Consider the following 118,454-nt stretch of genomic DNA (forward strand, 5'->3'; position numbering starts at 1 on the left):
GGCAATTCGCTGTAAGATGTAATGGCTCCGTCTCGGCTGATTTTGAAATCAAAGCTGGTGTACCGCAAGGCAGTGTACTCGGCCCATTGCTCTACCTACTGTACACTGCAGACTTACCAACGAGTTTAGGACTCACAACGTCCACTTTTGCCGATGACACGGCAATCCTCAGCAGATCCAAATGCCCAATACAAGCCTCTGCAAAATTAGAGGAACACCTCAAGGTGGTAGAGGAATGGCTAGCAACCTGGCGTATCCGGGTCAACGAGCAGAAATGCAAACATGTTACATTTACGCTTAACAAAAGAATCTGTCCAGCTCTAATCCTAAACAACGTACCAGTTCCTCAAGCCGAGGATGTCACTTACCTTGGCATCCACCTAGACAGAAGACTAACTTGGCGCAAGCACATCGAAGCAAAAAAGTCACAGCTTAAACTGAAAGCAAGTAGCCTACATTGGATCATCAATGCTCGGTCCCCTCTACGTCTGGAATATAAAGTCCTCCTATACAACACCGTACTGAAACCCATCTGGACTTACGGAGCCGTACTATGGGGGAAGGCAAGTACCAGCAATGTCGATATTATACAAAGAGCGCAGTCGAAAATTTTAAGATCAATCACGGGGGCCCCGTGGTACATACGGAACGACAACATTCAAAATGATCTAAATATACCTAGCGTAAAATCTGAAATAGGTAGTCAACAACTAAAGTATTCTGCGAAACTGGATGCACACCCAAATGTTCTTGCCAATTCCCTTACGCGAACTAATAATAGAACTCGTCTTAAAAGAAATGACAGACCAACCCAATAACAAGTGATTCGGGCCGCCTGCAATATCCCCAGGATTTATCTTAAGTACTAGATTAAGAAAAATATCTCAAACTTGTTGTTAGGCTCTAATTTAAGAGTAGATTCAACAAATATATATTAAACGTTAAAAAAAAAAAAAAAAAATTTTAAAAATCGCTGATATCCAATCATATGTTGGGTTGGATGGAGGATATATCATACCATCTCCCCTATACCAAAAAGCCATGCAAGCCATTTGATCCCATTTTCTGACACGAAATTTGACAACTTTTTTATCATTGTTAAGACAAGATTATTTATTTTTATCTACTTGAAGCTCTCTTCGCTTCAAATAATTTAAATTTTAGTTTGCGTTTTTTTTTATTTTAATTTATGTTTAAATTTAAAAACAATAAATTTATATTTAAGATGCAGTTTCAATATACCTTTTGATTGGATTTTAGAACGCGAACGGTGTTCCTGTCTCTGATCTATTTGTCGATTCTGATTTTGAAGGCTTCATGAATACATAGCTTGCATCTTTACTTGGAAAGGAATTTCAAGTCCTGATTTTGAGAATTAGAGATGTCAGTTTTGAATCCTTTTTTGTATCGTATATAGACCACTTTTTATAATAGTATGTTAAAGGGTTAACTTTAATTTACAGATTGAACACTAATTGAAGATTTGACGAACAAAGTGTAAAGTCTGTTATATCCATCCAAGTCCCCATTAACTCTTTCCAATAGATAGCTATTAAGCTTGTTCTAAACAATCTTGAACCCTATAGACTGAATCAGACTCTATCATAATGATATAATGGAGAGTACTTGGCTTCAAAATAAAAGTCTATACATATATACATTATTCTTTAATATGAAATCTCACTGCATGATAAAAATAATCAATAATTTTCGTAACGAACTTAGCTTTCCAAAGAAAATATCAGTTTCATGTTTGGCCAAGATCCAAAAGAGATCTCTTCTATGCTTTTTCATAGATCAGAAAAACTCCCAGCTTTTTTGCAAAGGATATAGAAAACACGAGCATTCGTAGCTGAAAGATAAAGTTATATGTACATACCTACTTATTCCCGGACATCCAAAAAGGAGCTCTCTATTTCAAAATACAAATTTTTCATATGCGTACATCAATTTATTCCATATTAAATATGTATGTTTTTTTTTTTCCTTTCGAATTTCACTCTTAGTACAAGCCAAAATATATATATATTCTTTTTGGGGCGTTTCTCCAATTTTTCATTTACACAAATTCATTTCTTACAATAACAATTATAAACTGATATATTGGTATGTGTTTTTGTGTAGGATATTTACTAATTTTTTTGGGCGGGGGTTTCTCCTTTATGTGTGGTTAAATTTCATAAATAATTCAAAATATTTGTTTTGTGGTTGTTTTACAATATATAAATAATTTCGAAATAAATTAGTTGCTTAAAAATTACATACTACCTATTGTCAGGCAGCAAGCCGATTTTTTAACTGCTTTGGCCACATTCTGTTTGGCGATTCTTTGCAACTTTCTATTTTTTGTTTTAGTACAAATACGAGTATAAGTCAAGGTCAAGCATAATTGTGAAATTCTGACAAAAATCACAAGCTTTTTTACATTAGTTTTTTTTCTTTGTAGAGTACAGAAAAGTCGTTATATAGTAAGTCTCTCATTTTCCTCGTTTCCCTAAATACGGCAAGCGACCTAACATAGTATAGCGAAAGCTTACAATTACAAAAATAAATTAAATTAAACGGGCATGCAAAAAAAAAAAAAAAAAAAAGTGTAGGTATAGGAGGTGTAAGTTGAAAAATGTGATGATTTAGTTGGTTCGTTCTGGATTGATTCACCACTGATTCGAGGGACGACGCTCAGCGCCGGGTGCAGCACTGCCTGAGAATCGCGGCGATGAGGAATTCTGCGAGGAGCTGCTGCTGGGCATGCTGCTGCAGGCAGCCTCGTTAGCCAGCAGCGTGTGTATGGCCGTCAGCAGCTTCTTGCGAGCTCCAAACGCTGTGATACCTAGCTCCATCAGATTCTCCTCAGTCAAAGTGGTGAACATTTCCAAATCGATTTCGTTAAGAACGAAAATTTCTGGAAGTAAATAAGAGAGAATATAATTAAGAATTGTTTACGAAAATCTATACTAATGACAAATATTTATATTGAATTTAAGAAAACTAGTAAGCAGTTAGTTAAGACAATCAATAGTTTCCATTCTTTCCATTCTCCATTCAATATTAGTATAGGTTTCTTTGACTTGGAACTCTTGTTTAAAGAGAAACCTTGATTATATAATAATAATTAAGCATATAAAATTTTAAATTATCTTTCTTTAACTAATTTTAATTCAAGTTAACCAAGTTATCTTTATAGATTGTTATCCTATTTTCCTGAGCTCTTTCTCTATGAAAAATCCTACTCCAATGCAATTTTTCTTTAGATAAGGATATAACAGTTAAAACCCTTGGAGAAGACATACTAGTACCTTAGTTTCTAGGACGCCAAATATCTCTAATTATGTTTTGCTCTCATTCAATGACTTTAAAGTTAAAACCCTTCAAATTTTGATTTAATATACAGTCTCCTGATCTGAATCTCATCGATATCTTGTGGGGTGAGCTATAGAATCAGGCGGCAACAGAAAAATGTGAGGAGAATCGACAATTGTGGAGTGCGTTGAAAAAGATTTCGATAGAGTCGAATGAAGTAGAATGTTAGGGGTTTGTTTTCATCATGAGTCTAAATAAGTCATGTTCTATTGATAATGAATAATGTTCTTATACTTTGATAATAAAATAAGATAATACTAAGCCTAGGCAATATATTTTTTAAAAATTGTTCTAAAATGTTATGACATTTAACTCTCGCTCAACCCGCTCAAACTCTCATTAAGTTCTACTAAATACACTTTGTTTAAATTCCCTTGGAAATACTCTGGAAAATCGTACTACTTGTTTTTCATCAGTTTCATAGAAAATTTTGAATTCATTTTTCTATTTATAAGAGACAATTAACACTATTTAGTACTAACTACAGTTTGGTTAAATGAATCTGAAAACTCGGACTGCTTGTCCTTTTTAAGTACTATTAATGTCCACCTAAATAGAAGTGGAGTTAGCTAAGGCAATTATTTGGAATTTTAAATTGATTATTGACGATCTTGAGGCTTTTTCAATCAGACCAATTGGATTTCTATATCCCAAATTACATTTGGCCAAGTGTGATAAATAAAAGAATCTGAAATTTACTATTAGCGACTTTATAGTATATATTTGCACAATAGTTATATATATTACAAAGTCATTCGGTTAAAACGAAAACGAACGAATCTTTCTCTCGGATAACTATATAAGGGCACTAAGCGCAAGGGGTATATACTTATAAAATCAGGTTTGAACGCCGTAACTAACTCTCACTTATATTTGCATTGGCAAAGGCAGTTGAAAGTGGATGGCTTTAAATAGCAAGTCTTGTTCTACTCACTTATGTAATGCTCCAAGCCCAGACTTGTCAATAGCGTCTGTATGTCCTTGTGCTGTGACAATTGCATACGTCGATTGACGGGCGTGGCATCTAATAGTCCAGTAGTCGCACTCACTCCATAGGGCGATCCCAAACCGAGTGGGGGTGGTGCTGGCATACGCCAGCCCTGACCGGAAGCCAAACCGTCGTCCACCGTCTCAATGGGAGCCGGCGAGGTGCGGCTTAGACCCATACCCAGCCATGCCGGGGTGGGAGTACGCAATTCACCAGCCACGGGCGTACGTTCCATGGCCTTGAAACCGAACGCCCGCTTCATATCGAAATCAAAAGCACGATGAGTTAACTGCTGGTGTTGCTTACCACCACCAGCAGCACCACCGCCACCAACACCATTTCCGGCCAAATCGTAGTGCAGACTACGATAGCTTTCGGCACTGCCCGGCAATAAATGGGCACCACCACCTCCACCGACAGCACCCATCGAGCCAGCAACACCTCCGGCGGCATTGCTTAGACCCAAGAGGACACCATCGCTGAGACGTCTTCCGAGACGCGCGCTGGCTCCCATGCCCAAGCCACCGCCTCCTCCTTCACTGCTATAAGTGGAATCTGGTGAATAATGTGCTCGATTGGCACAACTCGAAGAAGATGATGTCGAAGATACCGTAGCCTGTAATTGGGCATATGGCGGATAGGATTGCTCCAACGATGTTGTGCTGCTGCTAAAACTCTGATACCCGCTCGTATTCTGTGAACAGCTATTGCGTGGCGATACATTCACCGTGTTGCTACCAACATTCAGTGGTGGTTTTGATCCTGGTACTTGTAAATAATTATTATTGGCCACCACTGATTGTCGTGGTGCAACCTGTTGGACATGTTGTTGTTGCTGCTGCTGCTGCTGCGCTTGAGCCTGTGCCTGTGCCTGTTGAAAATTGTTATGCATCTGCATATATTTCTGTGTTGGCGCACAGATGCCAGTTGGTGTGGACAATCCTCCACCTCCACTGCCATTAACCGATGCATTGGCATTTAGCAACAAATGATTGTTATTCGCATAGGGCGTCAATTGATTGGACAGACCAGGCGGCAGCAAACCAGGCGGCGATTTCAAACTGTCCGAATAACCGCCCAACAATGCTGTCAATTGTGAGCGATACGCTAAATTCAAATCTTTATCTTTGGGCATAAAATAGTGTTCGGGAATAACGGGTTGAATTGCTGTCGAGGACAGGCATAGAATCTCCTGGCGAGCTTCATAGATTTTATCTATAAACGAAATATATAAAAGAAAGGAGTCAGACAGGAGGGGGTAGAGATACTCACCTATGAACTTTTCCAAACCCTTTATTACAATGGCCAAAGTGCTTTGGCGTTGCTTCTGACGTAGGGTAATTAGCACTCCATACTTGGTATTTAAACTCATTATATCGGAGGCATCGTTTTGATTGTCCGGAAAGTCAAATATCAATGCTACAGGCAAATTGCCAAGCAATTGTTGTCGCGCCTTATAGACATCATCAATGCGTCCGCTGATCGTCACTTGTGACTTCTTCAATGGCTTCACATTCATGTCACTCAAATCCGGAAAAATGATTTTGGTTTGAGTACGTTCCATAATGCTTAAAAGATTGACATTATTTTTGCCCTTAACAATCTCATGATGTTGTGGCGATATTTCCATCTGTACATTAACAAGAATCTGGCTCTAAAATGAAATAGAAAACCGAAAACCGATGAATAATATGCGATATATAATTATATATAATATAAACTTACTGCAATGCTTTCACATGCAAAATTAATCAATAGTTGTGTAGCATCTCGCACTTGTGCTGATTCCTTTTCCGAACCCTTGACCAATACTAAGGATGTATGTAATTTTGGACGCGTAGAAAATATGACCTAATAGAGAATGAATAGATTTGTATATATGTAGATACCGTTCTACACACTGACTACTTACCTGCACATTGAACTTGCTTTCAATCATTTTGATATAGGGTGTCTCATGATCCGGTTGCGGTTTATTTGGACCCATCACAGGCATCTCAAATGAGATGAGTAAGGGTGTGGACAATCTAACCAAGGCACGAGCACGCTCGACACCCTCCAGGCTACCGCACAGCGATACCTGATTTGATTTTTTCTGTCGGATTCGAACGATTCGAATCGGGGAAATGTATATGGGTGTGAGTGTCGTCCATGATGCGTTTAATATTGTTGCCGCCGCGTCCAATGATATAAGAATGATCCGTATAGCTGACATCCATTTTCATGATCACACGAGTCCCCTGTGTGTGTTTTATGGATTAGTCACTAGAAAATTAATTCGAATTTTCTATAGAAACATACCCGAGAGTCCAGACTGCCAAGAATACGTTCCTTAGCCCGGGATACCTCTTCCACTTTACCCACGATACGCACATGGGGATCTGAAATTAAAGGACAATTCTCTTTCTGTTACGCCACCGACGACGGGTTTAATGGATTCTCTCTTCCTCACCCTTTTTGCTCTTGGCACCGATCTTCAGTCTGCAAGGCCAGCTTACATAGGTATCCGTAGTGTTCATGATCTAAAGAAATTGGCATTTGTATATAATAAAATAATTAAATGTACATTTTAAAACACCTACAATTTTTCCTTTGCACTAAAATTTATGTACGATTAGATTTTGGTTGGTAAAAAAAAAAAAAAAATTTTGTCACTTGGGAATTCTGTTTTTAATACTAACAAATAGAAACGACTAATACAACTTAATTCTGTGACTGAATTCAGTAAAATAGCCAAGCCTACTGATTAACTACAAAATATTTTTTAAATTATTATAAATTTGGCAATGACATTAAATACTAAAATATTGATCAAATTTTCAAAGTATTCGAAAATATGTTTAAGACTTTTTAGAGGTTTTTAAATGAAAAACTCAAAACGATTTGAGTTCCTGAAGACATTATTAACTGTCCATCCTGTGATTTTAAAGACTAATCTTAAAGGTTATGAAAACGCTGTTTTTCAAAGATCAAGTACGCAGAATCAAATTTACATAGCTTAGAAAAGTTAGCCATATTCATAAAAATTCTTCATCGTTAGTTGCTAGGTGAGAAGCATCGAAAACTAATAACCGAAATCTTATGTAAGCGTTTATTGACGTTGCCATTGTTATGCCTGTTTAAACATACATATGTAGTTTTACTTACGTCGTTAAAGAAATACTCTGCACCATTCATGCCTTCAATGGCGCTGTCGGCTGTGAATAGAAACATGATATTAGAACCGTTTTAGATAACAAATTCGGAAAATAGTTCAATGGTTGTTTGTGCGAACGAATGCAATGCACATGGTGGAGAATATTTTAGTTTTCATAGTTTCAAACACTGCACATTCCCCGAATGCTGACAGTGTTGACAAGTTACAGAAATTTGAAATAGGAACTTTTCAACTCTGGATGAATGGATATAGGAAGCACTTTCACTTACCCGTTATAAATTGCTCAAGTTTCTGTCTATCAACCTTGAAACGTTCCGTATGCAGTTCGTCCGGATTTTGTACGCCCAATTTCAATGCAATGGCACGTATGTCACTCCAATCACTGTCCACCGAGGAAATCTCGCTCTGCGTTTCACTTGGTGCTCCACTGCCACCACCAACCGGATTTCCTGCCGGTCCCGTGGCCAAAGGGAGATTGGCTAATGATCCCAAAAGTGGTGATTTACCACTAGTTACAGGCGTAACACTACCACCTGCTGCCGTGGGATAGAGCAATTTGTTGAATGAGGCGCAAGAAAGCATGATTGGTTATTTGATGGGATCGAATTGGATCGGAGATGATTATCAAAAGGGTGTGTGATGTTTGATATCTATGAAGTTTTTGGTGTGTGTGTGTGTGGTGTGAATCGTTGAGTTTTTAAAACCAAGCACAAAAAATGTCGTTACACTGTCCGTTTTTTAAGGGATTGGGTCGTTGTTTATGTTGTAGATGTCGATTTGTGGGTCGATTTGGTTTTATTTTTGGTCAGCGATTAGAGTGTGATGTAATTGATGAGTTGCAGCTGAAAGTTATAGATAAATGAAGAGTGCAATGTTATTTGCAGTCATATCAAGGAACAAACTAAACTAGAACTGTAATTATAGTTAACTTAAGCTAACATTTAAGGCCATTTAAATTTTCTCCTAAGGTTACCTATATCAAATAATTGCTTAAGTTATTGTTAAATCTAGTTTTGGTTAATAAAATTATTGGCCAAATTTAAGAGGAAGTAGAATCTCAAAACTGGAAGTGCTTAAGTTGTTCTTTCCATGTGGTTGCGACAAATTACATAGGGAAAAATGTGGCTTTGGTTTATAATTTTTTATTTATTTTAAAGTGAAACTAATGGTCCAAAAATTGAAGACATTTTACTAGCTAGACTTTAAATAAATTTGTTAGTTTATGGAAAATATTCCAATAAAATGAATCAGACTTGGATTTTAAATAAGAAAGTCTAGAAAGTCTAAGAAGGGCCAAATATTTGTTCCCTAGACAAGGTAGAAATCCAATTTAATTTTAAAGTAAAACTTTTTTAATAAAAAAATTCGATTCAAAGTATTCCATTGCAACGCCATTTTGCTTAAAATATTAAACTTTTATAATATATCAAGAAATAACCTAGTGAAATATTTTGTTCACTCAAATCCTCTACTATATTAATCATTTCTTTGTTCAGTTGAATCTTCTACTATATCTCTGGGACCTACACATAACCTCTTAGACTTTGGTGGGAATTGCCTACCATGAGGTTTCTTTTCCTTTTTTTGTTACACTTTCCTTCTTATGTAGACGAAAATGAAGCAAGTAAGACAAAATTTACGGTAATTTTCTTTACTTTCTCTTACCTTTTATAAGTTTGGTTTGAAAATCTCAGGGTTTCTTTGCTACTTTCGTTCTCCTCTCTTCCTCCTTTGTTACTTTCTTTCCTCTAGATGGGATTGAATAAACCACGAAAGTCCAAACAGATGGCATGCGTTAGGTCCTGGACAAATTGTATGGCCTCGATAAGACAAACGTTCATAACAAAATTCCGTATTTGTTGAAATCTTTCGACGAAAGGCATTTATATTTATCGATGAAATCTAGGCAAAAGGTTTCTACATATATTTCAAAAGTGAAATAATAAATGAAAGGATTCGAGGATTTCGTTGAAATTTCTTTCTTTTTTTCTCTAGTAGGGGGGATAATTTTCTATATGCTTTTTTGGGCGTCAAAATTTGTTCTCTATTGCTACCACTTGCAAGCACTACTAAAAGGCAACTGAAATGAACAGACATTGGTCTGGAGACCAAGTTCTGCCGGAGGTAGGAAACAAAAAATTTCTTTTGCAAAATTTACTGTACTTGATCTAAGCAAATTGCTCTGGGCAGGCAGCAACCAATGGGATAAATGAGGTGGCCTTCTCCAGCAAGGCTCAAGGAAATTGTTGTTGCTGGGTCAATGAACCGGGAGAGAGGCAAAACAAAACAAATATTATAGTTAAAGTTAGAGAGAGATTTGCCATAAATGGCAAGTCGATAGGAACTATCGAAAGAGAAATAGATCGCAACTTTTCAGCAACATTTATGGCAGAATGTTGCTCAACATTCAGCGTGCTCTTAAGGGAAATGTTGCCAACTTTTCGGCTATGGAGTTTAGCAACATTTTCATTCATTTTTGGCGCCAAAATGACGTACAACTTACCGCAATATATTTTATTGCCTTTTTTCTCTTTCTTTTATCTTATTTTCTTTCGTTCCTCTATGAAGCACAATAACAAATATATAGATATTTTTTCACAATCAATTATAAAATGAGCGACAATAACATGTAAAAAATGTATGGTATGGCATATCTGTTCAATCTTTATATGTTCCGTCAATTGGTTAAATCAGTTTTTGTTGGTGGTGGAGCTACTGGGTAAACGTTCTTCTACTTTTATCCAAATTTTTGTTATATATTTATATATATATATTTTTTATTTTTGTTGTATTATAACCAAGAAATTAATTATCACAACCGAGAACAACAACAACGTGTGTGGAAAAAAAACAGAGATGTGAAATATGTTGGAGTTTTGTATGTAGGGGAAAACGAATATTTTGTGTTGTTAATGAAAGCAAAATCAAAACTACAGTTGTTGTCCATATAATATTTAAAGCCCGAATTTCTTATTGATTTGATACAACGACTTGAGCTCGGAAGTGTGCAATCGTCGTCATTCAAGCGCGTTTGACTGGCTCCAGACCAAGCCTTGTCCCGACTGACCTTCAGCGAACAAAATTCCAAAAAGCGGAGACCAACAACACAAATTGCATAGTGGGAGTTTAGAACACGTGTAACATGAGGAAGGGCCAGTGCCGGATTAGGTATATGGCAGAAGAAATAGATTCGCCCTGTCAGAGCTCTGTAAAATGTTATTTTAACACTCAAAAATTCCGAAAATTTCTCCTAGCTTTGCAAGTCTGTAATTTTCTCATACTTTAACAAACTTTTGAAAGTATTATTTCATTTTAATGATTTTAAATTAAAATTTAAATCGGATAATATTCACTCTACTTATAACATCATGTTTTTAATGAAGACTTTTCTTTGCTTTTAAAATATTCAAAAAAATCCTAATTTTTTTCAAGGTCTAAATGAGAAAATTTTGAGAGTGTTAAGAAATTGCATGTCCTTATATAAAATTTAAAATAATTTCTTTTAATCTTCATTAAAATCTCGAGATATAGATGTTTAATCATTTTTTGCAAGAAATGACTCTTTAAAATATGATTAACACTTTGCTTATTCCTTTTTTTTTTACTCCTACAGGCCCGAACCTGTCTTAATCCGGCACTGCTCATTGCTGAGGCTTCAGTTAATCGTTTTTTAAAAACATTCAAATGTCTTGAAGTTTTGAAATTTTTGAAGAACCAAGAAGAAATTAATATAATCTTTACCATGATTTTGTTATTAAATATTTATTATTGTTTATTTATATATTTATGTATATATTTATGTATGTGTGTATGTATATTTGCTTGCTTATTGTTTAAACAAATTGCCGAATATACTAAGTGTTTGCATTTTAAATTACTTTTTACATTTATCATTTGCGTTAAATTTCTCATCTCTTTACCTATATATTTTTATGATTTACTTTCATGTTAATGGGTAAATTTTGTTTTTTTTCATTGATTACTTTTTCTATTATTTGCCACTTGCTGCATACTTTTTTACATCACTGTTTTTGATTTCTTAGGGTTCTTACATGGATTCATATTAAGTTGGCTTTTCTTTTCATTTCTTTTTTTGGGTTTTATTTCGCATAGTTTATTTTAATTATTGAGATATGAATATTTTATATTCAATGCAAACAGCATTTTTGATTTCCAATACAAATGTTTAAAACTAATTTTCTTTTTTTTTTTTTTATTATTATTTGTTTGTTTAGAGCTTAGCAGTTAATCAACATTTATGGTTTTTATATTTAAAACACTTAAAAGAAAATACATTCATATTTGAAAGTTTTTTTTTTTCGTTTATTTCTATATATACACTAACAAGTTAGTTATCATGTGTTTTTTAAATTAACTGAAACCCATATTAAAATATGTAATTTAATCTCCAACTGAATATCGAAAAGAAATGAAACATAAATTCAGGGAAGACAACTTTCACAACACTTTTTGATTAGACAAATCTTGAGCGCATGTAATCCATATTATATCTACATATATAATTGGATTAATTTATATTTAACATTTACACATTGCAATTTACTATTTTGTTTAGTTTCATTTCATATTTACATCTGTTTTTGGTAGTATTAATCATGTTTTATTTAAAGGCAAAGGAACTATTTACCGCTGGATTTTTGTTTGCCAAAAATTTTAAGTAATTTTTTATGTATTTCTGTTTTTTTTTTTTTTTGAGTTTTTTCTATGTTTTTTTTTTCCAAAACAAAATAATTTATATGTTTCTGTCTCCAAAAAAAAAAAATTGGTTTTCAAATAATTAATTTTGTTTTTTGATTTCTGTTTCCAAAACCGTAAAAAGTTCCTTTCTATACAATGATTCTATTATGTATCGATATCATATCGATTCAAGTTACATAAACTTCTACATATATACATTACATCTGATTTGTTATCTGCTCTCCTTATGTTCAGATTTTCTCTTCCTAATCGAATGATTTGGCAAGCCGGCTTAATCGGGGAAAAAGCTCAGTTTTATTTTTGTTTTTTAAACGCACTACAGTTTTAGAAGCTCAAAAGTGCCGTTTAACTTGTTCACATCAAGCTTTGCTGTACACTGTGAGAAAGTTTCTTATACTTATCATAGTTTATGCAATTGTTCAACAACATAAAGATACGTACTTGATACAATTTTCATATTTAACACTTATTAAGAATAACTCCAATTCATACACTGTACTCAAATGCAATAGATGTCGTTACTTTTTATTGAGCTAATCTCTCAGTGTACTAGGTGAATGGCAAAAACCGCTCTTAGACGAAAAAAGCTGACAATGGCTATTAAATTTATCTCCTCCTAGAAGAAATTAATCTTTAAGAGATTTCTTTTGGCTGGCATCTAAGTGAATCATTCGAAACAGTTTGTTCCCAACATTAGCATAAAGTTATCTCGGACATTTTTCCATTAATTTTTTTATCAAATTCTTCTTACGTTACAAATAGCACTACAAAAGTTCTTAAATTCTTACTCGGAGTTCCGAATAATTTTGATAATATGCAAAGATTTAGAAAGTTCGAAAAAATTCTTAATCATGGGAAGCCATTCAAATTAGTTCAAGCTTTTGATACAGTAACAAATCTAGGAAAACCGGAGTAACTACATAAGTAAACTAACTACATGAGTACCTACTAAATGAGTTCATTTTCTTATCATAAAAGTGTCCTGGGGGAAAATGGTCTTCCTATGATGAGTTCTTATGACTCCTTTTTATACCATGCACCCATAGGATGAAATGGTAAATTAAAGTCGACAAAATTCATGCAACAGGCAGAAGTAAGCTTTTCCGACCCCAAAAAGTATATATATTCTTGATCAGTATAACAGCCGATTCAAGATAGAAATACAAAGTTTTTTATCAAGTAAACTGATTCACTGTCATCAAAAGATGCCAGAGGATCAATCGTGATTCGGTTTCTGTTTGCCAAATTCGATCCTTGTGCCTTTGTAGGAATAAATCAATAAGAAACATTGTCATTCGAAAACAAATTTTAAAAAATATGTATTATTATTTTTAAAAAGACTTTGAGCATTGTAAAACTTTTGCATTTGGGTACAGGGAATGAACGACTTTTAATCCTATTGATTATGGAAATAGCTTTATATCAATTAATATTATAATACTACATTTTGTCTTTGTCGTTTCGTTTTTTCTCTCTGTTCGTTTACTTTCCGTTTGCTTGACTTAAATTATTATTTTCTTTTTGGCTTTAATTTTCTCTTATGTGTTAACTTAAGGACTACAAACAGCTGGCACAATGCAATTAATTTTCATATATTAATTAATACATTGCACATTTTTCACCTATAAAAGAAAAGAAACGAAACGAACGAATTGAAACCCCAAAAAGGAAACCAAAGAGAAATGAATGCAACAAAAGGGCAGAAAAGGAAGAAGGAGCTGCTGCAAAAGGAGCAAGCACCTTAAGCTACTTTTTGAAATGCATTTCATCATCAATTCAGCATCAGCATGAGATGCACTTCGACTCTGCTATTCGCCGCCAAGTCATCAATAATCGTTGATCCAGCCTGGCTACTTTTACTCCCACTTCCACTCCGATTGCCCTGGCTGTCCCTTCCACTGCCATACGAGTATCAGCCACATCCTTTCCAACAGCAGCAAGTGTCGCTGACAGCTGCTGATGTCGTTCCCTGGCAGTTAAATCATCGCCAGCGTTTACTACGACACTTGCAATATTGCCATCCGCATTCGCATTCGCATCCGCTACTGCAGCCGCATCGATATTCGTGTCGTTGTCCGCACTCGCAGTCGCTTTCGGATTTGTATCCCCGTTCTCAGCCAGATTGCCTGGATGATGGCAAAGTGTTGCCATTTGACAATTATAAAAGCATTTGATGTCCTTCGTCCTGTCCAACGATGACTGTTGCTTCGCCGTTTGTCGTTCCACTTGCTTCGCCTTTGTGTATTGACAGTCGATAATTTGATGGGCCAACAGCCAACAGAATAGGACACTTGCTGCTCCACCTCCAAGGCTAATCCATGAAGCGAATGCATCATGCAATTGCCACGCCCCCTTTAGCCTGTTGCCCAACACTTTTGTTAGTTTCGTTAGCCAAGTGTACAAAAAGACTTCATGGGCAGCTGTCGAAGCACCCGATGTGCTATCCGCTGCAAAAATAGATAGAGAAAATTAGAGATACATTTACCGTTAGTGCATTTGTTAAAACATATTTATTAGTTTGTCATTAATAATAGGGAATTGAATGCTTGATTAATCAAATTTATTTACAACTTGAAAATAAACGGATTAATTACTTTTAATATTGGAGACTGCATCTGGTTCTTATTATAAATGATTTATTTCTAGTCATTTTATTTAAAGTTCCTTTACTAATTTATTATAAGTTAGTGGGATTTAGATCTTCTAAGATTTTTATACTTAAAGAAATAAAAACTAAGCTGCCATTTTTAAATACACCTAAAACAAAACGATTACGATTCTTTGAATCAGAGAAGAATTTGTAGGTATATAATACAGAACAGATATTTGTATACTCTTATATAGAAACTGAATTATCTTCAGTATTCATTAGACTAATGTTTATGTTTGTATCAAGGAGTTTCTATATCACACACTAAAACTTGATTGGTCTACTTCCATTGACTGACAGAATCACAGATAATTTTTTAGCCAAACTGTTGAACTCATTTCATCTCTTTCTTTTTTAAGCAATGAACCGAATTAAAAAGGAACAATGATGATATTCACCTGCATTAGTAAATCTTCTTTCAAGGCGACGCGAAGTCTACATAATTTTAATTTGATATATTAATATCTTATTCTGTCAAGAGTTCAATTCTCACTCATTCATAGTTTGAGAAAAATCCAACTTTTAAATCATTTAGTAAAGTAAAACTACGCCCATTTGATAGACTTATTCTTTATTCCAATTTTGATTCTGGGGTGAATTTTTGAATTTGTTTGTAGTAGATAAAAGTAGATAAAAGGATTTAAATTTTAACTCATTTGCGGCAAAGATTCGTGAGCAATGGGAATGTTTATTATGGCAATTGAGTCGAAGGACTAGATATGTTTTTGCTTTCTTGGTATACTAAGCAATGAGTCATGTCAGATTCGTATTTGGCAACTTTTAACAATTTGAAAAAGTCAACTGCTAACACAACTAAACTTTAGACTTTCCAAGTCTTTTACGATTTTTGAGCTCTTGATTTGTACGAGTTGAAAATGACTTCCGCTTTCAGTTCCCTATGCATTAATATGTTGAAATTATTTCTGATTCAAAAAACATTCGTTGAAAATCTCAAAGGAATCCCAATTTAAAAGGATAAATTTAAGCATTACTCTTCAATAAATGTCTTAGAATTTTGTCCACTGAATGCAGATTGTTAAAGGACTAATATTTGGACTGCAAATGGTGTCCGTTTACATTTCTTCCATACAAACACACACACACACATACAAATGTACCATAAATTATGTAAATAAAATTCCTGCAGCATAAACATTTTGCCAGTAACCCGAGCAGCAGCTCCAGCTTATCGAATCAAATGCCAAGAAAATCCAATTGGTATAAACTAAGTTTAGAACATGAAAGATTGTCGCGGAATTGAACCAGACTGTGGAACGTGCGTGTATGCGAGTGTGTGGGTGTGTGTGTGGGTGTGTCTAGGAGTGGCAGCATGTGATGATTGGGCTTGAGGGCAAACGATGGAATTTTCTGCATATTTTTTTTTTTTTTTTTTGTGAAAGTGTTGCCACTTACTTGAGGCAACATTTACTTAACACCCACCAACATCAAGAACAACAACAACCACAATGTAAAATGCATTGAGCTAAAAATTGTATTTAAAATTGTGTTGAGTTCCTAAAGGAAAACCAAAAAGGAAATAGGGGAAGTGAGATAAGAGAGAGAAAAAGAAGAAAAAAAATCAACGTATGCATCGCTCAAGGCAAACTACTCGAACTAAGCGAAAAAAACCTTTTTATAAGTAGATGAGTTTGAGTTGGGATTAACATTGATGATGAAAGGGCGGGGCAAGGAGAACTTACGTTTTGCACAACCCAACAAATATATACTATAGATTGTACTTCCGATTCCAGTTTTTAGTGAACTTTATGCAAATGCACACCCTCACATAAGAGATGATGTCTGGTTGAATATTTTTTTGGTGACTGGATTTGCAATATATATTTCCAGCTTGCCCCTCGCTGATGTTTTCTTGAGAATTTTTGTGTTTGTTTTGTTTGAACAAGGCTTTGCCAGATACTCGTACTTACTGCAGTTGAAAATGCAGTGAAAATAGTTCATGCTCGGCAGGCAGTGCATACAAAATGCAATGAAATGGAAAAATCTAATATATATATGTATATCAAAAAAACCCTTGTAAAAAGTGATGCAGTGCTTGGAATAAAGATTTGCCAACTACATACAAGACTACATCTAAATATAAGTTACCAAACATTTCTAACAGTTGCTAACGGAGAGCTACTTTAACTAGCAATTCTCAGTTCAGGAGATTAGGGACTATGTTCTAAATGCAAGATTGCATAATTGTCTGACCAGAAATAACTATAAGCTGATTTAACCATATAACAATGACTATTAGTCAAAAAGTAAATGTTTTTTTTTTTCCAAATGGTTATTTAGATCAAATTCAAGTGGTAACTTTAATTAACTAAGTGGAACTCCGCATTTTAAATTCAAAGAACCAATCGATAGATATATAAATTATTAATTTGAGCGCCAAATTAGATGCTGAGTTGTATGTACCTTTAAAGATCTACAGATGGATAGATATTTAACTTAGCTTATAATATTAAATTATTAAAAATAAATATATATTTTTGCAAGGTTTCTGTATATTTTTAGTGTATTCTTCAATGTCAATTCAGAATGTAGATTTTGGGTAAAAAAAGAAAGTTTTGAAGAAGAAATGATAGGAGAATCCCTCACATTTACTTTTCTTTTCAGTCTCTTAAATTTTACTCAACCAAATCTTTTAACGAATATGGGGATGAGAACCCATAGGGTTGATCTACTAAATATCTTTTACTTTTCTTCGGTGTTCATTATACGAAAGTTAGACAGATAATTTTTGGGTTCTAGTTTGGTTTCTAAACTTACCCGAATAATAGGTCAAATATGATTCATTATGATCCTCATATCCGCCGTTCCTTTCGCCGCCATTCGCATGTTCTTCTAGGGGATAGTTGTTGATATCATAGGATCTGCCCGATGCCATTATTCTTGGCCTATCCTCCTCGATGACACTTTCGATTTCCTCTTTGAATATGTCAAAGATGGTTGAAGTGCACTTAAGCTACATAGACAAAAGATTGGTAAAGGTGATTAAAATTCAAATTTTCAAACATCAAGCTTCTTGTGTTGTTGTGTGTGTGTGTGTGTGTGTGTGTGAGGTTTTTTCTATAAAGGGGTCGCTTGGAATATCCGAATGCCTTACCCTCATCTGACCCTTGAGAAAATGTTGAGTGGTGACCATGAAATGTATGGCACTTGTAACTGATTCCAGAGTGGAATTCTCCTGCTTCTCAATCTGATACGTCTTTATGTGATGTGGGGGAACCTAAAAGGAAGAAGAAAAACCAAATCAAATATCGAATATGAAAAATGTCAAGTGGTGGGTTTTAGAAATCAATTTATAAAATATTTTGCTGCAGCTGCAATACTTGTGATAGTTTTGATGACTTGACACATACGCCCACAAATACACAACCACACCCACTTACACACACACTCACACACAGAAGTAGGAACAATGTCTTGACGAAGCTTTCGGCTTTCCTTTACGCCCAAAAAAACAGAGGCAAAATTTATAACTTATGAATGATGAATAGATTTACGCTTGAGTGATTAAGTGGGGCAGAATGAGACAAGAGGAGCTGGTGGGATGAGACGGCATAGAGACGAGGCCACTTTGTTTGCGGTGAGTTTAGTTTGAAGTGCCCTGCAGATACGCCACGCCCACACATGATGACGAGAGAGCAACAGCACAGAAAAAAAAAAATGGATAGACGAATGAGTAGATTTCTATGGATGGGTTCGGGTGGGGCCAGCGGAGCGGCGATGGCGCAGAAGGTGGCAGAGCTCGTTAGTTAAAAGATCAAGTGGCCACAAGGAGGTGGTGCATCCATGCCTGGTCCACACTTAAGTGTTGTTTGTGTTTCTTGTTCTTGTTCTCTTGCTCTCTATATAGGCTTTTCCTATTACATGTTGAGCCTCTCTCCTATTGGTAGTTTTTTTCTTCGCCTCCTTTGGTTTTCCAATTTTCGTTTCAGTTTGGTGGGTGCGAAATCCATCAAATGTTTTCAACGGAATTCGCAACAATTTCGCCTTTGTTAGTTGTCGATTTGTATGAAATTTGATTTGATTTGAATTCTAAAATCGCAACACTTGTATCAATTCAAATGAATTTCTAGGCCACATAAGAGAATGTATTGTTGAAATATTATTCACTTTTTCTCTTCCCTTATTTGTTAGAAATTTTACCATTGCCATTAAGCAATTTATTGTTATTTAGTCCCAATTACTAATTATTTTCCAATCAAGTAATATGGAATTACTCTACACAAGTATATAATTTTGTGCAAATAATTAAGTTATTACGGACTATCTTCTTACTAGTTTGTGAAATTTATGCACTTAAGGATAACGACATTAGTACCTATACTTTTAATAGATAATTCGTTGTTAGACTATGTACTTTAAAGCAATTCTTATCATTAGCCTTCCCTTTTTCTGCTCCCAATATTTAGTGAACAATAACGTATACGCACGGTATGACGGCTAACCTAATAACATTAAGGATAATATTGAATATGGCGAACTTATAGTCCCAATAGAGTTTGATTACTTCTGTTGAAAGATTTATCTCTCGATTTACTCATTCTTTAAAGACAGATTATATATGTATATAAAAATTTAAAGCCACACCTACATATTTATAAAAGAAAAGCAATTAATTTGATATATTTTATTATGTTTGTTCACACTAAGACCATCTAACAATAGGAAAATCATTTCCACTCAATCCATTTTACTATTCCACTTCAATATTGCAACTTCCTTAGTTTAAATTCTTGTTTTCAGCCTAAATTTTTCATTCCAAATTTAAAAAGTGACTTCAATTTAATCTCAGATTTAAAATAAATTCACTTTCTATCAAACTTCTATGACTCCTACGTCGACCGGACTTGTAAAAAAACCAACTTACAACTTGAACTCACCACACTGACACAAAAACCACACACAGACAAAAGGCCTCTGAAATATGAATTATGACTTTAGGCAAGCCTTGACACTATTCTAGTCCCCTACCCAACTCTTGATCCACTCAGTCTCTTGCTTTTTGGCTGGCAACAAATAACATCCTGCTCTCTAGCCAAAAGTCTAGATTCTGCCCACTCCAGAAACTTTTGAGGAAAAAACTAGCTGACAACCTAAACGTTTCTTGAAAAACCAAAACGCAAAATGCCGGGGCCGTGTCACCTGCCTACCCGATCTTCCTTTTTCACTCCCTTTTCACCTCTCTCTCTCTCACCCTTTTTGTCTCTTGTTCTCCTTTGACACCTGTGTGAAATCATGCGGAGCCATGACAGCAGCTGGGCAGCAAGTCTTCCCCACCTGAAACTCCACTTCACCAGCTCTACCAGCTCTTCATGGCTTCAATGGTTGGTGCTGTGGTTGCGGCCATAAAACATCCAGCACAGCAAAAGCGAAAGGCATAAAAAAGAGAGACTGCCTATCAAAAAGTATATATGTATGTGTATGTATGTATGTAATGGGAGACAAAGAGAAAAACTGTTGTTGGGGAGAGGGGGAATTTTAGGCAAATAAAAAAGGAATAGCAAAGAAAAATACACATACTCACAGGTGCCAAAAAGTATATGCACCATACACACATACTCACACACACACCCAGACACACACATGCGAGTAAAAGAAATGAAAAATCACACACTAAACGCTAAAAGATTGCCACAGGCAATGTCTGGTGACCCCTCCACCCCTAAATGTGTGGGTGAGGGAGGCATTTGCACATAGTTTTGCTTTTTTTTCTTCTATATTCTCAAATGTGTGATAGATGGTTCAAAACGAAGAGAAATTGTTATACCTAGCTGTAACTAGATTTTTTTTTAAGTTGAACTTTGCATCAACTCTAAAAAATAAAAGGACAATGATCATAAGGTGAACCTCAATATGGTGACAGATTCGATGGAATTTAATAAAAATTACAGAACATTGAGCTAGTTCTAACCTTCTAAACCTCAATTCCAACCTTATACTTTTAAAGGAAACTCGCTCACTCTTGACCATGGGCGACCGAACTTGAGATACTCCCACATAAAATATGAGAAATCAAAGACCAAATTATTGTAAGAAAACTTATTCCTACATAGAATAAATAACAATTCAATGTGTGTAAAAATATAAGAACTTCCCTTAAAATGATTAGTAGGTTAAAAAGATAAATCCATAAAGATGGCTTATATGGAAGGATCCTATAATTTAAAGGAATCTAAGCAACGAGTCGCGAAAATCCTAATCAACTTCATTAGCTCGCTATGAAAAACAAATTGTATTTCCATCGTTTTCTAGACACAATGTCCTTTAATATTCCATTTTCTTTTCAAATCAATTTATATAGCTTTCCATTAGTCTCATGCCGCTGCCCTAGTTCTTAGTATAGATCTACGCCCTCTATTAGGCAACCGACTTATATAGGTACTCTCTCATTGAAAAACAATGTGATGGGAGGAAAACATTATTGCGCCATACTCCACGACTTCCGTGGCTCGACTAAACTAATTGAAAAATTACCAGGCCATCAATTGAAAACGTCGCGCTTTCTGCGCTACTCAAGTTGCCTTTTCCCTTTATGCTTTCCCCTCCCACAAGCCAACTTCACTATAGTGACGCTTACCACCCCCTTCTACTCTTTTCGGTTTAATTGAAACGCCTTTTGTAGGCGTAACCGGGAAAATGTGAGGAGTAAGTGAAACCAAAACTTACCACAATACCATTAATAGTCCATGTCAAATTAGCAGCCGGTTTCGAGTATTTAATTGAGCAATTGCCATCGACCAAATCGCCAATGCGATAACGTGCCTGTATACCGGTAACCACTGTGTGCTCTTCCGGTAGTTCTGTGAAAGAAGGAAACGAGACATTGAGAGTGCGAGAAAGAGTGAAATGAGTTAGAGTGGGCAATAGGTGTGGGAGGAACCACATTATGGCAATGTAAAATTAGCTCGCTGAAAACTGACAAAAAAAAGGTCATTCCCTGGGGCACAGTGATTCAATGCATAACGTAAAACCGATATGATTTTTAAAGTAACTAGTTTTTTTGTTTCATTCTTATTTTCAAATTCAGCTAATGTAAAGAATCTTCCGTAAAAAATATATCTGAACATATTGATTCATTATAAAAAATAAATGTGATGTTTGCAATTCTCAAAGTCATTCATTGTAAATTTTTAACTCAAATTTTATGACTGTTGTTATAGTTTAGTTTGTCGGGTGGAAGTTAAAGTTGTCTCTTCATTTAAGTGTCTTTTAATTACTAACTTTATAATATTTTACTCCATTTACTACTCCACTTTATTTACTAAAATTTATTCAAAATTTTATCAGAAATTATCATATAGATTCATGACAAACTTTAATTGAGTCTTGACTTCAAATTTAATAAGTAAATTCTATAAAATATTTAGTAAATTTTCTAACATATTTCAATTGAGAAAATCTTTTAAAGAATAGAAAATTTATATAGTTTTCAGGGTAACATGGATAAAGAACTCTTTTTTTTTTTTTAAGCAACAATGTGCAAATCGTAAAATTCGTAAAATATCGTCTGTATAATTCTGAATATTTGTTTTGAGTGCATTTTCTATGTTTTCTTCCACTTCTTCTTCACTTTCTTTGTGATCAAAAGACTTGCTCAAAATATTTTTATTAGTATACTATTGAGCTCTTCAAACTGAAGTCCTTTAATTGGTTCATGACTTGAGTTAATAACCTTGTACCAGTGTGCACTACTATTTGAACACCAAGCACATTTTGTCTAATTAATTTGCTAGCCACGGCGGCCTTTTTTATTGCACTTTCTTTTTACTTGCTTTTACTCTAGTTTTTTGTTTTTTCATTCGTTTCCCTCTTTTATTTTTCACTTACCAACCACCTCCATTTCGCCGGACACCATTGCTGTTTGGAAAGTTGGTGCCTCCACGGATATTTCGCATGTAAATTTACCCGAAATATTCAGCGGCACCGACTGCAGTACGACATGGCTCTGATTCGAAAGGTTGCGCTTTTGTAGAGATAAAGAAAGAAAGAAACAGAGAGAGACAGAGAGTAAACGTTGAAAGAAATGTAATAAAAATTAGTCGAAAAAATTGGCAGGACGAGATGCATAGAAATTGAATATATAAGCAAAAGTGAAAGAACAAAAAGGACCAAAAACGAAACGAAGCCCAACGTTATGAATGAAAAAGAGCAAAATTGCAGAAGGGCAAATGATGAAAGGTGCCCTGCAAATTGAGGGTGCAAATAGGTGAAGAGTTGAATTTTAAGTCAATGTGTGGGACGGAGTGGGCGAAATGTTTTGGTCCATCTAGCATTGCAGCTTTTGATTAAAATTTCTTTGAGTCAGTCTCAAAGTGATATCTCTGGTGCCTTGCCAGTTAAGCTAAGATTGGCTTCCTAAAGACTATTTTCAATAGATAGGAATTCTTTAATAAAGAATCTACCATTTAAAATAGCTTTAAATATTAGAAATCGCTTTGTTGAGTCTATTTTGAATCCTCTTAAAGACTAAAAAGTTATGGTAAGACCTGAAAATTACTCTTCCATATGACTTAAAATCGGATTTATATAAAGATAAAAACCAAGAAGAAGGCTATCGGCTCTAGAAGAGTTGTGACCAGAGTACAATTTTCTCCCGACAAAATGGGCATTAATTATTATAAAATGTGCCAGTTTATGACTATTTTTATTAGAAAGAGGATTCAAAAATTGATTGATATTTGATCAGATAAGTTTTATGTTTAACTGCTAGATGATTAAATTGAATTAGTTTATCGTCCTTTATAGACAAATGTTATAATTGTCTTTCATATGTTGGTCAATGGAATCTATTGATTCGAAAATATTAATCAATAACAATAACAATTAAGATGACCTATATAATTGCACAATTAAAATATGCAATTTAACTGACAATTGAGTATAGACTACTATATTCTCTTCATATCGAGAATCCACTTTCCAGTACTTGAACAATTTGATCATACATATTTACGCAATATTTATTCTTTGGCAAATGATTGAAGGTGGTAACCAAAACCAAACCTCAATTGCAGTCAATCCACTTAATGAAAATCAAATTTAATAAATTCCATTTATGCGTAAAAAAAAAAAACGAATAAAAATTGGTAGAAATAAAAACATGGAAAAATGTGAAACAAAAGGAAAAATGTGCATGCAAGTTTAATATGGGAAAATATGACAAGTTCTCGGGTTGTTTAACCCAATTGCTTCCCTAATTGGCTCGTGTGCATTGCCAACGTATTAATTATAAACTTAAAAAACTTTACTTGTTTTTTGCAATCTGCATATATTGTTTTTTAATGAGCCGCAAGTCAATCGCAAGCACAACTAATTGGCCATGGCCAACAACTTTTTCCAGGGATTCGCCTTTCTCTGGATGGACTGGCATAATTATAATGATGATGAGTGAGTGAGAGGGAGGGTCGATGCGGGCAGTCAGCAGATAGGATAGAGGCGGATATAAAGGTTGTCATATAAAGCCAGTCAACTGACTGAAAGTAAGGGCTGACAGTAGAGGGAGTGGCTTAAATGCAATCAGCCATTATGGGCATAATTTACAGTGCGTTTGTTATTTTATGACACGCAACTGCAGCATGTGCCCTTAATGGTATATCACCTCTTATAATTCTAGAGATGACAGTGTGAGTAATAAAGAAAAAAACAGAAAAAAAAAAAACTATCTAAACAAATTACATTTTTCTAAAAGGTAAAGTTAATTAGATATATGTACATATGTAGGTATTTTAAAGTGTGACTATAGATTCCAAAGATCAACTGAATGTCATTTAAACATTTTCTTGTATTCGTAATATTAATAATTGCTCATCCGCCTAGTTGGTTTTCATGAGTATTTTGAATTCAGTGATCATATATGATCAGAATTAAATGAATTTTATTTAGTTTAAAAGAAAATTAAATAATTAAGACATTTTACATTTAATTTTATAAAAATTATCACAGGTTCAAAAACTAAACACTATTGTAATTGTTAAAAAAAGCTTAAAAATTGCAATTAACTCTGAAGTAAAATTTTACTGAATTTTCCTAAAAAACAAAAGCAATACCTTTGCCCTACTTAAGAGTTGATCAACAAATATTAAGGTCTAAATAATATATGAAATAGATTTAAGTTAATGGTGAAAAATTTCTAAATAAACGAACATTTTGTATCAATTATAAGTAAAGAGAAAAATATAAGCGATATTTTTAATTTTTTATATAATTTGTTTTCTATTTTGCGTTTTGTTTATTTATGCCCATCTCTAGAATCATATTCACACACACATATTTCGAACGGGAACTCATTCCGTATATACTCACCTCCACATTGAGACCACTTGACATGGCAAACACTTTCATAGCTGGATTCTCTTTGGGCGTATAACGATAAAACTCACGCTTGCCTTTATACCATTTCACCGAATATAGCGTATCATTTTCCATATCGTAATTACAGGTGAACAGGGCATTGCTGCCACGTTTCACTGCCTGTGGTATCATTACAGAAACATCCTTGAGCGCCACAATAAAATCTGCAAAAAGAGACAAAAAACAACAACAAAAGCAAAACGCATAAGTATACCAAGAAATGAGCAGAGTTTTGGAGCAAAAATACTTTTATATGAAATGAAATTAAGCAAATTGGTGGGTGTGAGGCAAACTGACACACACACACCCACACGCACATTTGGTAACAATTGTGTATACGAATTATTTTGGCTGGAGGGGCAGTGCTTCATATGAGCATACATATGTAGGTATGCTTGCTCGAGGGAGCGTTAAGTAGTTTGTTCTAAGACCAGTTACTTGCCTTAACTTTGGCACTTTTTATCTAATTGATTTACTATTAAATGCCTTCTTACAGTTTGCTTACTAGATGAGTAATTCTGTAGCCACCCTCGGCTTTTGTATTCTAGGGAAATTCAATAAGTTAGTTATTTTCCTGTTTCACCAAATTAAAGCCCTAAATTGTTGATTTTCAATCATGTATATTTTTTTTTATTTTGTTTTCTTCATGAAACTTTGTACATTTCAATTAGTCCTCTCAACCAATTCGAAAGCCTAGACAATAACAACTTTGACCTTACAACAAAAATACAATGAAGACCAAAACCCAAAACAAAAAAACAAGTAAAAAATTGGAAAAATGAAAACACGAAACAAAATTTTCCAATGTACATGCAGAGAGTTGAAAATTGAACTCTACACCCAGAACCCTTAAACCTCAAAAAAAAAAAAAATGCTGAAAACCAATCTGATGGTAACTACTGGTCATTGGAGAACTGGTCTTCTTTCCTTTTGATAAGCGACAAGAGAAGCAGAGATAGAATAGAGATATCAGTGAGAGTGAGACAGAGTGAGAGAGAGTTAGAGGAGGAAGTATGAGAAGGAAGAGAAGGAAGCCTCTGACCTGACCAACGTTGGCTTCTGTTTTCCTGTTGGCCGCTTCAAATGACAACAAATGTTTCACCAAAGCACAGCTTGTTTCTACTCCCCTTTTTCTTTTTTTTTTTGTCGTTGTTTTTTATGTTTTTAGCTTCCCTGTACGCTTACAAAAAGGAATACTAGAACTTTAGGAACTGAAATTACTTATAACTAATAATGAAGATACATACACAGATCTTAAATAACTATTATTTATTATTAATTTGTAGGTACCGTTCCTATAAAAGGAATATTTTGTAATTCTCAGAAATTTTGTACTTTCCAGCATAAAATATATGGTTTAGTAATTTCGTAGTCTTAGAAAAGACTTTTGACGATAGAACCAAATATAGATACTAAGTATATGATAATACTGACAAAAGGTTAGTTGGTATAAAACTTTGTAAATTTATTTTGGGATACATCAAATTATTTTCCACTTATCTTGTTAGATAAACATAAACATAAACAAAACATTAAAAATTCCCAAAAAAGGTATATCAAATGTTTCCATTTCAAAATCTTTCCAACTTTGTTCTCTAAACAAACTGTACTGTATAGAAATAATACAATATTACTGATTAGTCGGTGAGAACAATAATTCGTTCCGCTTTGCGGAATATGAAAATAAAAAATAAACTTTGAAGATGTAAGCTATGCTTGATGATTATTGCAGTTACAATTCCCAACTGGTTTTAGTCTGGAAGATGTGTTATGGCCTTGCAGATCTAGAGTGGTTAGTAAAGTCTGTTGATGATCTGAGTTCTTGAGTTCTTCTCATTCGAAAGATAGTTAAATTTGTCTTTTTTATTATTTCTTAATTGATATTTCAAAAATCCTAAAGGTCACTCAGTAGTCGATGCACTATAGAAAGTTCTAAGCATTTTTTAGCATGAACATAGTTGCTTTTCTCTACCTTTTCACATTGCTTTTGTTTTAGCCATATTGACCCATATTACAAGCATTCATTTCGTTTGTTCGTTTTGTGTGTTTTACTTGTTTCGAATGTTGCTGCATTTATCGTAGAAGAACTAACTCTCATTGCCCCCACCTCCACATGCATATGTATATATATTTATATGTATATAGTAGTTATCGGACTATGGCTAGAGCTTGTAGAGTAAAAATTTTCTCTTCGACTGCACATTGTTGTTAACCCTGCCCCTCCCTCCCACTCATTGCCTTCCCAATCTCATCGCTTCGACGAACTTTCCATAGCATTTTATTTTGTTATAAAAAAAACTTTTACAATCTACGTTTGTTAAGTATTTTAACGGCTTTGTCTAGGTAAGTGTATTGCTGGGGACAGATAGATGCATACATACATATAGAAACCAATGAAAATTGCAAGGCCAACTCTACGCTATCATTCGTAGCCCCCTTTGTTCTCACACCCGCAAATGATGGCCCTTACCTCTGGGGTTTTCCTTCCACTCTTTGTTGTGGCAGGTAAAGTTCTTCGGGGTGTTTATCTGTCAGTTTATGTTTACAAATGTCCAGTTTTAATGGTTCACCATTTAGCCAAGGGAATGGCAACTCCAAAAGATGCAATAGGAGGCAGCTTTATCATATACACTCCCATTCTCCCATTCTTTTTCTCTATCACTCACTATTCTGACTCACTCTTTCTCACTCTTTTTCTCTATTGTTTTTTTGTTGTTGTACAGTCTGTCTGTTTGGTTTTGGTTTTGTAATGCTGTTCGCATCGTTGTTGCACTTTTCATTTTTATTTCAGCAAAAAGAGCAATGAAAGGCAAAAAAAAAAGGAAGAGGTTACCCTGACTTTGATATGCCATTTATAATGTTTTCCAGAGTTGGGGGAGAATAGGAAGGGGTGCCATAAAAGAAATGGCTGAGAAATTGATGTAGAGAAAACGCTAAAAGTTTAGCCATTACATGGAAACTTCGTTCTAACCAAGGAAAATTGAACAAGAACGTCATAAAATACTCTTACGTTTATCTAAAGCTTTTGGGGTAGGCCTCAATTCGTTATTAGTTCAAAACATGTATGATCAAACAATTGATGAAAAGAACTTGATTCATTTCTGACAAGAAAGAAAGACTCTCTTTGTCTCTTAATACAGTGAAAAATTAATTGTGAAAATCCCTAGATTATTTACCATAAAATCTGTCTATCTTTGAGAAAGTAAGTATGTGATTTAAAGGTCCTTATGACAGTTTCGCTTATCCAGACTTTAGCCTAATTGGGTTTCAATAAAATGGATTCGATACCAGGAATTTGATTCTCGATCCTTTTTTATGTTTTGATATCAGTGGCGGAAACTTTTCTGGTAGATCAGCAGATGTTTTCTCGTTAACACCATTAATAAGGTTTACCTCAAAGTATTCGTTAACTTAAGCCTGGCCAAATAACCAGAACCAATACGCTTCTCATTTCCATTTCCATTTCATTCCATCTCAACGCATCCATTCACGCATTAAACATTTTTGCGCCTTTACACTTTTAATTTATGTATTTACTTTTTGGTTTATTTGCTTTTCCTTCCATCTGCCTTCTCCATCAGCCATACTCCACTGGCTTTTGTATGCCTACCACCTGCGGCATTTTCGCTCACTGGTCGGAGTGAGTGAGTCGGTCCTTATTGAAATTCCAAAGTTGAAATGACTGCAAGCACATAGAAGCAGCAGAAGTAGCAGAAGGAAGGTTTTCTGCCCTGCCTGCCCTGTGTCCTGGTCCCAGTGTTGACAGCCATCAGTTTGGTGTTTTTTTTTTTTTTGTTTTTTTCGGTGTTTACTGGTCGAGTTCTGTGGTCGCGTCTTTGGTTGGTAGTCTGGAGTCTAAAGTCTGGAGACTGTTGTCTGGATATTGCTCTGCTGTGTCAGTTTTGTTTCTGTTTTGGATAATTCAAAAACCCACTTACAAAACGGCCCTTTTTATGGTCTGAGTTTTGTCTGCTTATAACACTTTGAGGTGTCTGTCTTACTTTGCCTGCTTAACTTTTGATCAGCTTTTAATGTGATGAACATTAAATGCATTGCAAAGTCTGCCAAGTTTTGAGGTCAATGAAATCAAGTAGAAACAAACAAGAAAACAGTAAAACAAAATCAATAAGAAAATAAATCTTGAAAACTAAGTTAAATCACAGACAACAATATATATTACCATGAAATCTATTCGTCCAGCCAAAGAAAGAAAAGAATAAGGGGCATGGGAAAAAAACGTTGAAACAATAAAAACACTTACAGAGTTCAGCCAGGTTTAATAAAAACCATAAAGAATATTTAGTTTTCATTGAGAATATTCCATCAGCTGTAGTTCTTATGACAAGTAAATAAAAAACAAGAATTCCTATAAGCCGCTTTTCATTTTCGTATAGGATAAAGAAGAGGAAAGAAAGTCTGATCTGATGATGTTGTTGATTGCAATTATTCAATTAGATTATTAGATTATTCAATTGTTTTGTTGTTATTCTATGACTTGGAAGAAAAACTTTAGTATATTTGGACTAAAATCATATAACAAATGACAGATGGATAATTAAAAAGGATCACCTAACTTGGCTCTTTTAAAACGATAATTTGCCATAAACGTTTTTATGTTCTTCATATTCTACTCGACGTATTGAGTTATTTTCTGAGTCTCAAAGATTTATTATTGTTTTGATGCCATTGGAAATGCTTCTTTTCAAGTTCCATTAAATTTTAATCTTCATATATATCATGTGCTCTGTGCCCTGGCAAACATACATAGGTACATAAATACCAATATTTTCTCGTTCTTGTTCTCTTTTTCTCGGCTTTCTTTCTGCCATACAATTTTGGTTTATTTTTCAAACAATTTTTTATCATCAACTGTCAATAGTTCCAGGCAGCTGTCCTACCAACAAAATAAAAAGAAAGAAACAAAAACTGGTGAAAAACGGAGAGGAATAAAGAGAGAAAAGGAGGAAAAATCATTACATAAAAAATGTTTTATGTTTTGCTATTGCAACTTTGACCAGGAACGGCGTATGGGCAATGCAATAAGGCAAACCCAGCAACAACATCATTTGGAAGTAGTCCAAAACTATTTTTTTTTGTTCACGTATAAATACATTTTCATGCTGGATCGCCAAATAGAAATAAACGCATTTTTATACCGTTTTATATGGGTGTATGTGTGTGTGTGTGTGTATCTGTATTTATGAACCCCATAAATATGTCAAATAAATTACAAAACAGTCAAAATATTGTGCTCTCTATGTGTAGTTTGCTCCTGTGTATGTGTGTGTGTGTGTGTGTGGGTATGAATGTATGAGTGTGTGAAGTTGTATATGACGATAAGGCAATATTCGACGCTATATGTTTGTATATATGAATATATTTTGATACTCAGCGTCTCGTTGATGTCTGCGCTTGAAGTTCATTTCCAATTTGTCGAACAATTTTTGTTTGCATTTATTATTAGATTTGAATTCTTCCATTTAAGAGTGTATTAAACAAAAACAAATATAGTTAAATATTCTTTGATCAAGCAACAACAAATAAGACAAATAAACATTTTGTTTTTGTCATACTTCAGAAAATTTTTATAAAAAAAAGGCGAAGAGGTCTTGAACCATTTTGATACCTTCGCCTAAAGGATAAACCAACAATTTTTGGACTTGATGACAACTTTTCAGTGTTGAGATAATTAAATATGTAAGACTTCTGCATCAATGCACAAAATACACATCTACAAATACATACATATTTCCCTCATTTGATGCACGCTCATAAGTAGGCAACACTTTTTGTGTGAAAATTTAACCATCAAACGCAACCCCAAAAATTTGACCCATACTTAAACGAGCCGTTGATAATATGATGATAGTCTAATTTAGCAAACAAAAACTGAACAGAGGGTAAAAATAAAACAAAAAAAACCAAAAGAAAAACAAATTGAAAACTGCCCGCTAAAATTTTGCTGGTTTTTTTGCGGAGAGTGTCATAAAATTTTGCGGCAAACTTTTCATTTGCCGCAATGGCAAACACAAAATACACAGAAAAACAGAAAACCAAAACAAAAAGCCCTGCCCGCAGACAATTTCATTAGAGCATGCCATAATAAGAGCAAGGCGTGCCACAGAGAGAGAGAGAGAGAGAGAGAGAGAGAGAGCGATAGTGAGAAAGAGACAAAGAGTGAAATTGTCCAAATGAGGGTTACCAACAAAACAAAAGCAAAGGAATATATTTAAAAAAAAATAAGTTTAAAAAAATACACACAAAGATTTGGAAAACTAATTTCAACACATCAAAGTTATGATGCTCTTTTTGTTTTTGTTTGTGTGTATTAAAAACTTGTATCCTTTTCTTCTACTCTTTTTTTTCTGCTATAGATTTAAATTTAGCTTTTATTTTATTTCTTGATGTACTTGTTACTCTTATCAGTTTGTTAAGTCTAAAGAAAGGATAATAAAAAAGGACTCTGTCTCTTTTTGTTTCAGAAATTATCACCTGGACTTAAAGACTTAAAAACAAAATACACTTTATGTTTTTATAGTATATAATAGACTAGAATTGTTTGTGTGTTGTCTGTTTGCCTTCGCACTAAAATACTTTTTTATTAGCAATGGCTTTAAAGGATTTTTCTATTATTCTATCAATTCACTGAATAATGTGTTAAGTGCAATAGATTGCTGTATTAACAGAGGAAATAAAATGTGATTTGAAGTTTGTTTTTCTATAGAATTTGGGCAGAAGAAACGTTATCAAGGAGTAAGAGTATTCAGGTATAATATAATGCAATGTTTACGTTAAAGTTTAATCAGAAGTTACAAAAACAAGTTGTGTTGGAACACACAATAAGTATTTTACTCAATCTTAATGATATGATATACCTTTGGTGTCAAAAGGGTATCAAATGCCGGGTAAAAATAGTTTTTTGTGAGTTTGCTGCATATGCCAAAATTGTTTGTCACTGCAATGAAAGCTTACACACACACACTTACACTGCCAAATAAATGGTACTTTGTGGCATGGCAAAGAGAAAGTGTGTGAGTGGGTGAATGTGGGTGGCCAAATATCAGACTACACTCTGCGCTGGGGCCCCATTAAATAAACATGCAAATTATTGCGCAATTTTTGATTACGATTTTTCAACAGGAACGCGAGGCGATTTTATTCTGTCCTGTTCTTGCATATTTGTATATGTAAATTAAGTGCTGCCGCCTCTAACCCCTCAACACCCCCTTCATAGCTATCTCTTCCAGTTTTGCCCTCTCGATTCTAGCCCTATTTGTGGCCCCGCCTCTGCAATGCTTTTGCATGCATTTAACACTCAACGCCTATTTTGCATACAAATTTTATTATTATTGTATTGAATCAGCGAGTGTCGGACCCCGAAAGCCCCCCTCTCCCACTCCTTAGCACCCTTTATTGGCCAGTACTTTTGTTTGGTTTTTGTTATTCATTTTTCTCTTGTTTTGGGGGTTTTTGTTGTGTATGCAAAATGAAAATCTGTGCAATTTTTTCCATGACATTTGTTGGTTGTCATGTTCTTTTTTTCATGTATGTATTGTGGCCCATTATGTCAGAGGGTGAACAAAAATTCTTGTTATTATTTGGAAATTGAAATTATTATTGATTGATTTATAAATTGTTTGTGAAATTCTAAACTAAAGATTAACAATAAATATTGAATGGGATTTAGTAATCACTTTTTAAGTCCTTAGAGCAAATTGTCTAATTCAGCATAGATACGAGAATAAAAATTGTAGTTTATTGTCTACACAAAAGTAGATGAATTGGAAGAAAATCATATCAATGCATATATGTGGCAACAAATTACTGCTCTACAAGGACATTCTGAAGTCTGTATGGGCTTATGGCATTCAACTCTGCCGCACACCGTCTAACTTAAATATTTAAATTCTGCATCGATTCGACAACAAGCTTCTACGCAGAATTATTGAAGAGCCTTCTTCGCACGTAACTCAATCATCCACAGAGACCTTAACATTCCGTCAGTTAAGTGTGAGATCCAGAGGTATGGCATTCTGTACCTATCCAGGCTAGAAGCCCAGCACTTAAACTGCTGGACAGATTAGACGTCTGAAAATAAGTCACCCACTTGACCTGCCATTTAGAAATCGAACTGGTGATTTCATCCACATATTATGATTACCTTAGATAATATTTGCTTATTGAACTTTTAGGATAAATTTAAAATAAACATAAATATTAAGTGAATTAGGCAACGTTTAAAATTAAAATTTTTTATTTTTATTTTCAAAATGTAGATCACTGGAACTATTTCAGATTAGTTCAAAAATTAGGATGAGATTTTAATTATGAAACTTACCCAATTTACTATCTTTTGGCATTTAACTTAGACCATTTTCGAAAATGGTATACCACATAACTTATTTGCTAAACTTACATATATAATTTAATTCATATAAATATAAAGTAGTCGAAATTTAAAATCGATTTCTAATTTCAAAGGTTATGTTAATTCAGTTATTTACTTAATTAAGTACTTCAATAATTGCCTTATACATATATGTTTGGCTTACAGAAAACAGCTGCCGGTTAATTAAAACCATTCGTCTTCATAGAACTTTATTCTTCACTCTGGATTACATTGAAGAGCTAAATTTATTTAGACAAAATTAATAGGGCAAATGGCTAATCGTAACATTTAATTAACGAAAATAAATAAAGTATGGCGTCAAAAATCACCTTCAATTGAAATCTTTTGTATAACATCTAATACTATTCCAGATTTTTTTCCCAATCATTTCGAGTCGTTGACCTACTTATGTATTTGTATTATTTATCAATGACCAAATTATAATTCCTTTCGAAGACAAATCAACAAACAAGTAATCTTTCTATTGATGAAAGTAGAACAAAAATCAACATATTATACATATATTAAAACCTATTTATATACATACATTCATCTAGATATTTGTTGTATTTTTTATTCCAAATTTATACGAAAAACCCATTGAAAATCTATCAAACAAAATGTATAAGAAGTAAGCCAAAGACTGTTCGGTCATGCATTTGACATGTCATTCAGCAAGCAACCATATTGGTGAGACCCTAACAAAAGCTAACAAAAGCAGGCTAGGTCCACAGGGCTTAAAGGGGAGGGAGAGGGCGTGGTGCAGAAATGAGACTCTGTGCATGGCATTCATTTGGTTTTTTTAGGCGGCCGCCAAAGCGTCGCCAAAAGCATCATCGCACATGGACAACATGGACGAAAAAGAAGAAAAACCTTTGCTAAGAGAGGGAGATTTTTTTTTTAGGGTAGAATCTTATTTTCATTCATATGCAATGAGTCTAGCAGGAGGCGGAAGAATGCAAAAACGCGATGGAGGTATAAAAGTGTTGGATTTTCTTTTTATACTAATGGATTTTTGGCAGAATGGGGTGAATTTGAGGGTGAGTCCGTGACATCTTTCAGCTTTTTTATAAAGAAATCGGTACTTCACATCACAAGACCGATTTGATTTCTTTAACCAATTTATTCGGATAGTTTAACAAAATTTACAAAAAATCATCTACTGAAAATAACACTTTAACTTGGTTTAAATATTTGGAATTAAGTGAATGCAGATGTTAATTAAATGAAGTCGAACGTGCCATTTAAAACATAAAACTTTTATCTTAACTTTCATTGCAAAGTTTCATTATTTTCATAGTGTAGAGCATCTTAGGTTTTGTTTAATGTTCACATCCTTCCACATTTTTTTACATTTTTATTGTGTTTAATTTCTCTCTTCTTTGCGGTCGTCATGATGTACATTTTCTTTATGGCTTGACAGTTTTTTTTTTGTCCTTTTTCAACGCTCTTGTGGTGGAACTTATCCTCGTTTACATCGTCGTAACCCGACACAATTGGTTTTCAGTTAAAAATGGCTTTGTTTATTCTTATTGTCCTGTCTGCGAGTTTCTCTCATTGCTTCTCTCTCTACTCTCTCTCTCTCTTTCTGTCCTTTGGCACTTCCTGTCTGAAGTTTGCAGTTGCATTGAATATATAAACATAAATGCTTTTCCATATGGATGTGTCCTGCGTGCCCAACGTTGAGTGTGTGTCTATGTGTGTGGGAGTGTGTATGTGGGTGTGTGTTTGAGTTGCACCTGACTGACATCAGTTGCTGAAAACCCGCATGCAAAATGCATAGATACAAAAATTCTTTTATTATTTGCATTTTTTTTTTTATTATCCTTCCCTTCTTTCCCTTGATGGATCGATTTGTTTGACCCGTTGTCGATTGTTGCCAAATGGTCTGTTGCATAAATTAAAAAGAACAAAAATGTTATATTTTTTCTATTTTTCTTGTAAATATTGCAGTGGCCAAAAAAAAAACTGGCCATATATGTGCATTTAGAATTTGTATTCGCCTCAAATACTCATAACAGGTTTTGGGATTTTAATTTTCAGCTGTTGCACACATTGGCATAAGTAATTTAGAAGATTTTAACTTGATATCGGTAGTTAGTTGGGCGGAAGAAATGAAATTGTTTTTTTTTTTTTGTCTCGTATAAATTATCAAAAATGCAATTTAAATAAATGGAATGCAATAGCCATAAACAATATTGTATGATACATTTGAGCTTACTTTCTTCTTAAGTGCCCTCTACCTCTTTATTTGCTTCTATTTAAGTTATTCTCTCCCATTCGGTTCACATTTCTATTTTGTGCTTAAAATGGCTTAAAGTTTTGGGCTGCCATAGAAGTTGAAAAAATTTGAAAGACTTTCTTGGGTACACTTTTCAAATAGATAAGAATATAAATTCATAAAATGGAAAACAAATTTTACTCAAATTTCTATAGAATTTTACCTTTTACTACTTTTAACTTTACAGTTTAAAGTAAAGTAGAATAAATTGATTTCTTTACATAACTTTAACTGGGTCAAACTATTAGAATATTAACAAATATTTTCTTTTCTTTATTGTTTTTCCATTAATTTACGCACAAAAGTTATTAACAAACGGACACAATGATTGACCGTCTGTGTAATGTCTTTTTGCCCACACAATGCATTTCTTTTGTCATTTCAGTGACTATACATATGTACATATAGTCAGTATATACATATATATGAGTATACAGATATAGTTGTATATATGTAATGTTATTTTGGCCAGACATTGTGCCGTCAAACAAACCAATTTTCGGTATTTTTTCTTCACTACTGTCGGGCGTTTCATTTTGGTCCATGTTAAATGTAAACTGCAAATTGTTGGCTAGCATTTTTTACCCTTGCATAAAAAGTATATCCATTAAGGAGCTCTACTGCCACAATGAAAAGTCCTCTGTTAACGGCAACACAAATGACACGAGAATTGAACCCAAATGCGATGGCCTGAGAGGGTATAAAAACTTCTGTGTGGCCAAAAAATAAATCAGTAGATACGATGTGTTGTTTGGTGGGTGGCAACATCTGTGACCAAATGTGAAGCCGGGATCGTTACGTTCTTAATTAAGGCATTCTGATAGAGAGTAACTTCAATGTATGTATATGGTAACCGGCACTCGTTAACGGACACCCCGATACCACCTCAAAAAAGAGGGGAACGAAAAAAGAAAGTAAGAAAAGAGGTTTGGCAAGTTTCGTTTTCCCTGTGTCCTGCCAATAAACTTTTTAAATGTCAATGGACAATTTTACAATTTTGGGCAAATATCAGTCCCAAAATATCAATTTATCTTTTTGCACTTCCCTAAACCCCACAAGAGTTTAGAGACTGATGGAGCTCTGAGCACAGGAGAGTTTTTTGTCTTGCTGCATGCTTTGCATGCAAATATTGTTAGTTCTCCTCACTCTGGGTTATTCTTTTCCTTTATTTTTTTCGGTACACACGTAATGTTGCAATTTTTCAAAGCTTCACATCTCCTGTTCTCGTTTCTTCGTGTTTATGCAATGACGACGCATAAGTAGCAAGTTGATTTCTGTGGGGGCAACAAAAAAACCCAAAAAAAAACCCAAGCGAACTGTCTAAAATAAAATAAATTACAAAACAATGTTGGTCGAGGTTGGGTTGGGTATGAGAGACTTTGAGGCTTGAAGACGCTACCCTCTCTAAATGTTCAGTTTGGTGTGCAATTTGAGATGCTGTCTGCCACTTTATAGCACCTATCCCAGGAATGTTTTTTTTTTTCGTTGGTCCACCTCATATCCTGCTTCTAGTTCTACTCCTCATCACCTTGACGTGCTGGCATTTTTGGTTCGAAGCACTTTAATCGAAATGTTTGTTTGTTTCTCGGGGTAGTATCCGAAGGTACTTGGCTTTTTAACATTTTATATTTTGTTTATGGCTCACAAATGTATCTTCAAATGGATGTTTCCTTCCAGAACTATTGATTGGTTGGGTGTGCTTCGAATGTTGGAATGATTGTCTGACATTTACATGGAATACTTTGTAGGGTGTAAAATGCTTGAGAAGTCAAATGTTATTTTTTGAATTGAATTCGAGTTGCAAGATTGTTGCATTATCTGTTGTTCCTATTGGTTTTGGTTAGCTGCATGTAAACCATGTGGATCTATTGTTTAAAATCAACTGAAATCTTTGGAAGTGAAGCTTAAATTTCAATGAAATGTTTTAAAAAACTGTATTTAATAAATTTGTTTTGCTTGTGGCATAAAATAAATTAATCAAATTTGCTTTGTCTGATTGTGAGTACAAATAAACTGTGTGACATGAATAAGTTTCAGTGACTCCTTATCTAATCTCTTCTCAATACCAACTATGCCCCACTATGATTTATTATGTTATGAGATACCTATTTGAATTATTTTGCCTTCCCTGACCACATGAAATTTCAATTTTCAAGCAATTCACATTTAATTTAGATAGTTTAACCACACAATGTACGTAAGTATGTCACTTGCATATCCAATAATGCGTTTAGTTAACCTGGTCCTGTCGGCATTCAAATTGATTGTCCAGGGCTAGATGATTTATATTACATTTTCTTTGTATTGTAAATACAAATACACATAAATATATATATACATATAGTTAGTTGATTTATTGGTTAACCCAAGAAAATTTTCTAATTGTGTAAATGTTTTGGTTTCACTGTTAAACTTTGACATAGATCATCGATTGGCCATATATCATATTCAAATGTCATATATTACGGGGCAAGTGGGGTAAAGTGAAGTGTTGGCGGGATGGAACTCTTTGAGGCTATAAATGAGCTGTCAACTGCAAAAATTTACCTTCTCCGGATTGGTCATGTATTGTATAAATGTCTTATGTTCCAAGAATTCTCTTTCATTTCGAAAATGAACCTTTTGGTCACACAATTTCCCTTTGCTGTTGCATGTTGTTAGGATTGTGGATTTGTGGGCAGCTCCTACGGCCATTACTCCTCCTCCTCCTCCTGCTTCTACTTTCTATTAATTGCTGTGACATATTTAAGTTGAGATTTTATTGTTCCCTGTCCAAGAGATGAAGATTTCTTTTCTTTGTTTTGTGATGCTGCCTTGGTAAATTGATTGAATTTACTACTTAAGGCCAGAGAGGCAACAAGACCCAAAGACTAGAGCCTGGCAAAGACAGTTCTGGTCATAAAGACAGCAAAACCAGAGCTCAGTCATGGCTACAGGGGGTGCACAGTGGCACGACATAAGCAATAAATTGATGTAACACTGAGATATGCTTTATTTTATAGAAAGAATCAAACGAAAAGTATTTGAAAGTAAGTGGTTTGTATATTTTCTGATTGTATTTTGTAATTATTAATATTATGAACCACTGTGCAGCGCTTGGGTTTAGCTTTGTTAGATTCTGGCAGCACATTTCATTTGAAATCCACAAGGCAAAAGCCAGCTAGGATTTGTAATGAAGATATACAAACACGCACAGGGACACAACACACACTCACACCCAGTCAGACACTCACACACACGCATGCCTGACTCAAATCACTTAGTTTCACATTACAAAGCTAAACTGACGAAGGAGAAGCAACTCCTTTTCTGCTACTGTGATTCTACGCTTGATACTCGTCGAACATATAAATTAATGAATTCGATGCTTATCAATACCAACAAAATACACACACACATAGATACATACATATGTACATACATACATGTATGTACATATGTCTATCTGGCTATACATATGTTTCCACTTCCCCTTCTCCACATTGTTTTCATCTATTAGTTTTGTTAGCAATTTTTCTTTATGTTTGTTTGTCCTGTGATTATACTCAAGTGACTGAGATTTGGTCTCTTTCTGTGTGTATTTGTGTGTGTGTTTGTGTCTATCTTAAAGTCATCGAGACTTTAGCGATTCCTTGTTCTTTTACTTACTCGATTCATTCATTTGATAAAAGATTTGGCCCTTCAATCATGCTTTTGTTGCTTATCCCTTGCGATGGCTGTCTAATGTTTGTTTTATTCCCCTCCATCTATTCGGTTTCGTTTTTGTTTTCAAGGGATTTGTAATTCGTATTTGATAAGAGTGTGTAACGGTTTCCCAAAACCAAAAAAAAAAACTAGTCAGAGTCTTTATTTTCGCATTAAACATATGTATTTCTGTGCAAATCTGATTAGCTATATTAAGTATAAATGATAGAAAACCATTTAAAGTAGTAAGAGCATTTTCAATTAAACTTGGATTACTGCGAAGCTGCGTGCTAATTATGAATAACTCTAAATATATTTAATATAAACCAGATAAGTATAAAGGAAAGTATTGACCTAATGGTAAACTAACAATAGTATTTTGTTTGATTCGCAGGATCCGAAACAATAGAAATTGGTAATTCTTTCGCTTTTTTGTTTGGAAAACGTGAATCACATTGTAATTGGTTTTGTTTTTACTTTGGCCCATACAAAAGCATTAAATGCCTATTAAATATAAATGCAATGCTAGCTATTAAACAGTTCCCAGACAAACAGTTTATTGAACAATATTTGTATGCCCAATCAACAGAATTAGGTATAAATGAAATGAAATCGAAAGCAAATAGAATCCTTATTCTAGATACTTCTTGAGGCTGTCAGTCTCAATGAAATTGTGGCTCTTTTAAGCCTCACTCAATGTGCTTTCAACGACCAACAATTTGGCTTTGCAATTTTTGCCCAACTTGACTTCGATTTCAGTTTGTCCCAGATTGCTATCAAAAGGATACTTAGCGTGGCTGCTTTGGAATACCTTGAACAGCAACTGGCAATGGAAAATGAAGCAAACTTATAGGCCACTTATTGCACAATGTTTCGTATTTGAATTTGATTTCGTTCGATCTGACAGTCTGATTGCCTATTAGGGTTCACAGTTTTGGTATGGCTTATTGGCAAAAGGATTGATGGCTTTTGCATGCAGTTGCATCAAATTTAGGCCTTTAGATTGTTCGAAATGTTTATTAACTCGTATTCTGAGTGAGAATTGTAAGGAATCTGACTTATTCGTTTGTCTTCTGCTGTCGTATCCAAAGTGTTTATCCTTCGGGCAGACATTCATTAGCAATGTCTGTGGAAGTCAATTTTCCACAAAACTCTTGCAGAGAACTTGCCACTGATTGATTTTTTTCAGATTTCATCCTGCGATAACATTTCAGTTGTCAACCACGAAAAGTTTTTTCTGTTTATGTTTTTTTGTTCTTCTGTGTGGCTAAACAACCATAATTTCTTAATCTACATCAAATGTTGACAGTTTTATTAAAAAAATTTTCACATCTGACATGCCAAATGTGAACAAATGAACAGGAAACGGAAGTTGTGTACGGACACAAAGCACCAAAATGAGCAAAAAGAAAAAAAATATCACGAAAATATTGAACACAAGAAGAAGTTGAAGGAAAAAATACTGCTCCAAGAAGATGTGTAAATTTGTCGAGGCCAGGGACTAGCTTGGGACTAGGGCAAGTGCCAAATGTCACTTGGGTTTGTGGCCATGGCAGAAGAACCAAAAATCCATGGAATATGGTTCAAGTTAAGTTTCCCAAACCAACCACTCCCTCCCCCACCCGAGAACACAGCCACCCGCATCGGCCCTCTCAGACTTATGTATTGATGTTTGTTGAAGTAGAAATGAGAAAAGTTTTAGCAATGCGTCGATTTCTGGATCGGCAGAGGGTGAGATTCAGGACCATGGCATTTATTTTTTATTTGTAGCAGCTTTACTTTGTTTGCTGGTGAGGGGGGCAGGAATGAGCATGAGCTCAGAGGGGTGTTGGGTGGAAATTTAGTTAGAATGTTGGTAATCAAACAGACGTGGGTGGTGGCGGCGAGGCAAATCGCCAAATTTGTTTGTTTTTCGTGCAAAGGCATAAAGAACAACAACACAAACAACAGCCAAATAAGGGCAACAGCAACAGCAAAAAAAAAAAAAAACCCAAAACTAATGTAATGGAAATTTGAAATTATTGAAAATAAATGAAAACAAATAAATATTGTGTGAGGTTTTCTTATTTTTTTTTTTTTGCTCTCTCTTATTTGGAGGAGGTGCTGAAGTAAGGCTTAGGAATTTTTCCTTTGAAATTTTCAATTTTATATTTATCATTATTCAGACGCTTTAAATGTATATTAGGCACTATGAAATCTATGTATACTATAGTGAGAAATTGGGTTTTCAGATCCAGTAAATTTGGGTCTCTTCTAAGCTATACCATTTCATTAGCATTAAATATCTGCAATGTCTTTATTTTTTAGAGGTTTTATTTGAATATTTTGAATATTTTACCCACCTGGCTATAGTTTTGAGTTCAGATTGAGCAATTATGGAAGGTAAATAGAGTTGTGCAAATTTTAGAGAAATTTTCAATTTTGATATAATTTTTCAATGTGTTAAGTAAATTTTTTTAAACTTTTTGTGGACAAAAAGGCGTTGTCCAATACAATATGTTACTTTTAAAGGGTATATCAAACTTGTGAATAAAACCTCAGTTTGCCATATTTCAATATATATAAATGATATTGAAAGTATCTGAATGTCTCTTTCATCTTGTCTTTTTGAAATATATTTATAAGACATGAATAACACTAAAGTAAGAGATCAATTTCCTATCAAATAATACAAATATAAAATATATAAAATTGACATTTCACCTATGAAGGTATGTGTATGGATTTTTGTAGAATATGTCTATATAAAATATAAACTAAATTTTGTGAATAAATATATTTAAGATATTAAATGGCTGGTTGCAACAGTCCTAAAACTGCAACTGCAACGATAACTTAAAAAAGAAACAATTTAAAAGGATTTTTTAAATACCAGTAAGAATTTTTGGTGATGAGCACATATGTTCTGTACAGTAGGACTTGGTTAATACATCTCTTTAGTAAGCATATTAAATATTCGTTGTCGACAAAAATCGTTGGCTCTTGGTTCGCATTTAGGCAACACTTGTCGCTTAATGGTGTGTAAGTGTACAAATTGCCTAGATTAGTGCCTAAATTAAAAGTGAAATTGAAATAAATTAAATATTTGCCTACATTGGCCTTCTCCCCCCTCTTCTTACGCTCTACATTACTTTTCATCCTCCCTCTCGCTCTCTCTCTCGTTTGCTTTCGGCTGAGAAAGCTCTCAGTGAGCCACTTAGAAACTTGGGCCGAAGGATTTTTGTAGGCGTCTGTTGGAATTTATGAACATTTGTATTGTATCCTCCACTTGTTTACTCTAGCCCATAGAAAATGGGTGGGAAAACATGGAGAAGTGTTTATTATTTGTTAGGAAAATCAATTAGCGCACATTTTTAAGAGAGATTTCTTTTCTATGGCTATTACAATGCGGGGAGGTAAGGAAAGACGAAAGTAAATTCTTGAATATAAAAATAAATGCATAAATTGAGAGATGAGCCCAGTCACGGAATTGTGGGCGATACAAAAACAAAAACAAGCGTAATAATAATAATGGAGGATAAAAATATTTCTGTTGCGTGTTTCTCACGCTTTAATCTGTGTAAGTAAATTGTATGACTAATTGATTTTTTTCATATTATGCATTAAATAAAGCTTTAAAGATTTGTTTTTTTCGAGCTAATTATAATTGGATCCAATTAAAATTCAAACTGTTTTATCCATTCCCGATTCCTTTTCGGGATCTTGATTGTACAAATAGGATGAAACTTAGTTGATTGCAATTGAATTGGTTCCAGAAATAAAATGTATAATCAAGCCATTTACTAAATAAAGTTAGTAGTTATAATCAATAAGTCACTTGAAATCGTGTCCAAATAATATAAGGTTAAATTAACAATTCAAAATGCATACATTTTTATTGACTAATTTTCTTTAATTTATTTAGAACTCTAGGAAGTTTAACCCAATAAATTATCCATATATGTAGGTATCAATGTGTTAGCAGCTGTGGACAAGGACCACACGAAAAATCTCAAATTGTCTGATGCACATTTTAGAAATATGAAACTTTCAATTCTAAATACATTTTCATTCTCCTCGTGCTCTGGCGTTGGGATAAATGTTTGTGTTATGACATGTTTAAAATTTTAAGGTGCATTAGTGTAAAGTGCTTTCGTTTCAATGTACAAAAAAAAAAAAAAAATAAATGGAAAACAAGGTAAAAGAGTAAAGATGGAAGAATAGTGGTGAAAAATTGTGCACGCGAATCGCTGTTGCCGTTAGAGAGCAAGTAAGTAGAAGAAGTGGAAGTAAAAGCAGAAGATGAAGTAAAAATGCTCTTAACACTTTCATTTTTGGCTGGCTTTGCGGTAGTGGGTGAAATTTTTTGGATTAACACCCGACAAAACCAATGAATGCTTTGAATTTACAAAAATGTAATACGAAGTTAGAAAAAGGACATTAAATTGTAACGATTAGAGCTCTTTGAACTATCTTTAGTTACTTCTATAGTTTAACTTTAGTTACTCTTATTATATGATTTTTCTTTTAAAAAGAATTACCTAATCAAAATTTCATCATATATTTATCTAACTAGAATGATTTGTTTCTTTTAAAAACATAAAAATTGAAAGAAAGAAAAACGCTTTTTACCCAAAACACTTTAAACATTTTTGACTGAACTTTTGGTTGATGATAAACCATTTTGTCTGACAGCTCGAAAAACTTTGTGCTTTCCGTACATTGAACCTCAAGTCGCCAATCACAAATTATAAGTCAGGATTATGTAGTAAATACAAAAATTTACAAGGTGAATTAAATATATCCTACATACCTTTTAGGTAGAGACCAATTTTCAGGCTAAGGAAAAGTAATAAAAATATTTAAATTTTTAATATATATTTGCGGATATATTTCATATTATTCCTTTGACTTTCTTACTTCTTTATGGCACAGTATTAAGTATACGTATTTATGAAAAATAGACAAGATGTATTTCGTAAAAATTTATATTTTATGTTGTGAAATCAATTATTATAAAGTATAATCATTAAAATCTGACTTTAAGTTCTTGGGCACATACTTTATTTTTTTCACTTTTTTATTTTGTTTTTTAAATGGCACAGTGTTAAGTGTTAATCAGAAATAGTTCTATGAATGCCAGACGTGGCATTAAAAATAAATTTTGTTTTTCTTTAATTTACTGTTTTAAATTATTGCAATCTACTTTCATTGTGTAAGCGACTTTTTTGTCGCCTTTACCTGTTTTTATATCCTGCAGGTGTAAGTCTATAGACATAGATATAGTATATACATACGTGTGTGTGTGGGTGTGTTTTTAAAATTTAGCACAACATTCTGCAAGTCTGCAGCTGCTATAGTTTCAGCTACTCTGATCCATGCATCGCCCTCCTTTGGCCTCGCCATAGACCCAGCCATTTTGCCACCTTCCATTAAGCTCTTACTTGGCGCAAAATGCAATTTATACATTTCCGTTAAGCGAGGAGAAATAATTTTTTCTTTTTTTATTCGTTAAATTCAAACTATCTCGACATGTTTTTGCTTTTAGCGTATAACGTTTAATATGGCAAACGATAACAATGTGTCGACATAAAATTTTGAAACCAAAACACGAAACTGCTAAAAATGCGAAGTAATTAGAATGTGCAAAGAATATGCCGGAAATTTCTGAACAATCGAAACGAATGTTAATTTATTTGACTTTTAGAGACATATATATTTAATTTTCCAACTCAATAAACAAGCTGATTGCCATTCGCAATTGACAATTGTAGGCAATAAATCCCTGGTGCGGGGAATTTCTAGTTATTGGTGGTCAAATAACATCAACAACAAGAAGGCCTCCCATCCCCCAGGCAACCCCATTCAGCCACGCCCCAAAAAGAAATAATTGAATTCCCCAAACGCCAAAGTGGAATTTTAATTTGCACTTGACACCCAAAAAAAAAAAAAAAAAAAAAAACATGAGAAATTTTACTAAAGGGAACACGAAGAAACTTCCCTTTTGATTGCTGATCAGTATGCAAAATGTGTGCGTTTCAGAAATCAGCGCAAAAAGAGCACAAAAAAGTCTGGTCTAAGGGTAGAAAGTTTTGGCGACATTGTCACACGTACACGACTTTCCTTGCCTCAACCCCAAATACCCCCAACCCCCTAGTCAGCCAAAGAATTGTAGCATCTATGTACCCCGAATTGATGTCTTAGAAAATTAGCTAACGCCGTTTTCTTTCTTCCTTTTTACTTGTGTGTGTTTGTGTTTGTGTGTATGTGTGCTTTTTTTATCTATCATTCTTTCATTTCTGGTGACTTGGCATTTCAAAAAACACCTTTTTCAATTTCCTTTTTGCCTCTTAGGTTGTATGTGTTTGTGCTCGCGCCTGAAAGTATGCCATGCAATTTTTATTGCAATCTTTCAATTGATATATTATTGATTTGAAAAAAATGTTAAATTAATTTGATTTTGGCAAGAATAAAATAAAAAGCACAATACAAAAAGCAATTTGACAAATGCCTGCAGGCTATGTTATTTGAAAATCAATTGGAAACTGCATTCAAAAAATAGAAAGATAAAACATTTTCAATAACCCAATGTGGTAGAATTTAAATAAAAACAATTACAACATTTTACAAAATAACGTCCTAAAATAAAAGAAAAGTGTTGGTGTTTATATATAAATATATAATAATGGACTTGAATGTTTAATGCTAATCAGCTGTTTGAGAAGTTGCGATCTCAGCAAGAGTTATTGAGCACGATCTCAGTGAAATCTGTTCCCAAAAGTATGCAAATATATTTATTTGTTCTTTTACTATTGTGTACAAGCAATGTTTGCTTTGAATATTTTTTCACCCTCAGAATATTCCAAAACTTCTATACAGGTTTCTAAAAAGCAAATTCTTGGTCTGCTTGTTGTATACTTTTGGGTACACCCTTTGCAATCCTAATATAGCTCTCCGAATGTGAAATTAATGTGAATGTTTACTTATTAAATAAAGAAATATGCAGAAAATGTTGGTCAATGTTTTAGAGTGAATAATTTTGTCACATTGATGTTGGATTCTTGTGGGGTTTTGATGGTTGACGACTAACTTTTTACCAAATATAACCTCTGTCAACTGTGTGATTTACTCATGCTCAGACAGACTTTTGGTTGCTGTTGTTGTTGTACATGTGGTCCATACACAGGAACGACCATCATTTTGGGTAAAAAAGTAATGCTTTCTGTGTCTCACTTTCAGTCATTCTCTTCCTGTGTCGCTCTCTCACTCACTCACTCACTGATTGTAGTGGCTTTTATAAACGCATACATATGCATGAGATCATAAAGACTATGTTTGTGTGTGTGCGTATGTATATGTATATGTACATATATGCGTGGGATGGTGAGTACAAGTTTGCGGGTGAGTGTGACTGTGAGTGTATGTGTGGGTAATGCATTTGTCATAAATGTGAGAGAGCCAAACAAAAAAAAAAATGTAAAGGAAAACTGCATAATAGCAAACATGTGTATGTATGAGTGAAGTGTCTCTCTCCTCCTCTCTCTCTCTAACTCTTCGTATCTCCTATTATTGTCTCTTTCTCCTTCTCACCGAGTCTCGTCAACGTTATAATGAATGCATCCGGCATGCATTGAAAACTTGACTCATATTTCATAGCCAAACAAAAAAAAAAAAAAATGGCTGAAAGAAAGCACAAAAAAAAAGGGAATTTCAAAAAACCAACAACAACTGCGGGTACATTGACCATCTTGTTGCTGTTTCGTATTTTATGTTGTTTTTACTGCCAGAGATATGTTCCTTTTTGTTTCTTCTGTTTTTTGGTTTTGGCCATTTCATTATATTTTATAAGCTCCCAGCAAGCTACTATATATACAGACAAACCTCATGCGTACACATAAAATGCACGAGGGTTAACTCAAAGGTTGTGATCTTAAACGGAGGAATGATTAAGCTGACTAAGTTTCAAAAGGCTTCAAGGATGTTAAGTTAGCTTTTTTTATATCTTATATTGCTCATTTAATAGTTTTCCTTAGATAGCTAACTAGCTATAACTTTTCCAGCCACCCTCGTCATTTAAGGTAACCAATTTGCTTTTGGAATACATATATATTTTTTTAATATTTTATTTTGCAGTTTTATTTGTTTGACAGTTGTGCAAATTAAATGCAAATTTTTCACCATTTTTCAACAATTTTATGTTGCTGCTGATAAAATACTTTTAAGTGCAGCTCAGCAAGGAATGACGAACGTAGGCCTCTTAAAATTGATACATATTATGGGATTAAGGCCAATATTAATTGTCGGAAAAAAGTCTATTGAAATGGCAAAAAAAATTATATATATTCTATACTGATATGAAACAATGCGAGTGTGACAAAATTTGGAAAATTTTCAAGGCTTGAGAACTTTGTCCTTTAAAAAATGTTCATTCATTACCCAATAAATTTAATGTCATTAGTCCCGTGAAAGTTGATATAAGAAAACGGCAGATAGTATTATTCGAATTTCTACCTGCAAAACTTGACTGACATCAACCGCACACTTCACACAATTGTTAGTGAGTTAAGAAGGAGAATGCTGACAAAAGGCATGTCAGTCGGTTGCCAGTCTAACTTGGCTGCCCGCATGACTCAAACCAAGAGTTGGAATGTCAAAACAGTAAACGGTAAATGTCTGCCAGACAAAGAGTCTTCAGCTAACCTCACCCACCTCTTTTCAACCCACATCCTTTTGGGTAAAGCACCCCAGCACCATCCTGCATATCTTTCGCCCACCTGTCCTCAAAAAAAAAGAAAACACGAAAAAATGGTAAACTGCAAAGTGCAAGTTCATGTGATATGCAAAGTGAAGTGTGCGTGAGACGATGATGAAGAGGTGCAGCCGTGGTAACAGAAGGGCCACAAGACAAGAGAATGTTAAACAGAAGCTAGAGGCTTGGCATAAAAGCTCTGAAACAACAACTGCAATGCGTATATGGAATTTACTAGAGAACTTCTATGCAGAGATGCAAGTGGTAACCCCCCCATCAAAAGTCTTGCCCAAAAAAAAAAAAAAAAACTAAAACAGTTCCAATTGGTCTCCGCAATTTTTAACATTCAACCGCACCTGCTCTACTACCTTTTGCAGTAATTTTACAACAATCAATTTGAAAAATGCGATATGACCTTTTCCAAAATAAAAATGACTTCCTACTTCCTACATAAATCAATTGGAATATTATTCTCAACAACAAAGGTTGAAAAGTTAAGGATTGGAAACAACAGAGGTATAGCTACGGGAAATCAAATTTTTTAATTTAGAAATCTATTACATTACCTTACATTTTGAATACTCAACAAAATATTAACACTCTAAATAAAGAAATAGTTTTGAACTAATTTTTTTTTACATTTTCAACATTGTGTTCGAAATAGAGCTACTTTAACGCTTTCTTCTGACTAAACTAACTCATTATTCTAGTAATATTAGAATATTATGAAATATGTTTTTGGATTCATAATTAAATGAAATTTTCAATAAATTTCATTATTCACTACTTTAAGAAAAGATAATTTTCCTTAATAACATTTAAATATGTGACATACAAACTTATGACTTAACTGGCAGATATTACAAAATTCTTAGTATTTCTGTTTGTCTGCACTGAGGGGATATTTTATAAAACTTGTTACCATTTATTTGGGGGATCCCTGTTAAACTAACTAACCAACTCATTTCGATGTATGTAGTTATTTGTTTATAAAAAAAACTTCTTACATATTAAGAATTTTGTATATTTTCAGTACTCGCTCCTCTCACTCTTGCCAATGTTCAATTAGCGAAAATTGAAAAGCGTACCCTGATACTTCATATAGCCTGGTGAAATTCCAAAACAACAAAAGAAGGCTGAACTTTTCTCCACAAAGGATGAAGCCAATATTCGAGAGTGATGATGAGGATTGGGCTGATATGCCTGTCGGTGGGTTGGGGTGGTTGAGTGGATCTCATGCACAACATGTTGCATTGCATGTTTAGGCCAGAAAAAGTTTCAAGCAAAACCCTTTTCAATGAAGTTGGCTTTTGTGTTGTGAACCGCATACATACACACATACATATGTATGTACATACTCGTAGACAATGCATTTGCTCTCTGCATTGTTTGTGCTTAGCATAAATTAGAAAACTATCGATCACAAAAATGTTTGTGGTAAAATTGAACAAAAAAACCTCCAAAAAAGGAAAATAAACAAAAAATGGCAAAGAAAATTAAAGGAAGGCAATATGAACACGAAAACTTTTGTTCAATTCAAACGAAATGAAATCGTTGCAAATCAATATCAACCGAAAGTTTCATACATTGAGTACTTAGGGATAAATAAAAAAACAAACTAAACTTTTATCCTGAAACCGCATACCTCCCTGCCTTTATACACGTATGTATGTATGTATGTGTGAATGCTTCTCTATACATATATATATCGAATACACTTTTTTATATTTCGGGGTAATTGCAAGAAAATCTCATTTAATCCCACCAAATGCGACTTTATCACGCAAAAAATTATGAAATATTCTCTAGGCAGCAATTGCTATCATTTTGTTGTAGTTGCGCTTTCCCCTGGTTTCCTCCCCATCCTTTGGGCCCTTTGCCATTTCGCTTTGCTTGTTTACACTTTATCCCGCTCGCGCCTTTTGGCATTTTCCTTAGCGAAAAACAAAAAAGCGAAAACGCGCGGCAGCCAACAAAAATACTTGAAGGCAGGCAAAATGGCAGTCAGTAGATGCCTTGGATGGGATATTTAGTATCGTAGTTTCTTTTGCAACATCATCATTTTGGGGGCTTTTTTGTCGATGGGTTTTTGTGGTGGTTTGGGCCATTCGAGTGGCATAAGCAAAGCAATGAGCTTCATCTGTTTTGGCTAGTGCTTATATCCGAGGGTTGCTTGCTGAGTTCAAGTGGAATTCGATGGTAATTCAATCATAAGCATCAAAACTTATCGGATTTTTATCGGAGGGATCTAAACTATTGATAGATTTGAGGCAAGGATTTGGGCAACAAGCTGAGGGTTTGTGTTGTTGGCATCCCTTGGACTGTTGTTGGACTGGTTTTTTCCCTTTTTTATGTAGATACTCAAAGGGTTTGAAAAAGTTTGTTATAAGCAGAGAACCTTTTTATTTGTTAATACTTCAATTATAAACCTCAACCAAAAAATCTAGCTATTTTAAAGTCATTTACTTGGTCTATATTTAGTATTTTGAAAAAAAAAAGCAATAAGAAACCACTTTAGATATGATATTTCATAAAGTAGTCTAAATATGTCAAATCGCAGCAAAACATAAGCTTTCTATTGTGCCTTTTAGTTCAGATCTCTTTCAATTATTAACACTCAGTAGTTAACAAAATATATCACTTCGAAAAATAATTAATGATTCATAATTACTAAGTTAATTCCATTTCAAATCGTTTTAAAACTTCATTTCAATACCAACTATTGATTACTTGTATATTTGGTTGATGAAACTGTTTTAACTTCTAATTCGACCCTCGCCTTAGTTATGTGTTTTCTCTTTACCCTCGGGACACACAATACTCCGTTACCCTTCTGGCCATCGTTTTATGCAGATGAATGCGCGCATTTATGAAAAATGTTGTTGTCATCGTCTACTCGATTGTTGTTTTTGCTGTTTTATGTTGTTATTGCTTTGCCTCCGCTTCAACTGATGAGAAATAATGTTTGCGGAAAAATAAGATTTGTTTATTTTACGAACGATTGATTTTGCCCCCACCACCCATTCAAAGCCCCCATCCCATTTTGCTACTGTCCACTCTCCCATTCAATAGCTCATCATGACTGCTTCTCGTCCTGGGACCTCCACTTGTCTGCGCTTCATTTTGCGCAGCTTAAAAATTAATTATCGCCGGATCTTTTTTTGAAGGGGAACGGGGTGGGGCTACTGAACCAATGTTGGATGGTCAATGGAATCATCGTTGGATAGCATGTCATTTATTTTTAGGCTTTACAACTTTCTCTGTAAATATTTCATCAAAGTTTCAATTCAATTCTCAACGAGCCATTAAATTCGGAGATTTTGATAAGGAATTAGCTTTGATTTAGAATATCAGAGATTTGCACTTGTTTCGTTTTTTTTTATTTTTCATTTTCTTGCTGATGTTTTTCTAATTCACTTACCGGGCAGAAAAATGAGGAGCATTAATATGGCCAGTCCACAGAAATAGAACTGGCTACGCCCATTGTGTTGTCCATATGACGACATTGTTGTTGTTGTTGTTGTCGTCTGCTTTCGTCTCTTTGTCCTGCAGGATATTTGCATGTGGGCGACCATCGTTGCCGTCGTCGTCGTTGACAACATTTGAAATTTTTTTTGCTTTTATTGTTTTGCTTTGTCTTGGTTTTTCTGTCGTTCTGTATTTTCTTTTTGGTTTTTTTTCCTATGGTGGGTATGGGGGCCACTGGCCACTTCCGGCTATGGAACCTTATAAATATATATTGGCCAATAAATGTCAATTTTATTCTTGGTATTTCTGTCTGCACTTTTTATCCCGTTCATTCAAGATTTGAGCTGTAATTAAAGAGAAACAAAATTTATTTGAATGCTAAAAACTTTTTAATATACTTTGGGCATAGGATTAAGATTTTAGTATAAGATCCAAGACAAATATGGTTACCGCAATTTATTGTAGAAACAAGGAATAAATCTATTTCATTTCAATTTAACCACAGAGTTTCAACTTGACCAAACAAAATACAGTGATTAATGCAATTAATTCACTGGTTTAATTAACAAAAAACGCCTTACTAGGTGTGGGACATATCCACCCAAAACTCCTCGACATACAAACAGACATACATATACCCAAATCGATTTCATTTCAGCACTAATCCTCGTGTGTTTCCGAACCAAATGAAAAAATAATAGTAGGTATTAACAAAGCGGGAGGATAAAGAAAAAAGACACAGAAAAAGACACTGAAAAAGTGGGAGCAAAAAACGCCAACGAAAGTTGCAAAAGGCCAAGAAAAAGTTCTATCCATTTAATTGAAACTACGCATATTACACTTTCACCATATAAAAGGGGCATACCCAAAGCTCCCATTTCCTCCCACATCTCTTTTCTTCACTTTGGCTTAAACGAGCATTTCCTAATTGTCTTTTTCCCCTCTCGCTCGAGAAAAAAAAACCAACTTCAATCCACACTTTAATTATTTTACATTTAAATAAAATTCACACACACACACATGTGAATCTTTTTGGTTTGTATACTCTACCAATTAAGGGTCTATCAATGAACAAAAAGCAGGACCTACAACATACCTATATCAAATGTTTCTTTTATTCCAAACTAGATCATAGTAAGTTAAGCATTTCTCATCTAATATTGATTAGATAGAGATAGAGGTTAAGTTTACTTTATCAAAATAAGACATTAGATCTTAAGTTTTTGTCAAGTTTGTATTGAAACACTTATATGAAAACTTTCTGTTAGAAAGTATAAGAGTACTCCAAAAAAGTAGACTATGTTATTATCAATAGGTGACAATATTAAGCATGAACTCTTATAATATCTTGTACCGAATGAGTATACCCAGTTTCAATGAATCAATTGAATAAATTTGATACCAAGCCCTGGGATATAAAATTAATTCTTACATTGAAATATTTAAAAACCTTGGCTTATAAAGTTCCATAAAATATATAAATATTGTTTTCGTATTCAATTTTTGTGCTTACCAAATAAAGTTTGGTAAGGGTATACAAATAATGTCATCTATATGTATGTAATGATGCCTGCTTTTCGAGCCCTTCTTTAGCTTGTTTGTTTTTGTCGTTAAAACTTGTTTTTCTGGCAAGGGATGGGGACATTTGCTCTTGGCAATATCATTCTGGCTCTCATTCGCTCATTTGAACCAAAACGTGACACTCACACATATACACAAACACATTAAACATTTCTTTGTCGTTGCTTTTTTTTTTATAAATTTAAATGTTTGCCTGCTTTTACTACTATTCTTTTTTGTGAATGAGTGTGTGTGTGTGTGTTTTTTCTTTTGCCTAATAAGTTTGCCAAGTTTGGCATTAAAATCGCCATCTATGCCAAAGATAGAAAGGGATAGACTTCACACTATACCAAATCTCTTGCTCTCTCTCACTTACTCTCCACATTTAAGGTAATGAGCACATACAAAATGCAATTAAAAGCTTGTTGCCAAAAATGCAATTTTCCGTATCTTTTCCTTTTGGTTTTCCCTTTGTGTTTTGCATTTGTTATTGTTTTCCCCTGTTAAATATAGAAGTGTGTATGTATGTAAATGAATATTTTTTCGACAGTTTACTTTAGCCTTGGCTTCCGTGCCGAAAAGTATGCAAGGCATTAATGCATTTTATGGTCCAAAAGTAGACGAGGGCGCGCATGTTTTTAACGATGTTGGGGAAAAAGTGGCAAACGAAAAAAATATTGTAATTGAGCCATGAAAGAAGCGGTAAGTAAAATCCCGATAGTAAAAATAGTTTTCGTCTCTTTCTCTTTTAAACATAGAAGCAAAAATGTTAATTAATTAAAAAATTTAGGTTAGTTTAGTTATTTAGGTCATTGAACATTATTATTACTATTATTAGAGGAATGTATAAAACTAGGAAGAGTTTGAAAGTCATTGTAACAATTTGATTATTTTTTGTTATTTTAGAGCGAATGATCTCGATGGGAAATGGCAGATCTTCAATGGCTGCAATTAGGGGCAAATTCACCTCCTAAATTGGTAAAAATTCATGACCAATTTCACCTCCCAGAAGTTCATATAGATCGGTCACTACTGATAAGGTTGCCTTTATAGATATAGCCACTCTTGGGTCTGAAGATTCTACTCTCTATATCAAAAGCATGTAACATTTTTTCGTTTCTGAAATACCAAATAAACCAAAAAAATTTAAGTAAAATAAAAACATTTACAAATAACTAAATGATTTAGTCTAAATCATTAACTGTAATGGTATTAAATGTTTTTTACATAAAGTTTAGACGACACTCTTTAAAATATTTGAAAAATTTGAGTCAGTTCTTTTATTGTGCTCCTTAAATCTAAAGATCTTATTTTCTCTTTTGTTTGGTTTGTAAAAAAATAATATAAAAATCTGATAACAAACAAAAACAGAAAGTTCTTATAAATTTTCATATCTACTCTGTTTGTCGTCTTTGCCGACTCGTTGTTACTCATCTCAATGAACTGATTTTCTTTTTCATCTTTTGTATGCCATTTTTCAGTTATTTACGCCAAAAGTACTTTGCTGCATTCATATTTACATCCAAAAAATACACAAAACAAAGTCAAAGCCTCTCAGCCACATGTGCCGTATCTTTGAGATAGGAAATAAAAGATTTCACAGAAATTCCCGAACCCCTGCATCACCAAAAAAATATTCCCCTATCCATCGTGGGGAGCAAACAACTTAGCCACGCCTCCATCTGCCCACCACCCATGTGAGGGAAAAGCGTTTAAAGGCAACTTGACACGCCGGGCAAATAAAATCTAAACTTCTTAAAGCAAAAGCACAAGATGAACCTTGGATGCAAACCAAGATGGATGAAACGACGAGAGGAGTGAACAGCAGAGACAAGAAGAAAACTGAAATACGAAAAGCAGTAAAAAATGATAAACGCTTCAACTGATGACACATTCAGTTTCACACACGAACGACTTTCAATTTACATTTGATGTTTTATGTTTCGCAGCATTTACGAAACGAACCAAGAGCCTGGCACTGGCTAAAAGAAGCAGAAAGAGGGAACAAAAAATCACTCATACGCACCCACGCACATGAGGATTGGCGCCCGACGTTTGACGCCAAACCAAAACAGCAAAAGCAAAGGAAAAGCAAAAAATAAAAAGGAAAGACCCCCAAAAAGAACTTACCAGTAAGTTAGAAAAAAAAAGAAAAAAATAACAGCAACAACAACAAAAACCCAAGCAGACGACGCCGGTGCCAAGTAGACGCAGGAATTTGCTAGGCTTCAACACGGTGAAAAGCCAAAGAGTTGCGAGAATGGGTCGAAAAGCGGGGCGGGACAAAACATTGTGCAAATAAACGAAAAATATTTTGTACTTCAAATAGAAAACGATGACAACAAGGGACGAACATATGCGAGGAGGTGGCAAGAGGTAGGAATATTTTGCAACACGCATAATTTTTAACTAGAGCCAAAAATCTGCTTCAGCTTGTGCTCCTGTGAGTGTGTGTGTGTGCGTTTGCTTAGAGAGTGAAGCTAAATCAGGCATTTCTTTACCTATTTCAATAATTCGCTTGAGTTATGTCGGCTTGACTAGGTTCTTGTAGGGATTCCAAGAAGTCTTAATAGGTTTCATGTCTTGTCCAAAATTTTATAAATTTTTCCATGGAATTTAATACAGGGGTCATTATACTTAGGAAGGGTTCTGTCGCTCTAAGATTAGATCTTACAAGTTATAAAATGGAATGTCATGTAGAAGAGTTGTATGAAATTGAAAGTGCGTAGTGTTTTTGATGATATATCGTCAAGGAATGACAAATGATTTAGATTAATATTGCAATAGTAATCTCTATCTTGATCCCATTGTAGTTTTAAGGGAGTGGCTCTACTTTAATTGTAAACGGAATAAAAAGGTTCAGGTGCATAATATTTCAGGTATTCTTTTTAAAATGTTTTCTTCGGAAAAGTTTCGTGATTAAAATATTTAGTAACTTTAAATTGAAGGTTATTACTAAGGATAAAGAGGTAGAAATGCATCCTAAGGCCTGAAGCTATAAGAGAGTCATAATGTGATTATAAAATAAAAGCATAACAGAGTTAATCATATCGATTACATTCGTTGCATATACATACATCTGTTTTTCGTTTCGGGATGTGAAGCTTGGATTTATTTCATACGTTGGAGGTAGTTTTTTTGATAAAAGTTTCCCCATTAGATGTTTCAGTTGGATTTGAAGCACATCAATTAGGGGGATGAGGTTCCATTGTTTTATTCATGAATGAAAACTTTATGTAGAGACTTTTTAATTTGACTTACATGTTTACCTATTTACATGGACTCATTAGCAATTGATCAATCAGGGTTTTTGTAATCACTTTCCACTGAAGTTGCCTCCATCGCCACCGGTAGACCCTTTTTGCCATCTTTTATGCCATCATTCAACTTTTATGTAGGAAAAACAAAATGCCTTAACCCATTGGTGTTGGGTTCCCATGTCATCGTCATTGTGTCGCTTGTTGTTGGAGCAGCTGCCAACCTTTCTTAGACCGCAAAAACTCATTACAGGTTACTTCACAGCTATCTACCCCTCTCCCTTGCAATCTTGCCATCACTCTCTCTCTCTCTCTCTCTCTCTGTGTGTTTCCTTCTCTTTATCCATGTTTCTCTTATCCGTTTTGTTTCTATTGCCTGTTCTGAGTGCGTTTTTGCTATTTCGCAATTAAAACTTTCATTAAAGTAATTAAAATTGCAACAAAATAAACAAAAATACAATCAAAATCTGCAAGGTCTGACAGAGAGAGCTAGAGAGAGAGAGCTTAATGGAGAGTAAGAGGCGAAAACAACAGAGACAAAAGAGGCAGAGAGAATTTGACAGAGACACAAAAAATGCAGTTAAAAATGTTGGGGAAGGGAAAGAGTGACAAATATAAACAGCAGTATAAATAAAATGGCAGAATGTAAATGGTGAGGAAATCGAGAGAAACAGTGAGTAAAACAGAGAGAGGGAAGGAGTGGAACAAAGAGAGAAGGGATAATAAAATGTGGTAATTGTAAATAAGTGGAAAATGAGTGCCAAGGGAGGCTGTGTGGGGCCACATGGTTAACGAAAAGTGGGCGTACCTCCTACCTATCTCCCACCTACTCCCCCTCTATGCATTTGGCGGGATAACATTTTAAATTCAAATTAAACGACTGCCAAAGCCACAAAAAGGATTGACACGAAAGTTAGTGCCCAGCCAGGAGCTCTTGCCGAAGGATGAGAATCAGCCGCAGCAGGATCTGGAACAGGAGCAAAGGCAACCGCAGCTCTTGTTGGCAACTGACAGATGCCCTTGTTATTGTTGTTGTCGTTGTTGCTACTGTTCAACTATTGTTTTATTTGAGTTTGACATTTGCATAGCAAATACCAAATACAATGAGAGCCAAACAGAGACAAAGAGAAAGAGAAAGGCAGTGAGTCGAAGAGAATTGCAGCAGTGGAAAAATCCCGTTAATTGTGTAATTTTCAATTAATTTGCAGGATAATTTGTAAATAAGTTTTTGTCGCTGCCCAAAATGCAACACTTGCCTTTAAGGCAAACCAACACAAACAAACAAAAAGGCTTTTTATACCCTAACGAAAGGCATATTAGAAAAGTAAAGAAAAAACAAAATATTTATGTTTTTTGGATGATTTAGGCAGTCCAGGTCCAACTATACCATCTTTGAATGTTTCCCATGGGATAAGTACATAATGTTAGAAACGTCAGTGTTTAAATAGACATTGAAAATATAGTTAAAGTGTCTTCTCTCACAATCGGCCTATATTCAGGCACAGTTAAATCCTTCAGTTATATGTTGCAGTCTGCGTTATGTTGACTAAAATGATTCAATATTAAAAGGTTTTAAAAAGTTCATTAATTATGTTTTTAAGACTATAACAATTTCTAAAACACAACCATGGAAAATTATGATAAATTTTGTAAGCAAAATAATATGTTTTTGATATCAAACAAATTGTAGCCAGTTTTTTATTACTAAAATATTATATTGAAATATCATCATCTGCAAATAATTAGTCATATATGTAAGAGCGTACCATAAATTGTCTCATATACATACATACATATGTATACATATTATGAAAAAAATTAAGGTATTTACAAAGGGTATATAAACCAAAAAAATTTAAAGCAAACAAAGTTAGTCGGGGATTTTTTTTATTTTTATTTCATGTGCTTTTGGGTATAACATTTTCCCAAATTAGTTTTTCTTCTGTCTGGTGGACATGTTGTTGCATATAAATTGGAAAATCAAATGATTAAATGTGTTATACTATGAAATAACTAACTTATTCAATGTGACCCATGAGAAAATGCACTAGACGAATACTTTAGTCTTTCCATTTCTTTTGTGGATGCATTACAAGTTAAAGTAAATGTTCGTCATGAACATTTATCCCATAAATCACTTTGATGACCTCAAGTCAACATTACCTGTCAAAGTTTCTGCCCCTTCCCCGCTCTGACTCAAATAATTCCATGTAAACATATCCATCAACATGTAATTGCAGTCAATGTTTGAGTCTTTTCCAGCTTTTTCTCTGAGCTGTTATTTGGGACTCTATCTGACCAAAGGATGCACGCAAACACAGACACACATACACATAGGACTTAATAGAGACCCATGCAGATGACCAACAAGAGTCACTTGACCCACATGGTTGGGCAAGCAAATCGCCACACAAAAATGCATGTCATACTTAAATAATTGAAATGCCCAGAGCACCACGATTAGGACCAGTTGAGCAGGAGTAAAAAATATCCTTAGATCAAATGATCTAACCGATTACTTAAACGGACTTAACCTATTTTCTCAATATAAGCTAGACTTATTTTTGATATTTGATTGCTTATTTTTAGGTTAAAAATAATGGGAATTTTGAAGGTGACAACGACTAAAATAAGACTAAATAGAAGATGAGACTTTATTTAAATGTATATCTAAACTTAAATATGTGCCTACCGAAGGTACAAGGTAAGGACAACAGCTAAATATTACATACCTTTATTTTATTATTCTTGTTTGCTTTGTTTGAAAATTGATTTGCTTTTCTATTCAATACAACAATTGATTTGCTGTTCATAAGACAATTTCGCAAAGAGCAGTCCACGGGGAAATTCAATAGTACCTTTTGTTTGCTGCTTTTAAAACAAGCAATTTCATTTGTAATCTGCTTTACAAAGCAAAGTTTTTATTACATTTTTTTTTGTAATATTTTTCTAATTTCTGTTCTTGGTATACAAAAGGCTAAAACCATAGCCATTTGTTTGGATGTCAGCAGAAAATTACACAAAAAAAGCGATGACCGAAGCTCCGCATGACACATGAATTTATTGCATTCAAAAATATGAAAAGTTTCATCACAACAACGATGAGCAGGACCACCGTAGGACAGTAGTTGCAGCAACAGCAACATGGAGTAGTGCCTCTGTCTGGTTTTAATAAAAGGGCCCAAATCTACCCCATTCCCAACAGCAGGCGCATTTATTGGGCACAAAATAGAAGGGTGGGGCACAATTGCTGGGACAACAGGCGGTGCAGGTGCATTCCATGCAGGGAAGGACTGGTCCAACAGGACCGCTGCTTAGGCGATAGGAAACCACAGCACAGGGAGGCGGGCCACAACACGCAATGCTGCAGGGTCCACAACAACCTGGGCCACAAGGTCCACAGCCAGCACAGCCTGTACAGCCAGAACAGCAGCTCGATCTTGGTCCACAAGGACCGCAACGCGGACTACATCCACCGCGAGGACCACCGCAGCCCATGATGTCCTTGTGTGGTTGTCGCAACCAACCTGTTGTTTGCTATCTCAGTTAGTTCTCCTACTTTTTGCGCAAAAAATGTGCTAAATATGCCAAGCGAACTGTAAGGCTTTCACCCTCACCGAGTTTCGCACGCCAATTTTAGCACTTTTTTTGACTTTTGATTGCAAAAAGACTTCAATTTTTTTGGTTAAATAAAAAAAGGTTGTACTTTTCGTTCGGATGTCAAATATTTTAAAAAATATGACAACTACCGCAATGGTCATGCTTGAACCAAAAAAACAATATCAAATGGATGGGTTTAGCAGTTACCTTTAGCCGATTCAATTAAGTTATAGTCAACGCTGCCAAATCTAACTCAATTAATGGTCTGAACTTGATTTGGAGTCGGCATTGGGACCAAAAACATGCTAAAGCAACGTTTCGAATCTGGCTAAAGGACTTTAGACGGAAATTTGTTTCGAGTTTTTTAATGGGTAAATATTAAATTTTGAATAAGTATTATTATACTAGAATATTTCATAAAATAAACTCAAATGCTATAATGGACTACAAGGACAATAGACGTGCAGTTATTTATCGATTTTCAAATTCTAAAAAAGTATTTAGACATAAATATAATTCTGACAAAGAACCTGATCAACCTACACATTTATGCCTTTAAGTTGTATTTATTTTTCTATTTACAATATTTTCTTATGAACCTTTCACGCTAAAGCGATTTCAACCCTAAGCCGGTGATGACTTCAGTTTCATCTGTCATTCGAACAAGGTTGTAGTAAACGTAGACGGCGGTGAAGGATATGTCAACAAACTGTCAAGGTAACACAATCCAAACACACACATTTCCATTCATTTCAATTCCCATTTCGGCTCTAGCAACACCTTTTCCTCATTCGCTCGATTTTGTGTGTAGACTCATTGTCTAGCTGGGAAATCAACTACTTCGAAATCCAATCCAAAAATGTGCGGTGGCTGGGCATGTTGTTCGTATGGACTTGCCTGTTCCAATCCACCACTATCGACGCTGCGTTACACAGGACGTAACTTCACACCAACACCTTGTGGAGCCTATGATAACTGTTCACCCTGTTGTGGTGGCTGTTGCGGCGGTGGCGGTTGTTGCTGATGACGTACAATTAACTACCTGGGATGCCTAAGATAAGGGAATGAAGTTGCTGAAGGAGCGAGTGGTAAGCCAAATGATAAGCCACCTTGCGGTCTCAATCTTCTCAATTGTTTCATTGTGTGCCAATCTTTCAATATTTCTTAGTGGGCTGGGAGATGTGTGTCAAATTAATAGTTTCATCTACAATTCAGTCGTTGTCAGCTAAAAAATTTCAGCAAAATATATATTTTATTCTATAATTACAGGGTAAGTTGTTTACATTAACTAAAGCAAAAGTTTGCATCTTTATAACGAAAATTTCCTATAGGATTTTATCATTTTATCTGCAAATATGTGCGAGAGCTGAGCTTGTGCTTTGCAATTGGTTATATACCGAGTGGAGCCAAAGATCCTTCGACGCAATAGTTCTGATTGCTTCAAATCTGGTAGTCCCTGTGAAAGCTAAAATTCGTGAATAGCTGTGGGTGAAAGGTGTCTTGAGCAAAGCATCTGACTCATGGAGACGTGATCTAATAATTTTCACGATACTGACAAACGACTCGAATATTTCATAAATTTAAAATAAAATAAACCCGAAATCATAGCATTTAAATTCTCTTGTTAAAGAAATTTAGCCTAGCAATCGGTATCCACAGCCTGAAGATTGTGAAATTATCGACTACCCAAATGTAAGGAGCGCGCAATAAGTAAATGGGACAAAGACTAATCACATTATTTTCTCCAAAATATGCTGTTTTTCGTTTTCTCTTTTCCTTGTATATTTTAGTTGTATTATTCTTCAGCGATGACCAAAAAATTGTGAAAAAGTATCCCAGGGTTTTCTAGTTACATTAATTTTTAGAGGGCATAGTTGAGTTTTGCGTACGAAATAAGTAAATGGGACAGATTGCTTTGCTGTCATTTCTAGTTAGATAAGCACATGAAATCGGTACTTTGAATAACAAATTTGTTTAAAACTTTTAAAATAAACAAAAAAGAATTGATTTTTAGGTTTTATTATATTTGTTGCTATTCGTAACTATTTTTTTTTTTTATTAAAAAACGCCTAGATTCGCACTCTTTTCCGATGGAGAGCGTGGAAGATTTGAAACAATGTGTGATGTGGATAAAAACACAGTGAAAAATGACAAAAAAACGAAAAAAATTATGAAAGAAACTCCCAAACAAATGAATATAAAATCTAGCGATCAAATAAAACATCAGCGCATCCCAAATAGGTAGTAAATTTTCTCTATCGATATCTACGAGACGTGTGCATAAATCCTGCAGTGATCATATAATCCTTTATATGAAAAAAAAACTCACGAATCCGGAGCTTCTGCCTAGGCATAACGCTGCTCGTTTACAGTTTGACAACAAATACAAAGTTTGTACTCTCAGTTCGAACTGTGTGGATAAATATTGTTTTTATTAACCAAAAATGATTAATTTAGATAAACCCGAGGGGTAGCGCTATTACCAAAACAAGTCCATGTGTCCAGAAATTTGTATATGATTATATGGACGAAATTCCCGTTTATTGAAAGGACTCTTTTTATAACGCATAAAATAAACGCACAAAACTATGTTGAGTTGTCCAAGATCACTTTTGTGCAATTTGGACAGGATACATACATATTCTAGAGTTATAATGCACCCAATCATCTTGTTTAAAAGTGTCTCTAATGCTTATTTTAGTCTGGTCAACAAGCAGACTAGACCCAAATCCGATAAAAAATCTATAAATTAGGCATCTTGATTCAACGGCTTTATGCCCACGGCAAGCATTTTGCAAATTTACAGGGCTTATAAGAAGCCATTTTTCAGGATCGGACAAATTTAACATCCAAATGCTGTAAAACACGCTTAATTAAATGGCAACTCGTAAATTGGAATTGGTAAAAAACAGAAGAGAGGGATATTTAATTTTTTTTTTTTCATTTTAAAATTAGGACACAAATTAAAAATTTGTCCGTTTGAAAATATATTGTTTGATATTTTCCAAATTTTGCCCTAAGCTTTTTTCCATTTTAATGGGCTGAAATATATTTATAAATTTAAGAAGTTTATAGATAAAATTATTTTATTTGAATATCCTAATCGGTTTAGTTGGTTTAGATAGTAAGGTAGTGTCCCATTTACTTATTGCGCGCACCTTAGTTACGTTAAAAATACCCCAAGTACGGCAACACTCAATCTGCGAGAACAAAACAATAAAGGCAAAGAAAATGTAGTTTTTTAGACATTTAAATTTTATTGCTTCTTCCCATAAGTTCAACCAGTTCTTGTTCTATAAATTCTTCGTTCTCCTAAGTCTTTTTACCCGATGCAGAACAATCCTATTCACAGTAGTAACATCTGTATGGTGGGCAAGTCCAAGATCCCCACTGTGGACAAGATTCAGTAATTTGAACAGCTTACATCTACTTGATGTGAATGCGCATCCCCATTTCGTTTGTTGCGTAGCTCAGCCTAATAGAAAGGTCCAAAGCAGCCCCATTCTGAGCAGCAGCGACACCTGTTTGGTGGGCAAGTCAAGGGTCCACAGGGTGGGCAAGGTCCAGGGCAGCAATTGGAATAGTTCATGGCAGAAGCAGGACCGACAGGACCATAGGCCAGAGCGTATGAAGCCGTCTTTTTACGCGATGGTTTTCTTCAGTTCTCAGTATGCAGAACAGTCCTATTCACAGTAGTGACATCTATATGGTGGGCAAGTCCAAGATCCCCACTGTGGACAGGATTCAGTAATTTGAACAGCTTACATCTACTTGATGTGAATGCGCATCCCCATTTCGTTTGTTGCGTAGCTCAGCCTAATAGAAAGGTCCAAAGCAGACCCATTCTGAGCAGCAGCGACACCTGTTTGGTGGGCAAGTCCATGGTCCACAGGGTGGGCAAGGTCCAGGGCAGCAATTGGAATAGTTCATGGCTGGAAGAGCAGGACCGATAGGACCAAACGCCAGAGCGTATGAAGCCGTCTTTTTACGCGATGGTTTTCTTCAGTTCTCAGTATGCAGAACAGTCCTATTCACAGTAGTGACATCTGTATGGTGGGCAAGTCCAATATCCCCACTGTAGACAGGATTCAGTAATTTGAACAGCTTACAGCTTCTTGATGTGAATGCGCATCCCCATTTCGTTTGTTGCGTAGCTTAGCCTAATAGAAAGGTCCAAAGCAGCCCCATTCTGAGCAGCAGCGACACCTGTTTGGTGGGCAAGTCGATGGTCCACAGGGTGGGCAAGGTCCAGGGCAGCAATTGGAATAGTTCATGGCAGGAAGAGCAGGACCGACTGGACCATAGGCCAGAGCGTATGAAGCCGTCTTTTTACGCGATGGTTTTTTTTTTCAGTTCTCAGTATGCAGAACAGTCCTATTCACAGTAGTGACATCTGTATGGTGGGCAAGTCCAAGATCCCCACTGTAGACAGGATTCAGTAATTTGAACAGCTTACAGCTTCTTGATGTGAATGCGCATCCCCATTTCGTTTGTTGCGTAGCTTAGCCTAATAGAAAGGTCCAAAGCAGCCCCATTCTGAGCAGCAGCGACACCTGTTTGGTGGGCAAGTCCATGGTCCACAGGGTGGGCAAGGTCCAGGGCAGCAATTGGAATAGTTCATGGCAGGAAGAGCAGGACCGACTGGACCATAGGCCAGAGCGTATGAAGCCGTCTTTTTACGCGATGGTTTTTTTTTCAGTTCTCAGTATGCAGAACAGTCCTATTCACAGTAGTGACATCTGTATGGTGGGCAAGTCCAAGATCCCCACTGTAGACAGGATTCAGTAATTTGAACAGCTTACAGCTTCTTGATGTGAATGCGCATCCCCATTTCGTTTGTTGCGTAGCTTAGCCTAATAGAAAGGTCCAAAGCAGCCCCATTCTGAGCAGCAGCGACACCTGTTTGGTGGGCAAGTCCATGGTCCACAGGGTGGGCAAGGTCCAGGGCAGCAATTGGAATAGTTCATGGCAGGAAGAGCAGGACCGACTGGACCATAGGCCAGAGCGTATGAAACCGTACCACAGGGACAAGTCATTTTTCTGAGCTATTTGTGTACACGAAAACTGAGCCAAAAATAATCAGATGGAAAGAGTTTTCCTTAAAAATGGCTTTTTCGATCCTTAAGCTAAGGATTCCTAGAATTTTGTAGAGAACAAAGAATTTTTTACTGGGAAAATTTTGTTTTTTTTTTTCGGGAAGTTGTGCACAACACGAGAGACTACAAACGAATGAGCTCTACAAACTGGGACTCTGACCCAAGTACACAAAAATTTTGACATTTCCTATGCAAGGCCTACTAAAAATTTAAAATATCGATCAATTTGTTACATTCAGGAAAATTTCACACATCAATGATTTAACATCAGCACGGGAAAAAAACGGAAAGAAGAAGGATGAAGCATAAGAAGAAAAAATTGAATTTCTTTAACGACAAAATAGCAAAGCAACAGTTTCGAACCCCTCGAAGCAAAAATAAGAAATCATTGAAACATGTCTAAAAAACATATACATATACATATGTATATGTACAAGGGAAAATGGGAAAAACACCAGCAAAATGCCAAAGGATTTTTCACCAGGACCTGCTTTTTTTCTAAACTGGGCCAAAGTTGTTGGCGTCGTTGTCCTCGTAGCCGTAGATGGCAGACATGAAAGTCTATTAGACTCAACGAAGCAACCTTAACGTCATTTTCCAGCTTCCTTTCGGATGGGGGTTAATGTGAGTCTCTATCTCTTTCTCTGTGAGTGTGTCAGGATAAACATACACACACACGCACACATACATACATAGGTTTTTTGTGTGTGTGTCTGTGAAAGTTGTTGTGATTCACAAAAGCTGACAAGCTCATCGATCCCTGAACATTAGCTAAACATAAATTACACAGATGACTGAACAACAATTGAGGCGTTTATTATAATGTGTGTTCACACTTGAGGCTTTTTGAAAAAAACCAAGTTGCGATGCATTCACCGTGTAAAGAAGATGGCATAGGCTCACATAAAGTGGAAGGGAGACGGAGACTAGAACCAACCAGTCAGATTTCTTGACTTGAACTTCACAAACAAAAACATACAAAGGTGCCTACTCCAACGCGATAAATAGATGAGTTGACAAAGTGGATGAAAATATGGAGGAATAGAGATAAGAAAAATTACATATGTACATATAAGACATATGTAATTTTTCTTATTTTCCATTTAATTAATTTTTTTCACTGATTTTTCATATGTCTTATATATATGAAAATTTGGGTTGTGGTTGTTATATAATTCTTCATCATGCAAAGGAAAAGTTGGTTTTGAGAAATTTCAAATATTTATATAGACAAAATATATAAAGTGTCTTGGCCATATGCTAGTTTATATAAACATTAAGTTTACTAAATTAAATGTACTTAGATACTTAAGTCGATTCGATTTTAGCAGCTTAATACTAGACTAGATAGTAGACCCTTTAATCGCTTTAATGAATGTCTTTTAAACGAAAAAAGTTGATGGATTGCAATTGCTATCTATTAGAAATGCTAAGTACAAATAAGGTATATGTATGAACAGTAGGAGAGATAACTGGGAGTATGAATCGGTATCGATAGAATGAATATGCATGAGTTAGAAAAGGTCTTTCAAATGAGTCTGTGAAGTAGTGTCTGGAGAGTCGTTCGGACTATGTAGGGACTAGAGTCAAGTTCTTTGAGGAGAGAAGTTTGTGTGCTGTGTGTTCGAAGAGTGTACCGAAGAGTTAAAGGAAAACATAGAAAAGCCAAGCCCTATTAAGTCGTCTCACAACTCGGAAGTCTTAATATAGAACTCCCAAATATATTCTGTTTTATTTTTACTATATTCATTAAAACTGTTTCAAACCTTTTTAAGACGTCTCAAATTAAGAAAGGTAATGAAAATAATGTGCATAGAATTAAGTAGGAATTAGAAATATTTGGAATAATATATATATTAGGAATAATATATAAATTTAAATTAGGAAACTGCTTAGAAACATTTTCATCATAAATTGCAAGTTGCATAATTCTTGTTCTTGTTTATGTATGAGTATTAAAAGATGAAGACTTTTGTGAATTGTTTACCCAGTTACAAAACTTGACAACAGTTTCGTGATTCATTGAAAAATCTTGAACAAAGTAAAATATTTATTGATCAACTTTTCAAAAAAAGGAGAAATTTCAAGTAGTCGGTCATTTTCTGTCAACAAATTTCTCAAATTGTCTCTCGGCCAGTAAATAAAGTGAAGTTCCTTTTTGCTTTTGTGATATGAGCCGCAAAAGCCACTTAAAAATCAACCCACCCACACACAAAGATACTCACACATACATCTGTATGTGATAGGCAGATATACATATATACTGTGGCTCAAGACAAAAGTCTTCAAACAAAACTTTGCCAAAAATTGCCCATAACGAGCACTTGAAGAGAGAATGTGACATGTCAAAGTTCAGGAGGAGCAACTTTTGTATACCTTTTCAATGTAAGACCAAATTTAAAGTGTGTATGTTTTTCTGTATGTGTGTGTGTATGTGGGTGTGTGCCTGACCACAAAAACGACAAAAGAAGATAGCAGCAGCAAAAAGAAAACCAAAAATGCACTTAAAGGCCAACCAACATTTGTCTCAATGAAGGCCGAGTCACATAACTTACTATGTGGCTGGTTTTTTTTTTTTCTTCTTTCTTTCCTACGGTTTGCCTAATTTATATACAGTTTCCTCGCTCTCTGTTCCTGGTGGTCGGATAGGTATACTTGAAGCCATATAATTGCGCTTATCTCTTGGCGTACACTCAAGTGGCCCCGGCTCAATATGTTTTTCGAGTGAAATGAAGTGCCCAGAAGTGGGGCCAGTATCCACCGCCTTTCCTTCCCTTAGCCACAGCGAGCCGCCACTTGAAAGCACAGCAAAAAACGACCAAGAAGCACCGAAATGGAAAAAAAGGAATCCCAACAGAAATTTTTGTATTTGATTTAAAAGAAAATACCTTTTTCATTTTTTGTTTGTTATTTACTTGTAAGTTGAAGCCTCTCATGGCTTTGCCTGTTTGTATTGCTGGTTTTCGTATATTCTTTTTGTTTGCGGTGACATTTTTATGTTTAGTTAAAGGGGAAAAAGTTTTTGGCTTCCGACCAATGCGATTATCTAAAATGGAGTGAACTCTGCTCAATTGCAGCCGTGGTCTAAACATAAATCAGTTTTTTAATAGCTCCTAATGCAAATAACATTGGCATGTCTATGAAAAAAAAGGAGATACTTAAATTTTATCTTAAAAATGTTACGAATAACTCAAAGTGTTAGATCGATTGGCAAGCGCTCTTTATTTTTAAGGTGAGGAGTTAATTTTAAAAACACAAGAAAACTATGACATTTATTTGTGAAAAGTTTTCTTTTCTTTGTGTATTACTAATTATTAAATCATTAGGATTTAACTAACAATTTTTATTCGCCTTGAGTAATATTTTGTTGGCCCTGGCAATTGACATTTTTAATATTTTGGTTTGTTGAAAGAAGAATTTTTTAAGTACACTTAAGATTATTGTCTTTAATGAAAAACTAGTTTCAACTTTTATTTTCTTCAGGAATTCGTGGAAACAAACTTAAAATATATTTCTTTAACTTTAATTGAATGAGAGAAAAGGAACAATCGCCCCTGGGTTACTCAATCGATGGAAGTAAACAATTAATATTTTTATAATTTTACCCACAAATCTTTATTAATTAGTGTAAGTCGTATATAGAACAATAGGCCATGCCCAAAACGGTAAATTATGACACTAATATTGAAATCGGGCTTGATTATAATTAAATATTTAATAAATATAAATCATATTTGGTCATTTTGGTTAAAAGGTTCTATAAAATTAATTTACTTTATTAAGAAACTTATCAATCAAAATTAAGCAACAAACTTCATTTAGTAAAAAATATATAACATCAGTCAATATTAGAATATTAAAAATAAGAATCAGAAATTGAATTTAAATATTAATTCAAAAATTAATTTAAAACTTAATACGGTAAAGAAAACGCTTCAATACAAAAATGCAACGTTAATTGAGTAATCTGTGATATAAATTTGAAATCTAATTTAAACAATGGAATAAATTATTGTACACAACATATTTTTTAAACTCTTTTATTCTTTTTATTAACTTGTTTTGGAAATGAATTTATAGGACAGTAAAAGCACATATTAACGAACTGGATGAAGTCTTCAATACTGTAAGTTAAGTCGTTTGAACAAATTAAAAATGTTCCTTTAAATACATACGATATTATATGGCATATTAATGAGGTAAAGAATTTCGACAATCTCCTCAGATTCGTTATATAGAGCTTTCACTGTTTATTTTTTATATAATAAGAAACGAAAAATCAATCAATATATAAATAACACTAATGACATAATTATTAAGTAAATTTAAAGTATGAATAATTTGTCACAGCAAATAAAAGGATTAAATTGGTTTAAAATAAAAGAGCCGAAAGCATTTATGAACATATTTTTTTTCACCTAAATTCTATTGAATTAAAATTGTTAAAACAAAATTTGTTGAGTGAGAAATACTTATGATTTGAATTAAAATAAAAGCTAATGTTTGAGACATAAAAATTATTATTAAATGTAAGTTGTGGGCAACATTAGATGATGATTGGTAAAAAATAAAGATTCTATCAGGTAAAGCAAATAACTCTTTGAACTCTAGAGTTATGAACATTTGATGCTTGACTACAAAATGCTGTGTTCAATTTATTCAATGCATTCATCTATGGCATTTTTGTTTTCGAGTTTAACCTCGGTTAAGAAACACAGAGAGATAATTTAAAGGATTTGATGGGAAAATGAATCCAAGATGAACTCTAACTCGAATTTGAATAAATGTATGAGTTGTTGTTTGGAGTAGTTCAAGTTCTTCCTTTATTATTTCAGAGAAAGGGAAAGAGGCGCTAGCGGTGTTGGGCTTGAATCGATGTAATCGAAATAATTATCTAACAAAATTTTTTAATTTATAATAATTATTTACTAACACAGTAAGCCAATAACCATAGAGTCTTAACAATAGAATAAGACAATTTTACTTTAAATAAAAAGTTAAGACCTGAATATTCTAGTAAATACTAAGCATAACTTGGTCTTGAAAGTCCTCTGTTCTTTGAGTTGCAAGAAGCTATTGATTCACAATTCACATTCATATACTCATATTGAATATATATATTGAATATCAAATACTTTTATTCATGAACTCGTTTACAAAAATTAAAAGAGTTGTTTGAGTAATTAAAACTTTTTATATCGGTTTGTTAGTCATTGCAAAACAAAATAAAGCCAGCTATTTAATTCTCAGATCTCAATGAATATAAACCTTTAAGCAAGTTTAATAAATCTTATTCCTAGCCGCAGTTAAAATAAACCCTAAATTATCTGATTTAAAAAGAATTTTGTTTATTAGATGTAAATCACTGCTAAAATCTGCAAAAAAATTTAAGTAATTACTAAAGTCAACTATAGATCTAAGTCGCCTCTAGTTAAAGCTGAATAATTTGTTAAAGATTTCGAATAGTATTCCCATGGAAACCAGCACACTTTATTATATTTCTGAATATTGCAGTTAATTTTGGTCAATTGTTTATATAGCCGAAGTATACGTTTTTATGCTTTATGTTTAAATGCTTTTATTGAAAACGCTTTTATCACTTTGACACAACAACCAGAAGCTGCAATTAGCAGCATTTCACTTAAGGCACTTTAAATGCCAATTAAATGAAATGTTGTCATTTTGAATTTGAATTTAATCAGAATTAGTTTGCTTTCAGGAAAACATTGAGATGTTAAAGAATTCAAAGATGCAAACTCAGCTCTGACTGACAAACGCAAAGCAATAATTGGACAGCTAGCAGACATATTATTATTTTATGCCAGTTATTTAGGAAACGTTTAATTTGAATTTAAAATGGATTATGTCAAATGTCACTAGTGTATAGAGCAAGGAAAATAATAAAAAAAAAACACAAGTCACTTTAGGGCCAAAACTTGTCCGCTGGGCATGAGCTTACAAAATTTCATGTTACTCTTAAAAATAATTAAGATAAAGTATTCTATAATTCACAGTTTAGCCAGTTTAAGTACTACGGGGGCGGCTCTAATCATTTTAGGTTAACTCTCGAGAGGTTAGCATTTCACTTATAGTTAGTCAACTCTCACATAGTCACCATTTACTATTCATTTATCTTAACTATACGCCAACTAAAAAGTACGTACAATTCTCAGTTTGTTTTTTTTTTTTTAAAATACCTTTTTGGGGCATAACAAAACAGCAAATGTTATGACTCTCCGCCCAGCACTTTGAGTCTCTGAGTTCTGTTTGTTTTTGTTTGTATGTTTGTTTTGTTGCTTTTTGTGCCTTTATTGTAGTCTGGGCAATAAATTAACAAATTTAGCACGTTACAAGGCTTTTCTGCTTTGGGTTCTTTTTTTTTTACTTACACAGAAAAATTTACACACACAAACACTTACACAGATTCATACACAGACACACACACACCCATGGGCGAGTATACAAGCAGAGCAAAATACGGAGAAACACTCGCACGGACTCGAACTCGTGGGATTTGCGGAGACCGACAACAGAAAATTTTCTATAAAACGAGAGGAGCTTGACCTATGCCAGGGTCCAGGACAATGTGTTACATATCTTTCATAATTTAACGCGAAAAAATGGCAAACAAAGTTTTCTTTTTTTGGATTTTTATTTTGCGAATAAAACACTGTCCATTGGAAAGTTTGTTTTATACAAAAAAAACAAGGATATCTTTTTGTGTTTTGTTTTCGAATCTCTGGTGAAATATTAATTTGCACAATTTTTGACACTTTTTTGTTTACTGGGGTTTTTTGCTGGTTGTTTGCCTATTTGCTTGGCCAGCTAATGTTTGTTATTAACTTTTCGCATTGGTTTATTTAATTATTGTATTTATGGTTGTTCGTCTATCTCTTTCGTTTGCATGGTAATTTGTGTTTGTTGTTGCTGTAGCTGCTGACGAAGTTTGTTTTTGTTGCTTTCGTCGTCGTCGACGTCAATTTCAGTAGCAGAATTATTAGCAGCAGGACAACGAACCAAACGTTTTGACATTATCAACGTAACTGAAGCACTAGCCGCCGACATAGCGGCAGCAGCAGGAAGCTGTCGGGCATATCCTTTTGGCCGACGAGAACGACAACGCCAACAACACGACGACAACGATGCTCAAAATCGACACCAACGACGACGAACACCAACAATAACGGTAAAGACGAAAGCTATGACGAGGACGACTGCCACCGGCAGGCGAAGAGCACAAACTTGGCTTACTTGGCGCTCGGTTGTAATCGTCTTCACAGCGAGCACACAGAAAGCAAGAGAACCAACGACAGGATACTAATGAGAGAGTGAATTAAAAAGAGAGCAAGGGTAACAACTTGACGAAAGTATTGGGACATTTTTGTAAAGAACAGCTGTTGAGTAAATTAAGGGAAAGTACAGTATAAGGATTTGAAAGGGAAAAGCTTTTTCGAATTTACTCGAGAGTTTGGGATATTTTTAACAGAGGATTTCTGGTTGTCCTTAGATTACTTGCACCAAAATGGACTACTCTGGCGTGACAATCATAGCTTACCCAATGAAGGATGTGGTACTACGGAAAGTCTAAGATGCCTAAGCGGTAATTTAGTTACTAGAGTAATCTATTCGCCTTCCGCCTACTAAACATTTGGGACATTACCCATGTGGCTTTATCACTTTTCGAGTCTTAAGATTATTCATTTAACTATTTTCTAACAACTTTTTATTATTTGAGTTCACGTCATTGCTAACATTATATGACCATTTACTTAAACAGTTTTTTAGCCGCTTATTATCCTATCATTATCCTGTCCAGCTTACCAATTAAGATATATAATTATATAAATATTGATATGCTGTGACAAACGTTTCATAGTTCTTCAAATGGATAGGTTCAAGGAAGTTTGAAATAAGAAACATTTCTTTAAAATCTACAATAGCAAGAAGTTTTTATGGTTATGTCGTCCAAAGAATTGTTTAACTATTAGATATAGTTTCGTCTTGGACGAAAGTCCATAAAAATAGCTATGAACATTTGAAAGGAATGGACAATAGTAGCCTAATCAAGAGCATCTGGAGCATAGTAGATCAACATTTGGTCGTTCTAAGTTGTGCTTAAACGGAAACAATGTGCATTAATGGTCCAACTAAAAACAATAAAGACTACAACTTAAGAGATAACGGATTAAGTATTCATCTAACTAACGGAAATAACACACACACACAAACCCACACAAAACATATGAAAAGCATATTGACAAGAGACAGAGAGGAAGAAGGAGAAGTTGAGAAATGATGAAGAGAAACAACAGCGGTTAAGACATATAGCAATAAACAAGAAAATACCAAATGCATATAGAACAAGACAAAAAGAGACAGAGAGAAAAAGATGATGCATAGATATATAAATATATAGAGACCGAGGGAGATGAAGAGGTAGAGAGCGAGAGAGATAGATGCAAACATGACAAGCAGACAGCAAAAACAGTGAAAGGAAACATGTGTACAAAATGGAAGTGGACGAAGAGCTGGTAAGATGAAGATGCAAAAAGGATGCTTGGCTAGACAATAACTGTAAAATGTAAATATTAATATTGTCATAATGGACAAGCTAGCAGTTGAATTGCAATCACATCGCAACAAAATGGAATGAAACACACAAGACCCACACACATACATACATACATACACACGTATGTACGTACATACATCAGCCCTCACAAAACCAAACACATACAATGACAGCTAATGTTGAGGGAGAGACAAAATGGTGAATGTCCGAATGGCTCATTTCCGGTTGCTTAATTTTGGAAATTTACAAATGAGCCACCAAGAAACCAAACAAGCGAAAAATAAGAGGAGATGTTCGCTGGGACTGAATGGAAACCGAACAAAAAAGCGAACAGAAAGCAGCATCAACCAACACCACACAAAATAGCAGAGTCTAATACGCAAAATAAACGAGAATAGTGCCCACAGCATGACAGCCAGAATGACTGTGCCCAGCTGGGTGCGGTTGCTCCTACAGCCAGACGAGGACCCCAACCTCCTAGTTCTCTGCTCCCTCCCTCTGTTGTTTTACAATTTAACGCACATCCTAACAAGGCAACGCCCCACAGTTTAATTTTGTGTGTGCTTGTTTTTTCTCTCTCTGTGTGTGTGTGTGTGTGTGTATATATTCCTTTATGTATCTGTGTGTGGTGTACATGTATCTTTGCGTTGGTTGCACTCTAATCTAATGATGACAAGCATCGCCTTTTGTAGGGCAACCGTGGGGGTGTTGCACTCTTCATTGGCCTCCTCTCACTTCATTTTGACCATCGTCAGATCTGCAAATGTGTCGAAAATTTTGTGCGTTTTGTCGTTTGTCACTCACCTTTTTTCTTTTTTTTTCTCTCTCTCTGAGTGTTCTTGCTATCATTTCATCTGGTCATCTTCCATTGACTACGTCTCCTCCAGTTGACACTTGACAGACAGGAGTTCTACAATGGCTGTCCATTAGGATATGTTTTTTTTTGTATTTCCATTTTTTGCCAAAGAGTTTTCGGTATTCATTTGTCACCATTTATGACTACCACACAAAAGTGGTTAAAAATTGAGCAATATAAACATTAACTCAACAATCTGTTTGACTTCAACATTCTCGATATGCCGTTTGCATGGGAGCTATATGATAATGTGGTCCCATCCGGCCGAATCCGAGATATACAAACTGTGCTGTATAAAGGTAAATATATACCAGCTTACATGCACTAACGGTCTATCAGTATTTTGCGTTGATCCAGACGGATAGACGGACGCAAATGGCTATATGAACTTGTCACGTAGATCTACATTACGCTGATCTAGAAAATATATACTTTATATGGTTGGAAATGCTTCCTTCTGTGCGTTGCACACTGACTCTTTTGGCAAGGGTATAACAATCCCCCAAAAAGCGAACAGTACCTACTTATAAATATGACTTATTAATAAGAGCTGTTATCCGAGAGAGGGGAGATAAAACTGAAACGCATTCATATTAATTGAATTGAAGACGGAAAGAAGATTTACCTAAAATATTTGCAGAGCTTATTTCTCATACTAATACTTAGAGATCAATAATACAAGACCAAAATTTTAATGATGTGGTCTATATTATTATGCAAAGAAAATAATCTCTTTCTCTTGTAAAAAATACGTATGTTCATAACCGACTCAAAAACCAAAATATATAAAACAATCCAAAATGAGTGACAAAATAACTAAATAGAGAACTCAAAACTCAACAGCAAACTTCGATAGTTAACAAAAAGCAATTCAGTTAAAATTAATTTATTAAAATTTTTAAAATAAACAAATAAAAATTTGAAATGGTTCAATACATAGGTAAGTCAGTGTAAAATTTCCATTGATATTCCCACTCCATTTGCATTGTGAGATTGCAAACATCATAGTTCCAATTTGCCGGCGATGAACTTAATTTGCGTTCATTAACTAATTGCCTAATTTATGCAACTCAAATAAATGTCATGTCAACATATAATTAGTTGTAGCCGAAGTTGTTGTGCCGTTGACAGCGAGAAGAGTCGACTCTTTGAATATGAGTTCTATATACATACATATATTAATATTGTGGAATGTGGGCAGAGATGAAATTATCATGATAATTTATGCAATGATTCAAAATTCAGTGTTGCAGGCTAATTAAATTGAAGAGAAGCGATAAATTTTAGATGAGATAGAATGCGGAAAAACGTTGCAAATTAAAAGCTTTAGGCACACTTTTACTAACGTCTTCGGAATAATTTTGTTTTTGTTTTGCATTGCATTATAGTCACAGGGCAAAAAGAAAAGAGAAGCACAGGACACAGTCTAAGGACTTACTCTCAAGCTGATTCTTAAGCTGTTGCTGCTGCTTCTGCTGCTGCATCTACGTAATCTATTGGATTAGCGCAAATTCAATTAAATCACAAGGCAAACGATGTCCTGTGTGACCTAAAAGAGGCTGACAGACAGAAAGAGATAGAGAGAGAGAGGAGGATCTTCTCTTTCCTCCTCTCTCTCTCTATCTCTTTCTGTCTGTCAGCCTCTTCATTGCCCTCAACTCAATTAAAACCCATTGGACCTTGCACATTATTAAATTTAGCGAACCAGCGTTGACATCTTTAACCATTTCACATATCACTTTTAATAAATTTTCCAATATTACATTTCAATGCCAGATATATACAAAACGGTAAGGAAAGCGAAACTAAAACCCATTTTTAATTCTCATCTCATCTGATATTTGTTAAGCGACTAACAAAATAGCGCTTCAACTAAATCCCCAAAACGAAAAAAAAAAAATCAACCTCATCCACCGCTTTGTCTTTTCCCCAGTAACAAACAAACAAAAAAAAAAAATTCACAATAGTGTCATGGGTTAAATTTTGTTATGACGAAGTTTGAATGCCCTTAAAGACTTTTAATCTTTACTATATAAGTATGTATGTATGATGCCAATTTACAAAGTCCATCATGGCAACGAAAAGGAATAAATCGAGTCTCGAAGTGTTAAAACGCTTTTAAATTCCATCTGTCTCTATTGATTCTGGTGAAAAAGTCTTTTAAAATGAATTCCAAATTAATTTCCCTAGTCTTTTCGCAAGTATTACTCATTAAGTGATTGATAACTTAATTGGTCTTATTAAGTATACGCAATGTATACACGAAAATATAGTTACAGACACTTATGAGCCAAATTAGTATACCCTATTTACAAGGGTATAAAAATGGTTTGTACATTTTCTACCAAGTGCAAACATCACGGCAAAACAAATATTTACAACACTTTGAACTGGGTAATAAAACAAAACGTAAACTACAACAAAAAAGTCGGAAAAAAATTGAGAATCTATCAGTAAATGATTGAAAAAATGTTTTCAGCCTTTCACGCCCCTGAAAAGATAAACAACTAAAATGGATGAAGGGGGAAATATTGTAGAAAAAAATGGCAACCCATAGGATATTACTACAAATACAAACAATGTGTGCGGACAGGGTGAGAGAGGGAGAAAGGGAAAGAGAGATAGGGAAAGGGAGGAAGGACGAAAAGCAGTGGCATTTAGTTACCAAAAGGATTTCGGTTTAGAGTGGAAAATACTCTAGCCTGTCTATGCATTGACATAAATCGTTATTGAGTTGACCTCGTCCATGAGCGAAAATATTTTGCAACAATTTATAATGTTTATGGTTAAAAAAAACAAAATATAGATGGTTGGATTAGTTAAGAAACGTGGAAAGGTGAAATGTAAAAAAGAGTCAATATGATTCGTGTGAAAAGTTCAAGATTTCGACAAGTCTTCAATATCAACCTTGACTTTTACAACTTCTAACTTTGCTAGATTTTAATTGTTCATTTTATACAATTTTAATTGGTGCTCTTAGCTTTTAGTGGCATTGTAGTTCTATTTTAAGACGGGCCATTACCCATGCCATCTATTTCAGAGGGTGAATTGTGGTTAGGGATAGTTTTTATTGGGTTTTCCAGCATTTTTTTTTAAATATCTGACCAGCATTATAAGAATAATAAAAAAGGTTGCAAACAAAACAAACTGACTTACTTGAGCTTCCTCTCAAGTACAAAAAGGAAAGCATGACGGAGGGTAATTCATAAATAATGAAAGTGAAATGAATGGCAAAGAAAAGAAAAGAAAAGGGATACAAAAAAGCGAAGAAAAGAAAAGAAGGGCTTACCATTCGCCTTGGACATTTAAGCAGATTTGCCTGTTGTCTCTTAACTGGCCACTACAGTTTCTTCTCTCTACTATGCACCCCTTTTTACCCACCTATCTTTTTCCCTTTCATATTTTATCACATTTTTTCGCATGTTTTCGCGCTGTCCTTTTTTTGCTTTTGTGCTTATAATTTCTCACGTTTTCCTGCAAATGCAGCACAAAAAATTCTCGTAGTAACTTTTAATTTCATGCCATTTAATTCGTTGAAAGCGGAACACAAAAAGTAAAAAAAGGAGAGGAAAATAAAAGAAATGAAGAAGATGAAGCCATGCAAAAGAAAAAGACGACTGCAATTATTCTGTGTGCGTGTGTGTGTTTGTGTGTGCGTGTTTGTGAGTGAGGAGAGCAAAAGGCGCAAAGGAATTTGCCACAGGACACGCTTTATAACAAAAGTTGTTTCCTTTGTAACTTTCTTTATTTTTCGGGTGTGTGTCTGTGAGTTTGGACCTAAAAAAAGGACTCACCAGAAACGAATAAGTTGGAGAAGTGGAAGCCACTTTGGTGTGTTCAACATTTCTCGTAGCATACTTTTCAGGGCAGACACATTTTTTTTCGGAAAGGGAAAAAATTGAGAAAAAGAGTTGTCGTCGTTACCTATGGAAATCAATAAAATTATATTAAAATATACATATGACAAGACAAGCTTTTATTTTGAAAATGATTTTTGAATATAAAACTATGAAATTTTTTGTGTTTTTCCTAATGAACTAAAAACTTTATTTCATTTGCAATTAAAATTTCACTGAATGGACTGAGCGAGTTGAAAATGATATTTATCTTGAACAGAAGGTGAAATGTTTTATTAACCGTATTATTTATCTTTTAGGAAGTCAACTATTGCATTAATGAACTTTTAACGACTAAAAAGGACCTTTCGTTATCTTATAACAATTGAACACTCCATGGGATGAAAGTGTATATTGACTTCGACTTCTGGACTCAACCTCATTGCTTATCTTTTGTGATAGAATTTTTATAGAGCTTGAATGAAAGTTGCTTTCATTAAATTTTTCTTTCTTCTAGCTTTCCGCCAGTCTTAAATAAAGTGCTTAGTTGGCTAATTACTTGATGAAGAAAAAAAAAAAAAAGGACTTAAGAAAAACGTGAGCCATTGACTTTGTGGCAAGTCTGTATAAAATATTCAAAATTTCATTGCGATACTGTGCTAGAAAATTGATTAAACTCTCGCTGCTCATAATCAAGGAAACTTTTGCCAACAGCAGGCCAAAGCCAAAAAGGTGAGGTTCGACTAATAAAGTTGTAAGTAAAAGTAGCTTAGGCCACGCCCAATGCCCCTTTAACCATTCTCTTTTTGTGTCTAGGGTATGTATGTAGTGATGTTATGTGCATAATTTACACATTGTTAACTTTTTCCTCCCCTTTATACTCACATATACATACATACATACATATGCATGCAATAAGGTATATATGTATGCATGGTGGGAGGAAGTCAAATGAAAAGACTGAGAAAGGTAACCTTGTTCTAGGTAAAAGTTTTAAACCATTACTTAACTGTTATGTGCACCTTGCATCAAAATCACTTGGGCACGAAAGTGAAACTCGAAACTGTACAACTTTTCTCTTCGTTTTCTTCTTGCCACTTGGCTCTTGCTACTTGATTCACTCAACTCAAGGCACGTCGACGTCATCATCATTGGTTCTGGCTGCCTTTCGCAACAAACTGTAAACATGTTGCATACTTTTATGCGTCAGCTAAGAGTTTACTTATCCATTCAGTTAAAGACTGAAACAAATCGTGGGCTTGTATTTGGCAGAGAGGGTAGCTCATAAGCTTTTAGTTTCTCCAAAAGTGCATTTTCCCCAAAGATATCACTCGTATTTTTATTTGATAGAATGTACCTACAATAATTTATTTGATTGCAATATAATAAACTACATAAGCCCATAGTACACTTTCTATATTTTTATTTTAGCATAACATTTTCATGGGATTAAGCTAGACAAAAAAAGTCACAAGTCAGTTTTATCACCTCAACTAAGAAGATGATGATAAATATTATATCCTCCGTATAAAATTGACAAATAGAATATCCTTCAGCCACCCTGGACAAACAATGGAAAACAACGAAAATAGAAAAACTCAATTTGTTACAATTCCCCTTAAAAAAAAAAGGGAAAAAAATTGATGATGTTGAAAATTTGTTTCAAAAATTGCGCATTGTCATCATCGACAACATCATCAAGATCAAAGCCGGTAGTTCAGTGTCAAGGAGGCAAATACCCACGCATCTACACCCACACATAGACACGCACACCTACACATTGTCACAATGACAATACAATTTAATATTGACAATAGTCACACACACATACATAGGAAGGGGGAAAAAAATAAACAAGTGAAAGGAAAAAAATATCAACTGAAATTGTTTTTCATATATTTGGCCGCTTTTTACATTTATTCATTTATCTTGTGAGTCGTTCAGTTTTTCGAAAAAAGTCTCATAAGTTGCTTGGGTGTTGGGGCTATTTTGCCGCAATTCTCGAATTTTGCAAACAATTCTTGCCAAATTGTTAAAAATGAAATTGCTGAAATTGAAATTGTTGATTGGAAATATATTGCCAAGAAATTTATTAAATCACATGAAATAGATACTTTACAGATGCATGCACACTGAATAGAAGGAAAATGAATTTGATTGCAATATAAATTGGTTTAAACTGTAATTTATAACTAATCAAAAAGGTGAAAGTGTTTCGCATACATTTGATTGAAGTTCTTTCAAGTGAATATCTAAGACAGGTGCATACGTAAAAATAAATTAATATTACATTATATAAATCGAATTTTTTGATTCTGTTCGAATTCTCACGATAAATCGAAAAATGTATTTTGTTGAATCCAATCTCTTTTCAACAGTTAAATTTACAAACATTTGTATAATTAGTCAAAGGAATTTTGTTTATATTGTCATCTTCGTGCTCTAATAATTATGTGGCCCATACATGCATATAAGCATCTACATATATATGTGTGTGTGTGTGGATGAATATATATATTTAATGGAATGGAATGGAATGGAATACAATTCATATACAATGGCAAGCTAGATTGTTTGTGCCCTCTTTTTGCACATTTTATCGCATAATCTGTTTGATAATGTTAATTGCTAAATTTTTTAGCTTGCATTATATTTTTCTGGTTGAATTGTATTTGTTTTGGTATTTAATTTTTGTTTTGTTTGTTTTGTTAATATTTTAATGCTGTCAATTGTTTTCTAGCTTTGACAGTTCATGTGTAAGTTGAGGGCAACATATGGTTATATAATATGAATAATCAGTTAGCTAATAGCAAACTATAAACAAATGAATAAATTTCGACGAATTTACAATACTCTAATTACTTTGCTTAGTGATTTATCTCTTAACTGTACTTATTATTAACTTATTATTCTAAAATATTTAAGTTTTCTCTTCAATAGAAGTTAGTTTGGAGGCATAGGTAATTTTAGATTAATAACATTATCAGGTTGGACCTTTAAGCATGTGTACTAAATTAAAAGGCATTGTTATCTAAGCGAACTTGAAGAAGTACCAAATTTTACTTCCGACTTTCAGCTCGTCTTCTTACTTTGTTTTACAATTAGATTCATACTACTGAACGAGTCATGGGCCTAAATGTTCAACGAAATTCTATTATAATTGAATAATGGTTTTTAATAAAAACCATTACTTTGTTGTTCTAGAAGTACATACATATGTTCGACGGCTTACTGGATAAAGATCCTTCCTGAAGTCAGCGAGAAACTAGCTTAACTCCCGATCGGGACTAGTTAGTTTTGGGTTCTCAAACAAATCTTTTCAACATTTTAAACTGAATTATTAATTATAAAATTAAACCCTAAAATTGTTAAAGTTAGCAGTAACAATTTTTTATTTGTCTTTTTCACTACTACAGCAAGTTGAAAGTGAGAAAAAAAAACATTCAAGGTTTATAAGATTCCTTTTTATTGTATTCCATCTGATTCATTTTTTTTTTTGATAAATGACTTTTCTATTTAATTGATTTTTCGTTATGACTCCGATTTTCATTTTGTTTCCTGCGTAGTACTAAAAAGTTGCCACAATTTATGGATGAGCAGTAGAGAGCGCGATGGAAGATAGAGAGCAACACAGTAAGTAAGTGAGATTGCCATAAAAAATTGTGATACTTGGCAAAAAACGTAAAACTGACAAACCTCAATAAATTTACCAATAAAATTCACAAAGATTCAGAAACATAAAATTCCTTGGCCTTGGACCGGCAAAAAAAAAAAAAAATGTGTCTAAAAAGAAACAATTTTTTAATATTTTCTGGGGTATATATATTTTTTTTATAACTTTGTGCGGTGGCCTGAGAAGCCGCTTTCTATAGCTCAGAGCTATGCCTTTGGTGGTAGGAGACAAGGAGCACAAAGAGGGACTCACATAATTATGCAAACTAATTAAAAATACTCATACGTTGCCTGCGTCTTCGTTCCATTCCCATCTCCATTTTCATCTTCATCTTCTTCTGTTTCGGCATGCTTCCTGCTGTAGTTGCTGGTGCCCATTTTTAATTAACAGTAAGCGTGTCCCAACGATGAGGGAAAGAGAATAAAGAAAAGCTGAGACAGAGGAGCACGAGAAGTCAGCCATTGGAGGTGGCAGTGTGTTGGGGGGGGCAGCAAACAAAAATGAAAGACACTCACTTCCGCTTGACATGATGTGGAATGTTGTGCACATGCATTTGACTCTACTCAATGAGTGTGCGTGTGTATATGTGTGTGTGTGCAATGCACAAATATAAAAGCAAACCGCGAAAACACAAATATAGTTGCATACTTTTGAGCGCCTATACACAAAATGTCAGCTGCCATAGCATAAAAAAACGAGAGTAAAAAAAAAAACAACATGAGAGCCAAACAGGGACCTGGAAAAGAGTGGAAAATGACAGTACCAGTGGCTTATGCAAATATTTTTGTGAAAATTACACGTGAGAAAATAATTACCAGCAAAATGTCCATAGACCATAGACCTGTGACATGTGACTGAAACAATTTGTATGTCCTTTAAGGCCAGTAATAAAGTTAGGCATGTGCTTTTAATTGACTTTATGTGTGGCATTTTGTTCTTCAAACTAGCTACAAGTTTAATGTTTGTTTTGGTATATATTAGAGGCTAGATTTCTCATTTAGTAGGTACTAATGACATTTGTAAAACTTCTCTATACATAACGTATATAACGCTTCTATTTATTTGTTGGAAATTAAAATTAAAGTATTATAAATCTATTGTCAGTTCAAGACGTACAGAGAATTTCCGAAACTGAAAATTTGATTTATCCGAAGTGTGTGGACAAACACAAATGACAGAAACAGACAAACGATTAAAATATAATTATTTATATAGAGGGTTTTAGAAATGAAGAGAGAGAAGAGAAAGAGGAGATCATATGACATGGCTAAAATGATTGTTGTTAAAATATAAAATATAAAAGTTAATACAAAGCATGTTTCAACTCACAGACTTAAGTATTTCAATGGCTCATCCTTTTTTTCCATTTGTTCACAGATAGCAAAGAAGTAAAATGAATTTTGAAAAATCTTTCGGATTTCGAAGGCATGCTGACGTTTCGATAAAGCTAGTTAATAACCGTTGAGCGCTTTTTTTTTGTCATCTCAAAATCAAAATAGAATCGGGAAGATTGGAGATTATTTTTCTACTTTGTCTCAGTTTTTACTTAAGCGTTGCTTCATATGAAAAGTGAGTGAATGTAAGTGAGTGAATGTCTGAAAAAGGTCAATTTAAGAAGTCTTGTAAACACTCTTTACATATTTTTGCCTTGTAGCTTAAAACACATCAAAATTTTATGACAGTCTTCTGTAGATAAGTTGTCCAAGCGGCCCTATAAAAATGGCAAATGAACAATAAAGATCCGGCTCTGAGTACCAGGTCCGATTGTGCTGCTTATCTAGACCGCAAAGGGCTAAGATTGCATTAATTCTAAAAATTTTATTTCAAATTTAAATGACGTCCAAATTTGGCCATTGGTTTAAGAGTTTTCTATAAAATCTTTAATTTTTCTAATCAATTTTTGAATATTTTTGGAATTTACTCCAGTCCTCTCAAGACAATCGATAAAAATTTTAAACTTGGAGAAAGAAGTGTACTCGCTTGTATTGAAAGAAGATTTTTTGTTGTTTTTCGAATAATTTGAAAACATTTTTTTCAGTGCATCATTTGCTATGATATATTCCCTAAACCGCCGCCAAAAAGTCAGCAACACGTTGCCTCTAATGATATGACTAACGTTGACAGCCTCCTTCATGGAGTGAACAGTTTGAGTCTATGATGAGAGTGCGTGTGTGTGTGTATGTGTGGGTTTGTGTGGGTGTGCATTCTGTTTGGGGAATAAATTGTTAATTATTATTTGAAAAGAGTTACAGCAGCGCAAAGCGATAATGATGATGTTGATGATGATGATGATAATGCCTGCTAGCTTGGTCGAGAGGCTTTACTGGGAAAGCCGCGTGCTTCCTCGTCTAACCAAGCGGCACCGGCGTCAGGGCTTTTGTGTGATAACCCGAGCCGAATTGCCGACCTCTTCTACCGTACAGCTAACGCATCATTCTGCATAGTTTTGCGGTTGGTTTGGTTAGGACAACTCAGTATCTCTGTTTCTTTCCCTCACTTACTCTCTCCCTCCTTCCATGTGTATCTCTATCCCCAGGCTCTCAGACCCCTTCTGGTCTCTCTTGCATGCACATTTGAATCTGCATTTCTGTTTTTGGAGGAGGCATCTAAATTAACATTCGCGCTTGGAATTCGTTCTGTCAATGTATGTATGTGAGTGCCTTTGTGTGTGTGTGTGTATTAATGTGGCCTCAATTCTTATGCGTGTGCTCATTTCGAATGCGCATTACAACAACGACAAGGCAAAAGACTTTTTTCCCTGCCGTTTGCCATGTCAATTGAAATGCAGCCCAACCCAAAGTCTAGTTTAGTAGTTGTTCTCTCATCTGTTTGCCGCGTTGGAATTAAAATAAAAAATAAAAATGTGTAACATGGCGTATGTGTAATATTTTTATTTCACTTGCCTTCTAATTAGGCAAGTCAGCTGTCAGTTTGTCATTGCTCGATTCGTCCTCTCCCCCTTTTTCTCTCTCTCTTTCTATGGCTCTTACCATTTCTCTCTCTCGCCCACATGTTTTCTATCCCTTTCTCTCTAGTTTAACTAATTTCTTCTCTGCTGATTAATGCTCTGTGCATTTGGGGCATATGCCAGCCTTGATGACAAATATTAACAAGAAAATTTTACTTAAATATGGCAAATATTAACAAGGGAATATGTTCGGAAGAAAGTAGGCTGAAGAAGATAAATTGGGGTTAGTCAATGTGGAACACAAATGCGAGTGAGTCTTAACAAATAATTAGGGCATGGTTTGTTAGCAAGAAGGTTATTTACTCATAGTTAGTCACTTTCGCCTTATGCCTCCATGGGGAATGAGCCAAAACTAAGGAAATAGTGTGTTAATATGCAAATGCAAAGATTTATAATGTTGAAAAAATATTAGTAAAGTGGTAACGTCACCGCCAATCCACGAATGAAATAATTTAATAATTCATTCAGAACAACAACATTGATAGAGAAAGGAAAATTTATTCTTGTTTTAGTCTTGACAGACAAAGCCATTGGAATCAATCTATTGAGGTTTTAATTGTTACCAAGTTGAAGCTAATTTCCTCTTTATTTTTTACCGAAAATTTAATTTTATTTTTCAATATATTGAGAATAATACAAGCCATTAGTAGATATACGAATTATTATCAGGAGCGAATCATAATTTAATCGAAATGGATGTGACTTGTTCTTGTTTCCAAACTTATTAAATCGAAAAGTCTATGTCTGAATTGAATTTAATTGATGAATTCATTCGTCAGGACTAAAATCAAATTAGTTTAAAGCCCATTTACAAATTAAAAATGGAACATAATTATCAGAACTATCTCTCCAAAACAAAATTATACTTAAATATCTAATTATAACAAACGAAACAAAAAAAGTTCAAATTTAGCCTTGAAAAGGAAAACGTTTTATATTTCATTCGGAATTGAGAATTTCAAGGTCGATTGAAAAGGATTCGGAAACTATTGACTGATAAAAAGAACTGAGAGAACTAAAATCGTGATTATTAGAATCTCGTTTCCTCGTTTTCTGGGTTTCGTCTTGGTCTTTGATCAGAATTAAACAACAGGTATAAGAACTTGAAATTACGTTACACGTTTTATTAAATTACGCCCAATTCTTAAGTTAGCTGTAGCTGCAAGGCTTTAGCTTGATTATTTTAAATCCTGGCAAGGATAATGGAATAAGATAGTGGAATTGTTGACTCCGCAACGTTGCAATAAAGGTAAATCAACCATATTGTCTGTTGATCTTAATAGCAGCGCAGTTGAGGTAAAATATCCAGAAATATGAGATTAAACAAACAGAAATCATCAAAACACGTGAATATAAAGTATGTACAAGTAAATATATATATATATATAAAATAAAAAATAAAGTATTGTATATCAGGAAACTAACGCATTGTTTGTGTTTAGCATTATGTGAAAAAAAACCTTGGCACTTGTCAATTTTTTTTATAGAAAAATGTACAACACACAAAAAAATCTGCTGTAACTGATGTAATTTATTCATAATGACAGCTGAAATGACAGTGATGAACATTGTTTTTCAACATATGTTCAGTTTATTTGATAAAAGCGCCCTCTGCAATGGCATAGCATCATCTAATAATTCTACCCCGAACCAATATATAAAAAAGGGAAAAGTATGGAGCTTCACTTTAATTCATTTTGACTCACCGAATTATTTGAAAGGTTTTTTTAAGAAACATATCATTATCAACATGAACTAATCAGATAATTTGTGTTTGCCGTGTGTTAAACATTAATGAATTGCCACATTTTCATCCTTTAGTTAGATTGGTGGCTAAGCATAGTAAATAAAGTTGGATTTTCTTATACAAATGAATGTTGGTAATGCAATTTGGTGGAATTTCCTTACCCCCTTACGACCATTACCATTTAACTTAAGTTAAACATTCTCGCCGAAAATCGATCTCAATTCAATTTGTTTGATTGCTGTGGTATTTTAGATCAAACGAACTAAATGCCAACCACGTTCCAAACATACCAAAACACACACTGATACAGACACACTAAAACACACACACACAAACACATACAATCAAACAAAATGGTCGAGCAATAATTGCGCGTGTCGTTTGCTTCAAATCGAGAAAGACTCCACCTCACCTTTTGCAGTTTTGACTCCTCTATGTGTTCTACCTGGCTACCTGTTTCACATGCGAAATTAGCTTAAAATGGTTAACGCTAATGTGCAAACAGGCCCCTGACACACGCCCCTTCCCCTAACCCTTAACCCATGTGTGATGCTGCTCCCTCCCCAAACCCATCAAAGGCCATGCATTAATGCCTTTTGATCTGCCAGGGCAAAAGTTTTCAGCATGTACGTGATGTGGCATTGCTTTAAATTAAAGCTTCACATGAAGCAAAATGGGCGACAAAAAACTGTTCCCCTAGCAGAGTGTATGTGTGTCTGCTTAAATCTCATGTTTTTTTTTACTTCTCAAAGGTTCGAAAGTTTCAATTTGGCGCCGCACGCACAACAAGTGAATTTTTAGCCAGTAAAGTCCTGTAAAGGCTCCATCCAACTAGAGGAGGTGCAAACAAGAATTGAAATCAATCGAAAAACTTCGTTTTGGATACTCTTACCAGGCAAGTTATGCTCCTTGGACAATGTTTTAATTTGAAATTGAAAGCCCTTCCTGGGGAATTTCCAATAAAATGTTTAGTGGGTAGAAGTGATGATTTCAAAAATTTAAAGGATTTTCAAATTTTTTGTATCCTTATATCAAAAAACAATATAAAAATCGGAATTTACCGGCTTTGCCGATGGTTTGTTGCTCCTAGCTTACTTTTAGAAAGAATAATGTCAAAGAAAATTCAATATGGGCTTTTCAATTGTTCATAGTTTACAAAATTTCGTTATTCTCCACCTCAAAATTGTACAAAAAGATGCTTGACCTATGTCAAAATGTATCCCTTAAGAGGGTAATGGATACAGTAGACAGAATCCCAAATAGATTCAAGAAAAGCAAAGAAATTCAAAAGAATTTTGTTTAAATTAAGCAGAAAGCGAAATTTTGCAATATCTGTTCTTTGTTTTACTCTACAAAGAGTGTACTGATGGGTCGAATATGAAAAATAAATGGACCTAGCAGACGAAAATATCTTTTGCTATCTCCGTGAGTTTTTATTGCGAAGCGCCAGCTTTATTATTGCCGTTTAGCGATTTTTTATGGCTAGGACTTTGGCTCATGTAGGCGTCGTTGGCCAATGGCATGCCCCGTTTTTTCTTTTTATCGCATTGCATATCGTGTGAATAGGTTAGACGAAGGGAGGGGTATTCTGGCAGTGCCATCATACAGGGTCATTTGTTGGGGTCTGTTGGCTTTTTGAAAGCCATAAAAATCGAATGGTGCGGCATTGGCGAGGCAAAACAAATCGATTTGCTAAATTGCAGTGCAAAGTACAAAAGCATTCACACACACAGACGCACTGATACAGTTGGTAAGGTGGTAGGGGATGATGCAGCCACACATGTCCTGTCATTTATTTGAATGTCCTGCTGTTGCACCGTGCTGCGGTCCGTTTGCTTTGCAGCGGTTGCACTTAGCGGTGGCATGGCCCAACAATTGCTAAATGCTTTTCAAGAACGAAACTAAAAATAACCGTAGAATATTTATATATACATAAATGAATATTTAAATATTTGGATTTTTGGCCATTAATTAACTAAAAACAGAGAACGAGACAAAAAGTAGGACAGGACAGACTTATTTTGGGGTTTTATCTAAGAATTTTTACGCACTTGTAGTTTGCTTTAAAAAACTTTTAATTGCACTTTGTTTTCTATGTTGGCGAAATTTATCATTAAAATAGTTTCGGCTTGTTTAGAAGTTGCTGCTGAAAGGAAAGTGTTTTGCATACTTTTTGGTAGATAAATTGATGTCGAATTAGTGAATAGCAGCCAGGAAACTGAGAAGAAACGTTGCAGCTAACAGAATTTTATGGTAATTAAGGTTTTTCTTTTAAAGAAGAAAATTTTTAAAGAAATGCTCTTTAAACACGATGGTTGAATGGAAAAATGTGATACAAATTTTGTTTTTGAATCTCAAAATAGCCATGACAAAATTGTTTACAGGAAGAATAATGAATATAAAATAAATTCAGAACCAAAAAGAAGGTAACTTCTTAATTAATTAAGTCGACAAGTTTTCTTTAAAAAGTACCTGATGTTTTTGAAATATTTCTATATTTCATATAATTTTTTTATATCTAAAGATATTTCCTACAAGCTTAAGTTTTGAGTTATCTCTCAATATATAAACTTTTTGATCGATTGTTTCTGTGGCAGTTTAACTTTACGTTGGTCAGATCTGATGAACTATCATACTTGACCTTAATTGAGCAAAGTTTTTATTAGAATAGCTTTCAAATTGACAAAGTGAAGTTGATTTGCACAGCCTAGACTAACAAGTTGCTCTTAGTATTGAGACTTTTAACAACTAAATTAAAAATGATTTCCATATTCATGTTATGTAAATCAACGATCAAATTTACTTGATGTCCCATGTTTCTTCAGACCAAAAAGGTTTGGCTACTTTCTATTTGGCATATTGTCAGTGAAAAATAATATTATTTCTGAAAATCCAAATTTATGTGAGATCAACAAACACTTTTATTGTTAGTTGTCTTAAAACTTTTAAAAATTCTTATTTAGATACTCCCAATTTGATAGACTGAGAGAGAGCTAAAAACGGTCTGTGTGCTTCTCTGATCTCATAAAATTTAAGAGTTTAACCACAATATAAAATCTCAAACCCAACTAAATACCTTTACAATTTTCACTTTTCATCTTCAGATTTTGTTCTTTTGTTGCCCTTCGGTTTCTCTGACATTCCACTTTAGCCAGAATTCAACAAACAGCTGTCAGATTCATGCTATCAGCCCCGCTGGGTCGTCTCTCCTTCAAATCAGCATATTTCCTTCAATCCAACCAACCACAAAAACCATCTCATTTAGCCATGGAAATCTTAGCAGGAGCAGAAGCAGAACAGGAAAAAAAAAACCAACTGAGAGATGAAGAAGAGACGAAAACAAAAAACGAATGGCAAAAAATAAGGACGAACCTGAGCCGTATCCTTTTCATTTTCAACCGACCACAAAACACATTTCACTTTCATTTCATTTTGAGAAAATGCAACTAATTCCTGACGGCTTATGGTTTATTATATGCTGTGACCCGCCTTTGTAATCTCTCTGTCTCCCTCCCTCTCCCTCACTGTCGGATATTCTGGTTTCTTTCTTCTGCTTCTTCTTCTTCTTCTTTTTTCTTACTTCATAATTTTGATTTTGATTTTAACCTTCAACGTCATTTAATTTTTGTGGTTGAGCTCTTGGCATAAATCTGAGTAAAGGATAAAAAGGTAGACAGAGACAGGTAAACGTAAGTTCTAAACGCTGAAAAGAGCTTAGAAGCATTTAAGTTTAAAGATTTAGGTTAAATGTGGTGTTTAATTAGTTGTAGAAGCAACAAGTTAGATTAGAACTGTTCACCCTAACACACCTTTATACAAACACAAACACACACAGACAAACAGACACACAAACACACACTCATTTAACCCGACAAAAGACTTTTGAAACCAAAAATATTGTATGTCAGGCAAAGCAAATGCCATTCAAACTGCATAAATCAGCATCCAAATTAGAAATTAGTCCAACACTCCAGAGACACAGATAGAAATAGAGATATAGACAGTGCTGGGCAAGCACTTGAGAACGATTACCGAACTACCTTGCTCCTCTTTTTGCTGGCTGTCCTCAAACCTTATGATGGTAGCTAAAACACTCATCTATCCACTCAGAGCACTCGTCAGCACACTCATTATTAGGCTCAAGTGCAAATTAGTGTGTTTGTTAGTGGGTTATTAAGTTGGCCTGCCCACTTTTGCACACCCTTCTGGCCATAGCCATCAGAATAGAATAGAAGCAGACTCCGTTTTGCTCCTTTTGTTATGCTAACTAACTAAATGAGAGTTTGTTATGGCCTAACAAAATTTTATTCGTTCTGCAGTAAAACTTGAGCATACAAATTTCATTTCATTGTTTTTCGAGTGCCCAAAACACTTTTGCGTGTGTTAGTGTGAATGTATGTGGTTGTGTATGTGTGTGCGGGTAAGTGGGTATGCTTTGGGTGGGTGTTGTTTCACGCCCACTTCCTGAATAGTTTTTGTGTTGCCCCACAAAGAACCAAAAACAAAAAAAGAAAATCACAAAAAAAGTTTCGCAATTACCGAAACAACTTAATAGGCGGCTGCTGCTCAACAAAAATTTACGCCTCAGGCCTTGGCCAAAACACAAAAAAAAAAATAAACAAAGACAACAACAACAAAAAGAAAAAACAAACCAAAATCATAAAAAATTAATTAAAAACAATTAATGCAGAACGAACAAAAACAGCAAAAAAATACGCATAAAATCACCAAATTATGTTTTACATCCGCTAAACAAAACGCAAAAACGCAAAAAAATTTCAAAAACCAAAGCAAAAGCATCATAAAAATTCAATCAGGCCGCAAAGGAAGCTTCGAACAAACCAAGCAAAAAAAGAAAAGGGAAAATTAAAAACAAAAAAAAACAAAAAATGTAGGATAAAAAAAGACAGAAACAGCAAAAAAGAAAGGAAAATCTCGCGCCCGAAATGACATTAATTTACACATCAACGAAGCGCGAAAGCAAGAAGAGGCAAAAGCCGAATGGACCGAAGGGACCGAAGTGGAGCGGAGAGCAGCAGCGGAAACAGGAAGATGCACAACATGGTGGCAACAAGCGAACGGGCCAAAAGGATACCAAATCTTTGACCAGATGCCAAAAGACCATAATAAAAAACAATCAAACGAGAGAAAGCGACAAAAAAAAAAAAAAAAAACCAAAAGGGGAACAGACCAAGGAAAAATAATTTGTTAAGTGCCTGGAAAACGGAGAGAAGGGAAAGCTACAGATTGGTAAGAAATATATCATAGAATATATAACTGAAATGGGAAAACTCTTTGCGTAAAACTTATTCAATCCTCCACGATCTATTTTATTATCTATTGTGTTTATTAAGATCTAAAAATAACCGATCAAGTTAAAGTTATACGAAGAAGGAGGTTGGTTACAGTTGCCCATGGTGGGATTATTATTTGGGATACGGTTTTAAGTTGTGAAACCAAATTGTCAAGACTTTTTACTATTTTCATCCATATCCTTCGTTGATAGATATAGCGCATATAAATATAAATATACAAGCCAATGAGCTCCAAACTACAAAACAAGGTATTCTTGATTAGTTCTTAGACTAAAAGTTGTCATTCAAAAAACTTTTATTCCAATACATTAAAATAAAATTTATAATTTGTATTTTGTAATCGCTAAAAATTCGTTGAATTCCGCAGTGTTTTTGTGGCTTTTGACTAATTTTGAAGCAAATTTTGTTTACACTTTTAAGACTTAAACTTTTATCAAACTTTTTTTATTTTGGTTTATTTATTTTGCAAAAAGGATGTTCCCAAAAACTTTCTCCGATTACTTGCTCCATTAAACAACCTTTGCAGTGATGCATTCAGTTTTATTGGCAAAGTATATTATATCTTGCCACAATTCCGTTATAGAATGATCATAGAACTTACATTATTTGAGATTGGAAACAATCAGAATTGATTTGCCTCTTTTTGTATACTTCTGAGACACTTTTACTCTACTTAAGGCACTTACAGAAAATGTTCATAAATATCGAATGAACATGAAGATTCAATAGGATTAAACAATTTGAAAATTGAATAATTAACGTAATTTCATCTTTATCCAACTGCTTATGGTTTGAAGTCTTGCTACTTACTGTGCTCGAATCAATCATGTAAATTCCATTAAATAACATTCGAAACATTTGCCAAGCTAAGAAAACTACTTAAGTGAATGCCTGATGCCATCTTTTGGCCAACAGCAAAGCATAGGATAAGGATATAGCTAAGCAGGACTCATGAGTCTCGGTGGGTAAGCAAATCAAACTACATTTGCCCACTAATCACAAAGGCTAGCCGCAAGGCAAAAACAAGAACAAAAGCAAACAAAATTCTATCCCATATGGGTATCACGTGTTCTTGGCTATATGCATAATTGAATTTTATAACCCAAAAGATTGTTATTGCTAGAGATTTGTGTGTGGTAAGTAGTTGCAGCAAATTCTGAATTCTCAAGCAGATGCTTCACTTTCATCTCTTTCTTTGGACCGATATACTCGTCTACGTCTCGTTTCCTTCGCATCTTTAAGCTCTATTTACTTTAATGCCAACAAAAATAATAATAACAACAACAGCAGCAGCAGCAGCACCAGAAACTCAAGAAAAGAAAGCCAAACACAAATATTGCCTAAGCCTTTTCCGGAATATCAAAATTGACACAGGCTAAAGGATATTCACTCCTTCCATTTACCATTCGTCTTTCTACCGCTTTAATTTGACTGTGTGTGTGTCTCCCCTCTATCAGCTCGATGACAGTTTGTTGTCAGTGGAAATAAATTGTCTTTTCTTGGACTTAAAATTATCCACATCACACAATTAATCATATGGCATTAATAATAATGGGTTGAGGGTGAAATCTTTTAGCAAATTAATGTGCAAATTTTTGAGAAATTATTTGAAGCTACTAGGCGTATACGCAATGCCGGAAATTAAACATACGCCATGGCAAAGGGCATGAAGAGTAAACTTAAACTTAAAGCGGAAGTTAATTGTTATGCAGAAAATGTGCAAAATATATACATACATATAGAGTCAGCAAAAGGAGTGAGGAAGTGAGTTGGGCAAGCAGTATATAACCAAAACGACGAAGACGAAGAAGAAGTAAGAGTCTGCTACGAGACGAGGAAAAACATTTTTGCGTGCATATAAAATTTTTTGTATAATATTTAAATATGAAAACCCATTTCTGTAAAGAGAAACACACACAACTTACATAAGTTCTTGGCTCAGCATAAAACTAAGCAAACAAGAAACGAATTGAAGAGACCAAAAATTATGATATTTGAATCAGTTACTTTATGGAATGCTCTTACAAAGCTATAAATTAAAATCCCTAAAATTTTGAATCCTTCTTTGAATCCTTTACCATTTATTTATAAGTATTCCATTATTTTCTTGGCCTATTTAATATAATTCAAAATTTGTAAATAGTTTTCAGTTCAACCTAATTCCAAGTAAAGTCTCAGTCTGCTGGCCGTTCGATTGCTCTAATGAATGTTGTCACTACTACTTTAAACAAAAGTTTTTATAATTATATTTTAAAAATATTTTTTAGCTCATATAAGGTATTAAATATGCAGATTAAGCATTCTTTCCATATTCTTCACAACGAAACAGTTCTGGCTGGAATGGAAGAGAAGTACTTAAAAGGGTTTACAAGTATCTTTACAAAAGATACAAGTATTATATCTGAGATTTTAAACCGAAAATGTATTATTACTCAAATTTGTCACAATAATTATTATAAGTATTTCATTACCATTGATTGATTTTCCTTTGTTGTTGGATATCCTCATCTCCTTGGCGTAAATTATTTAAATACAATCTATTTATCGTTTTAGACTTTAAATAAGTTTATGGATATAATTTAATACTCTTTTCTCTCGCTCTATGCCAACTTCATTTCGCATGTTTCGCCGCACTTACTTCTTGCGTTCGTCAACACTTAAAGCTTTTCCGTTTCTGTTTTGCTTTATTTTTTTTGTGTTTGTTGTATTTTGTTCGCTTCGCGTTGTGTAAATTTTAATTTATACATTTTGCAGCTGGCTGTGTGTGAGTGTGTGTGTGTATGAGTTTGAGTGTGTGCGTGTGACTTCCTGTTGCAAAATGGAGTTTTATGTGTAGAAGTTTGCACAACTTGTTTATGATTTCGCATGTCAAATACGTGGGCACAGTCAGTCAGTCAGGGAGCTAGCCAGCTAGCCAGTCTATGGTGATGAGGGGGCGTGGCAGGAAGATGCAGTGCAAAATTGTTAGAAGTATTACAACAAGTTCAGAAGAGCGGCCCAGCCTCTATTTGGCACTCGAAAACTTTTTGATTTACTATCTATCTATGTGTGTGTGTGTAAGTGTGTGTTTGTTTGTGTACATGTTGTTTGCCATGTGCCATCTTGTATTGCATGCTTTAAGGCGCCGGAAGTACAGTTTATGTTGGAATTTTCAACTTAAGAAAGAAATAAGAGAAAACTTGTATCTTTATATGCCTAAACTACAACTTTTTAGGTATTTGTGTAAAAAAAAATATATATATATATATACGACCACACAGCTGAACTGAAAGTAAAATCGATTCTCTGAATTTAAAGGCCATAAATTTTCATATTTTGTAAATTTCCATAAATAAATTGAGTTTGCCTTTTTAAAAGTCTAGACATTTCTGCAATAATACTTTGAATATATATTGAATATACATATATTTCATTAATATATTATTTAAAGAGTTGTTTGCCCCATTGGCAGTTGCAGACAGACCGACGCCACCGCATAATGTAGCCTCAACTGGAAAAGAGAAAACTTTTTTTCTGCATAAAATGCATTTAATGAAAATAAAATGAATACACGAGAAGAGAAAAAAAGTAATACAGAGAAATCTTTTTATGCGCCTGAAAGCACGCTTCACTATAATTTGCGGTTATGTTCATTGATCTCCTGGGAAGCATTAAAATTTAATGATTTATATTTTAAGAGAGACATAGTGAGGGAGGGAGAGAGGGGTGAACTGCGAAGATGCGATGTTGAAATGAATTTATGTGATGTCTAGCCGGGTTAAAAGGTCGCCATTTGAATATTTCTGAAATTAACAACAATTTGAGGCAGAAATGGCCGTGGTAAATGCCACAAAAACGAGACAAAAAGTATGCTAAACAGCCAAGCAGAAGTCATAACTCAGCCGGGGTTGGCAAGTACCAGGAATGAGAGAGGCAAAAGTAACTTGGCGAAAGGTAGCCAAGAAATGTGTGTGGGCTGCAACTATTAATCAGGCTTTAATTGTTTTTGTGTGTGTTTGTATGTGAGCGAGTGTGTATGTGTGTTGGTTACTTTTGCGGCAGATAGACACACTCGCTTGCTCTCATTCTCTCTCGATGTCTCTCATTGTCTGGGTTTTTCTCTCAGTTGAGGCCCATGCATCATGTGGCCGAAATCTTTTTGTAATCTCTGGCATTTGTCTGGATTTTTCGTAAAGACTTTGAATAGATTTATGCTCCTTTGACAGGCACAAGATGTGAATGTGAATTCTGAATGCGATGTATGTGAAAGCCCACATACATATGTTATACCAGAGTGTGTGCCTGTATGTGTAAGCTTAAAGTATCTTAAAGATATAACACTGCCAAAAACAAAGTAGTTAGCTAGCTAAAATGTCTAAAAGTTGAGAAAGGGCAAAGTTCAAAGGGATGAAATATCTTACTCTCAAAGAAAACTTTAACTCGAATACCTTTTATTTAAAGAAAGACGGGGCACGAGTTTTATAAGCTTGCATTGATATCGGAACATTGTACTACCCCTGTGAATATCAATTTAAAATACAGTTTTATATTTTTATAAAGAATTTGAAAGGTTAGCTAAATGCATTTTGTTAATTGGATATTGTTATGATTTTAAAATAAAAATTGTTTTTTTTTTTTATAAAATATATCCTTTTAGTGAATTTTCCTTCATTTAAACATTTTTTATTCTGCTACCTGTGCTCTTCCATTTTTTTCACTTTGCTGCTTTTGGTTTTTCATTTTATATTTTCTTTTTGGCTACGCTTATCATCGTTGAGGCATAAATCACGCGTTTAGTTTGCCAAGTGGTTTTGGTTTTATTTTTTCTTCTCCTCTTTTTGTTTTTTTCCCTTTTTTTTAGAACGTTTTGCGTTTAACTGTTCTTTTGGCCACTTCTAACTGTGCGGATATCTTCCACCCACCTAGCAGTTCAGCCTGCCGGCTGACCAACATATTTAGAATATATGGCAACACTTTGGCTATACCAAACACAACCCCTTGACCACAGCATGGTCAGACATAGAAAAGGAGTACAACAACAGCAACAACGATTGCGATATCAAGAGAAGTGGAACCAAAGTACAAACACAGACGATTGCGCAACCACAGTGCAAAAACCACTTCAACTTGCACCAACACACAAACACATGGAGGGAGCACATACGTAGATATTAAGAGAAGTGTTGTCAGGAGCAGAGTTGCCAACAACAAGAACAACAAGAAACTTGTAACGTAAATTTTGTATAAGCTTTTTCACCCACACCCACACACACACACACGAAATTCATTTTGGCATTTGGCATTTGGATTTGTGCAATAATTTTGAAAAACCAACAGATATAAAGGCAAGTACCAATAATCGAGGGCATAAACAAAATAGAAAACTAAGCAAGGATCTCTTTTTTAAACCTCTTCTACACAATATAACAAAATCGACAAGGATCTTGAAATATTTTCTTAGAACTTAATGTTAATGCTTGTGATTTTAATATAGCAGATTTTTCATTAAAGACGCCATGGTCACAGTTCCTTCTTAAGAGTTGAATGTGATTCATTTTCTTAAATTAATTTCAAATCTTTTAAGATCATTATTAAACTTTTTGTTATTTTACTTAATAGCAATCAGATTTTAAGAATATAAAGGAATCATTTTTTTGCTTTTTTTTTGGACATTTCCTAGTCCTTGTTGATTAACTTAAAGATCTAAACAAAGTGAGATCAATGATTTTTAATTATATAATTTTCCAAATGTGTGGGTTGCTTTTAGAATAAAACTTTTTACATTTCGACAATCTGTTGCTAAAATCTTCGACTTCTTAATATTTTTTATAGGTTTTCTAATAGAATTGTAGAATTTTAGAGTCACTAATAATAACTATTCAATTAAATTATTGATTTTCGCTTCAAAATAAAGAAGCAATAATAAAAGGTTGCCTCAAGATGTCCTTTAAGAATGATCCTTGCTGTTTATTTAGGAATTATTAAGTCCATGATTTTTCGTAAAATATTTAGAAATGTTAATAATTTTTACTTTAAAAAATCTGTTTCAAACAGTGATGTATTTTAATAGTAAGTCTAGATATGAAAATAACATTTTCTGTAACAGATTTAGAGTTTGCGGTAATCTTATTCTCGTAGACCTTAAATCTGCCTTTTATTGACAATTTAAGTAGAACGAATTATAGTTAGTTTAATACAAACCTGTGATTTATCCAAAGCTAAACTTAATGGCACAATAATTCATTCTTTTACCTCTATTCATGCATACGATGTTGGTTGGGAGTCGCATATTTATTTGTTTTCTGTGCATTGAATTGTAACTACTGTTGACTCGTTTTCTCGTTTCTTTGTGTTTGCCAAAAAGTGTCAAACTATTTCTATGGCCATGTTTACATTAATATTATTATTGATTAAATAACAACAACAACAACAATAGCAGCAGGAGCAGCAGTAATGGCAATGACATCTCCAGAGATTTCGTGAATTTGCAGTTAAATCGAAAATACATAAAAAGTATCATTAAACTTTGGTGTCTGGCAATTTTTCTGTTCTCTCTCTCTCTCTCTCTCTCTCTCTCTCTCTTTTTTATGATTTTATTTAAGGTTTTTATCTACGGCCCTTTTCTGTTCATGGTATGTTATGAATATATACAAATAAACAAATACATATTCACTACGTATATTTTTGTATATTTGTTTGCCAAGTTTTCTCCCTTCACAGTTTTTTTTTTTTTTTTTTCGTTTTTGCCATTTGCCTTTAGGTTTTCGATTATTTATGCCCAACCAAACAAATAAGAAACGAATTTTTGTATTTGGCCATAACTAGGCAGACGACTTATCAGTTTTTATGGCACTCTCATTCTGTTTGCCAGTTTTCTGATTCGGATTCTGATTTTGACTCTGACTCATTGCCAATGTCTTTCAATTGTTTTTCACTTTTCCTGTTATGTGTTTGGCTATCAAATTTAAGCAAGCACTTCTGACAAAATAAATTTTCTGTCATCTATACACATTGAAGATGAAAAAGAAAATTATTGAGAAAGCTCTAGTAAAATTGACTTATAAATTTTAATAAATTTTATTTCTATATCTTTTTTCATTTTCGTTTTGCTTAACTCAAAATACTAAATATTATTATAAACGCTACTCAATTAAACCTATTATTTAGAGAAATTCTCAGCTGAAAAGCACGAAAATTAAGCAAACTTTATTTCATTTAAATTCGTTGTCAAACTTTGTTATATCACTGTATTAACCCTATTTAGTAAAATGTTCTTAGCCTTTGCCAAAAATGTTGCATTCACTCGGTTGTTTAACCAGAATTTTCCAATTAGGAATACCAGCTAGCATCAGGACGACTAGTTTATGCAGTCTTTTCACTTGTGGGGCTTAATCAAAATTTCACACAAAATAGGCTTTACCCTGATCATGCCACGCCCACTTTTAAGTGCAGGCTCATTACTTGTTCAACTCGAGTTCAAGACACAAAAAATATGCAAACAATGCCAGAGACATGAAAATTCAGACTGGTGCTGGGACTTTGTCGTCGTTTTGGTCCCAACAACAGAATAAAAACTGGGCGAAAAAAAAAAAACATGGAAAGGAAACCTTTCACCTGCAAGTGCTTCTGCTGATTGGGAGGAAGATATGAGGGGGTAGGGAAGGAGAGAAATTGTGATAGAAACAGGGAGACTGAAATCGAGTGGGTAAGGAAAACAATAGTATTCATCAGCAGAAAGGCAATGAAAATTGGAAAATTCATTTCCAATGCAAAAATAGAAATAATGGAAAAATATGTTTGCACATCAAGAATGAGCAAGTGAGAGGATAGGCCTGTGTTATGGGCGGGAGAAAGCGTTTGGGAACTTACGACATATGTACAGGACACCCATTCCTTTTATTCTTTATTTCAATTACACAGCATTTTCAACATTTTCTGTCTTAACGTATAATAGTTTCCCCATCGAGTTTCTTAAGATTGGGCAGACGACGCATAACTTCCGAAAGAAAAGCTGGTGGCTCCATATTCTCCGAAAGTATGTTGCCCGTAAAGGTAATTTCCACCAGATTTGGCGGCACTGACATGCGATTAAATTCAGCCCAATCCTTAATCAGATTCTGTGATATATAGAATACCTTCAATACCTTCATCGATTCCAGTGGTTTGATCTTCTCAATGTTATTATAGCTAACCCAGAGTTCTTCTAATGTATCAGCCAGGGATTCAATGCCACTGATATTCTTCAGATTATTTCTAGCCAAGCTCAGAACTCTGAGATTCTTCATGCTCGATATTCCACTTATCTTCTCAATCATGTTGGAAGAAAGGCTGAGTTTCTGACACTCCACCAAAGTGCCAAGTGTAGAATCCATTTTCTCAATTGGCGGATATTGGAATTGTAAACCAATCTCCGTGGCCTTAATAGCTTCAGTTGGCTTGTTCCTCTCCTCCCAGCGGGCAAGAGCATCCTTAATAGTTGTTGGCTTCGCCATTCTAGAAAGAAGATAAGTTGGAAGAGAACTAAACGAATAGAGTGTTGTATGTTTTGGGATTGACAGCAATAGTGAAAAAAAAGAATAGCCTGCTTAACTATATTTTTAAATATTTTTTATAAAAGTCCCTCACTCAACTTCTATTCCATTATTGCATGATCCACAATAAAGTTTCAAAGTTTTTCCTCCATCCACCAAAGTTGTTTCTATCCCACTCTGTTTAGTCCTTTTTTTTTAGATTTTTCCAAGACAAAACTGAACATATGTCATATTACGAAATTCCATTTAAATTTTTAAATGGGTACACATTAGCTTAGGTCACAATTCGATGCTTCTTCATTCGTGTCCTAAATCTTCTAAAAATTTTATATATATATTATGTTAAATACTGTAACACTCAATCCCCATCTCTTGTGATTGTCTAGATAAATATCCCACACCCCGTTCCAGCATAATTTATGCATATATGTATTGTTTACTCAATATCTGGCTATTCCCAATGCTCTGAGTCTGTCATGATAACTTCATTGGCATTGGTTTTTTTCCTTGTCTGCTGGTATTGGAGGGGGTAGAAGGAGTCTGGAATGTGCGACTTGTGTCTGCTGCGTTTGTATTCATTTTTCAGGTTTTTTTTTTGTCCCACACACGGTTCACGACCTCACGGGACTTTATTACACACATATTTGAGGTGATAATACAGTTTCTTTTTGCCCCACGGCAACTCCCCATGTCAAATAAGTTCATTTCCTTTTTTGGCGTTTTAAAAAAATTTATTTCCCCTTTAAATTTTCCAGCGTTTTGTTTAAATATTTGTTGCAGCTGTTATCGCAAACCATGTGCACAAATATTTTATGGTTCTAGTAATAAATTACGACACGAAAAAAAAAACAAAAGTAGGGTAGCAATTCTTGATAATCGTCCAGAAATTGGTCAAAACATATTTGATTTTTTGTAATTCAAATAATAAAAAAATTGATTTTTTTCTGCTTTTTCCTCATAAATTGTGTGCTCAATGCGGCAGAACACACTTACAGTCCAATTCTGATGGAAGAGAAGGAGGTTCAAAATGCACGCAAAGTCTAATTTATGAATGGCGAATGTGGAGAAGCAAAAATTGGTGGCGAAAAGAAGATGGCAGTTGGTAGAGGGAACAGCCAGACGTCAAAGTAGTGAAATTTGGGTCAAACTTTTGTAGGTTCTGAAATTTATTTTTGGATTCTTAGTAAAAAAAACCAGACAGTTAAATTAATTGTAGTATCAAAATATATTATTAGTAGTATCAAAATATAAAGATTCAGAGTATGTGCAGGAAAACATCAGTAGTATCAAAATATAAAGATTCAGAGTATGTGCAGGAAAACATCAGTGTTTCAATTATTATTTCAATTTTGTTAACCACGTCAATTTCTAGTTGGATTAAAAATTATATCGTTATAAGGTAAAATTATAAATTATAAATCAACAAACCTCTACTGCCAACATCGATGATCACTTCGGCCAAGGGTACTAGTGTCCAGTTCTCTCCGTGCTGGTTTAGTGTATGTGCTCAGTAAGAGTATTTTTTATTTTTCTATAAAAGTAAAAAAAAAAACTTTTCACTTAGCCTAAGAATACCCGAAAAATTAAGCCAAATGGATTTAAAAATTTCGAATTCAGTTTTTTTTTTTGGATTTTTTACTTTTAAACTTTTTTTTTGATTTTTTAATTTTTATTTTTTTTGGATTTTTACTTTTATACTTTTTTTTTGGATTTATATTTTTTTTTTTTTTTTTTTTTTTGAGGTTTTTTGAAATTTTTGGACTTTTTTTTTATTTTTATTTATTTTTTTGTTGTGTCATGCTTGCAAGGTGCTACAACAAACTGATGATGTTTGGCTCTGGGTTTGGGGCATTGGATTTTTAAATGACATTTAGAATAACCCGGCTACTACGTTTATTTTAATTTTTGTTTTAGTATTTGAGTGTGTTTCTCACACTCACAGGACGTTTTTTTTTTTTATTTTTATACCCTTGCAGAGGGTATTATAAAATTGATCAGATGTTTGTAACGCACAGAAGGAGACGTTTCCGACCCCATAAAGTATATATATTCTTGATCAGCATGAGAAGCTGAGTTGATATAGCCATGTCCGTCTGTCCGTCCGTCTGTGCGTACGCGTTTTACTCAGCCGTCTTAAGAGCTATCGGGCTGAAATTTTTTTTCGGGGGGTTTTTATTACCCGGTATGAAAACCATAAGGATCGGACCACTATATCATATAGCTCTAGAAGAACTAGAAGAAACATTTTCATAAAAATCGAGTATGCTATGAAATTTACATATGTGATAATATGAGAGTAAAATTGTTTTGTTTGTGTATAGATGAATTGAGTTGCAGAAAACAAATTTTGAACATGTAAAATTATTATTACCAAGGACTGCAAGGGTATACAAACTTCGGCATAGCCGATGTTAGCTTCTTTGATTTTTTTTTTTTTTAGTTAACTGGGTTCCTCCAATTTGCAATCTTTCCAACAGTCTATCCATAACCAAAAGTTGACATGTGAGAATATTAAAAATGAAGCAAGTAAGTCGACTCGTCGACTTGGGTATACCATACACCAGGTGAAACAAATATTTCAAATTTCGAAAACCAAATGTACATATGTATGTCTATTCAGTTGTTTTTACATGCTTCATAGTATGTGCTATCTCGCTCACTCTACGAACACACGAGCACTCTAGCGCCGCCACTAGCCAACGGCCAATTCTGGCCTTGTGGACCGCTTAGTAAAATACGTTCATACGCATATTTTGCATGTTTCTAGTCCGATTTCAATAAAATTTGGTAGTTTGGTAAAAGTAGATAAGATTTATTAGTCTGCCGAATTGTGCAAAAACTACAGGAGGAAATCGGTTTTTTCTAAATTATGTAGGCGGAAGTGGGCGTGGCAAAATATAAAAATATATATATTCTACGTGCATCCTAAGCCAGTATACATACTAAATTTGGTTACTTTAGCTTTGTTAGTTTTTCAGGAAATCAGTTTTATGTAAATTCCGGGGGCGGAAGTGGGCGTGGCAAAATTTTTAAATAGCCACTATCTGCGCGTCTATTAAGCTAGACTGCATACCAAATTTGATGTCTCTATCTATTATACTTTTTAAGAAAAACAGTTTTATGTAATTCCTGGGGGCGTAAGGAGGCGTGGCAAAAAGTATGAACGATTATTTTCTGCGCGCCATCTGAACGGGTATACAAACTAAATTTGATGTCTCTAGCTGTTATACTTTTTAAGAAAAATAGTTTTATGTGATTCCTGTTGGCGTAAGGGGGCGTGGCCAAAATTCCAATTAACTCTATACATTTACATACTACACGAGTATACATACCAAATTTGGTGGCTCTAGATCTTAGTCTCCGAGATCTGCGTGTTCATACAGACGGAAGGACGGACGGACATGGCTAGATCGACTCGGCTGTTGATCCAGATCAAGAATATACTTTATAGGGTCGGAGAAGCTTTCTTCTGTCTGTTACATACACATTGGCGACTTTAATATACCATTTCAGCCTATGGGTGTATGGTATAATTATGTAGTAACAATAGTATAAGATAGTATTAGATAATGAAAAACTATGTGTTATGGAAGTTTCAATGTTCCAAAATACAAAAATTATGGGGTAACAATAGCAGAGCAGTTAGAGAGAAAAGCCGGGTGCGCTGAAGGGTCAGTCCTAATTTAGATGCGGCAGATCCAATGGGTGCAGCCTTGGTTACGTTTTCCAAGTGAGACGTCTGTCCATAATGAGGCCCAGGTATTTAGCCGAGTCGCTGAATGGAATGGTACTTCCATCCAAATGTATGGCAGGGCAGTATCCTCTTCGAAGCGCAAAGGTAATTTGCACAGACTTCTCGGGGTTGACGACAATATTCCAGCGCCGCAGCCAAGTGTTAATGGCGTCTAACTGCACCTGAATCAAACTGCCAGCAGTGACTCGTCGGATGCCAAGAAGGCAGTGTCATCCACATAGGTGGCAGTGAGAACTCGTGGGTCCGGAGATATCGGCATGTCGGCAGTGTAAATGGTACACAATATAGGGCCCAGCATCCTGCTCGTATGCTCTTGATTTCAGAGGTGTCATCACCGCATCTCACATAGAACATCCTATGGCAAAGATAGGAGCGCAGCCACCTTTAGAAAGGCGCTGGGAGAGCGGTCTTTAGCTTGAACAGCAGTCCAGTGTGCCAAACCCTATCGAACGCTTGCTTAACGTCCAGAAACACTGCGTTGCAGTACTTCTTCTCCTCAAATACTTCCAGTATTTTACCCGTGATCCTGTGAAGCCAAACTGGTGACCGGCCTCGTCCAGTGTTGGCCGCATTTTACGCAAAAATAGAATACTGCCAATAGACTGATCGGACGATATAGGCGAGATTGGCTGCAAGTTTCCCAGGTTTTTGGATCAGGATGATTTCGACGCACTTCCACTAGGAGGGAAAGTGTCCTATCAGGAAGCATTTGTTTATAATGTTGAGGAGAAGCTGAACTGCATTTGTTGGGAGGGCTTTGACTGATGGTACGTCAATGCCATCATATCCAGGCGATTTGGACAACTTTGGCTTCGCGATCTCAGCGAGCAGTTTATCTGATTAGACGTGCCAGATAGGGAGAGCCATTTGGTAGGAGACATCTAGGAACTCTAGCGTTTGGCTAGCTTCGATTTGTGAGCACCTATTAAACGGAGTGAAGGCTTCCGTCTTCCTTCTTAATAGGCTCCTTCCTCTTGGTGGGCCTCTTGATGTTGTTTGTCAGCCGCCAAAGATTATGTTGCTGATCTCCAGGCTCGACGTTTTGCAGGAAACTTTCTAAAGAATCTCGACGGAGAGCTCTTTAAGATCCTTTGCCGCTCTGTTAAAGTCGGCCTTGGCCCTCTGCGTGGAACGTTCCTTGTGTTAGAAGTAGGTGGCGTAGTGGCAATGAAGGCCGCGTTGTGTATTGCGATGTTGAGCCGCTCGACAGCATCGTTCAGGTCCTCCTCATCGTTCAGCTGAACCGTTAGATCCAAGTTATTTTGGAACCATGTATGGTATGACTGAATGTTCGTACTTCTCTTGAACAGTCTGCTTCTGACTGTATTCGTGCTGGCTGGCATGTTAATAAGCAGCTTGACTGCACAGTGATCTGAACAAAGGTCTTGGTCATTGCTTGCGACAATCCTCTGTCTGTCCACTCCTTTCGACACGGCAAATCTGGGATCTTATTGGGATCAATAGGCCAGTGTGTGGGCGCTCCAGTGGAGTGACAGTCAAGCCTGCTGTTCGCCTTGCAGTTATAAAGGGCCCTGCCCTCTGAGCAACCAGGTATCTTGGAGGGCAGTATATAGCCGCAGCAGTGATGTCAGGGATATCACTCTCACCTTAGCGCACTGAGCCCAGGGCTCCTGAAACGCAGGGAGTTCCACAAATTGCAATCTTCTCTTAATGATAACTGCCGCTTCTCAAAATGCACGCATGGTCTAATGTATGAATGGCAAATTGGTAGCGAAAAGAAGATGGCAGTTGGTAGAGGGAACAGCCAGACGTCAAAGTAGTGAAATTTGGGTCAAACTTTTGTAGGTTCTGAAATTTATTTTTGGATTCTTAGTAAAAAAAACCAGACAGTTAAATTAATTGTAGTATCAAAATATATTATTAGTAGTATCAAAATATAAAGATTCAGAGTATGTGCAGGAAAACATCAGTAGTATCAAAATATAAAGATTCAGAGTATGTGCAGGAAAACATCAGTGTTTCAATTATTATTTCAATTTTGTTAACCACGTCAATTTCTAGTTGGATTAAAAATTATATCGTTATAAGGTAAAATTATAAATTATAAATCAACAAACCTCTACTGCCAACATCGATGATCACTTCGGCCAAGGGTACTAGTGTCCAGTTCTCTCCGTGCTGGTTTAGTGTATGTGCTCAGTAAGAGTATTTTTTATTTTTCTATAAAAGTATAAAAAAAAAACTTTTCACTTAGCCTAAGAATACCCGAAAAATTAAGCCAAATGGATTTAAAAATTTCGAATTCAGTTTTTTTTTTTGGATTTTTTACTTTTAAACTTTTTTTTTGATTTTTTAATTTTTACTTTTTTTTTGGATTTTTACTTTTATACTTTTTTTTTTGATTTATATTTTTTTATTTTTTTTTTTTGAGGTTTTTTGGAATTTTTTGGACTTTTTTTTTATTTTTATTTTTTTTTTTTTGTGTCATGCTTGCAAGGTGCTACAACAAACTGATGATGTTTGGCTCTGGGTTTGGGGCATTGGATTTTTAAATGACATTTAGAATAACCCGGCTACTACGTTTATTTTAATAATGAGGCCCAGGTATTTAGCCGAGTCGCTGAATGGAATGGTACTTCCATCCAAATGTATGGCAGGGCAGTATCCTCTTCGAAGCGCAAAGGTAATTTGCACAGACTTCTCGGGGTTGACGACAATATTCCAGCGCCGCAGCCAAGTGTTAATGGCGTCTAACTGCACCTGAATCAAACTGCCAGCAGTGACTCGTCGGATGCCAAGAAGGCAGTGTCATCCACATAGGTGGCAGTGAGAACTCGTGGGTCCGGAGATATCGGCAGATATCGGCACCCGGCTACTACGTTTATTTTAATTTTTGTTTTAGTATTTCATTTTCTATTTATTTGAAGTGTTTCTCATGGATGAGTGATTAGAATTGGAAGAAAGTGTCTTGGGTAGAACAATTGACAATTTTGTATTCTGAGTGAAATTTGATATGGTAATTCCCCACAGAAAACTGCCTTGAAAATGAGAAAACATGTGTAAAAAATGCAACGTTTATTTATAAAAATATTTTGAAAACATAAAAACTATTTAGAACAGGCAAATGAAATAGCTAGATTGCACAATGAGCCTCTTGTCCTTTTGATAATCGTTTGTCTTAGACAGGATCAGGTATATTACATGTTAAATATAAACATATTACATGTTAAAACTTTAATGGAGTAAGTTCTATGTTTGGCGAACTTACAAGTCCTAATAAAGTAAACTTCCACTGCTATTGTAATGGGTTTCCTTTAACACTAAAACTAGTGGGAATTGTACCCGCAGAAAGCAAAAGAGGCAAAGCATTGATAAAATCTCGTATATGTATTTCATTTTAAAGTATATCGGCTTATCTTTAAAGATATGCATAAATTATAATACTGACCTACTGATCTAGGCATCAAGTTTCTAAACAATCTTGCTACTCAGTAGATACTACTTGACAAATTTCTAGATTCATTATTCGAAATTCACCTGTAAAATGCATTGGAACAATTAAGCGAACCGTGCCATGTATCCAACAAAGAGCAGAACAAAGTGTGCTCGTCCAGCGTCTGACCATATGGACATACGCATTATCACTCACATGGAACAAACATACGAGACCAAGCACACACGCAAACAGCAAGGGACAGAGGCGGGCAGAGAGAAAGGGTGTGCATGGGTGTGTGGTATTCCGAGTAGCCACAACATGTCCTGTCATGCAGCGCTGGAGCAGGACGACATGCGGTAAATGTTACAGTTGTTGACAGCCCTGTTTGTACTGTTTAGTTTCAGTTAACAAGCGGGACCAAAAGAGCAAAAGGAAGTCTGCACACCAGACCAGGACCCAACTGTCATTTAATTTTTTTTTCCCATGTACATACATACATATATACTTATTTATATTGCTTGTTTAAACATTTGAAGCTAGATGAAATTAAAGTTGTAGTGTTGCATAATGCAAAATGCTGCAAATATTTACCATTAACACGCGTTGCACTTTCTGCCTCTCAGCATCCATAAAGTTGGCAACATTGCGTACACATTTCCCCTTTTTAAGTAACTCGCCTGCATAAGTCACAAAAAATACTTCGAAGGACACAAACACACACATACATACATAGTTGTTGTTGCAGTTGTCGTAAAACTTTTATGTATAAAAATATTTTGCTACATAAAACACCTGGAACGATGAAGAAGTTGTGCAAGTTTAAGAAAAAAAACCGAAAAAAAAAATGGCGCAACCATAACGTTTGCATATTGAAAACTTTCACATTGGACAAACAACATGAAAGTGAATTGTCTGATAACAAGAAAGACAGCTACAAGAATAGAAAAATACACAGAACATGTGACGAAGCGCAATTTAAAGTGTAAAACACTTTTGGAGCATAAAGGAAGAATTATTTTGTAGCTTTTAAATTTGCTAAATAAAATATTCAACTGTAATATTTAATGGATGATCAGTTTTTCGGTTAGCCTTTGAAAGCAATCGTTAATAATTCTTAGGAATTCGAACTTACTAAAGTGTTTATAGGATGCTAAAAAACAGAGGGCCGAGGCTAACTTCGACCGCGTCAATTTTGGTACACCCTTGCAAGGTTTTTTTACTCTTTCCTTACCCACATAACTATGGCTATCAAAGTCGAAAAAATGTTTTATCATAAGTTTAATGATAACACAGGCCGACATGATTTTCGCTGACGTTAACTTGAGAGGTGTTCTTAACTAACTCGGGTACGCTGATGCTCACTGCATTCTTGGTTTTGTCCATCAATAGGCACCCAAGAGTATACTATGGAAAGTTTTAAACAAAAATTTTCAACTTTTTTAACAGATTTTAGAATATTTCGCATAAGAAAATTATTACTAATAAACAATTTGTAAGACGCAGCAAATTCCCACAATTCTTTAAAATATAAAAGCAGACAATTCTTTTCATTCCTATAGCATACTTTTTGGTTGAAATTTTACTCATTACAGAACTATATCCAGAGTGTAAGATATTATCCATTATAACAAAGAAATAACTCTTTGATATTTTGTAAATTTCTTTTAAATCAAGTGTAATACTTATATTAATAGGATAAAATAATAATGTTTTGAGTACAAAATTATGCTTATATCATGGAATGATATATTGCAAATGTGATCATTTTGAATAATTTGAACGTATTTTTTTTCGAAATCCTGACGTGATGGAGAAATACTAAGTACAGGGCCGTGATCAGCATTACTATAGGAGACCTATTGAGCTTAAAACACTTTTTCACGACCTCAAAAATGTCGGCCTGTGTAATTAATGATGAAAAAAAAACGATCAGAAATGATTAAAGTCACTGTTTTGTTTTATTCCCAGTGCATCCTAAAAGGACATTAATCAAATATCTGTCCATCGCTGGTCCATCTAAAGTGGGTGACTTCTTTTCAGATGTCTTATCTGCATTGGCCAGCAGTTTGAATTCTAGTGCGTTTTTATGCGTTGCTAGCCTGGAAAGGTACCGAATGCCATACCACATTTCTCTGGGAATGTTAATCATTAACTTTCTTTTTTTGAATATAGCTCAATATATTATAACAAAAACCTATTGTGTTGCCTACAATTAAAAATCTTATAATTTATTTCGATTAACCTTAGTCGAAGTCTCTACATTTTTATTGGAATCGAAACTGGAAACCGACTTTAACCGTTTTCAAATGAAACTAAGTACAGTTTGATCAAAGTTGGTTTGACATAAATCCATTGTTGGAATAGGCCTAGAAGATTGCTTAGGTTGTATACCAAATTTCTGTTTTTACTAATTGCTAGGATATAGAGCAGGTTGAAGAGTCAAGCCACATGAGAAGAGGAATTTGGTTTCCTTTATAAAACTTTAATTTGATTCACCTAAACTAAGTGCCAAGAGAATTTATTTATTCATTTACTAAAATAAGTATTTATCTCAAGTTGCGAAAAACTCTATAATCTTAATACTTTTATTGATTTCTCATAATTTTGCTAGCAATTATAAACATAATAAACATATATAAATCATATATTTACTAATATTTATAATAATTTCCTTTCCATAAATTCACATTCAATATAAATTTTATATTTCTAAAATGTTTGAGCATATTAGTAATATAATTGTTGCTTAATTATAGACATTGAGTCAATTATTCTGTTAGTATAGCTTCAAAGCATTCGATATATCGAGAATTTCAAATAATTTAGAACAACACAATGCTAAAATTTTTGCATTAATTTAAAGGGAATCAGAAAGACAGTGCAAAATTTAAACAACTCGGTTTCTGGGAATGTTTGTGTGCAATAGGACAATAGACAAATATTGCACATCGTAATTATCAATTTCAAGTGCAGTCGTCGTAGCTTTTGTTTGAAGCAATCATAAACGTCAGACAATTCACAGACGAGGAGAAGGAAAAGGAGAAGATTTGTCCATTGGCTTTCCCCACAGTCACCCATCCCCGTCTCATATGCTGGTTGCCTGTCTGCCTGTTTGCGGTTGTGTAACTAAGACTCCATTGCACTGAAATTGGGCTTCTCTTGCCCTCGTGTACATTTTATCGATTCGATGTGGAAAGGGAGTGAAAATTTGAGCTTGAGAATTGACTACCAGCAGACAGTAAATATGAAAAAGACAGACAGAGATATGAGGGGCAAAGGGAGAGTGGCTGTCAGTGGTTGAGCGAATGGAGGCGAAAGCGTTATGCAATGCAGATTTGTGCCTTTAATTAGAAGTGGAATCTTGTTTACCAATGCAGCATTTCATATATACACAACTGTTTGTCCTTACATGCTTACTTCTAATTGAAGACAAATTGCATCTTCAAAGGACTTAACTAGATTTGCTATCCTAAAGACTAACAGTGGTTACGAAATGAAGCAGAGAATTTCAAGTTTAACAACACGAAGCTATAGACTGAGGAAGTACTGAGAAAAAATCGTGAAATGTCTAACAACATTACATTAGGAGGGCCAGTTTTATTAGGTCTGCCTTACTTCATATAAACTGGGTGTAAATGTTAATGCAAAGGAAATTCAACAAGCCGTCAATTTTAATTGGTGATCTTAAACCTTTTTGCCAACCCTTTTTTGCTTTTTCATAACATATCTTCAGACAGTGGAATGTTGAGCAGGTGACAAACTGAACTAAAAAACAAATCAGCTTCAAGTTAGTCGATTTGAGCGCAATATTTTTGTTTTCGAGTCCAAACGAAATGTTGAGAAAAAGTTGAGGACAAATAATGTCTAAGAAATTTTCACAAACTTTGTTTATCGAGCGATGACAGTCACAACAATTTAAAGTTAATACATTCTCGTAGATTTCCGTGTCTAATGAATGGCCCTCTTAACCGAAACCTTTCTTACCACTTGAGCACCCTTAAAAGATCTTTACGCAAATCGCTTGATAATTACTTAAAATAATCTACAGACAAGTTAACCGCAAGCGAAATGCACTCCAGAAGACCACGCCCTCACAGACCAAAATCAGGGTAACAAGTACAACACCAACCGAAATGAAGGCAGAATGTAAAACAGAAAAACCAGAATCAAGATGAGGCTAAAATCCCTTTTCAATTTGCCCCGCCACATTTGAGAAAAGTCGAGATGTAGTGAGGGAGGGGAAGAAAAGGGGGAGAGTGGGCGGATATACCCCATTTCTTGCTGGTTTTTTACTTTTTTGTCTTTGTGTGCGTGTAAGAACTCGAAAAACAATTAAGCGACAAGTGTCTCAATTTCAACGTCACTTACAAACATTTTATGCACCGCTCTCTGAACGGATGATAGAGTGTAAAGGCGGGGTGGCAGAGTGAATCGGGTGGAGGCCATAAAATGCAAAAAGTTTTTACCCATTCGAAAGTTACGTGTCGAGTAGCAGAGACATCCAGTTCCAACTCCACCCAAAACAAAAAAAAAAATAGTTAAAGAAAAAACTTAATTATTTGTGTGCTCTGTCCTTCTCTATCGTCCTTCTATAGTTGTGGCAAAGGGAGAGAATCCTTGATGGAAATGTGTATGTCTGTGTGTGTAAATGTGAATGTGCGCATAAAAGTATGCAACGCATTTTAATCGAAAAGTGTCTACATAAAATGTGGCAACATCATGACAAAAAGAAGTGAGAAGTATATTTTTACTTGATGAAAGGTCCAAGGGAGATGGAGAAATATAAATGAGATGTTTTTGCTTTGGCTATCCACTTACAATTAGAATAAATCTCAAAGAATTCATCTTTTCCTAAATACTTTTTATAGCTAAATATTTTTTGCCAAAATTCAGTTACTCTGTCATGGCCAAAGACAACGAATACTTTCTAAGAATCCACTATATGAATTATCTTTGACCATCATAGCCAGTCTGAACACTATAGAGCTAACCCAATACCTTGGCAGGGACTTGTCAACATATCAAAAGTTGGAACCGCAAGGAACTGCCTCAAATTTGCCTGTATATATCTACAGGACTTTGAGATGCAACAGTAGAGTTTACCCATTTTATGTGGTTCAAAAAGGAATGACAGAAATAACACAAAAACGTTGATGGCTCTGTGAAAAGAGAAAGAGACAAACAATTGGAGGGTAATGATGGCAAAACTAACGGTCTATGGACAGTTTAACTCACCTAAACACACAAACACACATCAAATAGAAAACGTGTTGTTGGTTTTGTTGTTGGAAAGACTCTTGCAGAGTGACTGGAATCTATTTCATTTGTAGACAGCTGGTCGTTTGCCTACGATATGCCTACTAGCTCTGCACTTTTGGCCTATGTTGTATAACTTATTACAACCATAATTAACACAAAATTTCCCTGCGAAATGGCAAACGAAACGGACAATTGTCATCTGCAATATCATTTGTTCGGTGCGGTAAGACGTAAGACCAAGCTTGAGAGGAAAGTCACTTGCAGAATGACAGCTGCTCCCTGTCATGTTACCCAGACTTGCTTGCACATGCGAGAACGGGACAATTTCGCATTCCCTTCCCTCTCTACAGCTCTCTAATCGTCACTGGCCCAACTGCAGCTGACTTATGGGCGACCATTATAAAATGTTTGCCCTGCAAAAGTTATCCTGCAGGCGCCTAAAGTCTAATGCACATGTGTGTCCTTATTGCATTGCGACAAACAGTCATCATCCACATTGTCCTGTACCATGTGCTGTGCGCATTAGTTTTCTTCGCCATTCTCATAATCAAATTAGCAATGGCTAAAAGTCAAAAAAATTATACCCCTAAAGAATTGAGGTCACATTACTGCAGATGTTATCAGAAGGGCAGTCATACGTTAAGAATGTGAATCACACATAAGTCAAGATCTAAAAGTTTATTTACGAGGGTTATAACTAAAGTTCTTTTTATTTATCTGATTACCCTCATCGTCTGGTTTACAGACAATTCCTTTATTTCATTTACTTACAATGGAATAGAATAGTGTTACATATTAAAATAAACAATGATCAGGGCTAGTAACATTTGAAATGACCCTCGCTCTCGCTGGCTCATCCAAGAAAAAAAAAACTTAGTATTGCTTTATACTCATTAACCGAAGCAATTCCCAGAAATTTATTGCTGACCACAGTAGACATAAATAAAATATAAGTTTTGCCAATTTTTATTTTAATCCCCCGCCCCGAAAAACGAACTTTTGACAACAAGAAAAGTTATTCGTATTCACTTCTACGTAGAACCGCTGTCAATAATAAAACGATACTTTGATAAATGTTTAGAAAATTTACGCAAAAATATATACATAGATATACCTACGGTGTATGTGTGAGTGTGTGTGAATGAGAAAAGTATATTTGTTATATATATTTTATATGCGAATTAATGCAATAAATTTTGATGTCCAACGCAACATTTGTGATTTATTTGCTTGAACATTTAACAAATTGCCCACGAAATATATATATATATATATATATATATATATATATATATATATATATATATGTGAATACTTTATATATATTTATTTTATGCGACTGGCCAAAGACTTTTCATTCTATCGCATCTCCTCCAGCGCATTCTCTCTGAGCCTCCGAATCCGCCTCTGTTTCCGTTTTTGTTGTGTAAATAACTTGATTAAAAAACCGCAAAAACCTATTCGAAGGTCCCAAATGACCACAGCAGCAACTGGAACAGGAAGCCTGAATTTCCCCTCACCGATTCACTTCCTCCTTCTTTAGCATCGTTTGTGTTTCCTCCTCTTCATCTTTCTGTTGGCCACAATGTTATGGCCGCCGCAATCCGATTCAATGTGTAATTTAACACGAACTGGAAAACGATTGGCAGGGACTATGATGCTGGGAGTGTGCCTGTGTGTGTGAGTGTTCGTTGGTTGACCAGGTGGACCGCACACCTTGTATTGGGCCAAGGGAACGTGGGTACTGGGCTTTGTGGGCTTTCATGTATTCTGGGTGTGGCCCGAAACATTTCTAGGTCAGTTTATTGATGTAGTTGGGATTTATGGGCCAAAATGCTATAATCCTTTGGGATTTGACTTAGACCAAGAGGAAGTAGCGAGAATTGTGTGTGTGTGTGTGTGTGTGTTTGAGGCGGCATTAAGATGTAAGCAAAGGCAAGTCATGTTTCCAAAACGACAAAAATTAGTTCTAACAAATTAATTCTATAAATAGAAGTCAAAAATATTACAAACTAAACATAATTAAGATGGAATTGTTTTCCTGAAATAAAATTAAAGGATATTAAGCTAAGGACTTAGACATAGACTAGAAAGGAGAAATCGTCCAACAACACTAAAAGCTCCTTGTATTTCTTGATCTCATTAATGAAGAATTCCAATTCTATATATATAGTTATAAATCCGATTCTTTCATTGATTAAAAAAAAAAGAAATTTGGATTGGTGAGACTCAAAAACGATCTTTATTGAAACAAAGCGTCTTAAGAACTAACTTATGATTATTCATACAGATATAATTAAAGTTCGGTTAAAAAGCTTTTGATATTAGTATTGGGAGCTTTTTATCTGGTGACAAGGGATCTGGATTTTGATTGGCTTATTGATTTTTGCTAACTAAGCGTTCTCACGCTTGGAAGATTTTTGGGGACATTTGTTTATAGGATTTTTGTTTAGTCTCGCTTGCAGTAAACATCCGCTGTTTTCTAGACTAAAGGGGGATCAAGTTATGTGGGTGATTGGAGTGGGAAATTGAGTGGATGGAGTGGCGGATATATTACTCCCCCAACACGTAGAAAATAGCCTGTGCTCAGGCGGGAAATACAGGGTATAGAGTTGGATGTGCTTGCTGTGTTGCAAGTGAAATTTCTTTGGATGGGGACAATTCATGTAAAACGGGATTGTCAAAAGCTGAGTCACTTGATTGTACAAAAGTTTCATTCTTAATTTGTGTAATAATTATTTTTTTTGATATTGACTTAAATTTATAGATAAGATATAGGGTTAAACTTATTATTGTAATTATAAATGTTGTGGTAGTTATGATATTAAATATTTTGTTATATGCAGTTTTTTCGGAAATGATTTGTTTAGCTTGGATATAAGAGATTGGTTCTAGTTTTGTTACATTATTGGTTACATAAATATTTTGGGTATAATCTTGTAATGTATTTACTATTGATATTTCATTTAACTGCATAGCACAGTCGTATATTTTTATTATTTTATTTCCTTCTATGAATATTTTATTTTGGTTACAATTTTGTTTTAAATTTGTTTTGGGCAAGTTCCAAGTTACGATAATATTTGGTTCTACATAACTAATTGAATTGGTTTTGAACATCTTTGTGTATTTGCATTCTGCTGGTTTTTGTGTAATAATGCCAACTATACACTCATTTATTTCTTGTTTTTTGGTTGATTTTGCATAAATTTTATTATTTTGAATATAGTAAGTTTCTTGAATGTTTTCTGTTAAAGTGTTATTATTTTCATCTGGATAAGATATAATTTTGAATAGCGATGTTTTAGATATTTGTCTAGGTATATGCGAAATTATTAATATTTCATTTGTGTCTGATTTTAACCAAGTAGATGTTTTTATGTTTAAAAGTTTTTCTGTATTTATGTTAAATATTTCTTGATGGTTTAAAAGTTTTGGATTAAATATTCCTAGTCTTGTCAACTGCATTCCTAACTCTATGTCTTCTATGTATTCTGTAAAATGCTCTAAGTTGAACATTAGTATATTTAGTTTTTTGTCTGCATCCTGTTGAATAGTAAGATTATTTAGGAGTTCTATGTTTTTGTTGACTGCTTCAATGATATGATTAAGTTCATTATTTTGGGCGCTATTTGCTGATAGACTATCAATTTTTCCTTCAAGTTCTTCTTTATCGTATTGGTCTAAGGTGCCGAAAAGATATTTATGTGCTGTGCCTATTATGTTAATAAGTCCTCGCTTATTTCTTTTTATTATTTTTATGCCGTTCATTTCGCGATTTAATTTTTCGACTAAATACTGAATGTGGACTATGTTTTTATATGGTTCTGACTGCTCAACCAAGTTGTTGTAAGTGGTTTGTATATTGGTTAAGTTTACAGTTAAATAATGATATTCGAAATCTGAGGGTAAATCCATGGTTCCTGTTTTGAATACAAGATATCCATTAGGTGCCTTTATGGGATTAATTTCAATGCTTTGATTATGCGTCGAGTGTACCATTGATAAGAGTAGAAATAGTAATGTTGGGATCTCTGAAATTAATTAGTATATTTACTTTGATGAGTTTTCTTTTTCTTTTTGAATTTCGATTTGTAGTGTGTTGTTTGTCTACCTCGGTGTTAACGTCAAGAATGTCTCGACCACGCGTTACTTTAACGCCCGAAAGTTTTACCGATACAAAAATAGAACATTCAGCACGAATTGATTTTAAACTTATTTATTACAAACTGAGTATAGAATAATTATGATGGTGTTTCTTAGATACAACAAATTATAAAGTTTATCCATATATATTAAGCCCTAAGGCTCCTAGCCTAGAGCTTCGTTTCGTGCCAATTATCGGATGTTTATTTTAACGTATCGTTCCTGTGCAATTTTCTTCTATACTGACGCCTCGTCTCACTTCTTAGAGCTGGTTTCTGCCTCGATAAGTCAGGGTTGCATTCAGGTCGATACATACTAAGTCTAAAGGGAAAACGATCAGGGCTACCTAAATCCAGGGCATTGGCAGTAACGTACCGCCTCCACAACATCCCGCCTACCGTAAAACTACTCGGGAGTTTTACCCAAAACGTCTAATACAGCAAGCTTAGACACTGGTCGTTTTAAAATTCCGGCATTTGTTTGTACTTCAGCAACTCGTATTAGCCCATCTCTTGCTGGAATAACTTTCACGATGATTCCCCTTTTCCAGCTTGCCCTTGGTTGGTTTTCGTCACATATTATGACTAAGTCTCCCATCTTGATGGGTCGAATCGGTGCGAACCACTTTGTTCGCTTTGTCAGAGTTGGTAGATATTCCCTTATCCATCGTTTCCAAAACGTATTTTTTAATTGTTGACAAATCCTATATTGTTTTCGATGACAAAAGTTGTCTTCCTCTCCAGGGGTTTGTGTCGAATTGGTTGTGCCAAGCAAGAAATGATTAGGTGTTAATGGACCTGGATCGTCTTTATCCACTGGAATGTGTGTAAGTGGTCTGCTATTTATGATATTTTCCGCTTCGATAAGCAAACTTCTAAGTGTTTCAACCTGGGGGAGCCTTGTCTTGCAATGTTATTACCAAAACCTTTTTAACTGACTGAACTAGGCGTTCCCAACATCCTCCTGAACTTGGGTTTGCTGGACAATTGAACTTCCATTCTATGCCTTTATTTGCCATCTCTTCAGCGATGTAGTTCCAGTCAAATAGGTCTTTGACTTCCCTTATTAGACGATCAGCTCCAACAAAATTTGTTCCCATATCCGACCGTATTCTGATTG

At 34.6% G+C, this 118,454-nt stretch overlaps 6 protein-coding genes and 2 long non-coding RNA genes across 9 annotated transcripts; 1 reads left to right on the forward strand and 7 right to left on the reverse strand.

The window, feature by feature from the left end:
* Nucleotides 1-1,929: 1,929 nt before the first annotated feature.
* Nucleotides 1,930-8,343, reverse strand: BicC (protein bicaudal C). Its single transcript, XM_068283931.1, is given in 10 exon segments — nucleotides 1,930-2,902; nucleotides 4,295-5,563; nucleotides 5,621-6,002; nucleotides 6,074-6,199; nucleotides 6,261-6,440; nucleotides 6,442-6,588; nucleotides 6,650-6,729; nucleotides 6,801-6,870; nucleotides 7,496-7,545; nucleotides 7,775-8,343. Coding segments are annotated over 10 exon segments (2,865 nt in total). The 5' UTR covers nucleotides 8,088-8,343; the 3' UTR covers nucleotides 1,930-2,654.
* Nucleotides 8,344-9,180: 837 nt separating this feature from the next.
* Nucleotides 9,181-10,629, reverse strand: LOC137572162 (uncharacterized). 2 transcript variants are annotated; one of them, XR_011031546.1, is made up of 2 exons: nucleotides 10,009-10,629; nucleotides 9,181-9,371 (listed from the first exon to the last, which is right to left on the reverse strand). XR_011031546.1 is itself a non-coding variant. In XM_068283932.1 (2 exons), exon 2 carries the CDS (start codon nucleotides 9,386-9,388, stop codon nucleotides 9,254-9,256), a length of 135 nt encoding a protein of 44 aa, XP_068140033.1. In that variant the 5' UTR covers nucleotides 9,389-9,407; nucleotides 10,009-10,556; the 3' UTR covers nucleotides 9,181-9,253. The 2 variants fall into 2 exon arrangements, 1 of the variants encoding a protein (XP_068140033.1); XM_068283932.1 differs by having other exon boundaries at nucleotides 9,181-9,407; nucleotides 10,009-10,556.
* A 3,377-nt stretch (nucleotides 10,630-14,006) lies between these two features.
* Nucleotides 14,007-72,331, reverse strand: beat-Ic (beaten path Ic). The gene is made up of 9 exons (XM_068283933.1): nucleotides 71,692-72,331; nucleotides 71,500-71,620; nucleotides 51,743-52,133; nucleotides 25,192-25,403; nucleotides 22,717-22,852; nucleotides 21,556-21,689; nucleotides 17,987-18,109; nucleotides 17,650-17,845; nucleotides 14,007-14,671 (listed from the first exon to the last, which is right to left on the reverse strand). Exons 3-9 carry the CDS (start codon nucleotides 51,921-51,923, stop codon nucleotides 14,007-14,009), a joined length of 1,647 nt encoding a protein of 548 aa, XP_068140034.1. The 5' UTR covers nucleotides 51,924-52,133; nucleotides 71,500-71,620; nucleotides 71,692-72,331.
* Nucleotides 60,951-61,822, forward strand: LOC137572164 (uncharacterized). The gene is made up of 3 exons (XM_068283934.1): nucleotides 60,951-61,294; nucleotides 61,375-61,476; nucleotides 61,538-61,822. The coding sequence occupies exon 1, from the start codon at nucleotides 61,066-61,068 to the stop codon at nucleotides 61,228-61,230; it is 165 nt and encodes a 54-aa protein (XP_068140035.1). The 5' UTR covers nucleotides 60,951-61,065; the 3' UTR covers nucleotides 61,231-61,294; nucleotides 61,375-61,476; nucleotides 61,538-61,822.
* LOC137572166 (uncharacterized) lies at nucleotides 63,441-65,242 on the reverse strand. The gene is made up of 2 exons (XM_068283936.1): nucleotides 65,227-65,242; nucleotides 63,441-64,907 (listed from the first exon to the last, which is right to left on the reverse strand). Exons 1-2 carry the CDS (start codon nucleotides 65,240-65,242, stop codon nucleotides 64,714-64,716), a joined length of 210 nt encoding a protein of 69 aa, XP_068140037.1. The 3' UTR covers nucleotides 63,441-64,713.
* A 27,857-nt stretch (nucleotides 72,332-100,188) lies between the features above and the next one.
* On the reverse strand, nucleotides 100,189-100,789 carry LOC137572165 (dynein axonemal light chain 1). The gene has a single exon (XM_068283935.1). It carries the CDS (start codon nucleotides 100,738-100,740, stop codon nucleotides 100,189-100,191), a length of 552 nt encoding a protein of 183 aa, XP_068140036.1. The 5' UTR covers nucleotides 100,741-100,789.
* Nucleotides 100,790-101,985: 1,196 nt separating this feature from the next.
* On the reverse strand, nucleotides 101,986-102,445 carry LOC137572167 (uncharacterized). The gene is made up of 2 exons (XR_011031547.1): nucleotides 102,208-102,445; nucleotides 101,986-102,147 (listed from the first exon to the last, which is right to left on the reverse strand). It is a non-coding gene; the product is annotated as an uncharacterized lncRNA (long non-coding RNA).
* A 3,944-nt stretch (nucleotides 102,446-106,389) lies between these two features.
* On the reverse strand, nucleotides 106,390-106,891 carry LOC137572168 (uncharacterized). The gene is made up of 2 exons (XR_011031548.1): nucleotides 106,612-106,891; nucleotides 106,390-106,551 (listed from the first exon to the last, which is right to left on the reverse strand). It is a non-coding gene; the product is annotated as an uncharacterized lncRNA (long non-coding RNA).
* Between the last annotated feature and the right edge of the window lie 11,563 nt (nucleotides 106,892-118,454).

The sequence above is a fragment of the Drosophila tropicalis genome, unplaced genomic scaffold, assembly GCF_018151085.1.
Source record: "Drosophila tropicalis isolate 14030-0801.00 unplaced genomic scaffold, ASM1815108v1 contig_237, whole genome shotgun sequence".
NCBI lineage: Eukaryota > Metazoa > Arthropoda > Insecta > Diptera > Drosophilidae > Drosophila > Drosophila tropicalis.

Excerpts from the sequence above, each read along its gene's own strand:
- LOC137572162 (XM_068283932.1), bottom strand. The coding sequence starts at position 9,388 with ATGCCTTTCGTCGAAAGATTTCAACAAATACGGAATTTTGTTATGAAC.
- beat-Ic (XM_068283933.1), bottom strand. The coding sequence starts at position 51,923 with ATGTTGTCAACGACGACGACGGCAACGATGGTCGCCCACATGCAAATA. Across the intron at positions 25,404-51,742 it reads GCTCCTCATTTTTCTGCCCG|ATTTTATTGTGGCGCTCAAG; the intron begins GTAAGTGAATTA and ends CTCTTTTTGCAG. Across the intron at positions 14,672-17,649 it reads ATATTTGACCTATTATTCGG|CGGATAGCACATCGGGTGCT; the intron begins GTAAGTTTAGAA and ends CTATTTTTGCAG.
- LOC137572164 (XM_068283934.1), top strand. The coding sequence starts at position 61,066 with ATGTGCGGTGGCTGGGCATGTTGTTCGTATGGACTTGCCTGTTCCAAT.
- LOC137572165 (XM_068283935.1), bottom strand. The coding sequence starts at position 100,740 with ATGGCGAAGCCAACAACTATTAAGGATGCTCTTGCCCGCTGGGAGGAG.